Raw genomic sequence first — 144,179 nt, 5'->3', positions numbered from 1 at the left:
AATTTAACTGTAGCAAAATAAAATTTGCTTAATATAATAGATATCATTTGTTGGGAAAATTAATAGAATAGAAATAATAACTTCAACCACAATAGGATAATATGCAAAGAAATAAAAGAGTAATGGAAAGAGAACACCGGATATAATGTGGTTCGGCAAGGTGCCTACGTCCACGGGGCAGCAACAACAAGAACTTCCACTATGATCAGGTGGGTACAAGAGATACACAACTTCAAGAACACTACTTGAAGGAAACTCTCTCTCTCACTTGTTTTGCTACCTAACAACTACAACACTCTCAACTTGAAGTGGACACTCTTTACTCTCTACTTGGATGAAGATGAGATTGGATTGATGATTAGAATGAGCAAATGACCTCTCCTTGACCTCTCCTTATATAGGCTAAGGAGGAACTATCTAAATGTCTTCATTAATGCTCCATTCAACTCTTCCAATGAATACTCCTTCATGAATCCTTCAAGAAACTTGCATAGGAATGTGCAGAGACAATAACTATCTCTATGGGAGAACCCAAAAGTCACATGGTCTAGAATATTCAACAATCTCCTCCTCTAGACCATGGGTACCATGACTTCTCAATGGAAGTCCATCCCAGCAGCCTTAATGCAAAACTCCAGCTTCTGCTTGGGAACAACTTTAGTCAACATATATGAAATATTCTTGTTGGTGTGAATTTTTCTCAACTGGAAAAACTTCTTTGACACTGCATCTCGAATCCAATGATAACGATGATCAATGTGCTTAGTGCGGGGGTGATACACTGAATTTTTGCTCAAGTGAATAGCACTCTGACTATCACAATGCACCACATAATTTTCTTGCTTCACACCCAACTCTTGAACGAACCTTTGCAGCCATAACATTTCCTTACCTGCTTCATTTGCTGCTATGTACTCAGATTCTATGGTGGATAAGGCAACACACTTCTGTAACTTGGACTGCCATGACACAGCTCCCCCAGAAAATGTAAATAAGTATCCAGAAGTGGACTTTCTATTATCAAGGTCTCCTGCCAAATCTGCATCTGTGAAACCTTCCAAGATCCGTCCTGATCCACCAAAACACAAACACAACTTTGAGGTGCCCGTCAAATATTTAAGTATCCACTTAACAGCTTCCCAATGCTCTCTTCCAGGGTTAGAAAGATATCTACTAACAACACTAACTGCATGTGCAATATCTGGGCGAGTGCATACCATGGCATACATAAGACTACCAACAGCTGATGAATAAGGGATACCTGTCATCTTGTCCTTCTCCACTTGTGTAGTTGGGCATAATAATCTGCTTAACTTGAAATGATTGCCTAGAGGTGAGCTTACTGGCTTAGCTTCTTTCATGTTGAACCTTTCAAGCACCCGTTCAACATACCTCTCCTGTGACAGCTGTAATTTCTTCGTTTGCCTGTCACGAGTAATCTCCATGCCCAAAATCTACTTAGCTGGCCCTAAGTCTTTCATATCAAATGACGTTGATAAATCTGCTTTCAACTTGCGAATCATAGAAACGTCTTGGCCCACTATCAACATATCATCAACATAGAGCAACAAAATTATGAAGTAACCTCCAGTAAACCGTTGAATATACACACATGGATCTGCATCAGTTCTCTTGTACCCATGACCCATCATGAATGAGTCAAATTTCTTGTACCATTGCCTTGGCGCTTGCTTAAGCCCGTATAAACTTTTCTTCAACTTGCAAACCATGTTCTCCTTTCCCTCAACTTCGAAACCTTTCGGTTGCTCCATGTATATTTCTTCTTCCAAATCACCATGAAGAAATGCCGTTTTCACATCTAACTGCTCCATCTCAAGATCCATGCTAGCTGCCATGCCCAAAATAACTCTGATAGAAGTCATCTTCACAATTGGTGAGAAGATCTCGTCAAAATCTACTCCTTCCTTCTGCCCAAAACCTTTCACAACCAAGCGAGCCTTGAACTTTGTCAACTGTTCATTCTCATCTCTCTTCAACTTAAACACCCATTTATTTTTGAGTGCTTTTCTGCCTTTAGGAAGCTCCACCAACTCATAGGTGCCATTCTTCAATAAGGACTCCATCTCAGACTTCATTGCCAACATCCACTTATCACTGTCTGCATGAGTCTTTGCCTCAAAGCATTCAGGCTCTCCATCATTTGTCAACAGAATGTATCTGGAATATGGATCATCTCCATCACTAGTGACCAAAATATATTGTGAAGAAGGATACTTGGTACTTGGCTTTGGCATTCTGTTGGATCTTCAAACTGGTACTTGGGCATTTTCTATCCGCTCCCCCTGATTAGGCTCCCCTTGATCATGATCCTCCTGATCATTATCTTCAGGTTCTGCTGCTCCTGCTTCTGCCATATCAGGAACATTTTCATTTACTATATCTTGAGCTTTGTCACTAGGTTCTTCTTGAAGCGGTGATGAATCGTAGGTGAGGTGGTCTGCATGTTCTACTTCATTTTTGTCAAAATCTGCAATGGTTTGACCTTCATGGAACACCACATCTCTGCTTCTAAATAACTTCTTGGTCTTTGGATTCCACAACCGGTAGCCCATCTCTTCATTGCCATACCCAAGAAAGATGCATGGCATGGCCTTGTCATCTAGCTTTGACCTTTGCTCCTTTGGCACATGTGCAAATGCTTTGCACCCAAACACCCTCAAGTGGGAATATGAAGCGCTTTTACCGGTCCACACGTCTTCGGGAGTCTCCAAGCCCAACGGTACACATGGTGTTTGGTTGATAAGGTAACATGCGGTTGTCACTGCTTCACCCCAAAAATCCTTTGCTAGGCTGGCCATCTTCAGCATGCTTCTCACTTTTTCTAGAATGGTGCGGTTCATCCTCTCTGCTACACCATTATGTTATGGGGTGCCAGGAATTGTCTTCTTGTGTTTGAGGCCATGCTTCGAACAGTAATCTCTGAACTCGTTTGAAGTGTACTCTCCGCCATTGTCACTACAGATACGTTTGAGGGTTCTTCCTGTCTCCCTCTCCACCATGGCATGGAACTCCTTAAAAGTTTGAAACACCTGGTCTTTTGATTTCAACAAATAAACCCAAACCTTTCGTGAAGCATCATCAATATAAGTGGCAAAATATTTATTATGACCTAGTGATTCAACTTCCATGGGGCCACATACATCTGAGTGTACTAGGTCTAATACATTTTCTTTCCTTGTAAATGTTCTTGTGAAACTAACTTTATGTTGCTTACCAAATAAACAATAATCACAAGGGTCAAGTGAGGTACCTTTGGCAAAGGGAATTAGAGACTTCTTTGTCAAAACTAGCAATCCCTTCTTGCTCATGTGGCCTAACCGCTTGTGCCATAGACTTAGAGAAGAATCATCTACAACATTCAACTCTCCTTTGCATATCTTGTCATATGTCTTGTCGAGGGTGCAACACATTTTCCCTCTAGCAACTACTAATGATCCCTTGGTAAGCCTCCACTTTTGATCACCTCCATGATGATGAAACCCTTGTCGGTCAAGCACACCGGTTGACATGAGATTGAGACGTAGACCCGAAACATGTCTAACAACTTTTAACATAAGCTTGTTGCCAAATCGGTCTCAAAACAAATATCTCCAATTCCTGAAATCTTGGAGTAGCCATCGTTGCCCATCTTCACAATCCCAAAGTCACCACCTTTGTATGTAGTGAAGTACTCCAAGTGTGGAGTGGCATGGAAAGAGGCTCCGGAATCAACAACCCATGCAACACCAGGACAATCATTAACATGTAGACATTCACCTTCAAGACAAAGGAACTCACATTCATCATGAGACACGGAAGCTGCAATGTTTTTTTGTGTCATCCTTCGGTTGATAAGTATTGCCATCTTGACCCTCCTTTGGATCTTTCTTCAACTTGTTGCAATTCTTCTTCATGTGGCCAAAAATACCACAATGATGACACTTTCCATTGAATCTTGTCCTCGATCTGCTCACACTCCTTCCATGGCCTTTGGGACCTCTACTTTTGCTCATTCCTCTATTCTCCGCCACAAAACTTGGGTATTGTCAGAGCTTGAAGATTTTCTTCTAGTTTCTTCATTCAACATGTTACTCTTAACATTATCCATAGACAATACACCATTTGAAGCGGAATTACTTACAGTCACAACGAAGGTTTCCCAATTGTCCGGCAACGATCCCAATAGCAATAAGGCTTGCAACTCATCATCAATCTTCATGTCCATCATGGCCAATTGATTGGTTGTACTTTGGAAGTTGTTGAGGTGCTCGGTTACTCTAACACCATCTTTGTACTTCATGTTTACAAGCTCCTTGATTAGAAATGCTTTCTTGGCAGCAGTCTTCTTCTCAAACAAGGACTCCAACTTCAACCACAATTCATGTGCGTTGGTTTCATTAGACACATGGTGGAATACACTATCATCCACCCATTCGCGGATATGACCAATGGCTTTGCGGTTCATCTTCGTCCAATTCGCATCCGAGGTCTCTTCCGGCTTGGCCTCCTCTCCTTCGATTAGCTCATGTAAATCTTTGCAATAGAGAATATCATCCATTCTCGGCTTCCATGTAATCTAATTAGAGTGGTTGAGTCAGATCATGGTACTCCTTGAACCTTCCATTCTAACGCCCCCCACGAACCAAGGGCTCTGATACCACTGTTGGAGTTATTATTTCTATTCTATTAATTTTCCCAACATCATTTACCTTCCTATCCCTTAATTATTAAATATAATTTTAAATTAATATATGATGTAAGGATCGATGCAATTTCACACTTATTTTGGCTAACAAACCATCTTCTTTTAAATATAGTTAGATTAACATGTATAACTAGTTTGGTTAACTGCCATTTAATTTTTTTTAGGGATAATGATAAAAAATGTCATTTTGAAGCGTCTTATTATAATTTAAACACCACAAATGTCCCGATGATAATTAAGGTCACCTGTTCACGATCTACCACTATACTTCAAATTAATTACAAAACTACCACCGTCAGTTTTCTTTGGCAGTTTGTGGGCGGTAAACTAAAGCGGTACTATTGTTCATCTTCTCCACATTATTTCAGAATTTCAAACGTCAAAAAATCGCTCAAACCTACTCCGAAATAGAGAATTCTTAATCCTCTTCATCTCCGGTGGCCACATTCTGAGACACATACATTCTCCGATGACTGTTTTGCTCAATGGTGAAGCAGCGCCGACTCTGCAAAAGTACTTCACAGAAAAAAGCCCCAAATTTTAGGGATTTGAAGAATTGCAGAACTCGAATCGTCTGCCTCAACCAGGTAATCTTTCAGCCTCGATTCTCAGAAACTTCTCTTACATAATTTCGAGTCATTGAGATAGTGTTTAGTTTTGGAATTATAAGTCGAATATGATATAATTATTTCTGCATTTGATTCTATTCAATTCCAAGTTTTGGTTTGAGTGAAGATTTAAAGCTCTTTTGAGTTGATATGATCAATGACTGTCTTTAAATTTTAGTTTGATGCTGTAACATAGCCAGTGACATAGGCTACTGAGTGGGTATCATTTGATTTTGGAGTGGTCTGTTTCCATTTTGGTGTAATTTGATACAGAGACATGGACAGTAACATAACCATTTATATGGAGATAATGACTGTGTGTGATGCTGTCTAGGCTTTAGGCTTTACTTGAATGGAAATTCTGCTAGTGCAAATACATATTTTATAGGCTCAGATAATGAAACTGGCCAGTGAGGTCACTGGCCAGATCGCTAGATAAGTCAAAGGCCAGATAAGTCACTGGAAAAGGCCAACTCATTGGCAACGTGTGTTAACCTCCTGTCACTGATCATGTAACTGGTCATGTAACTTACAATGTATGTAACTGATAATGTAACTTACAACATATGTAACTGGCCAAGTAACTGACTACGTAACTGATTATGTAACTGACGTTGACATTGACATGAGCTGTAACTGACCATGTAACTAACCATGTAACTGATTATGTAACTTATAATATATGTATCTGGCCAAGTAACTGACTACATAACTAATTATGTAATTGCAAACTCAATGCTGACCTTCTTATTTTTTCAACAGAATTTAAACATCAGAAATGGCAAGAACAAAAAGAAAAGCAAGGGAACCAAGTGATTAGCAAAAAACAGAATGTAAAGAAGGTAAAAGATTCTGAAGAGCAAGCAGAAGTAGAAGAAAAACCTAAAGCAGCACCAAAGAGGAAGAGAAATGTGAAACCAGGACATGTGCAGTACAGGTGCACATTAATAAGTTTCTTGAACACAATTAAAGATAACAAGAAGAATCTCAGTGCAAGAACATTAGATTTGCTCAGGCAGTCACCATTTGGAAATATTGTCGATGCATTCCATGGTGGCTACATAGAGGAGAAGTCAGCCAAGAAATCTGATGATTTCATTACACTCCTCCTGCAGGCCTACGACCATGAAAATGACCTCTTCTTCTTTGGAAAGAAGAAATTCAGGATCACGACAAGAGATATTTCAAAGATCCTAAGAATGCCAGAAAAAGGTGAGTTGGTCCCAAAGACTTTTGAGGGTGCATATCAGTCCGACTTTGTCTAGCAGTTTTTTTTAGACACAGCGAGAATTAAAAAGAGAGCTGTGGAGAAAGCTCTGCAAGATGCGCTCAAAGACAATCCAACAACAGAGGAAGGGATTGAGAAGAAGGGCAAAAATGTGGCAAGATTAATCTTGCTGGACTTGTCCATCAAGTTTTTGTTCCCAAACGCAAGAGGAACAATTTCATGGGACTACGTCAAAGCCTGCGAAAATTTGGATAAGATCATATCTTATGACTGGGCAAGGGAAGTTGGAAGCTTCTTAAAAAAGTTTATAAAGACTTTGAAAAAGAAAAAGGAGTCAAGCAGCCCATATGGTAATATGGGGGCTGCGTTCTGATAATACTTGTAAGTTACTGTCAGACAGAAATGTAACTGGTCAAGTCAAACTGCATGTCATTCGTCAAGTCACTATGACTAATTTTTTTTTTTGTGCAAGCAATATTGGTTATGTCAAAAGACTGGAAAAATCAAGCCAATATCTGGAAGGGAGAACGAAGATCATGGGATGAGAAAATGGGACATCCATAAGCTGATATAGAATTGGACAAGTTTTAACAGCTTGAAAAAACTAGAGGTATTTTCTTCTCTGTCAAAGTAGTTGTCACTGGACACGTCACTGGCCAAGTAACTATCTTGGTTAAAAGTCACTGATTAAGTCACTGTCACACTGCATGTCAATGGCCAAGTCACACTTCATGTCACTGGTCTTCAGAACTGTTGTAAACATGTCATTGCTCATGTCATATAGCATGTCACTGACATATTGAATAAGTTTCTTTCAGAAAATCTTTGAAAACCTGAAGGAGGATAGTGAGGAATCAGAATTCGAGGAAGAGGAGAATAGATTAGATGAAGCAAAGATAGTTTCGGAAGGAGAGGAAAAGGAGCTGATGATCAGAATTGTGAAAACGAAGAAGATAACCTAGAAGTTGAGGTGGCTGAACAGGAAACAACTTCAGAAAAAAACAAGTGGGAGAAAGAGCTTCAGAAAAAGGAGGAGAAGATAAGATATATGACTGTGGAGAAAGATAATTTGAAGAAAAAACTGAACGAAAAGGAACAGGAACTAAGGAAAATCACGGAGGACATGGTGAATCTGGAGGAATGAAATGCTACACTTGTGACCGAGAATTTCTGCCTTGCATCATCGGTGAAGGAGTTAGAGATAAAATTGAAGGAATTGGAGCAAATGTTGAGCCCAAAGACTCACACCTCAACAGCAGTTCAGCAGCACAGCTCCCCACCACCTAACTCAACAGAAGAAAAAAAATGAATCAAATGGAGCTGCATCTAAGGCTGCTGAAAACACAGAAAAGAAAGATCCATCGACTGTTGAGGAAGGTCAGTCCCATGGGATCTGCACAGTCGAAGAATCTGCAGCAGCATTAGCTCAATCTCCACTTCACTACACAATGGCAGAAGAAACTCAATCGACACCTCCATCACATAAGGACTCACAGTTCCAGAGCCCCACAGTCCACATGCTCATAGTGGCGGAAATGGAACAACAAGCTAACAAGTGTCAGATAGTGAAAAGTCCTTGTGGTGACCTGAGAGGGGGGTCCCACAGCGCCGCGACCCCGAGCCAATGAGAAACCGACATGTCACGAATGACATCCCGATGACTCATCAACCCGAAATCGCAAGGCCTTTTAGGTTTAGTTTGTTGGTTTACAAAACACTTTCTTGGACAGAAGTCACAAAACATTCTAGCAACCGAACAACATATTTTCAAAAGCGGAATTTGAGATGGGCTAAAAGATTTGGGCTTACAAGAGGAGCCCAATTTGGAAAATAACGAATCACCAAGTAAATACAAGTATGAGAGACACGCCCCAGGGTTGCGGGTCTCCCGAAATTTTGGTAAACGAGTAGGAAATAAATAAATTAGTGAGAAAGTAAATAAATAAGTTACTTTGAAATCCGATAATGGACCCAAAACCGTACTTTAGTAAAGACAAAGTGGAATACGCCAAGCCGGGCCATGTGCCTCTCCTATACGCTTCCCGACCACATGCTCAAAACCTGCACACTGTTGTAGGGGTGAGCTTTCGTCCTCGCATGCCCAGTAGGGGCCGACCCAACCATGCTAGGTTTGAAAATAATAATATACTTGAAAATATTTACTACATAATATTGTGCACGTTTATCGAAAATACTTTATAAAGAGGCAACCACAAACATTTATCGCTTTTATAAAACATATGCAATATGTTTCACACAACTTGGAGCTCCGAGATACTTACCTGCCGGCTAAAATAAAACAAATTGGTGACCGACCTGGTTCGTCCTGAATTCGAGAACCGACTAACTACTCTGTAGTACTTCTGACTACAAGTAGCGAAAGTGTCCATTTCCTGGCCCTGAGTCTCCTATGACTGGTTCACTGTCTGTACTTACCTTTCCTCGACAAACATAGGAGCACGGCCCCCTCCGGAGGTTCACGGTTATCGACACTGTGGGATCCCTAGGAATCTAAGCGTCTAGGTCCCATTCACTTTCAGGTCACAAGTATAAACATACAAGGGTACAGTCTCAACATACAAGTCTAGCCTCGGTTTTCGTAATCAACAAGTATCAGTGACGAAAACACAGGTATCACGAGGCATCGACTAATGAACAACCAAAAATGTATTTACAGGCAACATACTATTTTACTAGTGAATTCCACACATAGAAAAGTCTCTAACAAGGAAGGGACAGCTCACCCTACCTGGAATTGGAGTGCTCACCCACATTTGGATCCGTTTCCGACTTTCAATCCTTTGTCTAATTCCAAGTGCACACGCTCGAGTCCTTTATAATAAAATTGAGTCAATGAGTAACTTCACATTACTATAACGTATTAACCGAACAACTAAAGCGTTGATTTAATTTCTTTGAAGTCCAACTAGTTATCCTTTAATCGATACAACCTATTATCCATTCCCAAACAATCCAAATGATAGGGCATTTGAACCATTTAGGATATGGTGATTATACTTAGCACTTTGACTTTATTTCTTTAACCTTTTTACTTTAGGAAAAACAATTGACAATTGACAATTTCCATTCCCGAACAATTCACTTAACGTAATAAGCTCATTCGGGAGATGGTGATCATACTTATTTCTTGAATGTATTTTAGGTCAACCAGTTTGACCATTGTACTTATTCTTTAAGACTTAACAAATAAATAGTGATTATCATTCCCGAACAATTTCATTTCTTACTTTCATTTTGGAATATGACAACTTTAGAGTACGTTGTTTGACACTTTGACTCATTCTCAAATATCAACTTCTTTACAGAACTAAACCAAATCAATCATTCTTTGTCCACCACGTGATATGATACTTCCAGCATTGCTAACATATTCACCCCTTTTTATTAATAAAGCCAACCCAACCTTCTCAATACAAAAGCCAATTCATACTCAATTCATTATTATGTCAACTTTCTAACGAAACCGGCAACTCTCTAAAGCACTAACCATTTCAGTATTGCAAACCAAGGTCCATTTAACTTATTCAATCAAACCACACTTCAACTTATACAATCAGATCACAACAATACATGTTCAAGATACCCAGACCCTTACCCTTGTTCTTTTCCAAATTAGAAGCCGAATCGTAGAAGCTGCATTTCACCACCATTAATCCTTCAGATTCCCTAGTACGCAAAAATAGGATCAATAATCCATTCTCAATCAATCCATATCCAAAACAAAGTCTCGAGTTTCTTACCATTCCTCAACATCAACTTAACTGGCCCAACAGCTCCTTTCCTTCAAAACTCCAAAAATGCAGATTCCACAATCCTCAATTCCTCCACATCGAATAACACATAATTAGGGCTTCTAGTTCATAACAGAATAAAGGCATCAACCAAAGAGAGGTGTTGAAAATTACCTAGTTAAGTCAGTATAAGAGCTCGGAGGTAGTGGGCAGCGAAGTTACAAACTTTCACGCGCGGACGGCGGCACGTGCTGCACATGTGACATTTCGAGGCAGCGCCGGATTTTGGGGTTTTGAGGGTTGGAGGTTTTTGAGGTACTGATTCCATTTCTGAAGGTGGTTTAGCTTACTTTGAGATGGATATTGGAGAATGTTGAAACCCAGAGCTTTGAGCTCCGGTGATGGCACTTACGGGTTCCTCCGATGTCGGGTTAGTGGAGAGGCTTCTGAGCTTTGACAATCGGCTTGCCCCAAGCTCGTTGGTGGCAGCGGGAGCCAAGGAAACGGCCATAAATCAAAGAAGGATGATGAACAGTGATTTTGCAGGTTTGGAGATCGAGTGTAAAGGTTGGGGCTGATGCATGGCTGTGATTTCTCTTCGGTTTTGGTCGGATTTGGATTGTGGTTCGACTGGTGGTAGTAGTTACGAGAGGTGGTGGCCGGAAATCGACGAACGAGGATGGCAGTGGCGTCGCAGCTGTCCTGGCATGCATGTGGTGGTTAGGAGTTTTCGATCAGTAACTGAATGGCTGGGCTTTGATCAGATTTAGGTGCTGGATTGATTGGTGGTGACGGTGTGGTGAGATGGTGGCCGGACGCTATGTTTCCGACCGTGGCAGAGAGGGAGGACGAGAGAGTGAGAGGTCAGGGGAAAAGAGAAAGGACGCGGCTACAAGGGAGAGAGGAAGAGAAATGAGGCTAGGGTTTTCCAATTTCCTATTTATACTCACGTACGAGAAATGTCAAATTTGCCCCTTCGACGAATTACACAATGCTCCTAGCTGATTGCTTTCGGTTTTGGGCTCGCGACGTTTCTTTTACTCATTTTTCGTCGAAACTTCCTAAATTACTTCTCGACTTCGTCCTAGGCCCAAAACAAAAGGGCTCTGGCCCACACTTAAATTATAAGGCCCAACTCGTGATCTCGATACCAAAATAATCTCTGAAATCAATTTCTTCACTTATATCACCTTGCGGAAAAATCTTATTGGCGAAAATTACCTTTTAAAAATTAAACAAAATTTTCGGGGGCTCACAGTCCTATAGTTGAAGAAGCATTTCAACTTCGTACGTTGAGCATAGAGAAAGAGAAGAAGACACCAGAGCAGAGCAAAAAGGGCGAGTTAACAATGCACCTTACCGAGCAACATTCTGGTGAAACGGTATCATCAATGGATCTCTACTCTTACGTTGTGGGATTAAACAATAGGAGAAGATCACAGAAAAAGGACAACATTTACTGGTGGGGAGATGTGAAAGCAAAACGACAGAAGAAAGCAAAGGAGATTGAAGAGAGATTGAAAGATGCTGAAAAGAAAGAAAAAGAAAAAGAGATGAAGGCCTCACTGCTAGCTGCTGAACGTAAAAAGCTAGAACAGACGGTAGCACAATAGAAGTTGGACGATTTACCAGAGGATGTTCTGCAAGCAATAAGAGAGATCGACGCTGCAGAAAATGCACAAATCAATAAAGAGCCAGAAGAGAAACAGCTACCTCCTGAGGTCGTAGACTAGGAGGAGAGCAAAGTATACAATTTTATGGACCAGGACACCAAGAGGAGAGTCTAGAAATACTGGCAAAATGCACCATTAGGGTAATACTTTAATTAAGTTAAAATTCTATTTTAAACTTATTGTAACTGTTTATGTAACTATCAAAGTAACTGGCCAGGCCATCGTTCATGTATATGGCAAAGTCACTGGCCAAGTCACTGTCCATGTAACTGCGGAAGTCACTGGCCAATGAGTTGGGCAAGTGAAGTCACTGGCCATGTGATTGTTAAATAACCGACATCACAATCTATGTTACTTACACTATTCATTCTTTGCAGAGTATACTTCTAGGATGGAAGACGGTATGGAGCACAGGTTTCAAGACAGGATTTAAAAGACATGATCATGGATGAACCGATAGTAAGCAATTGCATCGAATGTTATGGAATTCTCTTGACTGATCAGCTGTTGGAGAAAGAATCACAAGGCTTGGATGTCCCAACTTTTATGAATCCCTTATGCTGGGTAAGTAGTTGAACGATTATCAATCTACAATCAAAGCAAATAATTCTTAATTGATAATAACTTGTCTTTTTTTTTCTTACAAACAGCATTCTGCAGAAAATTTGACGGTGTATTATGTACATCTGTACCTCTGCGAACCACTGTTCTAGAATCTGGCAAGATCCAACTATATATTCTTCCCAATCTCACATGAATCAGGATTTCATCATACACTGCTCATTTTTGACAAGGAATTAAAGAAATAGTTCCACTCTGATTCAAAAAGATCAAAAAAATCATCAATTGGAAAATGCTTTCAAAATGTCCAAAAAAATGGTATGGAACACTTTCGTCATACTAATTTCATATATTTAATTTAAGCATAAAGCATATTATTGATTATGTTGCGATGTTGGAAATGCAGGTTGAAATGGTAGAGCTTTGGATGACAGCAATCAAAGAACAAGCAGATGACATGCTAGAACAAGGATGTAGAATGAAATTTGTTGAAAAGAGTAGTTCAAAAGAACAACTGAAAATGATGGAAGTTCCATTGACTGAAACAAAGAGAGAAAGCATAAAGTGGATCAAGGATAACTATAAACGAAAAATGGTAGTGACAGAACTCAAAGACAAGCCTCAGCAAGGAGAAGATTCATAAGTACACAGCTCGTTTAAAATGTCATTATAATCATTATAAAGTTCAAATTCATTTACTTCAATTTTTATATGATGAACAGATTGGATTACGGATTTTTTATAATGTACACAATGGAGAAAATTTCAAAAAAAGGGACATTTCCAAAGAAGCTCACAAAGGATGATATTTTGAATTTTAGAGCTCATGTGGTGAAGTCATTTGCAGAAAGTAGGCACAGCTGGAACTCAAAACATAATGAAGTGTAGAAATTTCTTTAGGGAATAGGATAGGTTATATAGTTTTTTTCGAATTGATTCATCATATATATCCATTCATTTGTTCAATCAGAATTTCCATTTTTTAATATTTTCTTGCAGATATTGCTTCAGTATATAAAAGTTTGTTTGATATGATCTTCTGAAACGAATTCATGTACTTAGGTACCTTTTAAAGTAAGTAACTGGCTAAGTTACAGAAAAACTGAATGTCATTGGAAATGGCGACCTGAATGTCATAGACAAAGTCATTGTACGTCTCAAGTAACTGGCAAAGTCACTGACAACGTAACTGCCTAAGTAACTAGCCAAGACACTAAACTAGTCAATCAATAAGTCTACAGATCTTATAGCAAGACACTGAACAAGTCACCAGCCATGATTTGGCAAAATAATTGTAAAAGGTAATGTCATGAGCCAATACATAAAGCAAGCTAGTAACTGTAAAAAATTTCATGTCCTTATGTACCCTATAAAGTAACTGGCCAAGTCACTAGCAAAGTAACTGACAAAGTCACTCACTGGCAAAGGACAAGACATTAGCAAACTGATCTTTTTATTTTTAAATGCAGCGTGCCGCTGCACCGCGACTGCAGCGTTCCGCTGCACGACAACAAACAAAGTTTAACTTTCAATTAAAAATATGTAAAAGGTAATGTCATAAGCCAATACATAAAGCAAGTAACAGTAAAAAAATTCATGTCTTTATGTACCTTATAAAGTAAGTGGCCAAGTCACTGGCAAAGTAATTTATGAAGTCACTCACTAGCAAAACACAAGACATTACCAAACTTATCTTTTTATTTTTAATTGTAGCGTGCCACTGCACAGTGACTGTAGCGTTCCGCTGCACGATAACAAACAAAGTTTAAGTTTCAAATAAAAATTTGTAAAAGGTAATGTCATGAGCCAATACGTAAAACAAGTAACTGTTAAAAAATTCATATCCTTACATGCATTATAAAGTAACTGGCCGAGTAACTTTAAAAACTAATGTCATGAACCAATAAATAGAACAAGTAACTGTAAAAATTGAATTCACTACTTATGTCACTGTCTATGTTTGAAATTACCTATCTAACCCTTCAACTACAAGTAAACTGCCAGTGGCAGTTATCTAACCCGAGGGCGACTATTTCTCTTGGTTCATTTTACAATATCTTTTCACAATTTCAAAACTCAGAGAAACTGCTCAAAGATTTTCTCTCCGGCTAAAACAGCGGACAACGACTGATATCCTCCACCGTGAACGGTGGGAAAGCAAGTGTGATTCACCGACTAAGCCCCAAATTCTACGGTTCTACAAATTTACCTAAAATATTTGAAAATCTATGCTAGTCAGACAGTAGCCGGTAACTTCCTCCTCCTTCTTTCATATAATTTTGATTTGAATGGCTTGCGTTTTGTTTGAATTAGAAAAGATATTTCAATTACATGTGGAGTCTCATCAGAAAATGAATTTGCATGCGAGATTTGTTTGACTTACATGTGGAATCTGATGAGAAAATGGTGAGACTTGTTTAAATTACATACAGAATCTAATGAGAAAATGATGATTTCTGTTTGAATTACATGTGGAATTTGATGAGAAAATGAGTTTCCATGTTAGTTTTGTTTGAATTACATGTGGGATGATGCGAGAAAATTTCAGCCTTTCGTCATTGTTCAATGTCTTTGTCACTGCCCATGTCGTTGCACTGATCACTGGCTATGATCATGTAACTGTTCATGTCACTATCATAAACATGTGCATAAATATGTCACTGGTTATGTAACTATCAAAATAACTATTGAATTCTAATTTTCTTAACTATTTACAGGATTTTTTAAAAAAGTTCGAGGAATCGGCCAACTAAAAAGAAAACAAAGTGAGGAATCCAGAGAAGAACAATCTGAAGAACAAAGTCCAGAAGAAACAATTGGGGAAAAGTTAAAATTGATAAAATGGAAGTGTTAATGTTGTTGACCGAGAGGTCTAATTAACGTAAGAGAAAGAGAGAGAGAGAGAGAGAGAGAGAGAGAGAGAGAGAGAGAGAGAGAGAGAGAGAGAGAGAGAGAGAGAGACACACACACACACACACACACACACACAAGAAGTATAGTGGTTCGTCTCTCGCCTTAGCGGGAAACTACGTCCACTTGAAATCTTAACTATGTGTGTTGGGCCTTGCGGCCCAAGAGGATTACATGAGATGTAATGGGATGATATGGAATGAATTGAGTTATAGGAGGAGACATTTCTTTTATAGGTGAAGAAAGCCATCTCCTTTACATGATTTCCGATGTGGGACTCAAATACCACTATTCTAGTATAGAAAAACTATGTTTTGAGGGCAACTTGGCAAGGCCAGGAAGGTGGCTTCCCGGTGACGTATTTGCCACTTCCGGATACAGTAGCGTAGCTTGAACATAGAGCTACGGGATGCAAGTAGCAGTTGGATCCCATGAGGTGTTGTTTATGCTTGGTGAGGTGGCAAACTATCCATGCATAGTGAGAGGTATCTACAAGTCCCCGAAGTCCCCGAATAAGAGGAGCTTCTTGGTTGGGGAGTTATAATCATGAAGTCATCAAGCATAAACAATGTCCGAGAGGCGCCTAGCCCCTACAAGTCCCTGAACTCCCAAAGCAAGAAGAGACTCGTCTAAACTGCACAGTGGTTACCGCTCGTATTAATGGAATGCGAAAAGAATTCGATTTGTTGCAAGCAACAAATGGTAGAAGAATTCAATATTCCATTAATGTGTATGAACATGTAAAATATTGGTATTTGTATATGTGGATCTTATGGCCATATAACACGCACAATAGATAGTGGCAAGTGTAATGGGTGTCCAAAGAAAATTGTGGGAGTAGTCCCGGTGACATAGTATGAAGCATTTGTGAACTTGAGGCTTAAGTAAAGCATGTTGGACATGATCGAGCAAGTTGGGTGTAGTTGAGTGTGTAGACGCTGTGCGAGCATGCGGGGCGTGGCCTGAGTGCAAGTCGTGGCCATACTCGATACCCAAGCTAGTCGCAACCCGAGCAAGTTGTTTATCCGAGCATATTTAAGTAAGTCGTAAGTGTCACAAGCTTCTACATGAATGTCACATGAAGGTGAATCTAAGCATGTACTTGTAGTAAAGTTGCTAATAACATTTTGTAGGCATGCTTAAGGGTCATGGAGACATGTATAGTCATGGCAAAGGCTTTGACTGTAAGAGCGTAAGGGATAAGATATAGTAACTTATCTTATGCCAATTTGGAGGCTAGCGGAGTTGGCCGAGCATGACGGTCCATTGCTTGTGGTGGATAAAGTATTCCGATGATGTACGTTAGGGCTGAGCTCGGGTCGGTTCGGGCCCGAAAATCAGTGAGATCGAGACCGAACCCGAAACTGTCGGTTCGGGCTTTTTGTAAACTGAAAACCGACAGAAACCGAACCCATTCGGGCCGGTTCGGTTTTCGGGCTTTTTCGGGCCCAAAATGCCAGTTCTGCCTGTTTTGCCAGTTTTGGTACCTGGAAGACTGGAAAGCATATCAAATTATAGTGCTGTGAAATAAACTCATTAACATAACTGTAATCAATTTGCAATAATCAAGTTTACAGTTTACAAACAAACTCAAGAGTCCAAAATACAAAACGTGGACTGAAGTTGCCGCTTGGACTAGGCATGTACACGATCTTGAGCTACAAAAACGACACAAATCTCCCACCGTGAATTTGCTGGAGAATCTAACCGCTCCTCTGGCAAGCGCTTCCAGAGAAGCACCTCCCTGCAATCGTTTCAAGTTCACAAGCACAAAAGCAAATTTGAACACTAAATCAAAATCCACTAATATTCAAAAACACAAACGCAAATTGCATCCAAATGATAACCAACTCAATCGGAAAATTGCAGAAGATGAATACCTCGATGGCGTTCTTAAGGAGGAGGTCGTCTTCCGGGCTCCACGGCGGCGCCGAAGCCGTCGCTGCCATGCGGATCTGGCGTCTCCGATAAGATAATGTCTGAAATTACAGCGATGAGGGAAATGGTGTACCTGGGTAAAGTTGAGAGCTTGAAGCTGGGAAACCGGTCTCGGGGCTCGCCGCTGCCTCACCGTCCCGGAGAATCCAACTCCACCACCTTCAAGCTCCGACGTAGAGCCCCGTCTTCTCCAGTGCACGGATCGTGTTTTGTTTCGATTTAATCAGAAATTGAAGGGTGAGGGAGGAGAGACTGAGAGAGTGAAAGGGAGATTTCAGATTTCAGTGAAGGCCTATCAGATCTGGGTTTATCAATTTCTGAAATTTGGGGCTTAGACTGAGAGAGGGAGGCTGAGGTCGACAAGCAAACAGATGGTATCAAACAATTTAGGGTTTTTTTTTTTTAATATTTAATTTATTATTATAACACCCAATCATGGACTGACATGTGGCAACTGCTACAGTCGGGTCGGTTTGGGCTTTCGGGCCCTGAAAATATGAAACCCGAGACCGAACCGATTACATGAATTCGGGTCGGGCTTTAGACTGAACCGAAAATTTCAATTCTAAAACCGAACTGAATCGGGCTTTTTTCCTCGGTTTGGGTCGGTTCCTCGGTCTTTCGGGTCCGGACGCCCACCCCTAATGTACGTCAACTCGTAGTTGCGGTTGAATGCTCCATAGAAATAATTGAATTTCCTTAGAACAAAATAGGTGATTAATATGTGAATTTGTAAAATCGACACTAATAGCTGATACATATACTTTGATAAGATATTAAGCCAAGTATATAAGCGAAGTAGTAGTTGATGGCACCATGACATATTTGATTATGTGCCGCTAATGTGAAATTTAATATGGCCATGAAATCTAGAGAATAAATTTCGATGTATTTACCATATATGATTCGTTTGCTAATTGACATAACAAATGTGCATGCATGTCATGGACATGAACCAAACATTTTGGGTGGATATATATGTACCACGAATGTCAAATATTGGCAGGTGGGCTAGACAAACCATTTAAGCATGGGACCTAAGTATTTATGAGAGATTTGACTTATTCTTACTGGAAGAATAAGAAACATGCTTGGTTTTCACTATACTTTGTATAAATAAGAGACATGTGTACCAAGCATGGCACGTGCACCCTCTACTAATTGTCAAATGGTATGTGCCTTGAGTCTAGGAGCAATAAGTTGTTCACAAATAATATCTTAATTATGTGATGTTCACAGCCTCATATATATCTCGGTAGCAGAGGCAAATTAAGAGTCGAGAGGGGCTTAGCTTGTTTTGCAGATTTGACAGGCACAGAGACTCAAGGCATATTTGGATTGCTGTTGACGCTGGCGGTGCGCAGTGCTGGCGCTAGCGGAGCTGATTACCGCTAATGGAGCTAGTGGCGTTGTTTACCGCTGGTTGCTGCTGGAGCTGTTAAGGCTAGCGGTGGTGATGGTCAGCAGTAGTGGAGAGCAGTGGTGCTTGGCGGAGCGGAGCTTTGAAGCTTCGGCGGTGCACAAGTTTGACCGAATCGATGACAGCTCGTTTTGGATAAGTTGATGATTGTCGTTGAGTGCGAGTATTGGCGCTGTGAGCGCAAGCTTTGATCGATGAACATTGAAGACGCATGGGTTCTTGGCGGTGAAAGTGTCGCTGGCTGGCTACCGCTGCTGGTTCAGGTGACCATTGATGCTGACGTAGCCTAGCAGAAGAAAGAGCCGCTGATGGTGCTTAGTGGTGGAAGTTTGGCGATTACGGAGCTTCGCTAGCGGTCGTGGCTGGCGGAACTGTTTGTAGAGAAGGAGGTAGCTAGCTAGCGGAGGCTGTGCAGCCATGGCTAGCGGAGGTGGTTGGCGGAGAAAGCTTTGTCGGCGGAGTTTTGCCGCAGGGATTTGCTAGTGGGAGATGGCCGGTGGGTTAACCTCGCTAGTGGAGGATGATGATTGGAGATGGATTGGCTGCGCTGCACATGGTGGTGCACCCAAGATTGGCGGTGATGAGCTGTGGCTGGCGGAGGTCTTCGACGGACGGAGTCTGGCGGAAGCCTTGATAGCAGTAGGCGCTGGATGGAGGGTGTGATGGGTTTGTGTCATGGGTGCCCAGAATAGTTTCTGGGTATGGAGAGAGAGTTGTCCAGCGGTGGTGTAGCTGGCGGAGATACTCGGTGGTGGAGTTTATCAGTGCTTGTCCAGCGGTGTATAGTTCAACGGAGGCGTTGATGATGACTGAAAAATGCCAAAATGGACCTCTGGGTGTCCAGAGCAACTTGGCAAAAAGGTTTTTTTTTTTTTTTTGTAGCGTTGACCGGCTGTAACTAGCGTTGATCAACCTTGACTGACCCTATGGGCGTTGACCTGTGTTGAGTGACCAAGTGGTGATCGGCCCTGCTGGGAGCTGACCACTCCTAATTTGATGTTTACCCAAGTTCATGGTATGTGACGAAGTCTTTTTGTTGGCTTCCCACAGACAGCGCCAATGTTAATGTTGTTGACCGAGGGGTCTAATTAACATAAGAGAGAGAGAGAGAGAGAGAGAGAGAGAGAGAGAGACACACACACACACACACACACAAAAGAAGTATAGTGGTTCGTCTCCCACCTTAGCGGAAAACTACATCCACTTGAAATCTTAACTATGTGTGTTGGGCCTTGCGGTCCAAGTGATCAAAGGTTTCTTGTGGAACTCTTAATCAAGAAATATAAAAGAACACAATGAATTATGGAGGAAAGAATTGAAATCGTATTCAACTGCCTGATTAATTCATACAATGATTACTGTTTATATACAATTAATGGTTTCCTAAAATAGAAAACTAAATATAAGAATTGAATTTAAACCGTAAATGATAAATGGTTTAAATTTCTTAATCAATATAAACCTTTAACTTTAAACGGTTTCAAACTGTTATTTGTAAACCGCAAAGTTCTAATGGTTTATAATATTTAATAATAGAATATATTGAATAATTTCAATATATTATTATGTTGATCCTCCTGGATCACCAAGAGGATTACATGAGATGTAATGGGATGATATGGAATGAATTGAGTTGTGGGAGGAGGTATTCCTTTTATAGGTGAAGGAAGCCATCTCTTTTACATGATTTCTGATGTGGGACTCAAATACCACTATTCTAGTATAGAAAAGCTATGTTGTGAGGGCAACTTGGCGAGGCCGGGAAGGTGGCTTCCCGGTGACGTATTTGCCATTTCCAGATATCGTAGCGTAGCTTGAACATAAGGCTGCGGGATGCAAGTAGCGGTTGGATCCCATGAGGGTGCTGTTTATGCTTAGTGATGTGGCAAATTATCCATGCACAGTGAGAGGTATCTACAGGAAGAAAGTAAAAGAGAGAAAAAACCGAAAGCAAAAAACTGAAGATGAAGAAGAATCAAGTGAAGATGAGGAAGGAACAACTGAAGATGAAGAAGAATCTGTGAAGAACAAGTCCAGGGTAAGAAGACGAAGAAGGATAAAAAGAAGAAAACTGGAAACCAGAAAAGAAGAAAACTGGAAGGAACTGAAGTTGAAGAAGAATCTAATGAAGAACAAGTCCGCAGTAAGAAGAAGAATAAGGATAAAAAAGAGAAAACTAAAAATGGGAAAAGAAGAAACAGGGAAGAAACTGAAGATGAAGAAGAAGTTCATGCCAAGAAGAAGAAGAAAATAGATAAAAGGAAGACAAAAAAAGAGAGTACAAAGAAGAAGGGAGAAACTGACAAGGAAGAAGATACAAAGGATGATGAAGAGGAAAAAGTCTCAGGGAAAAGGAAAAGATATGTAAAAGAGGGTTATGTGCAGTATTGCTGCACAATGCTTGCTTTTCTGAAAACAATTGCAGAAAACAAAAATAACCTGATTAAAGGGACTTTAGAGCTACTGCAGAAAACACCCTTTGCAACGCTGATAGATGCATTCCATGGAGGTTCAATTAAAGAAAAGAATGTAAAGAAATCAGATGATTTAATCACACTTCTGCTAAAAGCATATGAGAGCGACACAGACCTTTTTGTGTTTGGGAAAAAGAAATTCAGAATGTCAACAAGTGATATATCTATGATTTTAGGAGTGCCAAGATCCGGGTTATCAGTACCAAAGACCAAAGAAGGGGCATACAGATCTGAGTTAGTGACTAAATACTTTGACAAAAAGCAGAGGATCAACAAGGCGGCTGCAAAGGAAGCTTTGAAGAAGGCATTGGCAAAAACTCCAGAAACAGGGGAAGAAAAAACAAAACGGGACAGAAATGTTGCTGTTTTAGTACTCTTGAACCTTTTCATCAAACTCCTATTCCCAAACTCTGGAGGAAAAATATCTTGGGACTATATAAGAGTCTGTGAAGAGGTGGAAAGTCTAGGAAAATATAGCTGGGCAAAGGAAGTTGGCGACTTTCTTAAAAAATAAATCAAATGAAAGGCAAAAGAATCCCAAAACATGGCAGGTTGCATGATATTAGTGATGGTAAATTCCCGTACCTTGTTAAAAATTTGTTTATGCATCATTTTGTTGTCCCATAATTAACTAAGTATGCTGTTGTAAGTATAAAAACAAGATCAATCAGTGTCATGTCATTGGTTAGATCACTGGACAGGTAACTGGCCAAGTCACTTTAATGTTACTATCAAGTTTATGTCATTGACAATGTCACTGTTTATATATTTTCATATGTCATTGGTTATGTTTGTGATATTCATATTGCTAAGCAGCTGTTTGAAAAATAACTAACTAGTTTTCTATTTTTATTTTTTATTTTCCAAACAGTACTGGTTTTGCCACAAGACGGGAGTAGTGCCACCAATCTCTGGAAGAGAAACCGAAAAACATGGAATAAGGAAGTGGCAATTAAAGACCCTGATAGAAAAAAAAAAGGGATTTCAACACCATAGGGAAGTTAAAGGTATGTTAATTTGATGTAGATAAACTAGGTCACTGATCTTGTCATTGGTCTTGTTAATGTTGTAGGGTTCCAACTGGTCAGGTTACTAAGCAAGTCATTGACTATGTCACTGCTCATGTTATTGTTATATTTTCATGTCACAGTGCATGTAACTTTCCATGTCTATGATTGTGTTGTTGTTTTATTTCTGTCACTGCTTATGTCACTAACAACTTTTGTAATTTCGTTTCAGAAAATCTTTGATAAAGTTAAAGAAGATGCAGAGGAAGAAGATTATAAGTCTAATACAGACACAGAAAGTAAAGAAAAAAAGAATGATGGGCAAGAAGAAAATGTTGAAAATAGAACCAGTGGAAACATGGTGAAGGAGACTGCATGGAATGATAAACAGAAGAAAGAATTAGAGACAAATCTTCAGAAAAAGGAAGAAGAGCTAAGAGATGTGGAAATAGAGAAAAAGGGCTTGGAAGAAAAAATTAGGAAATTGGAGAAAGAACTGGAACCAAGAGAAAAGAAAGCTGACCACATTAACAATGAGAAAATGGAGACAGAGATAGGGAAGACCAATGAAGAAAAGAACGAATTACAGAGAAAGCTCGAGGGAAAGGAAGAAGAGCTAAGTGCTTTGAAAAAAGAAGTTGAGGAGAAAGAAAAGGAAATTGGCAGAATAAACGAAGAGAAGGAGGATATGTTATTGGAAAATGAGGTGCTAAAAATTGAGAAAGCCTCACTGATTAAAAGAGTGAAGCAATTGGAGGGCATAGTGATGGCACTAATTGAGAAGTATGAGTTGCCAATAGCACATCCAGGTGATGACAACGAGTCAACTCCTCCTCCCCCACCACCTAGTCTCCCTCCATCAAAATCAAAGGCCCCTCAGGACAAGCCAACTGACAACAAGCACTCCAAAAACACAAAATCTCAAGGTGGAATTCAGGGAACTCAATCACAACCTGCCTACTCCACATCAAGCGCATCTGAGATGACATCTGCGGAACCTCACTCTACCGACCGAGGACATCAGTCACCACTTGAATGCCTTGCCTAAGTAGCTACACAAGTTCATTCACCAACCTCTCCTGAGGTTAAATTGAGAATGACGAAAGATGCTTGCACACCGAATACTGCTTGGGTTAATGCATTGTTTGTGTTTCCACCTCCAGGCGCGTTACAAACTCCACCTCCAAGAAAAGTCCGTTTGGAAGATATGCAAGCAGAGCCACACAAGTATCAGATCATTATATCACCAGAGGTTCAGCCTGTTTTTGACATTGAACCAATCAATTGCTTTCCTCATACGAAACAGATGACAAGAGCTGAATTCACCATGCCAATTTTAGAGGACATATCAGGGCAAGACTCAGAATCTATTGGCCTATATTGTTATGTGGTTAGGACGAAGAGAAAGGAGAGAGTACAAAAAAACATCATATTTTTTGGTGGGACGAGGTGAAAGAGCAAAGCAGAGGGCGAAAATGACTAGAATCACAGCACTGAAAAAGAAAAAAGGACAGATAGCTAAACAGCAGCCAGAGGAGGAAGTGATACATGATTTGACGATTCATGTGGATGATGAGGAACAAACAGAAAAAAAATGAAATTGAAGTGATAGATTGGCAAAAGCTACAACTGTACAACCTACTTGACATCCCAAATAAAAGCAAATTAGAGAAGTACTGGAACAAGGTAGAACCAAGGTAATATTTCATGTTACATCCCACCAGCTAGTGACTTCAATTGCCATGTAGCTGGCCTAGTCACTGGACAAGTCACTGTCCAGATCATTGGCAAGTGAACAGTAACTAGCTAAGTCACTGGACTAACACCGTTCTATGTTATGCAGCGTATTATTCTGGGAGGGAAAAGAGGCTGGAAGCGAAATCACAAGGGCAGATGTCAAAATGTTCATAAGCGATCAATCAATAGCAAACAACTGGATTGATTGCTTTGGGGAAATGTTGAAGGATGAACTACAAAATGAAAGTTCACAAAGTTTGGGAAGATCTGCTTTTATGCATAGCATGTATTGGGTAAGTATGATGAGCACTTTCTATAAACATTGAATCCTTATCTCTCATTCTTTGTTTATTTATAACTCGTTCTATGTATTTCTTTCTTTCTTTTTTTAAATAGTATTCGACAATACATTTAACTGTGAGAAACCTCCATCAATCCTTGTGTGAGCCGCTGTTCCAAAACATGGGAAAATGCAGCATGCTTTTCTTCCCAATTACCCATAATGAAGAATTTCACCACACGCTCTTGGTCTTTGACAAGGACATACCGCAATGGCTGCATTTTGATTCAATGAAACCAAGAAGAGCAAGAACAGGGGAGTGCTAAGGAACTTCTTACTGACCATGTATCTGACCATGTAACTATCACTCACTAATCTGTTAAAAAATACAGGTTGAAATGGTCGAGCTATGGATGAGAGCAGTCAAAGATCAAGCAGATGATATGCTGCAGCAAGGCTGCCGAATGAAATTTGACAAGAGTCAAAGCACTCACACAAAATTAAAGATGGTTGAAAGTATTTTGAGCGATGACGAGATAAGAACAATAAGGTGGATAAAGGAAAATTATGATGGTGGAAGGATCACTTTGAACCATGCCAGAATTTGCCCCCAACAAGACGAAGGATCGTAAGTCTATATTCAAAAATTTAAAATGATAACTTTACTGTTACTAAGTTGGTCAAAATCATTAACTTGAAATTTTAATTGACAACAGATTAGATTGCGGACCTTTTGTAATGTATTACATGGACATAATGGCAAAAGAGGAGAAGATGCCAAACAAAGTCACCAAAGCTCAGATGATGAAATTCAAAGCTCAAATATTCAAAAAATTTGCTGAACATAAAGCAGAGCTGGAACTCAGCAAATTAAGAATTTTAGAAATTTGTTTGTGTAGTTCAAAATTTCAGAAATTTGTTGTTTAGTTCAGACTATGACTTGTATGGATCTTTTTATTCAAGATTAATGCATCTTCTGAATTCATAGAACAAGTCACTGACTATGTAAATATGAAGGCCGCATATAATTGAAAGTGTATTGTTAAATTCACTATTGCCCATTATGTAACTGCTTAAGTCACTGGCCAAGTAAAAAGAAAACTGAATGTCATTGGCCAAGTCACTAGGCAAGTTACGGTAAAACTCAAGTAACTAACCAGGTCACTGATAATATAGCTGACCATGTAGCTTACAATGTATGTAACTGACCATGTAACTAAGCATGTAGCTGAATATGTAACTGGACAAAAAACATTAAAACTCTAAGTCACGAGAGAAGTCACAGCCAAAATGATATTTCTATTTCAGTTTGCAGTGTGCCGCTGCACCGCAACAACCAAACAAAGTTTTTACAGCTAATTTTTTTATTTTTCATTAACATTTGCAGCGTGTCGCTGCACCGCAACGGCAGCGTTCCGCTGCTAATGACCAAATCTATATGCAGTGATCAACTACAAGTCATTGAACAAGTTACTGCCAAGATAACTAAAAACTAATGTCAATGGACAAGTCAATGTAAATCTAAAGAAAATGGTTATGTCACTGTACATGTAACTATTAAAAACCTGTAGCCACAAAGAATACTAAAGGATTTATATAAGAAGAAAGCAGATACACTGTCTCATAGTCAAAAAAAATTCCAATGAGTAAGCACCTTTCAAGCACTTCTTATCATTTATTGAAAAAAATAAAAAATAAAAACAAAATTTCTTGTATTGGAGTCACTTGCTATGTCACTTGCCATGTCACTGTTAAAGCCATGTAGGCATAATTGAACCTATATCGGAGCTGTACAACTCTTTATGTTGTGACCATCACATTTTCCGCACCTACCACACTTGATCACCCTCGTTTTCTCGCTCCTTTTTCTGAACCTCTTCTTTCTAGGCCTTCCGGGTGGTCTTCTAGTCAAAGGCGGCTACAATATCACCGCATCTCTACCAAAATCATGCACTTGCTTCGAAATAGAGGGAAGAGGATTAATTGGGAAAGAATAAGTTTCTCGATATTTCTCCACTTTGTACAGCTCATTGACATACAAATACGGGGAAGAACCATGTTGTTGGATCACTACAAGGGCATGGGAACATGGGAAGCCATACAGCTGCCATTCTCCACACGAACAAAAGCGAGTTTCCAAATTCACCATGCTATCGTACTTCTGGCAGTGAACTTCATACACATAGGTATCAGACCTACTCATTCTCCAATGCCTTCTGACTTCCAAATTCTCCTTCAGCTTCTTTTCAATTGCCGGGCACAACTCAGACAACCATTCCTGAGCATCCTGCTTCCGAGCAGCAATTGAAGCCATGGACTTCACTCTAATCCCATCATTAATATCAAGAACAGGAAGACTCTTCAAAGGCAACTCCCAATTATTGAAAGACTCAGCCAAGTTATTTGTCATTTCACCAAATCTTTCGCCGTTAAAGTAAGCCATACACCAATTCTCCTTGGGGAGATCCTCCAGAAATTGAGCAACTATGTCGCTGCCTTCACTCCTCAAGATTTCTATGTTGAACTCATACATCTCCAGTGTGCGGGAATAAGCACAACACATAAACAAGTAAGGAATCTAATCCTTAAGGTAAGAACCAGCTGGAAATTTGTCAGAAAGGTTAGCCATCAGATGTCTAAAACAAAACCCATGTGGATTATTGGGAAACACCCTAGGGAAAGCACTAACAAGCCCAACATGACAATCATAAATGAACATCACCCTCCTCATAGGGTGTTTTGGAAACTCTTTAGCCAAAACCTCAAGAAAAAATCTCCAATTACTCTCATTTTTAGAATCCACAATAGCATAAGCAACTGGATACAAGCCTGAATAGAAAAACAAAATGATGTCACTGTCATGTAACTGTTAATGTCACTGACCATGTCGTTGACATAACTGCATATTACTTGACAATGACATGGCCAGTGACATGTCATTCAAATCACAGAGCATTTAAGTCATTGGACATGTAACTGTCAATGAACATGTAACTGACCATGTCACTTACATTACAAAAAAACAGAACATGGCAGGAAATAGAAAACAAGAAAAATAAAAAACTAGAAATAATGAAGGAGATTCAACCTTGATTAGCATCCTTTGCCAATGCAACAACAATCTGCCCCTTGTACTTGTTGGTAATGAATGTAGCATCAATGAAAAGAATAGGTCTACAAGATTGAAAACCCGTCATCCATGCACCATAGGTCACAAACATACGCTGAAACCTGTGTGTTTCTCAATGAAACTCAACCACTATCCTAGAGTCAGGGTTTGACTTCATAACAGACTCACTGAACCAAAGTAGCTGAGCATAAGACTCAGCTTCATCACCATGTAGGGCTGTTTTTGCCAACTCCGTACCATACCAAACTGTACGATAAGGAACATCCAAACCATAATCACTCTTGATCTAATCAGCTATATCAATTAGCTTTTTGTTTGGATTGTCATGAATCTTATCATGCACAACTTTGGATCCCATCATCTTACTCTTCTGCAAACGAATCACACCATGACAAGTGTGAACATTAACCAACCTTTTAATCATAAAGAAACCATTAGCCATGCATAAATGAGCCTTCACAAGCCAATTGCAGCCCTGAGAATGTTTCTCATAACACTGAGCAATAACACAAACCTTGTCATTTCTAACAAACTCATATGAAAAGCCAATTTCTATGGCATACTTACGCAGCTCATTGAATGCTCGCTCACATTCCTCAGTCCACACAAACTGGACATCCTTCCTGGTCAACTTGGTCAAAGCCGAAGCAATGCTAGAAAATCCCTCAATGAATCTCCGGTAATAACCTGCCAAACCCAGGAAACTACATACCTCAATAACAGTAGTGGGTTGGCCCCAGTTCATCACTGCCTCAACCTTAGAAGAATCCACGGAGACTCCATCCTTCGAAACTACATGACCAAGGAACTTGACCTCTCTTTGCCAAAATTCGCACTTCTCGAATTTCCCAAAATAACATCATACGTATGATCTGCTAACACAATCAAAGTTGCAGAAAGCTCCCTACCACCGATCACAATCGGACATGCATCACAAAACATATCAAGCTCAAGGGAAACACCAAGTGGGGAAATAACACACAAGGGTCTAGCAAGAGGTCTACGAGTCAATCCTAACATATCAACCACAGAGCTAGATATGAAGGAGTGGGATGCTCCCGTATCAAACAACACTCTAGCAAAGAAATCAAATAAGGATAAGGTACCTTCCACTCCGGTATTCTGCTGACCAATAACAAACACCCTAGCCTGCTCCTGAGGCTGTTGCCTCTGCTGGTTCCCTTGTCCCCTACCCTACTGGGTACAATCCCTTGAGAAGTGCCCCGTCTGGCCACAAGTGAATCATGCCAAGTTCTTCGGTTTCGTGCAAGCTCGAGCAACATGGCCCATCTCATTGCAATTGAAACACTTCGGGTTCGCCATCGGCCTATTAGGTGCAACCCTAGCAGGTGCAGGTGCAGCCCTAGCTGGCGCCTGCTAATTAGTCCTCTGTCTCTTCCAGAATCCACCTCGATTCCCAAATGTTTTACTGCTCCCCGCAGTTGCCTTTCCCTTCCTTTGGAAATCCCTCTCAACCGATTCATGTTCCTAGAAAGTCAAGTTCTCCTGCTCAATGGCCATAGCCTTAACGAAAATGAGCTTTATCGTCTTCAGTTCCAGAACAGCGACATCGCGCCGGATCGAAGCATTCAGTCCCCACTGAAACTTCATAGCTAAGCTCTCAACATCCATCTGCCTCACAAAGAGATCCAACCTTGAGAACTCAGCCTCATACTCTCTCACACTTTTAGTCCCTTGGACTAACGAGATAAAATCCCTTTCCAATTGCTCCCGCACTGAAGGCGGAAAGTACTTCTTCCTGAACAGTTCCACAAAACCGTCCCAGGTCATGGTGGACACATCCATCACTCTCTGTGTGCCATTCCACCAGACCCGTGCATCGCCTTGGAGCATAAATGTGGCAATCTTCCTCTTCTCAATGTCGTCGCAAACGACCATCTCGAAGTAGGTCTTCATGTTCTCGATCCACTGATCTGCCAACATGTGATCCGTACCTCCCTAAAATGGGACTCCCCCCAGTCTCGAAATCTCCTTTGCCAACTTTGACAAACGAGTGAGATCTACAACATTTGCAGCCTCCACAACAGGTGGAATAGACAGCTCAACATTTGATGCCTCCACATCATTCTCGAACATCTCCTCAACAGGAGGAGGAATCCTGCCCCTACCTCGGGCTCTACCCCTGCCTCTGGGTCTACCTCGATCCCTAGCTCTGCCTCCTTGAGAATCCATCACCTAAGGAGCATAACAACATGTGGTTAATACATGTATAACTCTCAAACACAAGTATAAGTCAACGCTATGACTCGATCAACCACAGCACTACGTCAGAGGATACAATTCCATCCCATACGTCAATCTTGAGTTAAAACTAAAGGTCATCATTCCTTATAAGTCTTTAACTCATAGAAGCTACATCTAGCTCCTACACTTCAACCCCTGAGCCGACACTACCCTGACGACTCACATCCTACCGCTCACTACATACCCAATGACCATATCAATACCGAAGAGCATCTGATGGGGATCCGCTGTAGATGGGCCATCACTCGAGGAGTATTGATTGTCACCAAATATGTACCTTACGCTCTGATACCAATCTGTCACGCCCTTGATTTTACACACATGAAAATCGATATATATAATCCCATAATTATACATGCGTGAATGTTCAGTCATCAATACAAATACCTGGAACGTCTTTCCTTTAAAACAAGTACATACTAATGCCCTGAATCCATCCAAGTTAATATACACCCGCTCCACAGAGTTATATATTACACAAATTTATGAATTAAATTGCCATCACAAAATAAAGCGTAAATGCTCCTCAGAGCTTACTACATAGCGGAAGTCATAACAATGGCAAAGCCTACAAAATTTGCTTCCTACCCGATCAGTTGCCAACAAGCTACCTCAGCTTCAGCCACGATTACCCTAACCTGCAGGATTAACCCCTACACCAAAAGAATGGTGCACCGGGTTTCCACACAACAAAACCCGGTAATCTTATGAAAGCTCGTATGAGTAACTCATGAACATCAATCAACAACTCACACACATCAGCTAAAGGAAACCATGCAACCATGATTCCTTCTAATACTCCATAACCTTTCCATCTAAAGGAAAACATAAATCACCGCTGTGACAATGTTCTATTTGCTAACTTAACCATCAAGAAGCAAATCAAGTCTCATCTAGACAATGAAAGAAGAATACTGAAGGAATTCTCCTTTCGCTACATACTTATGAGTCTCCAGCAACCTCGACCGTTACCCCCATAATCTATAATGGCAGACAGACTATAGCTCTATTGAAATAGTAACCACTCGTCCGACTACGGATGTGATTACCTATTTCCTGCCTTGGTCACCATCTGCTACCTGTCACCATCTGTGACATATGTTTTCAGACCCCGTCTGGTCTCAAAATCAACATTAAGGTCACCATCTGTGCTCTATCACCATCTGTGACACATGATCTTCAGACCCCGTCTGGTCATGAAATCAAACATCAAGGTCACCGTCTGTAACCTGTCACCATCTGTGATATGTATTCTTCTTAGACCCTATCTTGACAAGACCCACCCCGAATTCCACCCTGGAATCCGAAGTGGCCCTGCGAAGGAGATTTACCAAAAATTTCGGCATAACCTCCCTTAAAAATGGATAACCCAAAATCCTGCGGAAAACCAAAATTCACTTCTAATCATCCAACCATAACTCCTGGAGCCACCCTGCTCCCAAATTCAACCAAACCCATCTCAGAGTTAATAACATCATACATAATCTCCAAAAGGTAAAAGTTACTACAATCACCAAAGTTAGGTCATCAACCTCAAATATAATTCATACAAGTTTGGGTCACATATCCCTTAGTAATCAGAGCATTCTAGGAATATAAATAGACAAGGAGTGCAGTAGGTTAAACAGGTAACCTACAGAAGGTGATGGCGGAAGCAGGTGCGGTCACTATGGCTCACACTCGTACACCGAGCAACAATACTGCAATCTGGGCATTTGAAACCGAAGGGCCCAGGGAAAAGTATACAAAAACGTTAGCGTGAGTAGACAAAAATAAATAATTGAAAGAAAAAGGGTTTTATACTTTTCCACATTTATATCCATAAAACTCCCGATGCATGCAATAAATAAGAAAACCCGACTAGCCCCGCTAGTCAAGAACAACAACAAAGAATATGGGGAAAAAATGGGTTCACCATACGGGAATGGAGCCCCTCAGGCTCAACCTACCCTCAACTGCCACTCACACATAGATTGTGCGAGGAGGAGAACTAATAACCTCAACTACCACTCACACATAGATTGTGCGAGGAGGAGAATATCACCTCGACTACCACCCACGTGAGGAGGAGAAAGCTACCTCAACTGCCACTCACAAACACAAAGTAAGTGAGGAGGAGACCTGAGCACATGACCCGCGTATGGTGAGGAAGAAGATCGTCGAAAGCCAATAAATCTGTATAGTTTCCCCACATATCTCACGAAATAAGAATCCAAGTGTATAAAGACGTGACCCCGCACGCCAAGATCATCTCAAGTTCCAATAAGTAGGGTAAAAAGAAGTATAAAGTTTTGCTTCCTCGAATTCTTATTTCGTAAATCTCATAAAAAGCTCAAAGAGCTGATTATAAATATAAAATCAATAGTATAAATTTCCAAATCCGCATAAATCAAAATCCTCAAATCGAGCATAACGAATCTTAATTCAAAAGTTCAAACCAATAAAACATTCAATAATCCAAACCAAAATAAAATGCTCGATAATTAAGTTGATAAATCAATAACTTAAAACTTGCGGAATTTAATTTGCATGCATCAATTAAAATCAAAGGTCCACTCACAATATGCGGTCAATCCTGACGTCGCTCGTGATTCTCCTCGTATGGAGACTCCTCTCGTCCTGTACGAATAACAATCATAAATATATATAATTCACAGGACGGAACTTAAACTTTACGATACATATAATTGAAAATTCAAAACATCCCCCTTCCTAACATCCGACTCCTCAACCCTCTACAACAACCATCCTTAATACTCCATCCATATTCATTCATCGATAAATAAATTCTAGAGTGAATTCGAAAGAATTCCAGCGATCGAATTCACATAAATCGTTAATTAATCAATTAAACTCAATTCGTAATTCCTCCAATTTCCACCAAACTTCATACATTACATTCTACAAACGTTATAGGGTATATGGGATTAAAACTACAATTAAAACACAGCTCTACGCACCACCATGCGCTACTTACAGTGGCGGCGCGTGGTGCAACCACTTCCTCCGATGACCACCAAATTCCAGCACTAGCATCTACACAACAGGCCCAACAATTTTCCCAACTACAACATCATCCAATTTTACCTCGAAGTGGTCGAATCAAGCCGGTGAAGGAAAGCCCCGAAACTTCAAGAACCCTAGAAATGAAAAAATTGTCAATTCGACCTCTACAATGCAAATTGGAATGAACTACCTTAGGGGAAATAATCTCCATCAAAAACCAAACCTTCGATGTGAATCTGGTGGCCGGAGGTGGCCGGAATGGCCGGAAATCGGCAAAATCCCAAAACTGCAATTGGAGCAAACCTTGCTTCGATCCGGACTTTCACGGCCAAAACTCCAAAATCCTAGGTCACTAGTGTCAAGAGCGGGTTGAGGCGCCCCTGTGGTGACCGGTTGCACGCCGGATGGTGGCCGAAAAGTGAAGAATCGAAGGGGAAGAGGTGAACCCGAAGGGGAAAGGGAGAAAACCCGAAGGGGAGAGGAGAGAGAAAGAGGGGTGGGTTTCCGGTTTTGGAAACCTACCAGGAAACCCACCCGGGTAACTTTCCATATATATTCAAATTTTACCATGAACAGTAATTTTCGTAATTCACTCATAACTTTTGCATACGAACTCCGATTTTTAAGTACCACATATGCACGCGCTCGGTTTAACGCCCTCTACAACTTTCATGAAGGAAATTTTCTCAAATTATTAACTCACAAAAAGTCAATTTTTAACCACCCCCTAAACGTTAAAATTATAACCGCGAACGGTAACCATAAGGAATTTCATGCAACTCAGTAAAAAGGGTATCTCAGATATGGGGTGTAACATATCTGGTCTTAAAGTCAAACGTTAAGTAAGTCGCACCCGACCTAAAAACGTTACAAACATCTAGCTTCGGCTTTCCTAATCCCTGCTCACCATATGTGACTTTTGGTATAAGGACCAATACATTTAACATGAATCACGCTTGACTCAAAAATGTAACATCAAGCTCAATACTTTTCAAACAATAGAAAACATCTTTTTCCACAATATTGTTTCCTGAAAAGTCACATTCAACAATAATATGAACACCATCATGCATATTATTATTCATCACAATCATCCACAATGATATATATATATATATATATCCATCATAATATATATATACATAGTCATTCACTCAGGAATGCTTACTAATACCAACTATAGTTTGCAGTTAATGATTAACGCCAAAAGAATAATGGTAATTTTGTTCATAAAGAACCTTGTGAGATTACTCATCTCGAACTCCTGCTGCGTCTTCAACAAAGCACAAAGCCACCAATTCACAAAGAATCGTCCACTGTACTTCGTCAAGTACCTAATCACATATGGTTCCAACTTAGTGACGATTCACATTTGATTTAAGTTCGAAACCCCTGTTTTGAACTAAAACCCCCAAAGTGGCGCCAATCGAGGCAAAACCACATCCGAGAACTCCCAAAGTATCCGAAATACGTCCATGATCGATGTGACCAACCCACAAGTCGATCGGATGCTCGAATCCTCACGGATCGAATAAATCGATCGATATGAAACTGTAAAAATCATAACAATTTCATACGAACTCCAAAATTTGCATATTATATATCGAAACGCTCGTATCAACGACTAGAACATATATAATACCACAAACAGTCCCTTATATGGCCGGAACACTGCCGGAACGTTGCCACAGGCGGTGGCGCACCGCCGCCGGCCAAAACTCAATATTTCACAAAACTCCCAACATCAAAAAGCTTCATCTAAGCATGCTTGTGAATTCTCATAACTAGCTCGAAGTCAGAAAACAAGCATAAAGGATCGAAAACTACCTCACAAGCTTTGAATTTTTGCTCAATCCGAGTTCAACCGATTTCCACGTAAATCGATCGAAACAAACACCATAGATCGATCAAGGAGCCTCCCATGAACCCAAAGATGGAAGCCTGAAGCCTTGACGTCGCTAGAACTGTGTTTTCCGGTCGGGTCCGAAAACACCAAGCTGCACCTCCTTTCTGCGCCGTACACGGTGGTTATCGCCACAAGAGGATGCCACAGAGACGACCAGAAGGAGGAGACGAGTCGTTCTGTGCAGGTTTCACGGCTAGAGGTCACCGAAGATCACCGGAAAAGCCGGGTCGAGTCGGCCGGGTCCGGGTCGGGTCAGTCTGAAATCTTCCAAAAAAGGAAAGAGAAAAATGAAAATAATTTCTGATTTTTCTCTTTATACTAAAACAGAAACTTCTTCCAATAGCCACAACTTCCTCATACGAACTCCGATTGACGCGTTTCGCATGTCCACGAACTCGTATCGACGCGCTCTACAACTTTCGTGAAGGAAGTTTTCCGAGAATCCCAACATATAAAAAGTCAAACTTCACACGACCCCCTAAACTGTGAAATTCGAATAATTATACGTACAAAAACTATTCCACTTCACATACAACCTACGAATAAAGCACAATAATAAATATTCGTATAACTGGTCCATTATTAATTACCAAAATTAAATAATAGAAATCCAGGTCATCACATAAACGGTCCGCAATCAACCCTGTATTGAAGTAAATAAATTCAGTATTTATTGGGTTGCAATAAACAGGTAGTTCATATTTGCAGATTTTAGATGTAGTCAAACCGTGTTGTTCATGATTTATTGGGTTGCAATAAAAAGGTACTTACGATGTTGTGTTCTACTGCGGGCACTCGAAGTCTTCATAGAGTTCATAGTCTGTCTCCACAATGTTGTTCTGCAAGATCCAATTCCTGGTTTCTTTTTCCTCCTCAGTCATTTCCTCTTCAACGATAATTAGGTTTCCCTCATCTTCTCCTTTGCATTTTTCTTGCCTGACCTCTGGGTCTTGGCTGTCACCTGGGAACCTGATCTTTGTCAAGTTCACAACATGTATGAACTTCTTGATGTGCCTCACCTATTTTTTGCAGATATAAAGGATTAGTTATTGAAATTCATCCTCAACAGTATGGAAACAAACATGTCAATAGAATTTGTCACATACCACTCTTGATGCATTCAGGTGGTACTTCTCCTCATTTGTGAATTCATTGATTGGTGGCCTCAATGAATTCATGTGAGTGAAGCACCTTCTTTCATTGTCGATTACTAGCAAAGTGTAGTGCATGCTTGTGCTGTGGTGAATGGGTACTAGCACAGTTGGGAAACGGAAGATCGACCAAAGTGGTTCCATCAACATTGTTTTGACACCACACTCAAACGGTCCGGTGTCTTCACCTGCTTCCTTCTTCAGCTCATGATTTATCGCAGTACTGTGTACACAACATAACCAAGTTAATACAAGTTTACTTTCGTAAAATGTACGGTTGATAAACTTTTTTGGGGGAAATAATACGTCTACTACCCCCCAATAGACCATCACCAAACACTCTATTTACAATCAAAAAGCTGCATTCATCATAGACCTTTTGCAGATACATGAAATAAACGATTACTAAACCACTATAAAAACATTATTTGGGAGCAATAATATGTCTATTGGCCCCCAGTAAACAACCAAACAAAGACTACATTTCAGTAATTCATAGTCTACTAACATTAAATAAACAAAAAATTCTTACTGCTAGGTTTCGATTGCTTACCGCTGCGTCTACACGGAGAAATCCCACTTTAGCTTTTAGCTTTCCGGCGTCAGACTTCAACAAGTCAATATAAACCCTGACCACCTGCAATTGTGACATATTACTCACCATCAGAATTGCCATTTTAATTGGGGGCAATAATCACATTATTGGCCCCCAGTAGACGTGTTGAGTCGACCAAACTTACATTAGTTTCGACATCACCCTCTTGGATTATCACTCTGAGGTCATGCTTGGTTATACGGCTTAAAAGGTCGTTGCTAACCCTGTAGTCGGTACTAGACAAACAGAAACAATCAATTCTTATTGGTTTGTAAACCATATGAAATACATAAACTAAATGAAAACGGGTTATGTACTTACGTGTCTTTTGCAGTAGCATTGAAGAATTTTTGAAAGTGCTTTCCGATTGCCGGGTCCAGTGTCCTCCAAGTAGGTTTATCGCAGTTGACACCTTTGATTTTGATCTTGTTCTCCATTTTTCTGGTCAGCGGCACGATCCTAGCTCTCTTAGGTGGGGCTCTCTTCCTCATCTTTGATTCTTCTTGTGTGTCGTACTCCCAATCAGCTTCTTTGGCTTTCTTCTCACCCTGCTTGTAAGTCTTGACATTTTTCTCTATAGACATGATCTCCATGTTTTTCTTCTCTTTTTGCTTGCCTGGGGCACCTTTTTCCTCCTTTTTCTTTCCAATGTCCGCATTCTCTTCATTTTCAGCAATCATGTTCACGATCATATAAAGATGGGCTTCCTCCTCTTGTTCCCCACCTTCTCGTTGTTCATGTAGTTCCATAGCCATAGGAAATGCTGCTATCACCCTCTCCGTCTCATGTCCCACAGTGGCTGCATAACTTGTTTCCTCTCCCAGACTTGCTCCAAAGTTTGGAGCTTCTTCCTCAACTTCTTCTTGTGCCACTCTGGGTGTAAATGGAACTACCTGAAGCTGTGTTTGTTGTGGAGGCAACTCTCCCTTCTCCTTTCTGAGCCTAATGCATAGAGCCCTAATGAGGTTGTTCTTCGCTCTCTTTTCTACTTCGAGACCTTTAATCTTCTCGTCGGCCATCTTTAGCTTTGCCCATAAATCCCTGTTCTGGGCATTGAGGTCTTCGTTTGCTTTCGCAAGCCTTTCTAGCTTTTCTTCCATCACTTTGGGTGGTTTCGTCTCACCAATTGCTGTCTCCATCTCACTGATGAGTTCTTTGATATTCCCCGTAAGCCTTTTGTTTTGTTCCTCTTCAGCTTGGCTTGCCTGGGGAACCTGCAAAAAGTGGCACAAAACCATTTAGGTTACTGTGGTCTAATAATAAATGTCATTAGTGGGGGTAGTAAACAAATTATTGCCCCTAGTAGAGCACCATAAAAGCAGCAGTTTGAATGTTTTCCAGGCTAATGTTCTCTAACAAGCACAAAAACAGGCACTAATTTATGTAATCACGTCACCAGGTGAAGACATTACTGGGGGGCAATAATCAAATTTTTGGCCCCCAATAGACGCAGTAGACAAGACCAGTTTGTTATACTCACCCAGGAGTCGAAGCTTGGGGTACCCTTCATCTCATCATCCAACTCAATGTCGCCCAGTCCTATGTCATCAGTCCACGGTCTAGCTTTGATTAGATCCTGTTACATTTATAAGTCAATTCTACGTAAAAAGCTGCGTAAAGTGCATGAAAATACAGTTTGCTCATTTTGCTTGCCACAGCCAGGTTCTCATTTTTGAAAACCTGCTCCAAATTGAAAATTTCTTTTATTGACCATCGAAGAAACCTTGGAGTTTCAGTCTGCTTGCCCGGGATCCAGTTCTTCGCCTTTGTCTTCTCAAGGAACCAGTAATAAATCAGAAGCAGGCATCCATTCATTGTTGCAGGACTGTTTCTCCTATATTTTTGCAGCCCTTCCATCAAGAAGTTCAGAATCAACCTTGGCCAATTGTACTTGTTGATGGTCCCAATTTGTTCGCAACAACGACCATATCCCATGTAATCTGAGCCCCGGTTCTGGTGAAGAAGAACGTGTTGAACAGGTACGTGATCATTAACACTACCAGCTTCCGTGCGTCCTTCAGTTTTGCCGGCTTCTTCAACTCAGCTATGAGCTTTGTTTCCACATCAGATCTAAGTACAGCCTGCTTCTTTAAAGGGCTGCCAAAAATTAGGGAGTCTTCCATTTCTTCCCTAACCACCCTCTTGTTCACATTGAACACTTCTCCATCGGCAGAAAGGTGAAGCAAAGCCGTGATGTCTGCTTTCGTAATTTCCATAACAACATCACCAAACTTCCAATTGCTGTCCTTGTGGTCGAAGTGCCTCATTATTACCTCTAAGTCTGCTTCATGCTTAATGAGCTGGTTCTCGGTTATCTTGTCTTCCCAGAATGGTTCGATCATCTCACCAAAATCTGTACCCCTCAAAATTTCCTTTGTTTCTTCTAGTATTCTCTCCTTGTGTGCATCTACCACTCTCCAGAAGGAACTAAGAGTGCACTTCTGCTGCCTCCATTCAATCTTAGCTTTTTGGACCTCCTTCTTCGGTTCTTCCTTATTCATTGTCCCTTTTACTGCCTTCTTCCCTTTACTCTTCGGTGGTTGAACATTTCTCCTCCTCCTTATTTTTGCTTTGCCTGAATTGGCTTCTTTTTCAACTGTTTTACTTTTTGTCTATTGTCTTGTTTTTATGATAAACCTTTTCGTTGTCTATTCACCTTGTGATTCTGATTCGTTTGAGAGTGATTACTCGGAACCTTGATTGACCCCTTCTTCTGCAGATGCTTCATCGGTAATCTCTTCTGCCTCTTGTCTCTTCCTCTTTCTAATTTGGTTTAGTTTCTGCTGAAGTGGCTGGTTAAATGTACTCTCAGTTCCCGCATCGGAACTCTCCGAACTGCGGACATATTCTTCAGAATCACTGAACAAGGTGAATTTAGGTCTAGACATTCTGCGCACCAAAAAAAAAACCAACATTAAAAGATTTCTTGCCCTAAATAAATACAATATTAAGGCTCAATATTGTGTGTACGGCCCCCCAATAGACAAAAAAAAAAAAAACAGCAATTTCAATGGTTCACAGAGTGTTGCACATTTTTACAAGCAAAACAACAGATAACTTCTCAAATCCACAAATTTTTGGGAGTCAATATTGTGTCTATTGCCCCCCAATAGACCAGCAATAGACACACAATTTCAATCACACACAGACTACTACTATTTAATAAACGAAAAAACAAAAGAACACATTCCAAATACCAAATTACATGGGATAAATGAACCACAGTTCAGTCATTAGTGGTTGGCAATAATCTACCTATAGCCCCCCACTAGACCAGCAGATATATCTCCTTTTATATTCAAATAGCAAATTATAGTACTGTAATGAATAGAACAGTGAACATTGACCCCCAATACAAAGTCTACTGGGTGGCAATAGAGTTATGTTTTTATGGTTAGGACTTCAAAATAAGCTTTCAATCAGTCTGCATTACCACTCAATGGAGTGTTTAAAATCAATGAACAACTTCCCAAATAGTATTCCAGACATACAAATCAGAAACCCTAGTTCTCACAGATTTTCACACATGCCAAGTCAATATCACTGATTTCATAGATATGAACCAAAATGAAGCCATCAACAAGTTGAAATGCAACAAGTATGTAATAGATTCGGCAAAAAACAAGAAAAACTGGAAAAACTAGTCGGAAATCGAATTTTTACCTCTTTCGATATTTCCAAAGCCGGAGGAACGTGAAGCGTTGCCGGACCGAGAAACTTGCTAGACGGTCTTCGGTGAGAATTGAGGTCGTTTTTCCGGGATTAGAGAGAGTGAGAGAGAGCGAGCGATCGAGAGGGGGGGAGAGAGAGAGAGAGAGAGAGAGAGAGAGAGAGAGAGAGAGAGAGAGAGAGAGAGAGAGAGTCGTATATGGAGGGACTTTGGAGTTTCAAACCGATTTGACTTGGGAGTGAGAGAGAGAGAGAGAGAGAGAACAGGCACGGTTTGAGACGTGTATTTAGTGGTTAGTGGCAGGTTTGTAAATCGTGATTTTTTCGGAGCCTATATGTATTGTGTCACTGGTGGTTTGGGTAAGTGGGCACAAACAAAAGTAGGTGGAGTGTTTGGGGAAATATTGGGCCAAATTTGAGTAAGTGGTCACAGCCCCTATATATATATGCTTTGTCCGTAATGCCTTGATAAGAAGTATAGTTGCTGAAACCCAATGACTTGGTGCAAATGTTTGTTATTAGGTACCTCTATGATCAATTGAAAGCTTATAAAATGATGGACATGGTTGAGTTTGTTGACCCTTCACTTATTGGTGCTGTGGGGTGTGGGAATGGAACTGTCAAGGCCCAACACATGAAAGATAGGCTTGTAACTGCTAAACCAGGGTAGATGTTCATGCCACCATATAACTCAGGGTAAGTTCATGAACGTTTGCAAACTTTCATATCTACTATGTCTGAACATAAAAATTTAGTGTTCAAGATATATGACATTTTGTATGCATGTAGTGATCATTGGATGTTGACACGTGTCAATCCGGAGAAAGGAACCGCCTATTTTATGGACCCGCTGAAAAGACGCTTACCTACAGGAGATTGGATGTCTATCGTGGATACGTAAGTCCCTCGTTTACATATTGATTGAAATGCCTCAATTTTATGAAATCTATTTAATACACTTGTTTGCCTCCTTTCCTATATGGTACATCATCGATCATATGTTGTTTTGGTGTAGTGCTATGAGTATGTATAGTTCTGAAAAGAATAAGCAAAACCGGAGTTCAGTCCATTGGAAAAATTTGGCTGTAAGTTTCACCACTTGTGGTTTTCAAAAACAGTATTTCATTTTGACTTTTCACTTGTTCATTCATTTGCTTGTGTTTAGGGCATTCCTTCCCAACCTAACAACTAGGATTGCGGGTACTTTATCATGCGATACATGAGATATATCATTGAGGATAAAGACATGTCATTGTTTCCTTCCAAGGTATCAACATATATAGCTATAAATATAGTCACTTGACTCAATTTCTCATAAGTGTGTTATTATATCCATGCCTCATTCACCAAAATGATTAACTAATCCTTTTGATATGATAAACTGATTTCAGTGGGAGAGGAGAGGCAGCAGCCATTACACCTAAGTAGACATTGATCAAGTGTGAAACGAGTGGGGGAAGTTTGTTATCAACACATATGTGCACGAGTCATGAAGTAGCTCACTTGTTGCTGGTACATTTTAGGTAAGGAAAACATCTTTTTGTGCTTCTCTGCTGGTACATTGTCATGCACCATATGTGGCATGTTCTGGAACAATATATGTGTATCAGCTTTTTGATGTCCCAAGTAGCTGGGCATGCACTAGAATGCTTTTCTTGTGTAAAATGTTGGTTTCAATGATTGGGAAATGCACCCCTTTTGCTTTTGAAGTTTAAAGTATTGGTTATATGAATCATTTGATGGTTTGCAATGTTTGTATTTGATAAAGTACTGTTCATTTGGTAAATGAACCAAATGAATGCACAATCTACTTCAGGAATGTGATGTTCAAATGATCACACAACAGATTAGATATAATGATCATTGCCTGTTGTCTGAATGGCCAAAAATGGGACAAAAACACATTGTAATCAATCATATCACACATCGGTTTTTAACAAATCAGTGTTTTCTAATCTATACTCAGACAACAGAATTAATTGAACTCTTTTGTCCTAAAAGTTAACCACACAACAGAATTAATTGAACTCTGTTGTCGTAAAAGTTAATCACACAACAAAACCAATTGAACTCTATTGTCCTAAAATTAATCACACAACAGATATAGACCAAGAACTGAAGTTTGAAGATCAATCAGACAATAGACAAAATATAAATATGTTATCTGACACGCTTAACATACAACAGCTTAAAACTGACATTGTTGTCTGAAGACAGCACCTCAACTGCTGCGCTTTGCATCTGCCGAGCTATCACACAACAATTATAACACATAATTGTTGTCTGTGTGTTTCTCACACAACTGTGTTCCACCATTGTCTGAATTTTCAACAGACAATGGCTTGGTCTACAACGGTGGCCCTCCAAATCCCACAACGGTTTTTTGCTGTTGTCTGATAAGGTTTTTTGTGTAGTGTATATTGGATAAAATATAATCTTGGATTGGTAGCTGTTTCAGCCCATTGCACATCGGGATTCCCTGTTCCAGTACCTATCAGTTTAAAGTTAACAAAAAAATTTAATATTGTGTTTTCCTGTTTGTGTTCCTGTTAAGCAGATCATTCATTAAGTTTGTTGTCCTGTTTCATTTTCTGTTTGTGTGTAGTATAGATGGATAGAACATGGATGGTTGCTGATAGGAGATCTTGTCAATACAAGTTAGGGGTAATGGAGTTCTGTAAATTTGCCTTGGATAATGCTCGAGACCCTAACCACATTAGCTGTCCTTGGACTAATTGTGGAAATGTTGAATATTTTTCTGCTGGTGTAATTAAGGATCATTTGTTTGTGAATAGAATGGATGAGAGTTATGAGAAATGGACTGAGCATGGGGAGGCTATGGTGGAATTAGGACCAGATGAAGATAGTAATGGCATAGAAACAGATTCAGATCAATCCGAATTTGTGCATGGTAATGAAAGGGCAGAATATGAAGTAGAAGTAGGTAGTGAAGTAGAGCTGGAAAGTGAAGAGGATCAAGAGCTCTCAAATGAGTGTAACAACTTTAGAAAGTTTGTTGATGATGGTAATAAACCTTTATATCATGGTTGTGATGGTCATACAAAGTTGAATGTCCTCGTAAGGCTTTACAACTTGAAAGCGAAACACAGTATGAGTGATGTTGCTTACTCTGATTGGCTGATTGCCTTTGCAGAGTTTCTTCCGGTAGGCAATGAGATACCTACCTCTATGTATTAGGCGAAGAAGACCTTGAGTGCTCTAGGAATGAATTACACTAAAATCCATGCATGCCCTAACGATTGTATTTTGTATAGAAAAGAGTATGCTGATGAAATTAAGCGTCCTACATGTGGTCTTTCAAGGTGGAAATTAGGTAAAAACTCCAAAGAGAGGGAAGGTGTACCTGCAAAGGTACTATGGTACTTTCCCCTTATTTTAGGTTTCCAAAAATGTTTCAGTCAAGTGAAACATGTAAGAGTCTGATGATGTGGCGAATGTCATCACAGATGATCGTGAAGAGTGATGTACTTTGGTTCTGACCCTAGAAACCTAAGACTTGCTTTGTCATCAGATGGGTTTAATCCCCATAGTTCATTAAGTAGCAAGTATAGTTGTTGGCCGGTAATTCTTGTGATCTACAATTTGCCTACATGATTAATAATGAAGAGAAAACAAATGATGCTATCATTATTGATATCCGGACCAAAACAACCAAGAAATGACATCGATGTGTACTTGGCACCTTTGATAGACGACTTAAAGTTGTTGTGGGAAAGAGTTAGAGGTGACAGGACCCGACCCAAGAATCACCCCGAAACCTGGATACGAGCCTGCGGGGCCCACGTTAGGTGAAATCCAACCGAAAATTCGGCAGAACCTCCCCTAATATGGGCTACCCAAGTAGTTCACAAACCTGGATATGATTAATATTTACCTCCTAATCCAAAAACACAAAAACCATATTTACATTCCAAGCATATGTGTTACCTTCGAAAAGTTCAAATCCCATCACAACCTCCGTAATAAACATCAATTCTAACAAAAACATCCACCAAACTTAGAAGAAACGGTTTATCAGAGCAACACTAAACTAAGCCGATATCATACAAGGTAGGTTAAGTAATAACCTACAGACAAAAACGGAAGCGCTGATTTCCAAAGTCCTTGAGCCTGGACGCAATCTCGGCTAATCTGAAATCTGGGCATTTGAAAACGAAGGGCCCAGGGGAAAACATATAAAATCCATTAGAGTGAGTGGACAAAACCGAAACTAGAACCAAAACAATTTATGGTATGCTTCCCCATTTCTCTTTTTAACAAAACCATCATGCAGCGAGACTTCATAAAATTCCCAACTCAATCTTTTTCCAAGAAACTCATTTGATGACTAGGAAGGACTGCTTCCTAGGCTTCTCATGCCATCGGGGAGGGACTGCCACCCGATGACGCATCGGAAGGGACTGCCAACCGGATAGGAGGCGGTGATTAGTTGGGACTGCCAACTAGCCACAGGTAGTAGACGGGACTGCTGACTAACTACCTCAAGTCATCTGGAAAGGACTGCCAACCAGATGACACTTCGGATGGGACTGCCAACCGAGCTGTAGTCTAGACGGGACTGCCGACCAGACTATTACCTAGAAGGGACTGCCAACTAGGTAAGATACGCATGCGCCAAAACTGGCCTCCTTGTGATCAACTGCTTTCTTTTTAAATCCTTTACTTTCCATAGAGTCACATTTTCTCAAATAATAAATCAACTGAAAACTTATTTCCATGCTGCATGCATTATTTTAACAAAATAAAAGTCCACTCACAAGTGAGTCCCGCAGCTAAACCTGCTGCCTGCCCGTGTCACCCTCGCTCGAGGGCTCAATACGTCCTGTAACAATTGGCAAGATATAATTAACCATAATGAGGAAACAATCTAAGAAACAAAGCTTAATCCTTCGGAAATTAATCTCATTACACATAATTCTTCTAACGACCAAATTCTCCAATTTAGGATTAAATTCTCGAATTTCAGAATTTCTTAAAATTCCAACGCCCTCAAAACTCTTTAACAACTCAACCGATTTTTATTTCGTTTCCTCAACCATAATTAACCACAAAAAATTATAATACAATTCCCTTTCCGAAATTCCAATTCCTTCTTAATTTTCCCTTTTCAATCCACAATTTCATCTCCAAAAATCTCAATTTCTTTCTAAATTTTTCTTTTTCAAATCACAATCTCCTCTCCAATTTCCCAACAAAAATCATTCAACAATAGCTTTTACCAAGAGATTTAACCCAAAATATTTATAAACCATAATCATCAAACAACCATAATCAACATCAATTTCCAAAGAAATCTCAATACCCAACAATCTCAAGTTTAACACAAAACTCAAAGATTAAATCCAATTTCAATCAACCTATTTAATCCAAAATCAACTTCATAACCCACACAGCCATTTTTATATACCTGCAGCAGCCACCAAATACAAGCAGAAATAGCCGAATTTAAACCCAAAAAATAACAAGAATTCGGCAGCACAGTTCACGCTACTGTTCACGTCTCCAAACACCCTCAAATCTTCCTCCACCGGCCAACACAAGCTGCAATAGTTAGATATGATCATCAACAACAACCCAGCAACCCAAAACTTCAAAGAAATCCGGCGAAAATCTCCAAAACAAGCAGAAAAAGCCGGAATTCCAAACCCAAACTCAAGGACTCGGATGGAACTGTTCACGCTACTGTTCACAGTCTCAAACACCTTCAAATCTTCCTCCACCGATCAAAACGAGCTGCAACAAGGTTAGGAACAAGTTCAGCACTTCCCCAACAACCAAAAGCCCCAAAGAATCCGGCCAGAAATCGCCGGAAACCGGACACCAAAGCAAAAATCCAATTTTTCCCATTTCTACAATTCTCTTCGAAATCTCCAAACCAAAGCTACCCAAGTTAAAAATCTTACCTTAGATACAAGAGGAGCAAGAGAAGATCCTCTAATGGCCGGTGGTGCGGCCGGTGGCGGTGGTTTCACCGGAAAAAGTGGCTCCGGTTTGCAGAAAGAGAAAGAAAAGAAAGAAGAGAAAAGAAAGAAGGAAGAAAGGAAGAGGAGGGGGGCTGGAATCGGGAAACTGATTTCTCTCTCTTCCTTTTCTGTTTTTATTTCCTCTTTTCCACAATTATAAACTCATCTAAAAAAAATAACCATGCTATGAATAGTACTTTCTATTTTTGATCATAACTTTTCCGTAGAAACTCCGATTTAAACAAACTTCGTGTCCACGAACTCGATTTTTCGTATTCTACGACATTCTCAAACAATTTTCTTAACTCAACGGACGAGGAAAAAGTCAACTCCTTGGTCAATAATGGTAAAAAGTAAATAGTAAAAACTTTAAAGTACGGGGTATTACAATCTCCCCTCCTTATAAAATTTCGTCCTCGAAATTGTATCTTACTTCGGAGTGCCCGCTCACGACAAATAAGGATCTGTACTGGTTCTTCTTCATATGTTAAATCTTCTGTAAGTGTAATGGGTTGAGCTGGTAACACATGTGAAGGATCAGTGATGTACTTGCGAAGCATGGAGACGTGGAAAACATCATGTACTTGAGATAGTTGTGGAGGTAAAGCCAAGCGATAAGCGACAAGACCAATTCGTTCCACAATCTCATAGGGACCAATATACCTTGGACTTAGTTTCCCTCGTTTACCAAACCTTACCACACCCTTCCACGGAGATAACTTCAAAAATACCCAATCACCAACTTGAAATTCAAGATGCTTCCTGTGTTTATCTGTGTACCTCTTCTGTCTGCTTTGAGCCATCTTGAGTCTCTCTCTGATCACCTTAACTTTATCTGTTGTGATCTCAATAATCTCAGGACCAATAAGTTGTCTTTCTCCCACTTCATCCCAACATAATGGGGTCCTACACTGTTTCCCATATAAAGCTTCGTAGGGAGCCATACCAATACTCGAATGGTAACTGTTGTTATATGCAAACTCCATCAAAGCCAAGTGCTTATCCCAACTTCCTTTTAATTGTAGAGAACAAGCCCTCAACATGTCTTCCAAAGTCTGTCTAGTCCATTCAGTGAGGATGGAAAACAGTGCTAAATTGTAATTTTGTTCCTAAACATTTGTGAACCTTCCTCCAAAACTTTGATGTGTAGCGGGCATCGCGTTCGGAAACAATGGACTAGGGCACACCATGAAGCCTCACAATCTCATCCACACAGTGTTGTCAGTTATCTACACTAAAAGTTTCTCAAACCTCCAGAAAATGAGCTGATTTGGTGGGTCGATCCACAATCACCCAATACCATCATTACCCACCAGGGTGCGAGGTAACTTATACATAAAGTCCATGGTGAAATATTCCCATTTCCATTCCGGGATTGGCAAAGGTTGTAACAAACCTGATGGCTTCTGTCTTTCTGCTTTCACTTGCTGGCATACAAGGCATCTACTCACAAAGGCTGCAATTTCTCTTTTCATGTTTGGCCACCAATAATATTCCTTAAGAGTACGATACATTTTTATACCACCAGTTTGTAGAGCATACGCGGAACTATGAGCTTCATTAAGTATTTCCTGTTTAAGTAGGAACACAAAGTCTCTTTCCAAACATGAAAGTTCCATCTCTTCGAATAGAGAATTCAGGTTGCCAACCGCCACGAACACCTTCTTTAATCCCCTCAATTCTTGGGTCAAGAGATTGTGCCTCACACACTTATCAATGAACACTGGTCTCACATGGAAACTAGCCACCATGGCAACATCCTCATCAACAGATAACTCAACCCCAGTAGACCTCAATTCAGACAATAGCGGTACCCAAATGACCCCTAAATATGACAAAGTCACAGAGAGGTTCCTACTGAGTGTATCCACCACCACATTCGCCTTACCAGGGTGGTACTCTATGGTACAATTATAGTCTTCAAACAATTCCATCCATCTTCGTTGTCTTCGTTGTCACAAGGTCAAACCAAAACTCACACTTACTAAATTCAGCATACAATTGATTTATCCTCAAAGTCTCCAATACTATACTCAAATGCTCAGCATGTAACTCTTCTCTCTTAGAATAAACCAATATGTCATCAATGAACACAATCACAAAGCGGTCAAGATACGGGCGAAACACCTTGTTCATGAGATCCATGAAAGCAGCGGGTGCATTTGTCAACCCAAAAGGCATAACAAGGAACTCATAATGACCATAACGTGATCGAAAAGCAGTTTTGGCTACATCCTCCTCTTTAATCCGTATCTGATGATAACCATACCTCAAATCAATTTTTGAGAAAACTTTAGCACCCCTCAACTGGTCAAACAAATCATCAATGCGGGGCAAGGGATATTTATTCCTTATAGTCACCCTGTTTAGTTTCCGATACTCAATACAAAGCCTTAAAGTACCATCTTTCTTCTTCACAAACAACACAGGTGCACCCCAGGGGGATACACTCGGTCGTATAAACCCTTTATCCGTTAACTCCTGCAACTGAATATATAACTCCTTCAGTTCTGCCGGTGCCATTCTATAAGGTGCTTGAGAGATGGGTGTTGTACCTGTAAGTAAATCAATGGTAAAGTCTATCTCTCGCACCGAGGGCAAACCAGGCAATTCTTCTGGAAATACATCTGGATAGTCACCAACAATCGAAATTTGGCTACGATCCATAACTTCGGCATCTGAATTCACCACATGTGCCAAATAAGATTGGCAACCCTACTCATCATCTTCTTAACAGTTAAAGCTGAGATTATGTAAGATGGGAGAACCTCCCGTTCACCATAAAAGGTGACAATTTGCTTACCCGAACTCCGAAATAATACAGTACTACAAAAGCAATCCACTAAGGCATGTTGCATCCCAAGGAAATCCATCCCCAGGATTACATCAAACTCCACTAACTCAAATGGAATCAAGTCCTCCTCTAAGAAAACTCCTTCTACAAACACTCCACAAGAACGATATACCCATTCAATTCTATGTCTTTCCCCTGATGGTAGAACAACATGCCATTCTCCAAGTAGGAGAGATGGGGGCACATTAGCAATGAAAGAAAACCTCTTAGACATAAAGGAGTGGGAGGCTCCCGGATCAATCAAAATAAAAGCTGGTTGACCAAAAACAACTAACATACCCATAATGACGTTCGGTGCAGTGCGACCCTCCTGCTGGGTCATAGCATGAAGACGGGCCTGGGTCACTGGTCGCCCTCTCTGTCCACGACCCGGCTGAGTGCTGCTCCTGCCTGATAAACTGCCATGAGAGCCCGAACTAGTAGCACCCACAGAGGTCTGACCCATACTCTGACTAGTAGTAGTGAAGACTCCCTGGGTCAACTGAGGGCATTCTCTCCTGTAGTGACCCCACTGGCCACACTGGTAACAAGTCCCCACACCTGCCTGACACGGGCCCACGTGGTGCTTACCACAAGTAGCACACTGGGGATAGTCTCTCGGAATCGCCTGTCTACCAAAGCCTCCACTGGAACTAGCAGTGCCACCCCTGAACTGTCTCCTACCTGTCTGCCCAGGCCTCCTGAAGTGTCCCCTAAAGCGCTGACGAGAGCTAGAATCTGAACTGCTCAGTCTACTGCCTGATGACGATGCAGAACCCGAACTGGAGGCAATTCTCTTAGATGGCCCCTGACTGGGACCGCCAATCTCCAAAGGTCGGGAACCGTCCAGATATCTAGCCTCACACCTCCTAGCAGCCTCCACAGCTAACTTAAAAGTCGGATAATCATGAGGCGCCAACCAATCTCGATATATAGGTAGGAGGCCATTGATAAACTGATCAACCTTCAACTTTTCTGTCGCCACCAACTCAAGGGCAAACCGAGACAAAGCAATGAAACGCTCCTTATACTGCAACACAGTCATCTCTTCAGTCTGCTTCAACTGCATGAAATCAAATCGGAGACGGTGCTGGGATGCCTGATTATAATACCGATTTGAGAACTCTGCCTTGAACTCTTCCCAAGTCATGGTAGTTGGGTCAAAACCCATATTCCTAGTACCCTGCCACCAAAGCCATGCATCCCCGTCTAGGAGGTCAATAGCCAAAGGAACCCTCCTAGCAGCTGGACAACCCAAGGATTCAAATACTTTATCCATACGAGTAATCCAGTCTCCTGCAACGGACTCCATAGGAGCCCTGGAAAAAATATACGCCCCATGGCGTCTGGCACGCTCCACAGTATAGTCGGTACTAGGATTTGGGAGTGCCGCTGTAAAACGCTCAAACAACTGCTCCATGGCCCGTAGCAACCCACGAGGGACCTGCTCATCATCACCCTCACCAGCAGGTAAAGGGTCACTACTAGCACGAGATCTGCGTCCGCGTCTCATTCCACCTGAAATTCCCATAACTGAGTTACACCAAGATATTTACACCAACAACAACTATCTTACATACTTAATTGGTACGTCAGCACCGAAGAGTATACGATGGGGAACCGCTGCAGTCGGGCCATCACTCGGGAGGTACTGAATACTATCAAGCATGTACGACAACTATAAGAAGATATCGGCCACAGAATCTAATAACCTAGTGCTCTGATACCAACTGACAGGACCCGACCCAAGAATCACCCCGAAACCTGGATACGAGCCTGCGGGGCCCACGTTAGGTGAAATCCAACCGAAAATTCGGCAGAACCTCCCCTAATATGGGCTACCCAAGTAGTTCACAAACCTGGATATGATTAATATTTACCTCCTAATCCAAAAACACAAAAACCATATTTACATTCCAAGCATATGTGTTACCTTCGAAAAGTTCAAATCCCATCACAACCTCCGTAATAAACATCAATTCTAACAAAAACATCCACCAAACTTAGAAGAAACGGTTTATCAGAGCAACACTAAACTAAGCCGATATCATACAAGGTAGGTTAAGTAATAACCTACAGACAAAAACGGAAGCGCTGATTTCCAAAGTCCTTGAGCCTGGACGCAATCTCGGCTAATCTGAAATCTGGGCATTTGAAAACGAAGGGCCCAGGGGAAAACATATAAAATCCATTAGAGTGAGTGGACAAAACCGAAACTAGAACCAAAACAATTTATGGTATGCTTCCCCATTTCTCTTTTTAACAAAACCATCATGCAGCGAGACTTCATAAAATTCCCAACTCAATCTTTTTCCAAGAAACTCATTTGATGACTAGGAAGGACTGCTTCCTAGGCTTCTCATGCCATCGGGGAGGGACTGCCACCCGATGACGCATCGGAAGGGACTGCCAACCGGATAGGAGGCGGTGATTAGTTGGGACTGCCAACTAGCCACAGGTAGTAGACGGGACTGCTGACTAACTACCTCAAGTCATCTGGAAAGGACTGCCAACCAGATGACACTTCGGATGGGACTGCCAACCGAGCTGTAGTCTAGACGGGACTGCCGACCAGACTATTACCTAGAAGGGACTGCCAACTAGGTAAGATACGCATGCGCCAAAACTGGCCTCCTTGTGATCAACTGCTTTCTTTTTAAATCCTTTACTTTCCATAGAGTCACATTTTCTCAAATAATAAATCAACTGAAAACTTATTTCCATGCTGCATGCATTATTTTAACAAAATAAAAGTCCACTCACAAGTGAGTCCCGCAGCTAAACCTGCTGCCTGCCCGTGTCACCCTCGCTCGAGGGCTCAATACGTCCTGTAACAATTGGCAAGATATAATTAACCATAATGAGGAAACAATCTAAGAAACAAAGCTTAATCCTTCGGAAATTAATCTCATTACACATAATTCTTCTAACGACCAAATTCTCCAATTTAGGATTAAATTCTCGAATTTCAGAATTTCTTAAAATTCCAACGCCCTCAAAACTCTTTAACAACTCAACCGATTTTTATTTCGTTTCCTCAACCATAATTAACCACAAAAAATTATAATACAATTCCCTTTCCGAAATTCCAATTCCTTCTTAATTTTCCCTTTTCAATCCACAATTTCATCTCCAAAAATCTCAATTTCTTTCTAAATTTTTCTTTTTCAAATCACAATCTCCTCTCCAATTTCCCAACAAAAATCATTCAACAATAGCTTTTACCAAGAGATTTAACCCAAAATATTTATAAACCATAATCATCAAACAACCATAATCAACATCAATTTCCAAAGAAATCTCAATACCCAACAATCTCAAGTTTAACACAAAACTCAAAGATTAAATCCAATTTCAATCAACCTATTTAATCCAAAATCAACTTCATAACCCACACAGCCATTTTTATATACCTGCAGCAGCCACCAAATACAAGCAGAAATAGCCGAATTTAAACCCAAAAAATAACAAGAATTCGGCAGCACAGTTCACGCTACTGTTCACGTCTCCAAACACCCTCAAATCTTCCTCCACCGGCCAACACAAGCTGCAATAGTTAGATATGATCATCAACAACAACCCAGCAACCCAAAACTTCAAAGAAATCCGGCGAAAATCTCCAAAACAAGCAGAAAAAGCCGGAATTCCAAACCCAAACTCAAGGACTCGGATGGAACTGTTCACGCTACTGTTCACAGTCTCAAACACCTTCAAATCTTCCTCCACCGATCAAAACGAGCTGCAACAAGGTTAGGAACAAGTTCAGCACTTCCCCAACAACCAAAAGCCCCAAAGAATCCGGCCAGAAATCGCCGGAAACCGGACACCAAAGCAAAAATCCAATTTTTCCCATTTCTACAATTCTCTTCGAAATCTCCAAACCAAAGCTACCCAAGTTAAAAATCTTACCTTAGATACAAGAGGAGCAAGAGAAGATCCTCTAATGGCCGGTGGTGCGGCCGGTGGCGGTGGTTTCACCGGAAAAAGTGGCTCCGGTTTGCAGAAAGAGAAAGAAAAGAAAGAAGAGAAAAGAAAGAAGGAAGAAAGGAAGAGGAGGGGGGCTGGAATCGGGAAACTGATTTCTCTCTCTTCCTTTTCTGTTTTTATTTCCTCTTTTCCACAATTATAAACTCATCTAAAAAAAAATAACCATGCTATGAATAGTACTTTCTATTTTTGATCATAACTTTTCCGTAGAAACTCCGATTTAAACAAACTTCGTGTCCACGAACTCGATTTTTCGTATTCTACGACATTCTCAAACAATTTTCTTAACTCAACGGACGAGGAAAAAGTCAACTCCTTGGTCAATAATGGTAAAAAGTAAATAGTAAAAACTTTAAAGTACGGGGTATTACAAGAGGAGTTTATGATGCAAGACTAAATGAATACTTTACTCTCAAGGGTATACTATTCTGGACGATCAACAATTTTCCAGCTTACGGTGACCTTTCTGGGAGTATTGTAAAAGGGTATAATGCATGCCCTATTTGCCTTGAAAAAACAGAACCTACAATGCTAGTTAATGGAGGGAAAATTGCCTACATTGGCCATCAGAGGTTTTTAGGAAGAAACCATCCCTATCGAAAGCAAAAGGCTGCTTTCAATAACTTCCTTGAGCATTCACCTCCTCCTGTGCCTTTGACTGGTGAAGACGTATTGGGTAGGGTAGAGCAAGAAGTTCGGAACTGGTCTTTTGGAAAGAAATATCCTCATCCTCCTTATAAAGGTGCGGATGATGAAACCAGTCCTTGTTGGAAGAAAAAGTCTATATTTTTTGAACTTGAGTACTGGAAATTTCTACTTGTTCGACACTGCCTCGATGTGATGCATATTGAGAAAAATGTATGTGATAGTCTAATAGGGACCTTGTTGAATATTTCGGGAAAAACAAAGGATAGGGTGAAAACTCGGTTGGATTTGGTGGAAATGGGTATTAGATTAGGATTGAGGCCTTTATGATGTCTTGAATCGATATAAAATGCTGGATATGGTTGCTTTTGTTGATCCTTCATTGATCGGTGGAATTGGTTGTGGGGATGGCCATGCGAGGTCACATCACATCAAGGATAGGCTCATAACAGCAAAACCAGGCCGGATTTTCATGCTGCCTTATAACTCAGAGTAAGTGATTCATGAAAGTTTTCTGTTATGCATGTGATACTTTGCATTTCTATTTAAGTAAGGATTTGCAAAGTGGAGAAGTAAACGTACACTTGTTAATTCATTGTATATAGTTAACATTGGATGCTCACTATTATGGATCCGGACAAAGAAATTGTTTATTTCATGGATCCCATGAAGAGGCGGTTACCCACTGGAGAATGGAGATCAGTTGTTGATATGTAAGTCATAGTCTACATATATTGCAATTTTTAAGTTATCGAATACTAAAACTGATGAAAAGAAGAAATTGACTGTAACATTCAACTTTAAGTGTCAATTTCTTTACAAACAAAAACTGATATTGTGGTAGTTCTATTTTAGTGCCATTGCTATGTATAATGCACACAAGGGAAGGAAAGGCCAGAGTTCAGTTTTGTGGAAAAATTTATCGATACGCATGCATGTCTACATTAGTTTGGAACTTGAAATTATGCTTCTGTTTACCTGGTGCATATTTTGACTAGGTTCTATTTGTTGTTGAATTTATCATTGTTCAATTCTTAGGGTATTCCTCCCCAACCTAATGCTAAGGACTGTTGGTATTTTGTGAGAGATATAATTGAGGATAAGGATTTAACATTTGTCAACAAGGTATACACTCATAATTAAGATCTGTTTGGTCTTCTATCTATATGTTTTTGAATGATGATCTGTTTGGTACTGTTGACCGACACTTTATATAACTTCGCTTTGTTACTTGAAATAATTTCAGTGGGAAAAGAGAAGCAACCTTGTGTATAGCCAAGAGGACATTGATGTGATGCGGTGCGAGTGGGTAAAGTTTGTCGTCAAGTCATATATGTAAGAGCTATTTAGTGGTAGGCTGAAGGAAACTACAGATCATTTTGTTTAGTGCTTATGCTGATGGATGCATATATATATATGAATGTTGCTAGCAGTAGGTGCATGCACATAAATGATATATATGGTTTTGGAACAAGTATATTGTCTTCTGCTGTTTTTAGTGGTGCAGCTAGAATGTGGTTTCTTTACTCGCAGCATGCAGCTGGATATATATATATATATATATATATATATATGTTTTTGGGACAAGTTTTAGCTTTTGCTAGAATATAATGCTTTCGTTGTTGGTTTTATGACTTAGATAATGAAGAAACAACAGTTCATAAATTGCGTTGTATGAGTAGGTGTATATTTGTGAATCACACAACAAATTTGGTATAAATCACATAACGGTTGCAAAAGCACTTTGTCCTTAGATTTGAATTCACACAACATAAGAAACAAAAACCAGTTGTCCAATTGCTAAATCACACAACGATATTGAAAAGATGTGTTGTACAAATGCAAATAATCTCTCCAACATACAACAGTCATAGCTTGCATACAAATACGATTACAACTATCACGCCACAGATATTTACAAATATCTGTAGTGGTAAAGATAGTCCAACAATAGTCTACAGTATTTCTGTTGTCTGATTAGGTAACCAACATCATCTTGTATATTAAGTCTGTTGTGTGAGCAGCCATTGAAACAACAAATGCATGCGGCACATGTGCCTGACATCCAACTTCTGGCATTAGCATGCCCAAAATTGGTACAACGGTTCTAAGATAGCCGTCAACCCTATGATCGACACACAACGGTGTTTCACAGCTGTCTGAGTGTTGTGATCACACAACACCGAGATAGACGACATAATGAAAGCAACGGTTAACCACCGTTGTGTGTTGCATTTTTTGTACTAGGTATCTTTTGACTATAGCTACAAATACACACAATAAATTTATCACTTATTTTTATTAAAACTACACAATCAAACATGAAACAAACCATACCCAAAACTTAATTTGACCAAAAAACAACACAACACAATCAAAAACACACAACCTCGAAACCCTTAACTTCTATCCACAGATCAGAAGTTTAAACAAAACCCAGACAATATTCAGATACAGCCGCAATTGGACCTGAGAAACATGCGAGAAAATGATACATACATCTAAAGCCGAAATACTGTTCCTCGCACGGTTCATTTAAGTGTTTAACTGTTCATTAACAGTGAAATGACGCTTTTGCCCTTCTATTGGAAGATGTTCTTTTCTCGATTGCTGCTTCAGAGACCGTCCATTTGTTTTGATTTGCTTGGGGGGATTTGACTCACCCACATCGGTTGATAGTCGGTAATTTAGAAAGAAGGAGAAGAGGGATTCGAAGCTGGTTTTGCCCTTCGTCGTCGGTGAATTAGTGCCTGTCGCTGTTAATTTGGAAGAGAAAGAGGGAGAAAGGTTGTCGTTCAGACCCAAAAAAAAAAATGAAAGAAAGGTTTGTGGTGTTTGAAGAGAGAGAGAGAAGAGGATTTGGTTTCGACAGTACCGAATTTGTGGCTTTAGCGAGTTTGACAAGAGTTTGTGTGTAAGTTTTCTGCTTCTGCTGCTATTGCTTTTGTCAGTTTTTGTGTGATTCGGTTTTTGAGTGGGTCTTTTGTTGTTCGTGGTTTTGAATTGGTATGGGTTTCTGCGTTTTGGGGGGTTTTGTTTGTCTGCGGGTCTGGGTTGTTGATTATTGATTGGAGAGGTTTCATGTTATGATTTTACTGTATGTTATATCGATGGGGAAGTTACTAGATTGTTGGTTGTTCTGGAATTGATGGCTTAATAACAGAATCTAACATGTAAATGCATATGCATGTAATTCTTTAAATTCCAAGTTCTAATATCCATATTGAGTTGATAAAACCGTTTCTATTATCTATCTTAACCCAAAGCAGTCTCTTGTATCATAACAAACATATAAAAACCCAATCCAATTTAAGATAAGAGGTTATTGAGTCGGCCTCTTGCTTCGTTTTGGTTTGTTTCTTATTTTCAGTCAGTTATTTTTCTTCTTCTTTTTCCTATGTCATTGTACATTGTGTTTTAACCAGCAAACTGATATATGTTTGTTGTCGTAGAAGTTCGTCTCTTTCTGTTCTGAAATTGTGATTGTCCCAATATTTTGATGGCTTAGTTTGCTGATCTGCTTTCTTGGTAATCATAAGCTATAGATATGGATGTAGTAAATGTCGTTTGTGAGGATCTTCAGAAAATTTGTTCATGTTCTCATTGATATGTTGTTCATAATGTCAGCCATATTAATATGTCAAATTATGTGTGTTTGTAGGTGATTGTTTAGAGCAACAGACTAATTTCACTGTTGTGACTGAAAGTACTATCTAAGAGAAGTGGTCTGCTCATTATTTTCTTTCTTTCATTCTTTCTATGGTATTGTTTGGATCTGCTCATTCAATACATCCCCTAATTCTGAGAGCACCCTAATAAGACTAATTTTGTTGTGATTTCATGCCTTATACCAAACACGATTAGTCTGTGTTTGGTTCGAATATTATTCAGAGATCGAAGGTTTGGAAGTTTTTCTTGCTAGATTAAAGCATGTGGAAATTTTCTTTTGGTTTCTGGTTAGATTAACCTTTGTGTTTTATGCAGTGAAAGGGACTGTGGTATTTTGATTTCTGGTTTTGGTGAGTTTGGTGGGTCTTCTTCTTTTGTTTTTTGTTAGCTGGGTTTTTAGTCGTTGTTGGTCTTCTTCGATTTCTGTTTTGCCTTATAATTTTCTGTTTTAACCCTTGAATTGGAACTCTACATGTTTTTGTGTTAGAAATAGATACTGGATTTGAGGATTTGGTAGGGTAGGCGAGTGTGGCCACTATAATAATGTATTCAATTACAGAATCCTGAGCTTTAGAGAGTCCATTTAGAATTGCCCATCCATAAATGATAGGGATGTAAGATAAAAGCATCATCTAGGATGATTTGAAGTTTATGCATAAGTATTGACTGTATTGTGACTTCAGGCAACTAGGTGAGGGTTTTTTTTTTGATTGACCTTCTGCTCCTCTTCACGGAATCAATCAAGGTTCAATTTTTGTATCCTTATGCTTGTTGGTTATGTGTCAAAATGGTGCTAATTACTTAGTTTCCAGTGCTGGGTTTCCTAAATTGACCTTAGATTCATCATCACTTTCTTTAGAATCCTTTACCTTATCAATGGCTGCTTTGCTTGCACCCTTTGATTCAAAAGATTCAGGATTGACTGCTGCTGTTGGTGCTTTTGAATTAGATGTATTGGCGATAGTTGGGGGGCTATTCTTAGGAACTTCCTACAGACCAACAATGAAAATAGAACTATGTGTTAGCAATAGAATATCTAAATCAGTATATAGCAGATTAATTCATCTTGCAGTTGGCACTTGCCAGAAAAACAGAGTAGTAATTGCAATAAAGGTGTAATGAAGTATGAAGAAGAGCGAGTACTACTATTTTTGCTTTGAAATTATTAAAGGTTGGTAAACGGTATGAAGGAGTATGGCATTACGGTTGGGTATTGTTGTGTTTTTGGCTCATTGATACAATCTGAAAATTAGGATGCAGAATTCAAATCCAAGTCTAGAAAGGAAAGAGGTTTGCGCGCAGCTTTTCTTTAAGTTCTAGGAAAGTTAGTCTTTCAAGTTCTATTAGGATTTGTGTTAAAAGCTTAGTCTATTAGGGTTAGGAATCCTAATCCCATGTTGTATCAGCAGCCTCTATGCCCTATAAATAGGGGTTGCAGTCAGTTTTCTGGAATTAAGACAGAAAGTGCAGAAAACTGAGAGTCAAGGTGATAGAGAGATAAGAACTAGTCAGAGGGGTTTGAGGGATCTGCAATAAGTACTTGTAAACACCTAAGTTCTTCATAGTGCTAGTGAATCTCTCAAGAGAGATCACGAAGTGGACGTAGGCTAAAGTTTTGGCTGAACCACTCTAAAATCTGCTGTGTTGTTTCTGTTTTCAGTTAATCTATTATTCTGATTTTGCTTAAGTAGTAAAACACAACGATCCTAAAGGGGGGCTCACACAATAAGTGGTATCAGAGCTTAGGCTCAAGGTGTTTTGCGATGGTGAACGGCAAAGTCATTGTCGAAGCAGGAGATGTGAAACCGTCCATTAAGCCCTTTAATGGCAAGGACAACTTCACGCTTTGGCAAAGGAAGATGAAGAATGTTCTGGTTCAGCAAGAGGTTGATGAGGCAATTGGAGATAAGCCTGCAACAATGACTGAAGCAAATTATACGAAGAAGAATAAGAAAGCAAACAGCTCCATTGAGCTGCATCTTGCTGATAATGTCTTGCTTCATATTGGTGAGAATATGACTGCAAAGGAAGCATGGGAGAAGCTTGAAAGTGTCTACAGGGGTAAAACTATTAGCAGCAAGTTGTTCTTGAAGGAATAGCTCTTTGGCCTCAAGATGGAGGAAGGGGATGATCTTAACGATCACATATGTAATTTTCAGAATTGCATATCAAACTTGGAGAAGGTTGGAGCAAAGATGGATGACGAAGACACGGCTGTCATGTTACTTCACTCGCTTCCAGCTTCATTCAAGCACTTCAAAACCACCATGATATTCAAAGATACTATCACACTTTCTAAAGTGTGTGAGAACTTGGAATCATATGTCAAAATGGACAAAGATGAAGAAAGTTCTCAAGCACGGGGACTTCATGTCAGAGGCAAGGAGAGAGGAAGGTCCAGGAATAGAGGTGGTGGATTTGAAGAAAGAGGCAGGTCGAAATCCAAGGGAAAAGGCAAAGAAAAGAAGAATGGTTGCTTCGAATGTGGTTCACTCGACCACTGGAAGAGGAATTGCAAACAATGGAAGGAGAAAAAGGCGCAGATGTTAGGAGAAAGCTCCAAGTCAGCCAATGTCGTTGCTGGAAATTATAGTGACGATGGAGAACTTCTCGTAGTAACAACCAGCTCCAGCGCGCTTAAATATTGGACCTTGGATACAGCCTACACATTTCATATGTGTGCACACAGAGATTGGTACGACACATATGAAGAGAGGAACACCGGGGAAGTGTTGATGGGAGATGATTCACCTTGTAGGATTATGGGAATCGGAACAGTAAAGATCAAGATGCATGATGGAATTGTCCGAACGCTGGGAAACGTCCGACATGTCCCAAAAATGAGCAGAAATCTGATTTCATTGAGCACTTTGGATAGGGCTGGATTTTGGTATAAATCTGAAAAAGGACAGCTCAAGGTAGGAAAGGGACAAATGGTCTACATGAGGAGTGTGATGCAACCAGATAACATGTATAAACTTACGGGTTCTACGGTGGTTGGTGGAGCTGCAGTTTGTACAGAGGAAGACAAGACTGAGCTTTGGCATAAACGGCTAGGACACATGAGTCAGAGAGGGTTGCAGGAATTACACAAAAGGGATCAGCTGGAAGGTGTAATGAGCTGCAAACTTGAATTTTGCAAGTATTGCACACTCTGAAAGCAGACCAAGGTGACATTCAATGTGGGCAGCAGTGAGAACAAATCCAAAGGAGTATTGGACTATATTCACACAGATGTTTGGGGGCCTACACCAACAAAATCAAAGGGTGGAGCCAGATACTTTGTCTCTTTCATAGATGATTTTTCAAGGAAGGTTTGGGTATACTTTATGAAAACTAAAGACCAGGTTTTCACTAAGTTCAAGGAGTGGAAAGCTGAGGTTGAAAACCAAACAGGCAGAAAAATCAAGTGTTTGAGAAGCGACAATGGAGGTGAATATAGAGATAATCAGTTCTTACAGCTGTGCAAAGAATCAAGTGTTTCATGCAAGGACGAAACACATTGATGTTCGCTATCACAGGATCAGAGATTGGGTAGAATCTGGAAATATCTTTGTGGAGAAGGTTCACACAAATGACAATGCTGCAGATTGTCTTACCAAGCCCGTTGCTGTAGAGAAGTTCAAGGATTGCTTGAACTTGCTCAGTGTCACAACATGCTGAGTTGTGGTGGAGCACCTCCTCACTTGAGGTGCGTTGAGGCAAGAAGAGTCTTGCCAAGGTGAAGGTTCTTGAAGGTTTGTTCGGGATTACTTCAAGAAGTTCAAGACATCCTGAAGGTTGCAGCAATTGTTTTGGTATCAACTCACCAAGGTGGAGATTGTTGTGTTTTTGGCTCATTGATACAATCTGAAAATTAGGATGCAGAATTCAAATCCAAGTCTAGAAAGGAAAGAGGTTTGCGTGCAGCTTTTCTATAAGTTCTAGGAAAGTTAGTCTTTCAAGTTCTATTAGGATTTGTATTAAAAGCTTAGTCTATTAGGGTTAGGAATCCTAATCCCATGTTGTAACAGCAGCCTCTATGCCCTATAAATAGCGGCTGCAGTCAGTTTTCTGGAATTAAGACAGAAAGTGCAGAAAACTGAGAGTCAAGGTGATAGAGAGATAAGAACTAGTCAGAGGGGTTTGAGGGATCTGCAATAAGTACTTGTAAACACCTAAGTTCTTCATAGTGCTAGTGAATCTCTCAAGAGAGATCACGAAGTGGACGTAGGCTAAAGTTTTGGCTGAACCACTCTAAAATCTGCTGTGTTGTTTCTGTTTTCAGTTCATCTATTATTCTGATTTTGCTTAAGTAGTAAAACACAACGATCCTAAAGGGGGGCTTACACAATAGGTATAAATAGAAAGATTGAGTGGGAACCTATCCAAAATAAAAGATAAAACCTATCCATTTATCATTAGTCATTGGTGCAATGAACTATTTCTTTCTTCTTCTTCTGTGTGTCTTTTTTTTTTTTTTGCTAAGAGCACAAACTATATTTGTAATACAGGCGTGCGGTTCTTCCTCCAGGAGTGTCAAAGCTACTTCCAGAGAATTGGCTATTTCCTGACGTAGGTTTATAGGGCTGGGTTTTTTTATTTTTTTAGAGTGATTGGGTCTGTTTATGTTCTTAATTGGAACAATATTTGTGTTTGATTGCTGTGGAAGGATTTAATTACTGAAATTTTGTCTAGGCTAATCCACATTAATTTTACGTTGTTTATAATTGTCATTCATTCAGTTTCGTCTGTTTTCTTTCCCATGACAAATAAAGTTTTATTTTTTATTTTTTTGGCTCATAGAAACTTTGTGTTAAAGTTATTGTTGGTAGCTTTGCAATAAATTTTAGTGTTTCATAGTTGTTTTATTTGATTTCTACAGAGTTTATGCAAAAGAATTTTGGCACCATCTTTCTGCAGCTGTTCCTTTGCCTATTGCTCAGTGTCGTCTTGCTTGCTTATTCTTATTCAGTTATAAATGGTAAAATTTTATTACATTGCTTCTGTATTGAGTTTGTATATGGTATGTATAGCCATGATAATATCAAGTTTTCTAACTGTTGTCACTTGATTTTGTAGATTTTAGGAGCAGTTTGCAGCTAGATTATTCAACTGTCTTGAATTCAGGTATATATATTTTCAAAGAATGTGAATTTTCTATATTCTTAGTACAGTAAAACCCATGAGCAAATTTCATATATGTATATTTAGCAAATTATTGATATGGAACTATTTGTGCGTTGTTTGTTGAGTTTTGTTTCTCAGTTTAATTGCTTTTACACTGTTTTGTTTTCTTTTTCTCTTTTGGTAAACTACAGTTCCTACATTTTGATTGTTAGTACCTGAACAATTTGCTGAAGTCAAATTTGATGCCATGTTCAAGTCGGCTGGGGTTGTGGGATTCATTTTATTGAGTAGAGGAAAAAAATGACCTTAGAGCATGATTGCATGTTCATCGATTTTTTGGATATGTGAAATTTGGACTTGGTTTTTTTTTTTTTTTTTTTTTTTTCTAACAAGAAAACATATTAAAGCTAGATATTGCTCTTAAAATCAAAAGAATTTGAGAACTACAAATAGGATCAGGTAAAGAGTTTCTAAAACTCAATGAATTGTCAAATTATTAAACCTTGCTCTTGGATTGAGGATTCTGGTCGACTTCCGGAGGAAGCTTTGGGTTTGTTTTATGAATTTGAATTTGGTTTCTTCTTCTCTGATTGTAGCTTTTTTTGTAAACAATTTTTTGATGGTTGGTTATAGGTTGAAAAAGAGTGGGAGCGTTTCTCAGTTCGTGTATAGATGAGGAAATCTAAATTCAAATCACAGCCATTAACAAGGGTGAAAATTTGGGTTGTGATTTTGCTTCTTAAGGTTGAAATGTTTTGATTGAATTGTTCACAGATTGAATTTGGTTTTTTATTTATTTATGTAGTGTGTGCTTAATCTAGAAGTTGTACATATTAAGGGAGTGGGGACTTGCTTAAGAATCATAAGCAGCTATGTCTTTGTTCATTTCTAGGTTCAGAGATTTAAAGGTAGGTTTGGGTCGATTTTTTTATACCAATATGTTGTTTATTTGTTTGCAGTTCTTCTCCTCTTTTGGATTTCTCTGTCTCTTCTGTCCTGCCTGTCTCCCCCTTTTTCTTCTGTTTCTTCCTTTCTCCCCTCTGAAAACTCAAAAGCCACAACTATGCAAACTATAATAAGAAATCAATCACACACAATCAAATATGGCTAATTGAATAATAGCACCAATATAATTCCTCAAAACTGAACTTATACAACAGAAAATCAAGAGCATAGCTAAAAAATTTACACTACTAAACATGACTCATCTTCGAAAATGTATTAAAAGCAATTGCTTGTAATGCTAACTCAAAATTTATACCTTGAATATGTGAAGTACCGCTTTTACCCCTCAAAATTTAACGGAGTTGACGGCTTTACTATTGCTAGGTGCGTAAATTGGGTCAGGCTTAAATCGTCAGGTACCATTTTGATGTTTTTCAAAGTATAGGTATGAAAATTAATAGTCTGAAAAAGTTCAGACGCTATTTGGACGATTTTCCTTATATTTTTTGTCGTGTTGACCTGATGCCTGGAACTTTGGTTTTCTTTGTTGTTGCTCATCGACAAAAATGATCCCAATAAATTATATAAAAATAAAGAGATAAAAAAAATTTATGGGCAAAATCCCTAATTGACCCCTCACCTTCTATCTCACCCTCGTAACCTCGTTTCCTCTCCACTCCAATAACCACTGTTCAACTGCAACGATACCACTCACTCACCTATAACTTCGCCAATCGCCAGAGGTACCAAGTTTCGTGCTTTTCTTTTTATTTACCACAAAGTTTCATTCTTTTTTATTTTTTATTCTCTTTCTGTTAGGGAAGAGCAAGGCTGAACCAATTTAGAGTCGATCCTAGTACAATTGGAGTACAATTGGATGTGGATATTATGCATCTTTGGATTATACTAAATCTGGATTCAGTGGCAATTGGAAATCTGTGTTACAAAGGATTTGAGTAGTGAATGAAAATCAAGATTTTAAATACCTCATATGTAGAATCAAAATCAAAATCCGAGTCATTTTTCCAAACGGGGTCTTACGTATTTTGCTTCTAGCTAGGATTTGGGTGAGATTCGGGCAAAGCTTGCATTTTGGTTTTTGGGTCTTTTCTTTTAGGTTGATAGAATCATTGATTAGCTTGTGGGAAAGGAAAATGGTTGCATTTCTTGGAGGAAATTAAGCAACAGGATATTGATATTATGATTAAACTCAGCTGCACATGTTCAAATGATAACTAGGAAAATAGAATTGCAGCTGTTGTTGTAGTGCAATTCTTTTTCTTATTCCATTTGGCTTCGACAATGGAAAATGAAAGCTTTAATTAAGGTTGTGCTCTTGGTAAGATTATCACTCTTTCTACAAGAAACTAGAAACCATCTCTAAAGCTACTTTGTTTAACCTCAGCACATGTGAAGAAATGAATAGTATGTTTATATGCTGGCAATTGGTTGTGGTGGATTGCAGAGCACACTGAGCTTGGAGCTGCTTATCAAAAGTGAGAAACCCCCATAGACCAAGAGAGTGGTTGATCAATGGCGTCACAATCAGATCACCAGGCTAAGATAATTGATGGCAAAGCCATAGCACAGGCCATCCGATCTGAAATTGCTGAGGAAGTTCGCCATCTCTCTCAGAAATATGGCAAGGTTTGCTCTACCTGAATATTTTAAGTTTACATAGTGGATGAATTATGACAATGCAGTTATTCAATTGTTTAGGTCCCTGGACTGGCAGTAGTGATTGTGGGGAGCAGGAAGGACTCCCAAAGCTATGTCAGCATGAAGCGAAAGGCATGCGCTGAAGTTGGCATTAAATCTGTCGACATAGATCTCCCTGAGAATGTGTTCCTAGATGATCTCATAGCCAAAGTTCACGAATTAAATGCGAATCCTGATGTACATGGTTGGTTACTTATGATGATTTTCTATTTAAACTGAGATAATAAATTGCAAACTTTTTACTTTTTTTCATATTGGAATCTGAAACTATTTTTATGTGCTAAATTTGCATTTGTTGGTAAGGTGGATTTTATTTTTCACACAGGCATACTTGTTCAGCTTCCATTGCCAAGGCATATTAATGAAGAGAAAGTGTTAAGTGAAATCAGCATCGAGAAGGATGTAGATGGGTTTCATCCTCTCAACATCGGCAAACTTGCAATGAAAGGCAGAGAACCTTTATTCCTCCCTTGCACTCCCAAGGCAAGACACTCGAGTAATGTATTCAAACACAGATATCTGTAGATGCACACAATCATGTTCTCATTGTTTTGAGTATTCTGTTAAACTAGCAATCCAGATTGTCCGAGAAGTTTTCATATGGAACTCTGAAAAGTTATTGATGTATTAAATAGCTGTCTTGTTGTTTTTCTCCACAGGGCTGTCTTGAACTTCTGTCGCGGAGTGGTATAAGCATAACGGGAAAAAGGGCAGTCGTGGTGGGAAGAAGTAACATAGTTGGATTGCCAGTTTCATTGCTGCTTTTGAAAGCCAATGCTACTGTTACCGTGGTTCATTCCAACACTCCTGATCCAGAGAGTATCATTCGTGAAGCGGACATTGTTATTGCTGCAGCAGGACAGGCAATGATGGTAGGCACAGTAGTCTTATTACATGTCGCTGTTATCTAGTTTAATACTTGTATGGCTTGGAAAATGTACTGCTCTTTCTAGATCTAGTTAAAAGTAATTAATAGTGGTTAAACTCATACTAGCACAGAACAGTATCCATGGTTAAATAAAACATCTTAAAATATTAAAGAAGAGAAACCAAATGAAAATAAGAATAGGATCAGTTGTTGTTTCATACCATTCCAACGTGAAAGAAAAAGGACATTTCTTGGCCCTGATACTTCCATAGTTGACTATCACATGTGAGTTGTAGAACAATCCATATGATGCTTATAAAATAGCTCTTTTAGTAAGCTGATTGGTTCAATGGAAAGAATGACATCATTTTTTAATTGATTATTTCTGTATACATCTCGTTTGTTAATCAAATCAATAACTGAATTGCTGCAGATCAAGGGTAGTTGGATAAAGCCAGGTGCTGCAGTTATAGATGTTGGCACAAATGCTGTAGATGACTCCAGTAGAAAGTCAGGTTATAGATTGGTCGGGGATGTAGATTTCCAGGAAGCATGTAAGGTAGCTGGATGGATAACTCCGGTTCCTGGTGGAGTTGGCCCGATGACTGTTGCAATGCTTCTCAAGAACACATTGGATGGTGCTAAGCGAGTGATTGTGCAGTAAGGGCAGCTGTTAATCTTTCTTAGTCCCCATAATAAGCTGTTGCTAATTTCAGGAGCTAATTTTGCAATGGAGTTCACAGGTTTTGATTGGAAAATCCTGTAGTTTTCACTGATATTGCATGTTGTCATGCATCTTGTAGTAAACTAAATCCTTTCTGTATTTGATTTATCTCCCCAAATTCATTTTATATCTCTATAATTATTGTATATTCTGTCAACTAAAGTAAACCTATATATTTACCAAAGAAAGAAATACGTAAATCGTTATAATTGCAGAGCAAGTTAATGCAGATATCTTTTTTCGCTATGCAAACTCACTCAACTATCTGTTAGCTTTTTCAGCCATCTCTGATGTGGGATTTTTAGTAGGTTTGTTGGCACCATTCGAGAGCTTCCCATCCCTACTTCTAGCTGGCAGAATAGATCAAAATAATTGGACACCCCTTTCAACCCATGAGGTCATGTTTAACTAAACTTGCTAAAGCTATACTTTGATTTAGTTATCAGAAGCCGTTTGGCCACCGAAATGTCGATTTTCTTCGAGAATTATCTGTACAAATTTGTTTTTGGTCAAAAAGATTATGAGGTGGTTAAGCAAAGTGGTGAAATACTCCAGACGTAGATTACGCCACAGAGGACACAGTAACACGCGTAAATAAAATTTCACCACATTTGCTCCTCTCACGTCACAGTTGTTGGGCTACTTCAATTCGTCGTTGGCCTCTCATCAACCACAAACCACATCCCTCAAAGAACAGCTTCGAGAGGCAGGAAAACTCGATGAATTCCAGAAAGGCTTTACAACGTTTTGAGTCTAGTACACACTAATATCATCATTTCTCTCTATGTTCCCTTGATTTCTGTTGCAAAATCAAACTCTTCCAAGTAGAACTGAAGAAATTAAAAGTTTAAAACTATAGTTGATCAACTACAAAGGAAGAATTAATCTTTCAGTGGGATTCTTAAAATTTATTGCTGCTATTGGCTTCCATTTAGACTTCCAATTTTATTCATCATCAGCTTATAAGCTTCATTTCCATATATTTGAAACATGGTGGTGGAAGGGGAGAGGAAGAACTGGCGATAAGAGACGAGAGAGAGAATCCCAGTTTTGATAGAAGAGAAAAAGGTACTTTGATAGTTTGATTCCTCGCCACAAAGGATGCTGATTATATCGAGATCAGAAATAATTACACTACAACAAAGTGAATAGTCTACAAACTCCTAGTATTTTTTACCACAACGACTATAACTTTTATCGAATAGCGTCCGTCATTGTGACATTACATATTGTCTCGACTTAAAAAAATTATGTGGATATCCATGTGCTACGTATGTTAGTATGACTGAGGCGTAACTTATACCTGAAGTATTCCAACGGCTTCCGTAATTGGTTGAAATATACATTCTTTTGTGTGATCTGAGACAAATGTCAAGTCAGTGCCCTAGCCCTAGCTCTAGCTAGTGATGTGACATTCAATAATTGGTATTACCTTGTGTTTCCTCTTATATCTTTTGCTCGTTTATTTCCGTAAATCAGACAGAAATAAATATAAAATTTTGCATTGTTAAAGTTAGAGAAGAAACATGCATGTGCTAGCCCATTCCTCTTACATACCTATTTGATTGACGGTTTAACCATTTGACCATGTCTTTGAACCAACCATTAGAGCAAGTTCACCCGTAGTCAAGAAATGTCAAGGTCGAGAAGTCAAGAATTCGACCAGTCAAGATACTGTTCACTGCCACTGGACATGGGTTTACACCCATTGTTTTTCTTGACCGGTTAAGACTATTCATATTTTCACTGTTCATCAATTTTAACTATTTATTTTCCACTGTTCATTTAGTGTTTTAACTGCTCATTTTTACTGTGTACTTATTTTTCACTGTTCATTAAATTTTATTTTTTTAAAAAAAATTTAAAATTAGAATATATTTGATGTAAATAGATGATAATAATGGAGATTTATGCAATTTACTATTTTGAATATAGGGTGTGTGCTTTAATAAGAGGAATTTTCAAACACAACTTTTATTTCATAAAATTTATGCTTACATAAATGAAAAACTAGGAATAAGTACAATATAATTAACAACATCCATAATCACCTAATTATTCAAATCATAATCATAATCCTCATCCTCTCTAGGAATCCAATTTGCATTTGAAGGGTCATCATTAGGGTTAGGGTTGGTGGAATCACCCGTAGAGAAAAGTGAAAATTGTGGTTGTGTAGGATATCCCCCAGGGTAAGGTGGTTGCGGATAGTATCCACCGGGGGTAAGAGGGTTGTGGGAATCCACCGGTGAAGGGAGGTGGTGGGAATCCACCGGTTAAAGGAGGTTGTGGGAATCCATCGGGGCAAGGTGATTGTGGGTATGCACCGGGGTAAGGAGGTTGTGGGTATGCACCACCAAAATTGGGTTGCGGATAGTATCCACCCATAGAAGGTGGCGGCTGCTCGTCAAGATCTTCTTTCTCCGCTATCTTCTTTTGTTTTCTTGACCAATAACGCTTTTTATTTGGCGTCATTTTACTTGTATCAATCTCCATAATATGCTCTTCCCTCTCTTTATTTCGCTCTTCCGTCTCTTTAATTCGATCTTGCCTTTCTTGAAATAGGAGTTGCTCTTTTCGCATTTCGATTTGCAAGAGGATACATGCTCTTTTCTCTTCCTCTTGGAGACTTCGAGCGAATTCGTCATCGAGTTTTTTCTTGCCCGCGGTTGCCTCTATTTGGTTGTTCGCTATACTCTCGAGAGTGCTTGACAAAGGACTTTGATCTTTCGCTGCCTTCTTTCCTTTCCGTATTGCTTCTTTTGGAGCCTTCCTTCCTTGAGGCCTCACATTAGGATCTGCAGTTTCACCTGCAATTACCTCATCTACATCCATGTCCAAGTTGATGGGAGAATTTCTAGGAATTGGTTGTGTGCGCGTATGTTGATTTCCTTCATTTGATGTTCCTCCGGATGTATGGCTAGGGATGTCTTTAAATTGTGCAAAGCCCTCCACAACAGCGTAACTATCAAAGCTCTGAAAATTGTGTTTTTTGGCCTTCCCAGTTTTTCTCTTCATCCCGGCATGCCACAATTTATGTGCTTCATCTTGCTACGTAATTAAAAAAAAAACAATAAAAAATGCAATTAGTACAAATATAAACGCTATTATGAAGGGTCATCTATTATAAAGGTCATAATTTTAATAAGAAATTATCTCACCGTTTTGAGTTAAAAATCAATAAGTACAAATATAAACATCATTGTAATTACATCATTATTTATCAACTAATTATTTTAATTGTAACGAAAAGTAATTACTACAATTAAAACGATATTATAATTACTACATTATTTATCATGCAATATTTTACTAGAATGTATCAACAAATTAAATGATTTATCAACAAATACATACCTAAACCCTAATACATACCTCATCAACCGCATTCGAACCGCTCTTGTACCAATTTTTCGCTTGCCTTAATGCACAATGCCACTCAAAGAGTTCAATCTTCAAAATTTTCCACCTTCCCTGCAAAGATTGGGTTGATCGGCTCTTGGACTAATTTGCGTCAGAGTGTCGCTTCACGCGCAACCATATGTCGTTTTTTTTCTGATTTGTGCCCATAGCCGGACATTGGCTTACAGCTTTCCAAGACTTGCACAATTGAACATCTTCCTCATCCGTCCATCTCCTTTTCTCTTCGGTATCTTCACTTTGATCTCCCTCTTGTCCAGCCACTGTACGTGTGTTTCTTGGTTGTTCGGCCATATTGGATATAAACAAATTTGGAAAATCAGAGCTATATGAAGAGGAGGAAGGTGTAACTATGAAATATAATTTTTTGGGTGTGAGATGTTACAAAAATTTGTAGGTATTTATAGAGAAATTTTTACATTTTTTTTCTTCTCGTTTCTTTCCGTTGAATCACCTTTTTTTTTTTCACTATTCCTTCATTACCGTTGGATCACTGTTTCAATTGAAACCAACAGCCCAGATTAAAGGACCGTTGGAATCAAAATCACTTAAGAAGCCAACGGTTCGATGCCAAGTGTCCTGCTGCCCACTCAATTCGCTACAAGACAAAATCCTGCTGTAGGTCAGCCACATGGCGCTTCTGGATTGGTCCGTGTCTTCCACCCTTGGATTAAGCCGCGTCTGTCTCTTTGTGTTTCTTCCTGATGTCACCCACGTTCTCCAGTGGGCAGTGCTAGCAGCTCCATGACTTTGGGCAAGAAAAAGTCATTGCCTTGCCCTTTTTTTTGACCTTGGTCATGCAAAGCCAACCCATGGCTGGGGAAGCTTGAGCCGGTGGAAGGTGAAATTTTCTTCAGCTGGGCAATACCTCATCAAATCTGAGCTGGTGCCCGGTCAAAGAGCAACCGTTGCACTTGCTCTTACAGGAATAGCTATTTAGGGAAGCTTTGCAAAGTGCAAGCTTCAATCGGTTTCGTATATCTAAAATGGTAAAGTGATTTATCAAAGTCTTAAAAGAGCAGAATCAGGATGGAAAATTTGGGGCGAGGGGGGAATTACGGTATATATATTGTTACTTGAGCTGCTCTCTTCAACACACCTATACAGTAGTAGATCATGTGATGCCCCGGAAATTCGTATTTATTTTCCGAGGATTTTCCGGAATCTAAATTATGGTTATTGGATGGTTTCGTGGCTCGTGGATGGAGCGGAAGTGTTTCGAGCGAATAATTAATTGAAGAATATGGTTTTAAGGGGGTTGCCTAAGGTTGACTTTTTATACGTTGGGATTCTCCGAAAACTTCCTTCACGAAAGTTGTAGAGCGCGTCGATACAAGTTCGTGGACATGTGGAACGCGAGAATCGGAGTTCGTATGAAGAAGTTATGGCCATTGGAAGAAGTTTCCATTTTGGTATAAATAGGGAATTTCCGAAAATAATTTCATAATTTTCATATTTCCTTTTTCGGAAACCCTTTTCTCTCCGTTCTCTCTCCTCAGCCTCCGTGCGACCCGACCCAAACCCGGTGACCCGACCGAAACCCGGTGACCCGACCCGACTTTTTCAGCCGTTCCCGACGTCCGCCGGCGACGAAACCAACGCAGACGTGATCGCCACCATCTCGCCGTCCTCCCTCTGGTGCTTGACGGCGACGGAGACCATCGGAAAGTGGAGATCGGAGGAGCTACAGTAGACGTAGTCGGATCCTGTCGGATTTTCTCAGTTTCCGGCGACTCCTCGGCAGATCGTTCTCAGTTTCGGAATCTCCTCCTCCTTCTGATCATCCTCATAACCACCTTGTAGGACGATTTTGCGTGTGTAGTGGAAGATCTAGGTTTGAAAATCTACGGTGCACAACGAATCTGGGGTTTGATCAGACGGCTGCGATTGGCCGATCTTGCAAGCTTGATCTAGGACGATCTAGGCCGAACCAGGCTTAGCTCCAGGTATGAAAGTTGCTCTACTCATCATGATGAACATTTCTGGTTGGCTTGATTGTTGTGGTGTTGAGTTTTGGCCGATGGTAGTTGTGGTGGTTGCACCGCCGATGACAGGACCCGCCCCGGATTTCACCCCGAAATCTGGGGTGGCCCTGCGGGGCCCACCTTAGTGATAACCTTACCGAGAACAGGTCGAGTCACCCCTAAAGTGGACTACCCAGAACAGTAACCCACAATAGATCAGAGCCAAACAAAGAAGTGCGGAAGCTATTCGTCAACTATGCCTCGAACCACGTACGCACGACCTCAACTAATAACGCCTGCAAACTGGGCATTAGAAACCGAAAGGCCCAGGGGAAAGTAGATGAAAAACGTTAGCGTGAGTGGACAAAAATAAACAAATTATCAAGAAAAAGATTTCATACTTTCCCACATTTATTTCTTAAAAAAAAATTCCCGATGCATGCAACATTTATAAAACGTATGTCTTTAAAAACTCGGAGTCTCGTGAAAAACCATACCAGTCCCCGCTGGCTAAAAGAATCGGACTAGCCCCGCTAGTCAAGTAACAAATAGTAGAATATGGGGAAGGGACGTCACCATACGGGTAAAGGAGCCCCTTAGGCTCAACCTACCCTCGACTACCACTCACACATAGATTGTGTGAGGAGGAGAACTAATAACCTCGACTGCCACCCACGTGAGGAGGAGAATAAATCACCTCGACTGCCACTCACAAACACAAAGTAAGTGAGGAGGAGAATAAGCTACCTCAACTGCCACTCACAAACGCAAAGTAAGTGAGGAGGAGACCTAATCGAATGACCCGAGTATGGTGAGAAAATCATTCAAAATCCATAAAATCCGAAAGGCTTTCCCAACATCTCACGAGAAAACAAATAAATATTCCAATGACGTGACCCCGCACGCCAAATACTCTCAAATTCAGAACCAAACCCGGAAATTAATACGAGCCCAAATTCCTTCGGAAAAATCTCATTTTCAATAATATTCCAGAATATCTCTAACTTGACTACTAAATATAATATGTAATCCAAAAATCATCTCTGTAAAATAAGTCGTCGAAAAATCTCGTAAATCATATTTCCAAATAATAATCATATATCCCAAAACCAATTCCGAAAGTCATACCGAAATAAATCATCATTAAATTCCAAAAATCAATTCATATGCTCGGAAAGTGATAGGTTAATTAAATAGAACGTACTTTAGTAAATAAATGCATGCATCACTTATTTAAAAGCAAAGGTCCACTCACAGTACTATTGGGCGACCACGCAAACGAGTTCCTTCATCGAGCAATAGCTCGGTACGTCGTCCTGTACACAATTATGTTTCCGTAAACGGCAATCCGATAAAATAAATACGAACCTAAACGAAACTCGAAAATCTCATTCTCCATTACTTCTCAAATTCCACCCAAATCTCTTCCACAACACTACTTCTTCAATTACATATTCCACAATGAAAACGAGGGAAATCCGACGGCCGGATTTCCCACAATTCCATCACAAAACTCCAAACTTCGGAAATTCACAAACAATTCCAAACTCCTCCAAAATTCACCAAACTTCACATACAAGCTCTACAACAATATACAATTTAATGGGCTAAAAAATGAAATTAAAACACTGCCATATAAGCCTCCACGCGCCACCAACAGTGGCAGCGCGTGGGCCCCACGCGCCGGCGGCCACCACCTCTGATGGCCACCAAACTCCGGCACTAGCATCTACACAACAAGCCCAACCAACTTCCCAACTACAACATCATCCAATATTACCTCGAAGTGGTCGAATCAAGCTGGTGAAGGAAAGCCCCGAAGCCTCAAGAACCCTAGAAATGAAAAATCATCAATTCGATATCTACACTGCAAATTGGATTGAACAACCTTAGGGGAAATGATCACCATCAAAAACCGAACCTTCGATGCTAACCTGGTGGCCGGAGGTGGCCGGAATGGCCGGAAATCGGCGAAACCCCAAAACTGCAACCGGAGCAAACCTAGCTTCGATCCGAGCTTTTCCGGCCAAATCGTCGAAAACTAAGGGCACCAGCGTGACCAGGGGGAGGAGGCGACCCTGTGGTGGCCGGCTTTCTGCCGGGTGATGGCCGGACGGCGGCCAATCGAAGGGAAGAAGAAGGATCCGAAAGGGAAAGAAGAGAGGTCGGGGGAGAGGAGAGAGAAGGTAGATTTCCGGAAATGGAAATCTACCACAGTAACTTTCTATATATATAGAAAGTTACCATGAACAGTAACATTCACATTTTCGCTTATAACTTTCGCATACGAGCTCCAATTTTTACGTACCACATATGCACGCGCTCGGTTTAACATTCTCTACAACTTTCATGAAGAACATTTTCTCAAATTTTGACCCGAACAAAAAGTCAACTTTTAGGGCCACTAAAAGTATCGAAACAAAGTAAAAAGTGAAAGTAATTGTCGTTTACTGTCCAAATGACTAGTAAACTAGTAAATTGAGGTACGGGACGTTACAGCCGACTGTGGCGGCGTTATGGTGGCCTTCCGGCCATGTAATGGTTAGTTTCTGGTATTGTATATCATCCACTCGTCGATACGAGCGTTTTGATATATAATACGCAATTTTTGGAGATCGTATGAATATATTGTGATTTTTACGGTTTCGGACCGTTTGATGCTTCGATCCGTGAGGATCCGAGCGTCCGATCGACTTGTGGTTTGGACATATCGATTGTAGAAGTGTTCCGGAGACATTGGGTGGTCTCGGATGTGGTTTTGCCTTGATTGGCGTTACTTTGGGGATTTAGTTCAAAATAGGGATTTCGGACTTAAATCGTTTGTGAATCGTTACTGATTTGAGGTCATTGGTGATTAGGTGCTTCTAAAGATGAATTGGACGAGTTGTTGGTGATAGTTTTGGTTCGGTTCTATATAGAAGACGCAGCGGGAGTTTCAAGGTGAGTAATCTCACGAAGTTCATTCACGAACGGGAATACCTTATTGTTTTGAGAGTTATTAGTTAACTGCAAACTATAGTTGGTATTAGTGGTATTTTTGAGTAGATGACTATGTGTGTATATATATATTATGGGATGTATATATATACATACGTATTCATGTATTAGTAGATATATATTTACGTGAAATATATATGTTTTGGGTGGTTTGTGGATTTATGAAAACAATATGCATGAAATGATGCTTTTTATTGTTTTGGGGTGTGGCTTTTGGAAAACAAATGATTTGTGGAAATGATTGATTTCGATTTGTTTTGAAAAGCGTTGAGATTTGGGTATGAAAGCAATAGGCATGAATTGATGCTTTTTATTGTTTTGTGTTATGGCTTTTTTGGAAAACAATGATTATGGAAATGTTGATTTCGATTGTTTTCAAAAGCGTTGCGATTTGTGTAACATTTTGGGTCCTGTGCGACTCCTTTAATGTTTTGCTCCAAGGGACAGTGCGGCCCGAGGATCGAAGGTCTAAGACCTTGGGCAGAATATCAGGTGACCACGTCTTTGGCCAGACGAGTGGTTACGTTTTCAGTTAGAGCTCTAATCTGTCTACCATATAGGTAATTCATGGGGTAACGGGAATTGGTTATTTACAACTCATGACATTACGTATTTTTAGGGAACAAGTTGTGAGTTGCTTCCTTATTAATGGTTTTTAAGGGGACAAGGTGTGAGTTGTTTTCCTTATTAACGTTTTGATAGAAATCAAGGTGTGAGTTGCTTTCTATGGTACGATTATGGTACATTTGATAGGAAACAAGGTGTGAGTTGCTTTCTATGGTACGCTTATGGTACAACTGATAGAATTCAAGGTGTGAGTTGTTTTCTATGTTTTATTGATAGAATTCAAGTGTGGGTTGTTTTCTATGTTTCGTTTTAAAAGGAAACAAGGTGTGAGTTGCTTTCTTTTATTTCGATTTGAAAGGAAATTAAAGTGTGAGTTGTTCTCCTTATTTCGTGTTTTAAGGAATCAAAGCGTGAGTTGTTTTCCTTGTTTGGCGTGAGTTGTGCATGTGTGTTTTGAGTTACTCATACGGGCTTGCAAAAGCTTACCGGGTTTGTTGTGTGACAACCCGGTACACTATTCAAAAGGTGTAGGGGTTAATTCTGCAGGTTAGGATAATCAAGGTTGAGGCAGCGAGCTAGCAGCTTTACGGTAGGAAACCATCTTTGTGACTTTACCGTTATTTGGACTTCCGTTGTAGTGAGCTCTGAGGAGAATTTACGTTTTATCTTGTTGTTGACAATTTAATTCGTAAGCTTGTGTAATATATAACTCTATGGAGCGAGTGTATATTAACTTTGAGGGTTCAGGGCATCAATATCTGTGTAAGTTAAAGGGAAAAAAGATTCCAGGTATTTTGTATTGATGACTGGACGTTCACACATATATAATTATGGGGTTATATATATCGATTTTCATGTGTGTAAAATCAGGGGCGTGACAGATCAACTGTAGAAGCAGCAAATCTGGAATACCGTAACGTACAGCAGCAGTCAAGATCTCTAATGTATTTAATGTAGCTGTAGTACTTGACATTTATATTTAGTTTTTACTAGAAATTTTGCCCGCGCTTTGCCGTGGGATTTAGTGTTATGAATTAGAAGCCTTGATTGAGCTAAAGTAGATCTTAGTATCAGGGGACATCATTAGTTTGATCTCCATTCAAATTGAAACTTAAGGTCAAATTATTTCATTCAGATGTTAATATACTAATACACAAAATTTAGAAAGAAAAACGTCACTCAAGAGCAGAATTTTAGATAACTGAATTTTAGCAGCTACTTCTTCTTAAACAAAGCTAAAGCTTCCTTCAAAAATTGACCAAAATCTTGGATCTTTCCTGAGGTTCAATGCATCATTGCCATTTTGAAGTTCTACCAATCTCTGTCCCTGCAAGATGCATATTTGACAAATTTTCTCAATCTAATATGGAATTATAGCAAGAGCTAGAGCACTGTCTTCTTCGATTTCTGGAAGTTGATATTAAACACCAGAACTACGTACTTTGAATTGATTTAATGCTACTACTGAATTATAAAGTGAGGGTATGAGATGAAGTAGTACATTACCATAAGTGGAATCCATGTATTACAGGCATGAACCTTTTTCTTCTTCTTACCCAAAATGATATAGAGCAAGTGTTAATACTTACCAAGAAATGTGGGAAGTAAGGAAATGCAGCAACATAGCTTGCCTGTCAACAAAATCTCGTGAATGATATGATTCAGTTGAAGACAGTCTGCAAAAAAATTGCATTGAGGTTAAATAATTGATATGATAAAACAAACATTTCTATCACCAAACTGAAACCATTATATGACGTCCGCAAGCCATAACCAACACATCTAACTAATTACACAGAAAATCATAATCTGAAATGGCTGCTTCTCTTTTTACAGAGATTACGAAAACATTTGTTTTTGTCTTTTCTAGTGATAAAGGACTGGCTCACTTTAAAAAGAATTTTTTGCAATGTTTTACTGTATGATTTTTGGACAACTCTTTGCCAAATAAAAGAAACATAACACTAACTCTCTTTTCTGTTTAGCATATTTTAACCAATTGTTCCAATCACCCGACAATCCTACACATTCAATAAAACGTTAAACAATTGTTATCAACGGTTAAATAAGTAACTGCCTATAGATTGCGGACAAATTTGATCAATGGTTATAATCACCTGAACAGTAACTTTCCACAGCAAAAATTTCATTTAATAATGATGAATTCAAAAACAGAGCCCCAAAATAACAAATAAAAAATTGAAAATAATAACAAAAGGTAAATCTATCAGCTTTTCCATAAAAACTATACTGCTTCTACTTAAATAAAACATTGCAGAGAAATGAGTACAATTTAAAAAATGACATTACCTTAACTAAACAGAAGGTGCTATAACAAACTCGTCCCTAACTTCTTTCAAATATCACTGATCTTGATGCCTGAAATGTAATCAAGTATATCGTAAAATCAAAAAAATTGGAAAGAACAAACCACTAACCAACAAAGTACGCCCCTTGACCTTTTCAATAATAATTATCAGCCTTCTTTACAGAGGAGGGAGGAAAAAATTAAGAGCAACTCCAACAGCGTCCCTATAATTTCTGTATTATAGGGAAGCAAAAGTAAAAGCTTTAGCCTCTTTTTATTCTCCAGCTCCAATAGATTCCCTATTTTACAATAATCTCTAAAATCTCCATATTCTTCCTTAAAATTTTAGAGTTTGCTGTAAATATAGGGAATTTGGTTTTCTCTTTCCTCACTTTCCCTAAAATAGGGATAGTTATATGGAATCTGTTGGGGCAAAAGAGGCTTATTTTTCCCTAAAGTAGAGAAAAATCGAAATATAGAGAATCTGTTGGAGTTGCTCTAACAACTGAACTATCAATAATTATGTGTATGAAAAACTGCGTTCTTATATTAAAAAGTATCAAGAAAGCAGTCACCTTTGAACCTATTTCTATGCAATTTCATTTTTGACATGTTCCTCTTGAAATCAATGAACTATTCAAGAACAATATATTACCTCCTACATACAACAACTTATACAAAGCATGACACTCAATATTATAAAGCAATATCTATACTTATGAACTTAGAAAAAAAAATGGATGCATTCATTCATTCTAAAGATAATTTGAAAATCAACATAAAAAAAAAAAAAAAAACAAAGCAGATACATGTAGCAATTAAAAAATGAACAAAAAATAAAACTCAAAGAACAAACAAAAAGATCAAAGTCAAAGCACAGTAACCAAAACAAAAATTAAGCATTACAGGAACAAACAAAAGATTTATTGAAGGAAAGAATCCCATGTAATCAGAAAGTTGATTCTGTCAATCACTACGTGATTACTATGTATGTAATTATGCTTGATCTTAGGATTAAAATGTGGATCTAATTGCAATACACATATGTATAAAGCGTGTAAATCAATACTGTGAATAATAAGAAAAACATTTTCTTCCATAGCGTTTCCGTTTATGGTATCAAAGCAACGATCTGAAACCTAAACATGAAACAAATAGACCACAACCAAAACTCCGTGGCAGGTGATGAAGATCAGAAGGTCATTCAAATTGGCACGTCTTCGAATTCACTGAAGAATACAGAACCATGGGAAAGCTCAAACCATCCGCTTTTCCTCCACCATTCAGATCAGCCTGGCGCGGTACTCGTATCACAGACTTTGGTGGAAGACAACTACACAACTTGGATTCAATCTATGAGCATGGCTCTCACAATCAAGAACAAGAAGGGATTCATTGATGGATCCATCAAGAGGCCAACTAAGAGGGTTGAAGAACAACAATAGTGGGATTGATGCAACACACTGGTGAAAACGTGGCTGCTGTGATCCATGTCAAAGGAAATTTCTGGCAGTGTTATTCATTGCAAGGATGCAAGAAGCATGTGGCTTGAATTGCAAGAACGGTTCTCGCATACAAACACTGTGCAACTATTTCATATAGAAAATGCCATTCATGATTGTGAACAAGGCAGTACCTCAGTAACATCTTTCTTTACCAAACTCAAGATTCTCTGGGATGAGAGAGACGCCCTCTGTGAAATTCCTCCATGTAGTTGTGAGACAGCCAAGGAGATAAAGGATTACATGGAAACTCAGAAGACAATATCGTGGGAATGTATCCTCTTCCAAGTGTGAATAAAGCATATTCCATGGCACTCCAACATGAGAAGCAAGCAGAGGTGTCAAGTGGAAAGGTGTTGACTCAGTCGGAAGCTGCTGCCTTTGTGGTGAAGAAAGCCAACCGTGAGTTTGAATTTGGAGAAGGTGAAACTAAATGTGAAAAGTGCAACAAAACCAATCATAGCACAAAGAATTGCAGGGCACACCTCAAGTGTACGTTCTGTAAATGGAAAGGGCATACTTATGAGTACTGTCGCAAAAGAAAGGTTGCTATGGAGGGAGGACAAGTACGTGCGAAAGGTAATCACATTGTCTCCATGAATGATAAAAGAGAGGCTGCTTCTAGTTTCCCATTTTCACAGGAAGAGTGCCAGCAGCTCATGGGTCTCCTAAACAAGAACAAAACTGCCACAGCAAATCAAGTTGGTAATGTTCCAGACTTTGATGAATTATCAGGTAAAGCATTCACTCTCTCTCAAGATGGCAAAGAAACAATATTGATATTGGATAGTGGGGCTAGTGATCACATAGTTTGTAAATCTTCTCTTATCACCTCATTGAAATCTGTTAGCAATCATTGGGTTAAGTTACCAGATGGTACCTCTGCTCAAGTCACTCGTATTGGCAAAGTAGTGTTCTCTCCTCATTTTGTCCTCCATAATGTTTTATGAGTCCCATTCTTTTATCTGAACTTGATCTCAATTAGTAAATTGGCCTTTGATTCCTTTTATATTACTATCTTTCTCAGACAAGTTTGTGTCATACAGGACCTACGATCGGGGAAGATGATTGGGATGGGAACTGAGAGGGAAGGACTCTACTGCCTCAACCCCATGCAGAAAAGTTCATGCAATTCTATTCACAGCAAAACACACATCCTCTGGCATCAACAACTTGGTCACCCTTCAAGCAAAGTATCTTTGTTATTTCCCTTTTTTGAAAATAAAGCTTGTGACACAAGCAAATGTACCATTTGCCCTTTGGCCAAACAAACCAGGATGCCATTTCCTTTAAGTACTTCTTCTAGTGAGTCTTCTTTTGATTTGATACATGTTGACATTTGGGGTGGATATCATGTTCCTTCAATTTCTGGTGCCAAATACTTTCTCACCATAGTTGATGATCACACTAGGAGCACTTGGTGTATTTGATGAAACATAAGTCTGAAACACAAAATTTTCTCATTAACTTCATTTACATGGTTGAAAATCAATTTGATAAGGGTAAAAGTTGTGCGTAGTGACAATGGTCCCAAGTTTAAGCTTGAACATTTTTATTTCTTCAAAGGGATAGTCCACCATACCAGTTGCATCAACACACTACAACAAAATGGTGTTGTTAAACGCAAACATAGACACTTACTCAATGTTGCTCGAGCTCTTCTTTTCCAAGCTCATTTACCTATACGTTTTTGGGGGGATGCCATACTCACCTCAACATACTTAATCAATAGGACTCCAACACCACTCCTCAAGGGAAAAACACCTTTCAAAAAATTGTTCAATAAGGCAACAAATTATTCTCATTTACAGGTATTTGGTTGTTTGTGCTTTGTGTCAACTCATCCTCTCAAACCAACCAAATTTGATCCTCGTTCAACCAAATGAATATTTCTAGGTTATCCTCATGGTAAAAAAGGGTATAGAGTTTATGGTATTGTCAAACACAAAGTTCTTGTTTCTAGAGACGTTTTATTCTTTGTGGATGTCTTTCCATTCCAATCCAACACCAATTCGAATTCTCCATCTCTCAAGCCTCTTTTCCCACAACCATCACAATCTTCATATCTTGATTATGAACTTCCAATTTCGTCTCCATCACGACATGAAGATTCAATCCCTGAAAATCCTCATCATGATCTTTCTTCTGCTGCAAGTCAACCACTTCCTCCTATCACCAATCCCTCTTCATCAACTGATTTAATTATTCTTCCATCTACAGATCACTCTTCTTCTCCTAATTCACATACTGAGCCTACCACCATGTCTCCTTCACCACCATCATCAATACGTTGGTCCTCCAGGCCTACCAAGACTCCATCATATTTGCAGGATTTCCATGTAGAGGCATCTCTCCCCTCTCGACTCCCACCTTCATCTTCAACGAACGTGGTTCTTCCCTCAGGTATTGCTCACCACCTTTCTCATGTCTTATCTTACGATAGACTTTCTTCTCACCATCGAGTCTTCACCACTAAACTCACAATCCACTGAGAATCTACTTCTTTTTCCCAGGCCGTCCAGAGTCCACAATGGAGAGAGGCAATGCACAAGGAGATTTAAGCACTCCAAGCAAACAATACTTGGAGTTTGGTTCCCTTACCATCTCATAAACGACCCATTGGTTGCAAATGGGTTTACAAGATCAAACTCAATCCAGATGGCACTATTAAGAGATACAAACCATGCCTAGTTGCTAAGGGATACACTATTGAAGGGGTTGACTATCGTGAAACTTTCGCCCCTGTAGCCAAACTGACAACAGTGAGAGTTCTTCTTGGTCTTGCAGCTATGCAAGGCTGGCATTTACACCAATTAGACGTGAACAATGTGTTTCTTCATAGTGATCTATATGAAGAAGTCTACATGCATATACCTCCTAGGTTCGGACGAAAGGGGGAGACTAGGGTTTGCAAGCTACACGAGTCAATTTATGGGTTAAAAACAAGCTTCACGTCAATGGTTCATCAAGCTTTCAACAGCTCTCAAGTCTGCAGGGTTCCATCAATCTTGGTCTGATTATTCACTATTCATCCGAAATCATCAGGGAAAATTCACAGCTTTATTGATTTATGTTGATGATGTAATCTTGGCAGGAAACAGTTTGAAAGATATCATGGACACCAAACAATTTCTTTCTAGTCATTTCAAGCTAAAGGATATGGGGCAGCTAAAGTACTTTTTGGGAATAGAAGTAGCCAGATCAAAGCAAGGCATTGCACTATGTCAAAGGAAGTATGCCCTAGAGATTCTTGAAGACACAGGTTTCCTTGGTGCCAAGTCCTCACGTTTTCCTGTTAATCAAAGTATATCACTCACACAAACAAATGGAGATTTACTAGATGATCCATCACAATATTGCAGATTGGTAGGGCGGCTCATATACCTTACCATTACAAGGCTTGATCTTGTCTATGTCATCCACTTACTAAGTCAGTTTATGGACAAGCCCAAGAAACCACATCTTGAGGCAGCGCATAAGGTCTTAAGGTACATTAAACAAGCACCAGAGCAAGGGATTCTTCTGCCTTCCACAGGGTCATTAGAGTTAAGGGCATATTGCGACGCTGACTGGGCTCGTTGCAAGGACACAAGGAGGTCAGTGCCAAGATATTGCATTCTTTTTGGTAATGCACCAATTTCATGGAAAACAAAGAAGCAGAGTACAGTAGCTCGCTCAAGTGCTGAAGCGGAATATCGTTCTATGGCCACTACGTGTTGTGAGGTGACTTGGTTGCGCAATATATTGAAGGATTTGAATGTAAATCATACACAACTAGTTAGGTTATTTTGTGACAATCAAGCTGCTATTCATATAGCATCAAACCCAGTATTTCATGAGTGCACAAAGCATATAGAAATCAATTGTCATGTTGTTCTTGAAAAGGTGCAAAGAGGAATAGTCAAAACAGCATATGTTCGCACCAAAGAGCAACCAGCAGACCTGTTTACCAAGCCCCTGAGTTCAATCCAGTTTGAGGCATTACTTCGCAAGTTGAGTGTAATCAACATACACTCCAACTTGAGGGGGAGTATCGAAGGAAAGAATCCCATGTAATCAGGAAGTTGATTATGTCAATCACTACGTGATAACTATGTATGTAATTATGCTTGATCTTAGGATTAGAATGTGGATCTAATTGTAATACACATATGTATAAAGCGTGCAAATCAATAATGTGAATAATCAGAAAGACATTTTCTTCCATATCATTTCTGTTTAAGATTATTAATTTTGGTTAACAAAACTGGATAACTCATTTGAAGCTATATGCAAAGCAATATCTGAGTTGACCTTTGGTCAATTGTAACAACAAATAACAACAAAACACCTTTAGTCAATTCTAAACATTATAATAATTAACTACAAACATATTGGTATAGAAAAATTGTTTCTGAACTTCTGAACTTGCAAATCAGCAAAGAAACAATTGCTTACAATTCTTAACAATGAAACCTCTTTTCTTTGTCTGCACTCCAAATCCTAATGAACTTGAAACAGATCATTAAAAATGAATGAAGTAACATGGAAAACTGGCAAATAGGAAACCTGCTCAGAAATTTACAAACATTCGTGGAGAACTCAAGTTTCGTGGCACAAGATCGTCAATCCTTATGTTTCAAGCAAGTTAATTCAGATGAGGATTCAATGATGAACTTATTCCTACTTCTACAAGAGATATTTCAAGGTTTTCCCATTCCAAATGAAGAAAGGAATCTAAACCCAAGTTTTACAAGGAAACATGAAGCCGAAGATGAGCAGAAATCTTCCCTATATAAGCGAGCACGAATTCACATGAGAAGAGAGTCTCGGTAGTACAATGTAGACACCTAAGGAGCGGAGACGACTCATGCATCTTCCCTTTCTTTTCCTTTCCATTCTTTTTATGTTTTTCCTATGTTTTACTTAGTTATCTTTTGTTAAACTTTTTCTAAGGCTAGGATGATGCCCTATCATGATTGTTTATGTACTTTGATGTTATATTGAATGATTTATAGTTTCTTTATGATGAATGAATAATCACTATTTGTATAACGTCCCGAACCTGAATTTACTGATTTACTACTCATTTGGATGGTAAACGACCTTTACTTTCACTTTTATTGTCGTTTCGGTACTTTTAGGGGGCCCTAAAAGATGACTTTTTGTTCGGATTAAAATTTGAGAAAATTTTCTTCATGAAAGTTGTAGAGGACGTTAAACCGATTTCGTAGACATGTGGCACGTTAAAATCGGAGTTTGTATGCGAAAGTTTTGGGTATTTTCGTTTTGATGGCATTTTAGTCATTTCACCTTGTCCCTAACTACATTAAATCAGCCATCTTCTTCTACTATTCATGTATTCACGTTCAGAACCAGAAAGGAAGGAAGAGAGAGAGAAAGAGAAAGAAAGAAGGAGAGAAAGAAAAGGAGATCCGTCCAAACCATCGACATTTTGGAGAAACCTCAAGGTATAAAGTTGTTCTTTACCTCATGATCTTTCTTTTGAGTATAATTTTGCATATATTGGAGGATTTTAGAGATTGAAAATCCGGCACTATTCACAAATTGGGGTTTACTGTTTTCTTAATTGTTGAGGTAGTTCTGGTTGTTTTCTGAACTTGGTGTAGTTGAGAAAAATGCTAGGAAGGTTGAGATGAAGCTGCTACCAAAATTTGGTGACAATTGGAGAAGTTGGCCGCCTCGTGAACAGTGGTGCCGCGTGAATAGTGCAGCGCGTGAATAGTGACTTAAATTCTGTGTTTAGCTAATTAAATCACATAATTGAGGTAGAGTTTGTATATGTGATTTTGGTGAAGATTGGAGGAGTTTTGAATCAATTATAAATTTCTGAAATTTAGAATTTCGATTATCAATTTACGAGAAACCGACCGTCGGATTTCTCTCGAATTTGCCCTAGAACTTGTAAATTAATGGAATGTTGTTAGTGGTGAAGTGTGGGTTGGATCGGAGAAGGAAATAGAGATGTTGGCTTGAGAGGATTGATTTTGGGATTCATATTTAATTACCGAATTGTTATTCACGGAATATAATTGTGTACAGGACGACGTACCGAGCTATTGCTCGATGACGGAACTCGAATGCGTGATCGTCGGAATAGTACCGTGAGTGGACTTTTGTTTTTAAATAATGATGCATGCATTTATTTCTTAAAGTAATGCTCTAGTTATTTATCATATTACATTTTGAGCATATAATTGTTTTCGGATTTCTGATTTTGATTTATCACGAGGAATTACTTTCATTGATGAGTTTCATGAAGTGATTATGAATTATTCCGGTTGTGATTTTTGGTTATTAATTTTGTTATGCCCGGATTCGAAACTTTGAATTATGTTGTTTTTCAACAAAGTATTTTCCATGGTATTTTCCAAAATGAAATATTAGTTCATTATTGAACTTCCTTGCTTATTCATCATTGACCCGAGAATATTTTTGGCGTATGGGACACGCCGTTGGTTTATTTATATTTTCTTATTTATTTATCGACTTTCGGATTTGGCATTGGGAATGCCTTGATGATGCTCTTGGAATTGGTTTTGTTTCGATTTATGGAGATTATGTTTATTATTATTCTCTCCTATTTATTTTTGAACTTGAGTTTATCTTGGCGTGTGGGACACGTCATTGGAAATTCTTGTACGAGAGTTGGGGAAGCCTTATGTATTTATGGATTTATATGGTTACGGATTACCCTTTTGCCATACTTTGGGTGACTATTATCATTGCTAGCATTGATTGTCCGCCTTTGTGGCGAGGTGATGGGATCACCGAAGCCCGTCCGCCTTTGTGGCGCTGGTTACTGTCTTTGTGACAGTAATGCTGAAGCCCAGTATCCTAATCGCTACACTTAGTGGCGTGTGGGTATATAACGGGAGTATATGGGAGTACTTTAGCCTGGGAGGCTATCACCCGAGCCTGGGAGGCTCATTCGTATGGCTATCATCTTCCCCTACTCATTGTATTATTGCTGGGCTAGCGGGGTCTAGTCCGATTTTCACTGTAGCCAGCGGGGCTAGTCTTATTTCTTTTCTTGAGAAACGAGATTTCCGTTTTTCATTATAATTTTCAAATGTTGTGACTAGCGAGGGTAGTCAGTGTATCGTTTTGAAATTCTTGGTTTTAAAGCTAAATGTGTTTTCTTATTGATGCATGCATCAGGTTTTTAAAGAAATAAACGTGGGAAAGTATGAAATATTTTTCTTTTTAATTTGTTTATTTTTATCCACTCACGCTAACGTTTTTACGTATTTTTCCCTGGGCCATTCGGTTTCAAATGCCCAGTTTGCAGGCTAGGTTAATTGAGGTCGGGCGTACATGGAGTCGAGGCATAGCCAACAGCATTGCTTCCGCGTACTCAATTCTATTTTTGTTTTCGTTATTATCTAGTGGGTTAGTATTGCTCTAATAATCTATGGGATCAATATTGTATTGGGGTTGAGACAATTATATGTGAATTGGAAGATGTTGTGTTTTGGGGAGCAGGATGGCTCCAGGAGAATAAGGATGGGTAATTAGAAGTGTAAATTTCCTTTTTCCAGGTTTTGGGTAGTCCATTTTAGGGGAAGTTCTGCCAAATGTTTGGAAGAATTTCTTCTAAGGTGGACCCCGCAGGGCCACTTCGGACTTCGGGTCCTGTCAATTTGAATTGATGCTTTATGTTTAAGTTCTTTGATTGCACCTTAGGGCGTTGCATATAGTAATTGGAAGACAAATTTCAAGTAGAGATGCAATATAATTTGATTAGCTTCTTGTCATTAAGTGTGGTAAATTACATTATTCCTTGAGAAAGACTAATGGTTTGCTTGATTCCCTTGTTTTCTAAAGCGTAATGAGTCTTGTATGTTAAATTTATACCTGAGAAGGATAAACTGCATAGTAAGGGTATAAGATCTTTACCCGAGAGGGAGAGAATCATACACTTAAGGAAAACTATGGTCTAGAGTACTTGAGAAGGACTTAGATACGGGAATTATCATCTAGAGAAACAAAAGAATCTGTTAATTACATTGAAACATAAATAGGATTGTTAGTGGTTGATTCTGTAACCCTAGGTTTTATCATTATTTGTTTGTTTCTTTCTTTTTTTAATTTTCACATTATTTGTTTAGTCAAAAACCTTAAAACCATATTTTCTTTAGTTTGATTGTTTATGTGTTTTTGTGTTTGGATTAATTAGGTTAGGATTTAAATTGATTATCAATCCTCAGTTGGAACGATCTCGTACTTGCACACTATACTAACAATGATTCGTGCGCTTGCGAATTTTAATTAAAATTTTACAACAGTTATTCCTGCCAAGGGAGAAGGATCCTCTGCTACCACCCCAAAGTCACGAAAGGACTGGACAGGTAAGAAGTACGTGATCTTCAATCTGACTTCAAAGCTAAGAATAGCATATTCACAGCTTTGTCTGAAAGAGAGAAACTAAGGATCAGTCATTGTGACACCGCCAAGTAGGCTTGGGACCTTCTACAAACTACATATGAAGGCAACAAAAAGGTACATGCACAAAAACTACAAAGCTTGATCAATGAGTTTGAAACTATGGCTATGGGGGATGATGAAATAGTAGATGATTTCCATGGTAGAATTTTGAAAATTGCGGTCAATGTCGAAGTTTAGGCACACCATTTGAGGAAGATAAACTTGTTACGAAAATACTAAGGGCCTTGCCAGAAAAATTTCACTCTAAGGTCACTAGTATTGAGGATTCCTTTGACATTGAAGACAATCCTCTAGACGAACTTATCGGGAATCTAAAGACCTATGAGATGAGGCTGAAACCTGAAAAGAAAGTGAAATGTGTTGTGTTTAAGGCTATGACAATAGCTGAAGAAGAAGAAGAACCTCTTGATCTTGCTCTCTTAATGAAAGAGTTCAGGAAATTTCTTAAGAACAAGAGTTCAAATAGAAATCTCAACGATTCTAGGAGAAATTCTTACCATACTAGTAATAATGATAACAATGCTAGGAATGGAAAAGGAAATGTCAAGATGAATAATCCTGGAAAAACCAAATGTTATGAATGTGGTGGCTATGGCCATATTTCTACTGGCTGTGGTAACAGGAAACATGGAAATAGCAGCAACAAATCACTTCTGTCAACATGGAATGATGATGAGTCTCAGGAAGTTGAAAATGTGGCATTTGTTTCATCTCTTCTAACTGAGGCTTAGTTTGGTATTGCTTTTGAAACCTGCTTTTGGTCCAAAAGTGCTTCCGGAGGAAGGTGAGGCTGTTTGGTAAACTCTAAAATAGTTGCTTTTGGGCAGAAGTGCTTCTGTGGGCAGCAGGAATCAAGAAGCTACTTTCAGTAGCTTTTAAAATTAGCTTTTGCGAAACGCGGATGAAAACACGGAACTGTTAATGAAATTAAATAAATTACCTATTTTGTCCTCGTTCTTTTCTAAAATTGACACTGAACCTAGTCTTTTTTTCATTCGTGTGAGGCAAAACCACCGCATTCTGCTCCTCCTCCTCTCTTTGCCGTCAAACACTTGAAATACTCATCGGAAGAAATAGAGAGAGGACCTCTGCTTCTCTTCCTTTTCTCTCTGCTGTCACTGAAAATCTGAGGAGCATCATTCTTTTCATCAGAAACTTGAGAGAGGACTTCTATTTCTGATTGTCTTCTCCTCGATCCTTCCTTCTCTACGGTCGTTGAACTGAGGAGCATCAATCATCCTCATCATAAACTCGACAGAACAGTGTTGTCTCCAGATTCTAAAGGGGGGTGAAATTTGCACCCCCAAAATTGCAAACCACACCCCATTTTATTTTTTTAATAATATTTCATCCCAAGTCTTTTTACACTTCCCAAAATGCCCTTCTTTTTGGGTCTGTTGACTCTGTTCTTCCCTTTCTCTATCCTCTCTCTCTCCGACGAAATTCTCTGAGATTAATCTCTCTCTCTCTCTCTCTCTCTCTCTCTCTCTCTCCGGCGAATACTCCCTCTTTCCACCATCACGTCGGCGAATGGAACTGGAATTGAATCTCCGACGCATGAGCTAGATCTCCGACGCACGACGCCGATTGGTAAGCCCTATTCAGTTCTACGACAACCTCACACCCAAATCGATCGACCTCTTCTCTGCCTCTTACCTCTCAATCCACTCTCTGACCAACGACCTCCTCACCTTCCTCGAGTCCACTCTCGAACCTGACTCCATCTTCACTATCGAAATCGCCAGCGACCACAATAATTGGAAATCCCGCTGCTTCGGTCGCATCCAGTTCACCACCCTAGCCCACAAAGCCAGAGCTCACAGCTAGTTGGCGCAGAAGACCAAATTACTCCCCTTAATTATTATTTTTTGGTTCTGCGTCTCTGTCGTTCCCAATTGGTTCAAGTAAATGAGATTTGAATCCGATTCTAGGGTTTTGGTTTTGATGCGTGGATGGATTGTGGATTTCAATCGATGACTTGGTTGGATTCTCAGTTGGAATGGAATTTTATTTTTAATTTTTTCTGAATTTTTTTTTGTTTTGGGTTTTTATTATTATTTTTTTTGGTTAGATCGATCCCTGTGGAGGCTATGTGCTGGTTTGTTTGGTTAAATTAGTCCCAGAGAAGAATTTGTACTGTCTGGGCAATAGTAATTGGTGCTAAAAAATGGATTTGGTTGGATTTTTGCAATTCGATTACTTTTTTTTTTTTTATGCTTAATTGCTTATTGTTCTAGTTGCTGCTCAAATTTGCTGCAAAAAATGTTCAGTTGGTGTTGAATTGTTGTACAATTTATGATTAGGTGGATGCTCATTTTGTAGAGGATGAGCTTGTGGTATATGAGCGTTCTGGACTCGTGGGAGGGCGTCCAGGCTTGGGTCATGCCCAAGAAGCCGCGGGTCGAGTTTTGGGTCCGGCAGGTAGAGTTAATGCTCTGCTTTTGAAGGTCGATTTTTTCTTCTTTGTTCTTACGGTTTGAGTTTCTTACTTAAAGTTACTGAAATTGGAAGAAAAGTTCTTGTATAGCAATGAGCAATCTGCTATTCGATTTGGGATTTTGGATTGTAATCTCCTCCCGAGTCCCGACTTTGTACTTGGATTTCGTTTCCGATTTTGCGGTTGGATAATTGGGTCTTGTTTTCAATTTTGCAGTTGGATAATTGGAACTTTGTACTCTCTGAAAGCCCGACATTTTGGAGAAGAGAACGAGAGAGAGAGAGAGAGAGAGAGAGAGAGAGAGAGGGAGAGAGGGAAACACAGACCCAATAAGAAAATCTGACTTTTGAGGGTATTTTGGGAAGTGTAAAAAGACTTGGGATGAAATATTATTAAAAAAAATAAAATGGGGTGTGGTTTGCAATTTTGGGGGTGCAAATTTCACCCCCCATTCTAAATTCTAAAAGGTAAAACCTCTTACCAACTATTTTATTGAAGTATTTGGTCTGATTTTAGATTTGATTTTTATCAAACATCAAATCTATTTGGTTTGGGATTATTATTCTGTTTTTTTTTTCCCTTTCTTTTCATTACCAAATAGCGATTTGGGAGAGTGGTTTGGGAAATCCAAAGAGCCTGAGGAGGCTGGCAGCGGAAGCGAGACCAAGGTCCTAGAGAGTTTTGATGAGCCTCTAGTGCCCACTTTTGAGTTCAAGTGATCCTTATTGCTGTGGTAAGGAAAGGACGGGTTTTTATTAGAAAAGCTTTGCTATCATTTCTATTCTGCATTTACTTCTCTGGCTCGCTCTAACTTGTTCTGTGTTTGAAAGATCAAAGCTTTGTAAACATGTTGACTGTTGAATGCTTAGACCTTTGGTTTGATGGGTTTATGTTAATTAAACTATCAAGTGGAAATAGATGTGAAGATTAAAGCTTTGTGAATTTTTAACACAGCTTCTCACTAATATCATGTAAGATGGATACTTTGGGGAGGTTCTGGATGTTTTCTTGAATTGTGATTATATGCTTTGTTTCTTGACCTGTGCAAAATGCTTTGAAATCTTGTCATTTGTGTTATGGCTGGCTGCTGTATACTCATGTTATTGCTCTGAATGGTCATTTGTAAGCAGGACATTTCCTGCCTAAACTAGGTGTGAATTAATGCACCAACTTGGTTGTTTTTCTCCCCTAATGACTCTATAAGGTAAGCCAGACTAGTCGTGGTTTAGGTTTGTGCATTAGATTTGGTGACAATGAGTGACTATTTGTTTTTCTCGAGTTTATTATGTTTGCATGCATCCTGTTGATAAAGGCACACAGTGTTTCAATCCTTTGAAAAAGGAGGTACTTCTGCAATGTTTGTAATGAATGGTTGGTTCTGGTATAGGCATCAAGCACTTACTGTATATCTTTTGTTGCGATTTAGAAGCAAGAGTTGCACTATTATGTGTAGTTTCTGTGTTTAGTACTTTATGCAGCTAGTAATTCAAGTGATACCATTGAGAGTTGGCAAAACCCCAGAATAGTTGGAAGTTATGGATTTTCACCTTGATTATGGATGTTTTGGACAGTGTAGATTTTTTTGGGTTAATATGTGGTTATATTACCTTCTCTCTTGGTTATTCAGTGTGTAAAGCTTAATGCAGTCAGTAAATACATCACAGTGGAGAATTTTATATCATCCTCCAGAATTTTTCATCAAAACCTTTTTCATAATTTTCAGTTAGATGGAGTTTCAAATCTCATCTCTGTCATAACCCCTTACGACTAGTGCAACTAGGAAATCATACTAGCATGATTTGTCCATGATTCACTTATAATTGAGCCAATAGCATAGCTGAGCAGTTGTCAAGTTTGGATAGAGTCCACCCTATCTTCATGCCGCCTTGTCATCTTGTGTATACTTTGTCCTATATAGAATTAGAGTAATGAATTAGGCATGACATGAATGGGGCATGGGATATCTTTATGCCTTCTAATATTTTGATTCTGATGTTCTTGTAAATCCTATTTGCAGATTATGACATATATCTTAAGTGAAGAGATGCCAATGCACATGAATGAGATGGTTCGGGAAGATGAGAAATGGAGGTGTTAAAAAATACAATTGCAGAACATCTAATGAATGCATCCACGTACTTAGCGTTTAGTTGCAAATTTGAATTGTCTTTAATATATTTTGTGTAGAGGATCTCCTTGAACTATGGTTGAGGAATTAGTCCAAATATTCTAGACTTATTTTGTGTAATAGTAAAAAGTTTTGCTGTATATTAAAGGTTATATAACATAGCTTTTATTCGGACCAAGCAATATGTAACAAAAAATGACAAGAAACCTAAAATTAATCATATAATTTGTGTAATTAATATTGAAGATGAGATGAAACTGATGCATCAATATTTTTAACAAGTGTACAAGAACAATACGTGAGGCAAATTATAATTTTGTACGGTTACATGATTAAAAAGCAAAATTATGAATTTTAGTAGCATTTTTAGTATTTATGACTATTTTGGTAATTATACTCAGCCACAGCACTTTTCACTCACAAGTTACCAAACACTCAGAAATTGCTTTTCGTTCTCACAGCACTTTTAAAAACAGTTTACCAAACACTTAGTTGCTTCTTCTCACAGCAAAATCAGAAGTGCTTCCTCTCACAGCAAGTTCGGAAATGCTTCTTCTCACAGCACAGCAATCCCAAACTAAGCCTGAGTCTGACAGTGATGACGCTTTTTCTGATGAGGAAACTGGTATCCGCTGCAAACAACTCTATAAGGCGTCAAAAGCCACATTGCTCAAAAACATGGAATTGGAACAGGAGATTGAGGCCTTAAGGGCGAAGAAGGAGAAGAGCGAGCTCATACTTAAAACTTCACATACCATATGGAAACAGGAGAGAAGCAAGTTCATTGATGAACTAACAGACTTACAAAGTAACCAAGGCTCCCTGACTTGGAAGACTGAGCAAACAAAGCTTCTCAACAAGATCAAAATGCTGGAACTTGAGGCAAAGGGACAACAAACTTTGAATCTAGATTTATTAACTAAAAATGAGTCCTTGCAGGGTGAGCTAAAGTCCACTTAAGAAAAATTTGCCAAGTTTGAGATCAGCTCAGGAGCAGTGTCCAAATTGTTTGGGTTAAGAAAAGCTCCTCATGATACCTTTGGCTTAGGCTACTCTGGGGAGAGTTCCAAGAGCACAAAATTTGTGAGAATCAAAACCAATTGCAAAGAAGGGTGAATCCGTCACAGCTATGTTCAAAGAAGTCGACACTGTACTGAAGGACAAGATGGATGAACAGCCCAAACGTGCTCAACAGGTAATGGTTGACCAAGGAACAGCAACTGGTCAAAACATGTATTTGAATTCTAAAATCTTTGTTCCTATTTGCCATTACTGTGGTAAGTTAGAACATATTAGACTTAATGTAATGAGAGAGTTTTAAAAGCACAACCTGCTCGAGAAAAGTGTACTGTGGAATCTCTATAGAGTGAACTTAAAGAACAGAAGGAACTCATCATTAAATTAACTGAACTGTTTTCAAAGAATAATCTGCCCACTGATAAAAGAAAATTAATCTGGACTAAAAAGGACACTAATAAGTGTATTTTAGCTTGTTCTGATATTATTGATGCTACCTGTCTCTTGTTGTGTGTATGTATAGATAAAGCTTCATCTTACATTGAAGCCACTTGCCTGGTAGCACTCACACTTATAGTACGTTGATAGTGGTTGTTCCAGACACTGGAGACAAAGCTTGGTTTTCTTCGTTCGAGGATGAATGCACAACTGGTTCGAGAACTTTTGGTGATGGAAGGAAAGCAAGTATCCTTGCACGAGGCACTGTGAATACTCCAGGTACACCCACTAGTACAAAAATTGAATCAGACGACGACTAAAAACCGTCGTTTGATATGGAGGCAAACCGTCGTATATCGAGGAGCCGTCTGATGAAGGTCGATTATAGAGAACCGTGGTATGAAGGGCTCGGCAGCATGTCGACAGCATGCTGGCAGCTTGTCGACAACATTAGTTATTGTGTGATTGTTATTCAGACAACGGGCATAAGATGTAGCTGTTGTGTGATTGCGATTTAGATGTCGCTTTATTTTATAACCGTTGTGTGAGTTTTATTCAGACGACATTTTTTTATTTTATAGCCATTGTGACTATTGTATACATTCGATAGTTCTCTTAACAAAAAGTGTGTGTGAAGGCATGTATTTGTGCTTTGAGACGACACATGGACCTTTTACCATTGTGCTATAACATGTTGGACAATACTTTTCATTTATTCTTGTTTTCTAATTGTTACAAAAGTTCTAAACAATCAAATTAACTCAAAATCCGACCATATATAAAATGTATTCAGTACATTGATATCAAAAACAGAATATTTCCGTAATATCCATACATAAAAACACTATACGCATTTGTTCCTTCCATGCATCAAAACCAGGTCTCGTTTATCTAACTCTCATCTTCCTTCCATTTTTGCTGCTTGAAATCAATGGTAATCTGCAAGGTAAGGCCTAGAATCCCATTTGTTGACTAGGAGGCATCTCTTTGCAACCCCTTGTTGACATCAGCAACTTATTTATAATACATATTCACCATACTTAAAACCGAAGCTTGCAGAGGAGTACATACATCAGCTACTTATCTTGCATGAGTCCAAGTAACTACCAAGTCTATTTAATTAAAGAAACCGAGTATTAATGTGTATTACACTATTTTATTATGCCACTATGATGTTACGGAAACACAGATTGTGTAATGAAGATATTGAGATAATTACCTATAATTAAGCTCATTTGTTATCATACCAAGAGACAACCTTCACAAAGTTGTCATTCAAAGTAATTCCAGCCATGGCATCGAAAATGCTCAACCTACAACATAACATAAGGTGCACTTACTGAGAAACAGCTCATGCATTTGCCATGAAAAAGGTCGAAAAGAAAGGCATACAAACTTACCATAGCAAGAAAAAAATCCCAATTCAATCGTAATCACACACACACAGAATTACCTAGTCTAGTACTCAGATAGCAAAAGTATCACAAGCCTCTCAAGATGCTAGACCAAATTACTACACCCCTACTATTATATATATATATATATATATATATAAATATATATATTTATATATATATGCGTTGAACCATGAAATAAACTGAATGGTCAATCACATCTACAAAAACTTGCGATTAGATTAATTAATTATGAATGTAACAGCTTTATGTGTATAAAATGCAGATAATGTGCAAGTTTCTTGCATTGGAGTAAAAACAAAATTTATCAATTCCTAAACTAGTTTGATTTGCATAGGTTCCTGATTAAAGACAGAATCTGAATTTCATAAAAACTATCACACCTGATTTTAAAAAACAACTCTCAGGAACTTAGACTTCACATTGAATGCAGGAAGCTTTTTCTTGGAACATCAGCATTGCTTTCAGACTATTAATATATCTTGCTTGCTTGCTTTCAAACTATTAATATTTCTCTGACCTGTACACAACAACCTTCCATAGGATTAGAGTCTGGCTCTAGTTTCCTCAACTTGTCTCATTTCCACTAGTTAAGAAATACCAAGTTAATTCAATATATATTATGAATCCAGGAAATCATTGGCTTGCATAATCACTTGAGGGATTTTAATAAAATTCAGAAGGAGCCCACGAATCGTAGGCATAACAAAAAAGGAAAAAAAAATGACTGTAAATTCCTAATCAGATGAGATGAAAGAATGCATACTTACGTCGATATCCCCACTATATCCTTTAAAGCACCTGCTCCAATTTGCAAACCTATATACTACATGGCCATACCAGAATTTCTTAAGCCTACTACCCATTGAATTTCTTGGCCATTCTTGGAAAGCAACTCCCACCAGAGTACTCCCCACGCCACATAAAAGTTCTGGCAGTGAAGGGGATGGTCTTGCAAGTTCCACTAGTGTAACCTGGAATAAGTGGAAAAACCAATCAAATAACTTTTTTACAGAAACATATTGACAAGTACATGTAAAAAACACAAGAAGATCATAACACACAAGAAATTATGAAGGTAACTTGCTGCATTAACTCATTATTATCTCTAGCATATGCTAAGCCACTGTAATAAGATTTTTGTCACCAACCTCTCTGTCTTGTGGTATATTTGCCTTGAGCTTTGCTATCGCAACAGCTCGAGAAAGTCCACCAATAGCATCGACTAAACCCCTTGAAGTTGTATATTTACCTGCCCAAACTCTCCCTTGTGCAACTTCCTCCATTTTATCTACCTGGCAACATAACAAAAGGGATATATTTAAATTCCAGGTAGAACAGAGTGAAAAGAAAGTGACTAAAACTAGAATGAAGATTCAATCGGAACATACAGTCATTGATCTGGCCGGAAAAAGCTGCCTTGTCCTGAAATTGCTTATACGAATTCTGTGCAGGCTTAGCAAAGAGTTCATCAGCTTCCTCTGGTTTGAATTAGGAAGGAAAAAGAGAATTAATAATTCTATCTCTTTGCAAGATTACAAAAGAGATCACACAAAGCAGAGTATACAGCAAGACAATGTACTTAAAGGGTTATTGTTTAGCTACAAGAACCTCTGCAAATTCCCCCTTGATATGATTTCCTTGTTGAAGCCAATCTTCTCATATAGTTTTCCCAGGTTAAATGCTTCCTGTATATCATCACATCAAGAGGAAAAAAAATCTTTCAAGAACAACCACTCCCCTGATGACTTTCACATCAACTTTCAACTGAACAACATAATCATATTAGATTAGCCAAATACCAAATCTCAAAGCACCTCTTGTAGAAGAAATTATGTCCAGCCAGTTCCCATATATGTTATCGAGCAATGCTGTCAACATCTCACAATTTTCTTCGGACATGGTCATATGCGCAAGTTGCTCACCAAAACTTTCATATTTTCCAATTCTTTTCACTTGTGGCTCAACTCCAGTTTTCTCAAGAACACCTGGAAAAAAAAATCTCATGCAAACCTCAGTTAGTAAGTGATTTCAGTCATCAGTATCCAAACAAAACCTTAACATTCATGTTTCAAAAGTTAATATATAAATGGGGAGAAGAATACCAGAGAAACTAATCTCTTACAAACGATGCTTGAACACTGGTGGAACTTGCAAGACCCTCCCCTTCACTGCCATAATTTCTTGGCCATACCTGGAAAGCAACTCAAGGCTTTCATCGGAGACCACCATTCTCTTGAGCCTACTACCCATTGAATTTCTTGACAGAATCACAACTAAAAACCCAAATTAACTTCAATGTTCCAAAAATAGACTGCAAACGTAAACCAAAAGGTAGAAAATACCAAACTAGCAGCAAGAAATCTAGTGCTAAGCAGAAGGAGCAGCTAAAATTTCTATCGAATACCATCGAAACCTTCGTAGTTACCTTCCTAGCCCCAATTTTGACATTTTTTTTCCTTCAATCCCAAATCCACATCTCCAATGTTTGAATCCAATACTGAAACCACAAAATTCAAATCCCAGTTACCACAGCTGAATTCATAATAAAATAACTTACCAAAAAGTCACCTAAACCTGAATAGCAATCAAAATCCTGAAGCCTCTCGAAAATCGACGCAAATCCTAACCCTAATTAATCCAACTCAGATTTTGAAACCCTGGAAGTCTGACATCTTCTCTCTCCGATTCAACTCTAGGTTTGCTTTCAAAATTGGTAAGCCTTGAACCCTCTGTTCTTGCTTTCAAAGTTATAACCACCGACGAAAGCAATAACCACCATCGCCGAAAGATCCTAGAGGCTACCCAGTAGGTTTTCTTCCCTTCGCTATTTCCCAGATCGAATAACCTAGCTGGGGGAAGAGATGGTTTCGGTCGGGGTTTGTCGAAGAGAAAGAGCTTTGGTTGGGGTTTGTCGAAGGAGAAAGAGGGTTTGGGAGAGTGAGGTTTTGGTTTTGGGGAGACGCTGTTGAGAGAGTGAGGAGCTTTGCGTTTTGGTTTTGAGTCTCCGTCAAGAGAGGGTGAGGCGCTGTCGAGAGAGTGGGGAGGGGCTTTGGGTTTTTTATTATGTTTTTGCTTAAGTGTAGGGTTTCAAGCCCGGCCTATGTCAATTTCGACAAGTCCTATCAATTTGGACAAGGACTCACACAACGGAATTTTATAAAAATGTGATCTGAATGCAGCCATTTTAATTTGGAGTTTGTCTCCTATCAATTTGACTTCTCTCTTAGGGGAGTTGGAAAAAAATGGTGATGGAAAATCTCCCTCCTTTCTGTCAAACATATTAGTCAGACCACAGTTTTATTATTTCTCATTGTATGATCAATACATGTTGGGGGAAAATTTGGAGTTTGAGATGGGGTTCAGCACCACTTACATGGTGGGAAACTTGGCGCTCAATTTTTTTTTGTGTCACACAACGGTTTTGTCCTTAAAGGCCTTCTGAACTAAGTTATAAGTCCAAATTAGAAGACAGATTTTGTAAAAACGACGTCTGAAAAAATAAAAATCAATCAGACGACGGAAAACTATAATGCGTCGTGTGAGAGGCGTCATCTGATTTAATTTTTGTAGTAGTGACCTAATCTCAAGAATGTGCTATATGTGGAAGGTTTAACCACAAATTTGATTAGTGTCAGCCATTTGGCTGATGACTATGAGGATGTGTGGTTTAATAAACAAAGGTGCTTGGTGCTGAATCACAAAGGAGAAGGTATAATGGGAGAAAAGAGATCTTTTGACAATTGTTATCATATTCAAGCTGATAAATCTCTTAGCATGTAGTCATGTCTATCAGTAAGCTCCACATAAGAGATTTTTGAACTATGGCACAAGAGACTAAGCCATGTGAACTATCAAGACTCATTAAAATTTTCCTCTAAGTAGTGTGTTAGATGCTTGCCTGTTCTAAATGGCAAGACTGACAAGATTTGTGGTGACTGCAAAATCGGAAAGCAAACCAAGGCACCTCATAAGGTGGTGAACTCTGCTACAACCACACGAGTCTTGGAACTGCTTCATATGAATCTCATGGGACCAGCTCAATCCGAGAGTATTGGAGGTAAGAGTGATATGCTAGTAGTAGTGGATAATTTATCTAGATTTACTTGGGTCAACTTCTTAAGAGGTAAGACTGAAGCTTTTGAATCTTTTAAGAACTTGAGTCAAAGGATGTTAGTTGAAAGTCTTCTAATACTAGCATAGTGAGGGTAAGATCAGATAATGGTACTGAATTTAAAAATACTGCCTTCGTTAACTATTTTAATGAGCTTGGTGTGTCACATGAGTTCTCTGCCCCAATCACTCCTCAACAAAATGGAATTGTGGAAAGGAAAAATAGGATACTATTGGATATGGCTAGAGTAATGCTTCATGCTGCTAAACTCAGCATAAACTTTTGGGCTGAAGCTATAAGTATTGCCTGCTATACCATCAACAGAGTCTTCTTAAGACCAGGAACTGATAAGACGGCTTATGAACTATGGAACGGTAAGAAACCTAACATTGAACACTTTCATGTCTTTGGAAGTCCTTGCTACATCTTGAGAGATAGAGAGCATCTTGGCAAGTTTGATACGAGAAGTGATGATGGTGTATTTCTCGGATACTCTATGAACAGCAGAGCCTACCGAGTCTACAACAAAAGAACTAGAGTTGTTATGGAATCCATAAATGTTTCTATCGATGAACAGTTTGCCAAACAGGAGAATCCTTTGCAGATATACCATCAACCTCCACCTCAACCACATCCCCCTTAAGTGAATCCATTGAGGTTGAGGAGGAGGAGGAGGAGATGACTGACAGTATTTTTGAACCAGCTCCAACAATGAGGAGAGGTTTCAAACAGGTACAAAAAGATCATTCTAGTTAAGATATCAATGGGAGTGTCACAGATGGTCTAAAGACTAGGAAGCAAGCTGTTGCATTGGTAAGTCAAGACACGGTAAGCCAAGAGAAGATACTGCTTTGTTTTGTCACTGAAAATCAAATGAATATGAATGTTATATCCCAGTTTGGTTTTGTGTCCTTAGTTGAACCAAAAAATGTTAAAGAGGCTTTATTAGATGATCACTGGTCACTGGATCAGTGCTATGCAGGAAGAATTGAATCAATTTACTAGGAATGATGTGTGGTATTTAGTACCTATACCTAGAGATTGTAATGTCATAGGAACCAAGTGGATTTTCAGGAATAAGAGTGATAAGAAAGGGAATGTAACTAGAAACAAAGCTAGGTTGCACTACTACAATAACATGATTTAAGGACATGGGAAATGAGTCCTCTATTACATTTAAGGACACCCAAAAAATGTGTTCTCTATTCGGGTGTCATTATAAGTCACATACAAGGACACTGAAAAAGTGTCCTCTTTTCCTTACAAGGACACTTAAACTGTGTCCTTAAAGAACAAAGTAATGTCCCCTTTCAAAAAAAAAAAGAACAAAGTAATGTGTCCTCGTATCTAATAGAGGACACATAAAATGTGTTCTCACATCAATAGAAATGTGTCCTCTTTTCCCTATTATGACACATAAACTGTGTCCTCAAAGGTGCAAAATAAGTGTCCTTGTATCCTATAGAGGACAATAAAACGTGTTCTCATATCAATAGAAATGTATCCTCTTTCCCCTACTAGTCAAAACAAAATGAAAGTGTCATCCTTTTCTTGTAACGACTCATAATCTGTGTCCTTAAAAGTTGAAAACTATCGGAAAAAAATTATCCAAAGCATCTGAAAACCACCAAAAGGACTATATTACTCACTACAATACATTAATATACATACAAAATAAGTCTAAAGTGACTACAAAATGAACTAGGAAAAATAACTTGATGAATACTCTACTAATCGTCTGATTGGATATCAACCATGAATAACTGCAGCACTGCATTAACTCCACTGATATCTCCTTGCCAAATAATATCCTAAATAAACAACCCAGAAAACATACAATTAGATAACTGCTAGAATGTGTTATGTAGCTAGCAGCAGTATACTATTATCAAAGGAATTCTTGGCCAAGCCAAAATTTGACAGCTTTGCATTGTAGTTCTGAATGATACAAAAGGAATTCTCGGAAGAGCCAACGTGGAAGTCAGACGATCCCCTGAATCCTTTGAGTAATTTAAAATAACAACATCAGTAGATTCATACCGAATCAAGCAGGATATTAGACAACTTGAAGTCTCGATATATCACCCTTGTTTCAGCACTATGCAAAAAGGCCAGCCCCTTTGCAGCACCAAGGGTAACTTTCATCCGGAGGGTCTAAGAAAGAGGTTGAAAATAAGAACCTCCTGGTACAACAGTTTAAAATTGTTAATAACATTACATAATGAAAGCCATTTTGCTTCAAAGGTATCCAGAGATATCTCTAAAAAAACTTATCCTGAACAAATGATTTTCCAGGCTGCCTCGAGGCAAGAATTCATATACCAAAAGGCGCTGCTCATCTTCCAAGCAATAGCCAATTAGTTTCACAAGATTAGGATGATAAAACTGTCCCAAATAATTCACTTCTGCCTATCAAACACAAACGAACACACATTATATGTCAATCATGAACTGAAGAGTAATTACAGTTTATATGAAAATGCTAAACTTAGAATTGCTAGAAGCAAATGCCAAAATGAAAGTACCATCCTAGAAAACTTGTTGAAAATGATGATACCTTGCTGCCTGTACTGCCATCAGTACTAACAAACTTTGAACCTGCACAAGTATATGCATAATTAAAGAAAAAGCCACAAACACATGTCTCAAAAATAGCCACAAGTTATCTTTAGGACATAAGCTTATATCTAGGAATGTTGAAGAAGAAATGAAGGCAATGTTCGTTACCTGGATCTTCATGAAGCATATTATACACTACTGGGTCAACCTGCAAGTCAAATTAAGCAAGAATGTTCAAAGGTAGACAGATACAATGTCAATTCATATCATTAATAATAGAATCATAATTACCTCTCTTAGAAGAGCCCTCATAATAGTTAGGGTAGTCATATGCAAAACATAATTACTTCCACACTTCTCAAACACAGCTCTAACAAAATTACATTCACCGAAAGTTTCTATGCATCACACAATTGCCTTATAAAAGAGAAGCAGGAGCCTTCACATGACTCCTCTTCATCCACAACATGGATAAGAAATCACATTATCACTTTTTCATCTATATTTGTGAGTTGAGAAAGGGGGTTTTGGAGAAATTTTGAAATCATTCAATATGATCTTTATTAATCAAAAGTTAAAGGGCATACATTTACACATTGTAAAAAAAGTGGAACTTTGTGAGCACAAACTCAATAGACACATTCAATAGTGTAAAAAAGAAGAAGTGTAAATTCAATGTTTCAGCAATCAAAAGGCTTCTGGCAACCACAACTGAAAATTTTTGTATCTGTAACACCTATTGCAATCACATGCCGCAGGACTAGTTTTATTTTATTTAAAAGTTAAGAGCATCCTGTAGTTGCTAGAAGTACTGTAAATCACCCTCCTCTAGAGTATAAACATTAGATATCTAAATCGAGAGAAAGAAACTAAAGATCAATAGAAGAAAATCAAAAGGAAATAAAACTATTGAGCTAAATAGGAATTGCATATAATGTGACTGGTTACCACCCCTACCGGGTATTATGGAAAGCATATGAATTACCAATCAGCCGGTAGTTTGGTATTTTTGTTGAATGTAACAACTAGCATTGCATACCTAACCTTTCAACAACTTATGCATGATAATAGATACAGACAATGGAACATGTATGCTCGTATGCTTACCTGGGCAGTCAAAAACTAAGTAGTCATCATCCAGGTAATCCTCCAATCCCTCTGCAAGCCAATCATCCAGATTATCTTCAAGGTGTCTAGTTATTGAGATTAAAGCCATTCACCTTAGAAATCAAAAGTTTTTTAAAGAGAAGAGAACACCAGGACAAGTGACATATTTACCAATTGATTTTTTTCACGTCTGCAATTCCTTTATAAATGGCAATTAGTATAAAACCATTAGAAAAAAAAGCAAAGAAAAAATGTAAAAAAGAAAAAAAGAAATTCCATGCAGTACATAAGTCTACCATTGGGACCCTGTCCAAGTTCCTCCATAACATCATCCAAGTTAGTTAGCTCCCTGATATCTACAAGAGGAAAAAGAAAACAAAAATAATCTTAAGTACTCTGATTCCTCAATGATACTAGATAAGAGTGAGAGCTGATAACCAAATCAACTACTTACCTAAAGCCACAGGGTAGTCAAAATGCTCTGCAGCAGGATCTAAGTTAACAATAATAGAGAAACAAGATGAGGCTATCTTTCCCTTGTAGGAATTTTTACATTAAAATATGATTTATGGAGCTAGGATACACACTTTCCAACAAAAGCTGGCTCCCTCTCCTGCTGCGATCTCTGTCATCTGCACAATGCACATAACAATTAGAAAGCATGAAGAAATAACATCACATCCTCATAGAATTGAACTGACACCAAACCTTGACTAAAGGGTTGAGATCAAAATCCATGACTTCAACAAAAATAAAAAAGGTAAGGGAAAGATATCATACAACTATATTTATCCTTTGATGAAAAATGCCTCCTCTCATGGTCTTCCAACTCCTCCTGGAGGTTCCTTTTCTGCAGTTCTTCCTAAGTGTCCTTTCCGTCCTTTCTGTTTGTACAAACCATCAAAAAGAAAGGTTCAAAACTCAGCATCCAAGGACAACTTACTTGCACAAAAGTTAACAAATGAACTGAAACAAAGATGACATTTCAGACAGAATATCACAATCTTCAAAAAAGAAAGAAGAATAAACATATGCAGCGTTGTATATAGTTAAGCAAACATGGCTTTCAAAATTGTATGCAGTGCCTCAAAATTTACAATGATATGCAACAATGCTGATAAAAACAACAGAAACTAACTTGGGTTTTAGAGTTGTATGGGATGGGCCAAAAATCCGAGTACCACCTTATTCATTACCACCTTTCGCAGGAGCCCACGTGGGTCGAGCTGCAGTCACCATGTCTTCTGACTATCTGTTTAGATACCTGTCAATCAATCCATAAACATACAATCAAAAATCCATACAATTCCCATAAATCCTCTTAAGAGGTTACTTATTCACAACAGTTAATATAAACTTGAGAATAAAAATATATAATCTTCATCGTCTTTTATGATTTTATGAGCAAACAATACACATTTTATCTACATTTACATAAAAATAAACCATACAGACAATACATGAATTCGAGAGTATTGAAAATGAAGTCTATTTACAACTCTGAGGTACTTAGTTCTGCGATATAAGAACCATAAATCAATTTGACTTCTTGTTCTTGGTAATTTCAATGGACCCGACAGCTCCTGGTCATGAAGTTGTGATTTCTAAGCCAAACATAACAAAAAACCCGCTCTGATCCAGTTTCTGATCCAACCCATTACATTACTTTAACCGATCTAAAGCTAGTACAGATTTCTACTGACATTCCCCAATTACGCACATAGTTAGCACAAGCTAAAATCACATATATATTATATATACACAGCTAATAAGCAAGCGAAATTTGACTACTTTACACACTAAGCGAATGAGCTGATAGTGTAGCTTACCCAAATACCCAATACAACTTTGAAAAATTCAACAAAAAAAAAAGAAACGAAATTTAGGAGGGAAGAGAAATATGATACCATATCAAATCGATGTTATACAAGCCCAACACACGTTTTCTCCTCAACACAATTCCCAGAAGTCACCGAGTCCCGGCTAGGACTAACAGAAATAACACACCGCTCTTGGAATCAACGACGGAGGCCGGAGTGTCGTTAAGGGACAGCGAGCCCTAAAGCGGCAGCGAACGATTGGTGAAGAAGAAGTTGAGTGCATTCTGGAGAAATAGGTGTCTTGGGATCATGGGGCTAGTGTGCGAGACGATAGCGGCTCTGCAGCCTTCGTCACCTCCTTCTCCAACAACTCCTTCCCAAATCCCTATATTGAATTTACAGCCACACACAAAAAAAAATTTTGAATCACTGGAATTGAAGGGAAGGACTGGAAAAACCTATAGATCAACAGGTGTTAAAATCAATGAGAGAGAGAGAGAGAGAGAGAGATGAGACTATCAGCTCCGATAAATTTCCCAAATCTTCTGTTTTGGAAAAAGCACAATGAAAAAGCCATAGACAGACCAAAAGGAGAGAAAATTACCCATTCGTGGTGAGTGGATTTTTTTTGCTTAGAGCGAAAGAATCTTAGCTCCACAATTTGGTTTGTTCAATGACGAAGAGAAGGCAGATGGAATAAAGAAAGAAGGACAGGGAGAGGGAAAGGAGGCCGGGAGTGTGAAAAGTTTAACTTTTGGCCCAAAAAAAGGGCGCCTTTGTGTGGGGAAGTTTACTTTTGGCCAAAAAAGGGCTTCTGTTGCCCTGTTTTTTTCCCGCTCGTCCTTAAAAGGTTTTGAGGACACTTCAATTAAAAGATGTCCTTGTAGGGTGTGCTTATAGGTAATATTTGTAGTAGTGTTTGACAGGGTCCGCCCCGGATTCCACCCTGGAATCCGAAGTGGCCCCGCGGGACCCACCTTTAAAGAAGGTTTACTAAAAATTTTGGCATAACCTCCCTTAAAAATGGGTAACCCAAAACCTGTAGAATTTCAACTTCACTTCTAACAACCCTCCCAAAAACTCCTGGAGCCACCCTGCTCCCAAAACCGCACAACTTCACAATTTAGAGTACCAAATTATCCAAATAACTCAAATTACAACCAAGTCATAGGTTACAATATTAGTACAAACTACTCAAGGTTATCAGAGCAATCTACAACCAAAAGAAATAACGATACACAAAGTAGGTTAGCAAGTAACCTACGAGGGATAGATGACAGCGGTGGTGCTAAGCCTCAACTCCTAAAGCCAAACAGCTACACTGCGAACTGGGCATTTGAAACCGAAGGGCCCAGGGGAAAGTACAAGAAAAACGTTAGCGTGAGTGGACAAAAATAAACAATTTCAAATAAAAGGGATTTTATACTTTCCCACATTTATTTCTCTAAAAACTTCCGATGCATGCAATGATTAATGACAAATAAACAAGAGGAGTTCCACTCATGAAAACCGACTAGCCCCGCTAGTCACATACGATTTAAAAGAAAAAGTTGGAACTCCGATACTTACGGAAAATAAGACCAGCCCCGCTGGTTAAACAAAAATCGAGCTAGCCCCGCTAGCTAAGTAGTAAAGTGAGTAGGGGAAGGCGATAGCCATACGAGTGAGCCTCCCAGGCTTGAGTGATAGCCTCCCAGGCTAAAAATACTCCCATGACTCCAGTAATATACCCTTACGCCACTAAGTGTAGCGATAGGATACCGGGCTACAGAATTACTGTCACTAAGACAGTAACCTGCGCCACAAAGGCGGAGGGCTACGGTCATCCCATCACCGCGCCACAAAGGCGGAAAAATCAATGCTAGCAATTGAATTCGAAAACCATATAAATCCATAAAACTTCCCCAATTCTCGTAATTGAATTTCCAACGACGTGTCCCACACGCCAACATAATCTCATCTTCAAAACAAATAGGATATAAATAAGTATAAAGATTAACTTCCTCGTATTTCATAGAAATCTCAAATTGCCGAATATAAGTATAATATAAATAGTATAAATCCGGAAATCACATCGGAGATAAATAAATAAAGGAAAAAAAATAGGCATAAACCAATGGCGTGACCCCGCACGCCATAAAACCTTCAAATAAATTAATTAACCAAAACCGTTTCCAAAAATAACCGTATGCACAAGAAGGTAAATGGATAAATAAAATAATCAACTCGGAAGCAAATAAATATATATGCATGCATCAATCTTTAAAAATAAAAGTCCACTCACGATATACGGCTAACGTGGTATCCAAGCGTAAGGATCCTCGTCGAGCGATAGGTCGGTATCACGTCCTGTACACAATTATAATCCGTAAACAACAATTTGATAACTATTTACGATAATCAATAATTAATCTCAAAACCCAATCTCAACTTCTCCAATCCTCTTCCACACCCAATCAAACTTCACCAATCCTTACCAAACTTCACCATTAATATCCATCCGTCGATTAATGTATTCCATATCGGAACAAGGGAAATCCGAAGGTCGGATTCCCACAATTCAACAACCGAAACTCCCAAACTTCGGAAATTCATAATCCATGTCAAACTTCTCCCAAACTTAACCAAAATCACATAATTAACCTCCACAACAATTATACAATTTAAAGGGCTAAAACTGAAATTAAAACACTGCCCACACACGCCTCCACGCGCCGCCACAGTGGCAGCGCGTGGGCCCCACGCGCTGGCGGCCACTACTTCCGATGGCCACCATATTTTGACAGTAGCACTTACTCAACACACTGATCGATTCTCTCAACTACAACACAACCCAATTTTATCTCGAAGTGGTTGAATCAAGCCGGTGAAAATTTTCCAGAAAAGCTCAAGAACCCTAGAAATGGAAAATTGTCAATTCGATATCTACACTGCAAATTGGATTAAACTACCTTAGGGGAAATGATCACCATCAAAAACCGAACCTTCGATGCTAACCTGGTGGCCGGAGGTGGCCGGAATGGCCAGAAATCGGCGAAACCCCAAAACTGCAACCGGAGCAAACCTTGCTTCGATCCGAGCTTTTCCGGCCAAATCGTCGAAAACTAAGGGCACCAGCGTGACCAGGGGGAGGAGGCGACCCTGTGGTGGCCGGTTTTCTGCCGGGTGATGGCCGGACGGCGGCCAATCGAAGGCAAGAAGGATTTCCCGAAGAAGAAAGAGGGGAAAATCGAGGGAGAGGAGAGAGAAAGGTGGGTTTCCAGTTTTGGAAACCTACCACAGTAATTTTTCTAATATATATAATTTTCTTACCATGAACAGTAACTTTCTTAAATCACTCATAACTTTCGCACACGAACTCCGATTTTTACGTACCACATATGCACGCTCTCGGTTTAACGTCCTCTACAACTTTCATGAAGGAAATTTTCTCAAATTTTGACCCGAACAAAAGTCGACTTTTAGGGCCACTAAACGTACTGAAACGATAGTAAAAGTGAAAATAAAGGTCGTTTACCGTCCAAATGACTAGTAAACGGGTAATTGAGATACGGGACGTTACAGTGTTGGTTGCTTGGGGCTACTCACAGGTTGAGGGACTAGACTTTGATGAAACATTTTCTCCTATTGCAAGATTAGAATCTGTGAGATTACTGTTGTCTGTAGCTTGCCATCTCAAGTTCCAAATTGTTTCAATTGGATGTCAAAAGTGCTTTTCTAAACGGAATATTGCAGGAGGAAGTTTATGTGGAACAGCTGCAGGGATTCAAAGATCCACATAACCTGAATCATGTGTATAGACTTAAGAAGGCATTGTATGGACTGAAACAGGCTCCTCGAGCCTAGTATGAAAGATTATCTGCTCATCTTGTGAACAAAGGTTACTCTAGAGGGTCTGTTGATAAAACTTTATTTGTGAAACAATTAAGAAATGACATTATCATTGCACAAGTATATGTTGATGACATTGTTTTTGGCTCTACATCGAAGTTTCTTGTCAAAGAATTTTAGTCTGTCATGGAACATGAATTTGAGATAAGTATGTGTGGTGAACTAACCTTCTTTCTTGGACTACAAGCAAAATAGCTTGACACAGGCATGTTTCTCTCTCAAACAAAGTATGCAGAGAATCTAATCAAGAAATTTGGACTTGAGTCAAAGAAAGTGGTAAACAACCCCATGAGTACCACTACAAAATTGAGTGAAGACAAAGATGGCAAGTTGGTTGATCCTACTCTCTATCGCAGCATGATTATTGGCAGTTTGTTGTACCTCACTGCCAGTTGACTAGATATCTCATTTAGTGTTGGAGTCTGTGCACGGTTTCAAGCTAATCCCAAGGAGTCACATTTGGAAGCTGTCTCAAGAATCTTCCGATATGTCTCAGGTACTGTTTCTTGTGGCATTTTCTATACCTTTGATACTAATGTGGAAATTGCAGGTTACTCAGATGAGGACTGGGGGGGTAATCTAAAGGATAGAAAGAGTACATCAGGAGGTTGTTTCTTTGTTGGGAACAACCTAGTCGCCTGGCACAGCAAGAAGCAAAATTGTATCTCTCTCTCAACTGTTGAAGCTGAATATGTGGCAGTTGGCAGTTGCTGTACACAAATGTTGTGGATGAAACAAATGCTCATGGACTATGGTATATCCCAAGGTAAGTTGTCTATCTTCTGTGACAATACTAGTGCCATAAATATCACCAAGAATCATGTTCAACAATCTAGGACAAAGTACATTGATCTTAGATATCATTTCATTAGAGATTTGGTTAAGCAGAATATTCTTGAATTAAGCTTTGTGCCCACTGACAGTCAGTTAGCTAATCTTTTCACTAAACCGTTAGACACTGCTAGGTTTGAATTGTTGAGGAATGCCATTGGAAAATTCTCTAAGTTTTAGGGTAGCATGGTATTTGTCTAACTTTCAATGAGAAAATTGTGAACTTAGTGTACTTTGAACATTGCCATTAGAGGTTGCACATATTTTTGGTGTTATATTTCATATTGCCATGTCCTATTCTGGACAATGATTGTGCACTCTTGTTTAGTTTCTTAATCAGTTAAACTCATTATGCACTCTCACTCATAACTATAAGTGGAGGCATGCTATTTGTTTAATTGTGCTGAGAACATAGGTGAAGGGTGTGAACTGACTCAATGCCAAAAGAACTTCAATCAGGCTGGATGAAAATTGACATCCCTCCTCTCAAAGTAATCAGGTCTTGGTTGTGGTGAACTTTCCAAGGTTTGTAAGAAACGAGAATGATGATCAGTATACCTTCTCTTAAAGTAATCAGGTCCTGGTTGTGGTGAACTTTCCAGGGTTTGTAAGAAACGAGATGGTCAAGTACTTAAAGGAGTTACACCTTGAAAATATGAGCAGCAACTCGAGGCACATTTCGTTGAGCATCCTTGTTACGTTTAGCACCCTAAGATCATTTGATCTAGGAGTTGTTGAAGTGTTTCTCGCTACATGAGAGTACTTGCTGTTACAGTTGATACAGTGAAAAAGTTAAAAATAAAAAAAAAATGGCTCTGATGCTTTTATAAGAGTAATGTGTCCTGCCTCTCTTAGGAGACATAAGAAGATGGCACAAGCCCTCAGTTCATTAACTTCGCTTCCCTTCTCTCTCTCTCTCTAAACGTGTCTCAAAGCTCCATTTATCGTTTATGCTCACATATTTCACAGGTTTACTGTTTGAGATCTAATTTTGAGTCTCAATCCTCTTTGTTGATAGAATATATCATGGTTGAGTTTATTATTTGAAATATGTGTCTTCCATTAATCGTTATGTGCTTCTCTGTGCTTAAACTATGCTATATTCTCCCTAAAGATGTGACATAATATTATGCTCTTAATTACTTGATTTGGAATATATTATGTGAATTTGTTCTATAATGGCTTTATGATTCATTCCTAAACCGGCTTACTTTTAGGGGGAGTGTCCTTGTGTGTACGCTAATCTAGGGGCTTTTATGTGTCTTAAATTCTCTCCTTCTAAGAGAAGCAACCTTTGTTGCCAACCGGCATGTCCCTTGATAGGCCTAACCCTAAATCTTCTGTTCTATATAAACGATGTGCCTCTTTAGGGTTTGTCTCACTATGCAGTTTCAAAACACACCATCTTTTCATCTTCCTGCTTGCTCCCAAGCATGGTACGCACCAAGATCACCACTCGCATTGGGGGCAACCAACGTCATCCTCCTCTATCTTTGGAAGGGGAAGGACGTCAGGCCGCTGCCAGAACTGGCCTCACTCATCCGAGGGACCAACGTCCATCTCGCGAGTGCACTCGGAGTCCCCCTCCTCTTCCTCGACGCTCTTCATGGCTGCTTACTGGGGAGTCCTCCTCCTCTCGACCTGTTGGTGCTCCTCGGCCTCTGGCCACTCTGGACAGCCTCATAGTGTCCATCGATGACATGTGCTCTGCTCACTGAGACGGTATCATGGTGACTGACTGGCGTGTCACCTACCTTGTCGACTATGTCACTGACATGAACTTCTTTCTGATCCCCCCCCCCCCCCGCCCCGGTGGTTTCCTAGGAGGGAGATTGTGACAAGCAAGGAGGCTACACCACTAGAAAAATGTCGATGAGAAAAAGAAGCCCGACTGATGTCTTAGTGGGTGATGAGAAAGGTCCGGAAAATCCAGATATCGGTTTTTAGCCGATGTCTGGTATCAGTATACACATCAGTTATCATTATAAATTGATGTAAATACATTTAAATGATAACAAATTGTATGTTTAAATATTGTTAAACTCTCATCTTATTGCATTTAATGCTTAAAGAAATATAGATCCTACAGCACAACTATGCATTTTAACATCGTTATTCATTTAAAAACGATGACTGATACTGTTTCACACATCGGTTTTCTAATCTTCATCGATGACAATACTTATATTAGACATCGATCTCTATCTAAAACATGATGTGCACTAGTTTGTGGCACATCGGTTCCAACATAATAATTCGATCTCTTATGGTTAATAGGACATCGATTTTCATTTTGAAACTGATGTATTTCTCTTAATGGACATATGTTTTTATGGCTATAACTGATTTAAACTTTATGTATAGACATCATGTTCTTTAGATGAGTATGATGTAAACAAAATATGTAGTTGCTCCTATAAAATGCAATCCATATCTGACAATAGTAATTTGAATATTGGAGTATTATATCCAAAATCATTATCCTTGATAGTTCACAAAATAGGCAAAATACAAACCCCAATTAACCTACTACAAGGCTAGCCTAGCAATTACTATTGTAGTTTTGTTCACAATTACTGCAGTCACTTCATCTACCACAAAAAGGTGGAAATTGGGTGTGCTGCAAGACTGAAGAAATCATATGGATGGTTCATTGTTTTCATATTGTCTAAAAAGTCTTGAGATCTTCCAACTTTGCACTATAGAAGCCTGCAAAAGAGAGTATATTGTAATACAAACATGGAAATGCAATGTTTCCTGTTAAATTCCACTTGCAAGACCACTGACTATCATGAACATTTTATAGCTATTACCATTAATGCTATCATTCATCACAGAGATAAGGTTGAACTAATATATGACTATGAGCTAATATAACTACATAACAGTAGTTAACAACTTGAAAATTCTACCTTGTCCCCTATGTCATTCATGTAAAGGTTCAACCATAGCAAGCTCTTCACAGATGATCGATCTATTTATTTTACAACAGAAACAAAGAATAAGGTCTCAAAAAATAGTTCAGAAATTTACCCCGATAAGAGGGCAGTGTCTTTGAACTCTCCCTTAGAAAGTGACTTCTCCTTGGGGGACCAATTAGCTTTCTTTCTGATTTTCATGGTCTGAAAATCCTACATACATGTGTAAATCAATGTCAGCTAATGCATGCACAAGGACCTTCCACAAATAAAACTGCAAAAGGATCATATTATTTAGTTATCCTAAAAAAAAAGGATCATATTATTTAATTTGAGGAAAGGTTTATTAAAGTAACAGTTTTAACAAAAGAACAGAAAGCCAACTGCAAGTCTCTCCTCCAAAATACATTAGAACTGATAATATGAAGGAAGTTTGTTTTCCAGATATGTTACGAACAGTAGTGTGAAGGCTCTCAAGGTTGCAAGAATTACAATGTACCAGACTTTTGATCATGAAGAAATATAAATACACAAGACAAAAGTTTGTAGTTTCACAAGAAAACCCCAACTTACCTGTCCTGAAATTTGAAGACTAACTAAAACACAATATTTCAAACCATCTATTATTCATATGGAACCCCCTCTCATTAAGATTACATAAATGAGGGCTCCAGTACAAGATTATTAGGGGCAACTTCTGAGGTCATAACTAAAAGGATTTTAGGGGACGTTGTTGAGGTTTCACATCCCTGGTGTAAATATTAGCCAATGAAAATGAATGAGGCTAAAAATATTACAGAAGGAAAAGCAAAAAGAAGATAAAGCTTACTGGTAAGTAGATCAAAAGCTGGTTTTTCTGAGCATATTCTACATATTGCATCATATCTTTTATGTGTAGAAATGGTGACACTTCTGGGACTCCAGTAGCACTACAACAACCAAATATTGAAACATTAAGTTCTGAAACGAATTTCTTTATTGAAAGGTCTAATAAGCCCTTTGAAAGGCAAATTAATGGCAGAAATCCATAAAGCTATACTCATTCATCCATTTTCAATCCAAGAAGGAAAGGATTACAAGAAAACAATTCAAGAATAGAATTCAAAAAGTCAAATCATCTAAGTCAATTCAACATCAAGGGTAAATAAAAAATAAAACCATAATCCAATTCCATATCTATAAAACTCATGCAATCAACTTTCCGATGCTAAGTTACTAACAAAGTTCACAACAAGATAGTAAAATTCCAGCTTCTATACAGGTATACCTCATTCGTAAACATGTCAAAAAGGTCATAAAGAAATTCCAGCACCTGTGAAACACAGCATAGGCAGTTAATTAGAATATAATACACGTACAGACCCCAAAAATTGGAAACCAAAGAAAAGATATGCACAAAAAATAGCATACCTTTAACAGAGGTGTTGTGTTCGATCTACAAAATTGTAAAACAAACCACCTAAGCAGTATATCCAGAACTACAATAATTTCCTTTCTAGGAAGTGCCAGGCGTAGAGACAGAAAATGAATTTCAAAGCTAGGCAAAGACATATTTGACATAAATCAAAGAGAATAAAAGTCATAGGAAAACACCTTCTGCAGCATCTCAAGCCCATCGACTTGCTTCTTAAAATATGTACTAAGAAGCTGCCTATGTAGATCCTCTCTGAAGTACTTCATCATATCGATCATTCTGCATGAAATCCAAATGAAAATACTCAACTCAAATCAATCACCAAGAATAAACAAGAAATTATTTGGTGAAATCTGTACAAATACAAACCTCAAGATCTTGAATCTGTTCTATTCGTGGCACTTCAAACTCAAATCTCTTAACCACCCTGGAGTTCCGAGATCAATCATCCATTGACTCACTGTACTCAACATTAGCGACTTCGGACTCTTTGCCACCGTGCATAGCCTTGAGGACGAGATTAAATAACGCCGTATTGGGCTCGACGCGTGGTTCTCCATACTGGCCAGCAGGGATCGGGTATCAAGAACAGAGGGGTTTATCTCGATCTCAAAAAGCCGGTCTGATCAGGTCGATTGGGCTCAGTGGGCTAAGTTGGAGACTCCCAGTGAAGAATCGGGCCTGGTGCAGCCACCAGATAAGAAGCTTCTCCATACCTATGGCGGAGCTGCTATGTGTGGTTATGGTGGTTTTAGATCCAGATGTGTGTGTGTGTGTGTGTGTGTGAAAGAGGGGAGAGAGAGAGAGAGGACAGAAGGGTTTGAGTTATTCTTTTGTTGTAAAGTGGGGATGTGAGGGAAAGCGAACGTGCGAAAGTTTGACTCAAAGTGAAAAAATTATGAAGTGTTGGAGGGAATGAAAGTTTAGTCACCCCGCGTTTCCAAAATTTTTAACTTAGTCCCTCCTCCGCATTTTTGAAAAATTTTTGAACTAAAGTTTAGACATCGGTTAATTTGACGACCGATGTTAATAATAACAATAGAAATCGAATATTTCATAAACCGATGTTAGCATGGCTTTTTACATCGCATGCAATTCTGACCGATTTAATAGTGGTGATGTCTGATGTCATAATTCTAGTAGTGCTATGACTAACAGGGCCCTTGCTGGAGGAGATCCCGGACCATCCACCAAGGCTGCTCGCAAGGAGGTAACACAGGATGACAGCGATGATTCCATCGACACTGAGGAGTTTCAAGACCGGGCATGGCCAAGCTGATGGAGGAGTTTGAGCCTTCCCCTTCAAAGGGGGAGAACTAAAAAATTTCAATTTTATGTTAATTTTTCTTTTTTCGCCTTTTTGTTTCTCTTTGGACATTATTTATATTTATTTTTGGTTTGTAAGTGCATAAGCACAAACTATTTGGATGCTTGTTTAGTTGTTGGATGTTGAAGTTTTAACCTTTGCTTCCGGGAAAAGGATGGAAATTGATTCCTTGATCCAAGTAAACCGTCTAGGTATAACTCGTGTTTAGTGAGCCTTTTTTATTATGAGTCTTTGTGTTTGATTATTTTGTGAAGACTGATATGTAGGATAAAGAAGAAAAATCTATGTGTTGAATGGGAATGCACAAAGGGAGAGATTGTAGGTACATTGGGATATTTCCATTCAACACATATTCTCCCGAGGCTACTAGGAGATCAGAGTTTGCAAAAGTCTCTCCTACTTTTACTGTGATCAAGGATCGACTTAGAAAGCGAAAATCAAGCTCACTGATCTTAGGTTAAAGGTAGTTTACATTTCATATCAATCTGCATGTGTAATGGATCTGATTTGCTTTGCATATTGTGAAATTGGTTTGGAAATATTATCTGCATTAAAACGGTTTTAATACTTATATTAGATAAAGATTGTGATTGCATATAGTTAGCAATAGATTGATTACAAATCGAAATCAGTTTGAAAAACCTTTCCTTGTTTATCCTTTTAGTGGTTAAAGAGTCTTGATTAAGGGGGAGTCTTGTGACGCTATAAAAGGTTCCGAAACTGGTGTTCATCAGCAGAGTTTTTCATCTTAGAGTTCTGACAAGACCCGCCCCGAATTCCACCCTGGAATCCGAAGTGGCCCTGCGGGACCCACCTTTAAAGGAGATTTACCAAAAATTTCGGCATAACCTCCCTTAAAAAATGGGTAACCCAAAATCCTGTTGAAAGCTAATAATTCACTTCTAATAATCCAACCATAACTCCTGGAGCCACCCTGCTCCCAAATTCATCCAAACCATCTCAAAGTTAAAAACATTAAACATAATCTCCAAAGGGTATAAGTTACTACAATCACCAAAGTTAGGTCATAGACCCCAAATATAATACATATAAGTTGGGTCACATATCCCTTAGTAATCAGAGCATTCTAGGAATATAAATAGACAAGGAATACAGTAGGTTAACCAGGTAACCTACAGAAGGTGATGGCGGAAGCAGGTGCGGTCACTATGGCTCACACTCGTACACCGAGCAACAGTACTGCAATCTGGGCATTTGAAACCGAAGGGCCCAGGGAAAAGTATATAAAAACGTTAGCGTGAGTGGACAAAAATAAATAATTGAAAGAAAAAGGGTTTTATACTTTTCCACAATTATCTCAATAAAACTCCCGATGCATGCAATAATTAAGAAAAGACCGACTAGCCCCGCTAGTCAAGAACAACAACAAAGAATATGGGGAAAATGGGTTCACCATACGGGAATGGAGCCCCTCAGGCTCAACCTACCCTCGACTGCCACTCACACATAGATTGTGCGAGGAGGAGAACTAATAACCTCAACTTCCATTCACACAGAGATTGTGTGAGGAGGAGAATATCACCTCGACTACCACCCACGTGAGGAGGAGAAAGCTACCTCACTGCCACTCACAAACACAAAGTAAGTGAGGAGGAGACCTATTCACATGACCCGCGTATGGTGAGGAAGGAGATCGTCCAAAGCCAGTAAATCTGTATAATTTCCCCACTTATCTCACGAAATAAGAATCCAAGTGTATAAAGATGTGACCCCGCACGCCAAGATCATCTCAAGTTCCAATATAAGTAGGGTATAAAGAAGTATAAAGTTTTGCTTCCTCGAATTCTTATTTCGTAAATCTCTTAAAAAGCTCCAAGAGCTTAATATAAATATAAAATCAATAGTATAAATTTCCGAATCCGCATAAAACAAAATCCTCAAATCGAGCATAACGAATCTTAATTCAAAAGTTCAAACCAATAAAACATTCAATAATCCAAACCAAAATAAAATGCTCGATAAATAGTTGTTAAATCAATAACTTAAAACTTGCGGAATTTAATTTGCATGCATCAATTAAAATCAAAGGTCCACTCACGATATACGGCTAACGTGGTATCCAAGCGTAAGGATCCTCGTCGAGCGATAGGTCGGTATCACGTCCTGTACACAATTATAATCCGTAAACAACAAATTGCTAAATATTTACGATAATCAATAATTAAATCTCAAAACCCAAAACCTCAACTTCTCCAATCCTCTTCCACACCCAATCAAACTTCACCATTAATATCCATCCGTCGATTGATGTATTCCATATCGGAACAAGGGAAATCCGAAGGTCGGATTCCCACAATTCAACAACCGAAACTCCCAAACTTCGGAAATTCACAAACAATTCCAAACTCCTCCAAAATTCACCAAACTTCACATACAAGCTCTATGATAATTATAGAATTTAACTAGCCAGAAATTGAAATTAAAAAGCTACCCTAGCCGCCGTTACAGCCGCCCACAGTGGCGGCGCCGCCGCCACTGCCACCAACTCCAATGGACACCAAAATATGACAGTAGCACCTCCTCAACACACTGATTCAACTTCTCAACTACAACATTCCCAAATAACAATTAAAAACGGCCGAAATCGATCAATGAACAAAAACCCAGAAATCCTCAAGAACCCTAGAATTTCAATTCGTCGATTCGGCATCTACACAACAAATCGTGATACAAGGCCATAGGGGAAATGATCAGTGATGAAAACCGAACCTTCGACGGCGAGATGGGGACCGGAGGTGGCCGGAATCGCCGGAAATCGGCAAAAACTTCAAACTGCAGCCGGAGGGAATTTGGCTTCGATCCGAGCTTTTCCGGTCAAATCGTCGAAAACTACCTCCACAGACGTGACAAGGGGAAGAAACCGAGCTTGGGGGTGGCCGGATTGTGCCCTGGGTCGGCCGGAGGAGGAAGCAACCGGAGGTGGACGAGATCGGGCCGAGAGGGGAGAAAGGGTCGGGGAGAGAGAAAAAGGAGACTTACCCGGTTGGGGTAGATTTCTGAAAATAGAAATCTACCAACAGTAAATTTCCATTTATATATACAACTTACCATGAACAGTAAATTCCACATTTCGCTCATAACTTTCGCATACGAACTCCGATTTTTACGCACTACATATGCACGCGCTCGGTTTAACGTCCCCAACAACTTTCATGAAGGAAATTTTCTCAAATTTTGGCCCGAACAAAAAGTCGACTTTTAGGGCCACTAAACGTACTGAAACGATAGTAAAAGTGAAAATAAAAGTCGTTTACCGTCCAAATGACTGGTAAACGGGTAATTGAGATACGGGTCGTTACAATCTCCCCTCCTTATAAAAATTTCGTCCTCGAAATTTACACGAACGACTAAAGGCTTAACTAAACCAACTCTATTGAATACCATCCCCCGGTGAAACAATATAAGAGAAATAAATAACTCAAGATTAGGAATATCGTACCGTCGGTAGTACCTAGAGGAACGTGATCCTCTCGCTGAACCATGGCATGAAGTCTTGTTTGTATCGCTGGACGTCCACGACGACCACTACTCCGTTGAGTGCCGCCCCTGGCAGAACTGGTGGAAGTGTCGCCCTTGGTTGAATTAGTGTGAGTGCCGCTAGATAACCCTCCTGATGCATGACTAGAACCTTGACCGACGTTTGGAGTAGCGTCCTGAGTCAATGTAGGGCAATCCCTTCTATAATGACCCTGCTGTCCGCACTGATAGCACGTCACATCTCTCGTTTGATGCTGGGAACGATCCCTCCAAGTATGGAATCCCTCTGAGGTACCACCGTACTGACCTGGGCTGTCACTGAACTGCCACTCAGACTGTCCACCTCCCACATTAAGTCCTCCAAAATCCGGTAAGGTGGTCGAGTCTGAACTGACAAATCTACTACCTCCAGAAGATCCTGAACCAGAAGTGGAAGCAGCCCTCTTAGATGGACCCTGGCTAGGGCCGCCAGAATCCCTAGGGTGAAATCCAGCAGGTGAGTCTGACTCAATGTCCATGGCATAAGATACTGCCTCAGCAAAGCTACGGTACGGTGTGCCTAACATCTTATTCTTAAACTTTCCTCCAAGTCCCAAGACAAATCTACGAATCTTACTTTGCTCAGTACGAACCAAATCCGGCACATGATGGGCCAAAGAGAGAAACTCCTGCTCAAACTCCAACACTGACTGCTCATCCCTCTTCACCAAGCTCAAGAACTGGTCTTGCATCCGATTAAGGTGGGCATCACTAAAGTACCGTCCACAGAAATGGGCCTTGAACATATCCCACGTCATCGGGCCAGCATTTGCAGGGTCATTGACAACACCAGTCCACCAATGCCAGGCGGTATCCTCCAGGAACTGCACCGCCAAATTAACCTTCCTGTCCTCTGGGAGCTCCATCTGGGAGAACACTCTCTCCATCCTATCAAGCCACCGCTGAGCCTCTACAGGTGATGTGGCGGAAGCAAAAGTCTGAGCCCCGTTTCTCTTAGCACGCTCCACAGTATAGTCAGTGCGTGAACCGGGGAGTACGGCAGCAAACTGCTGAAAGAACTGTCCAAACGCATCTGCAAGATTCTGCGGTGTATCTCCCCCATCATCAACAGGAGGGGTTTCCTCACGTCTTCGGCGTCTAGGAGGCATAGCACCTGATGAAGAGAAGGAAAACAAGGCTCAAGGATTAGGATATTAACCTATCTACTTTACATGCATAATGAACACACTAGCACCGAAGAGTATACGATGGGGATCCGCCGCGGTCGGGCCATCACTCGGGAGGTACTAGGCGCCACTAAGCATATAAGGTAGTAGGAAATAAGGAAGTCTACAGAACCTAACAACCTAATGCTCTGATACCAACTGACAAGACCCGCCCCGAATTCCACCCTGGAATCCGAAGTGGCCCTGCGGGACCCACCTTTAAAGGAGATTTACCAAAAATTTCGGCATAACCTCCCTTAAAAAATGGGTAACCCAAAATCCTGTTGAAAGCTAATAATTCACTTCTAATAATCCAACCATAACTCCTGGAGCCACCCTGCTCCCAAATTCATCCAAACCATCTCAAAGTTAAAAACATTAAACATAATCTCCAAAGGGTATAAGTTACTACAATCACCAAAGTTAGGTCATAGACCCCAAATATAATACATATAAGTTGGGTCACATATCCCTTAGTAATCAGAGCATTCTAGGAATATAAATAGACAAGGAATACAGTAGGTTAACCAGGTAACCTACAGAAGGTGATGGCGGAAGCAGGTGCGGTCACTATGGCTCACACTCGTACACCGAGCAACAGTACTGCAATCTGGGCATTTGAAACCGAAGGGCCCAGGGAAAAGTATATAAAAACGTTAGCGTGAGTGGACAAAAATAAATAATTGAAAGAAAAAGGGTTTTATACTTTTCCACAATTATCTCAATAAAACTCCCGATGCATGCAATAATTAAGAAAAGACCGACTAGCCCCGCTAGTCAAGAACAACAACAAAGAATATGGGGAAAATGGGTTCACCATACGGGAATGGAGCCCCTCAGGCTCAACCTACCCTCGACTGCCACTCACACATAGATTGTGCGAGGAGGAGAACTAATAACCTCAACTTCCATTCACACAGAGATTGTGTGAGGAGGAGAATATCACCTCGACTACCACCCACGTGAGGAGGAGAAAGCTACCTCACTGCCACTCACAAACACAAAGTAAGTGAGGAGGAGACCTATTCACATGACCCGCGTATGGTGAGGAAGGAGATCGTCCAAAGCCAGTAAATCTGTATAATTTCCCCACTTATCTCACGAAATAAGAATCCAAGTGTATAAAGACGTGACCCCGCACGCCAAGATCATCTCAAGTTCCAATATAAGTAGGGTATAAAGAAGTATAAAGTTTTGCTTCCTCGAATTCTTATTTCGTAAATCTCTTAAAAAGCTCCAAGAGCTGAATATAAATATAAAATCAATAGTATAAATTTCCGAATCCGCATAAAACAAAATCCTCAAATCGAGCATAACGAATCTTAATTCAAAAGTTCAAACCAATAAAACATTCAATAATCCAAACCAAAATAAAATGCTCGATAAATAGTTGTTAAATCAATAACTTAAAACTTGCGGAATTTAATTTGCATGCATCAATTAAAATCAAAGGTCCACTCACGATATACGGCTAACGTGGTATCCAAGCGTAAGGATCCTCGTCGAGCGATAGGTCGGTATCACGTCCTGTACACAATTATAATCCGTAAACAACAAATTGCTAAATATTTACGATAATCAATAATTAAATCTCAAAACCCAAAACCTCAACTTCTCCAATCCTCTTCCACACCCAATCAAACTTCACCATTAATATCCATCCGTCGATTGATGTATTCCATATCGGAACAAGGGAAATCCGAAGGTCGGATTCCCACAATTCAACAACCGAAACTCCCAAACTTCGGAAATTCACAAACAATTCCAAACTCCTCCAAAATTCACCAAACTTCACATACAAGCTCTATGATAATTATAGAATTTAACTAGCCAGAAATTGAAATTAAAAAGCTACCCTAGCCGCCGTTACAGCCGCCCACAGTGGCGGCGCCGCCGCCACTGCCACCAACTCCAATGGACACCAAAATATGACAGTAGCACCTCCTCAACACACTGATTCAACTTCTCAACTACAACATTCCCAAATAACAATTAAAAACGGCCGAAATCGATCAATGAACAAAAACCCAGAAATCCTCAAGAACCCTAGAATTTCAATTCGTCGATTCGGCATCTACACAACAAATCGTGATACAAGGCCATAGGGGAAATGATCAGTGATGAAAACCGAACCTTCGACGGCGAGATGGGGACCGGAGGTGGCCGGAATCGCCGGAAATCGGCAAAAACTTCAAACTGCAGCCGGAGGGAATTTGGCTTCGATCCGAGCTTTTCCGGTCAAATCGTCGAAAACTACCTCCACAGACGTGACAAGGGGAAGAAACCGAGCTTGGGGGTGGCCGGATTGTGCCCTGGGTCGGCCGGAGGAGGAAGCAACCGGAGGTGGACGAGATCGGGCCGAGAGGGGAGAAAGGGTCGGGGAGAGAGAAAAAGGAGACTTACCCGGTTGGGGTAGATTTCTGAAAATAGAAATCTACCAACAGTAAATTTCCATTTATATATACAACTTACCATGAACAGTAAATTCCACATTTCGCTCATAACTTTCGCATACGAACTCCGATTTTTACGCACTACATATGCACGCGCTCGGTTTAACGTCCCCAACAACTTTCATGAAGGAAATTTTCTCAAATTTTGGCCCGAACAAAAAGTCGACTTTTAGGGCCAACGTACTGAAACAATAGTAAAAGTGAAAATAAAAGTCGTTTACCGTCCAAATGACTAGTAAACGGGTAATTGATATACGGGTCGTTACAAGTTCACTGTGTTGCATATTCCTCACAAACAGTTTTCTGCAAAAGTCCCCTTTTGATTTCTTTTTACCTTACTTGCTCACTGCATCCATCTCATGCATCATAATTGAGATCAGTGAGTCCTTGATACAAGGTGTAGAGGGAGATCGATTCAGTAAAGCTTACCAGCTATTGAAGTCATTTGAGTGTGTAGTATAGGCTTTCCAAATTGTAGACAAGTTAGCTTGATGCTAGTAAAGTGATCGTGTTTGATATCACTACTTGTAAACTGTATTCTTTCTCTTTACTAGTGGATTTCATTTTTGTGTAGGCTACGTTACAAGCCTCGCAGTGAAGTTTCCCCAGTGGTGAGGTTTACATTGCGTTAGCAAATCTTTGTGTTGTGTTATCTTGAATCTATTATCTATAAATTGTTCCATCGAGTGTTTTCATTAACATAAACAATAACTGTCCGCAAGCAATCACTTAGAAAATTAACAAGTTACCTTATTATCTTTCTTCACGTTCTTTCCGCAAGCCATCAACTTGTCCGCTTGGATTTTTCTGACGAAAATGAGAAGGTAAACAAGGTTAGCTACAATTAATATTCAATGGATATGATATAGGTACATATACTTACAGGGTATTGGTTGAACGCAAATTGCCCAACGATTACTTTCTCTTCCTTCTTGTCTTCGTTTTATTCTTTAATCTATTGTTGCATTTTATTACTTTCGATTCTGCCATCAACTGCAAAACGGTTGAAATATATTTAAACAACAAGATATTGCTGCAAGACAACTCTGATGATACATTAATTTGCCACATGTCTGAGACATTTATCTTTCTTAAGGCTTAATTGTATGACCTTTCTATCACTAAAAGTGTGCATATTTGATGCACATTTAGAGCTGATATATGAAATTCAGCACAAGTGACTTCAGTATATTACTAAGACGGTGAAATAATTTGTTCTGTAAGTTGTCCCATGACTCTGCAATCAAAGCCGAGTATTGGGGATATGCCGGAGACCTTGGCGGCGGAGATTATGGGGTATATCAAAGATGTGTGTTCATCTTCAGTTTTGTTCGTTGTTTGATTAATTGCTTTTTGGGTACCCATAATCTTTAGAGAAGTTTGAGTCTTTGGATTAATTTGGTGTGAAATTTAACTGTTTGATCCTAATTTGTATTTTATAGGTTGCTGATGAAGCTTTGTAGCCCGTAATTATCTGTTCATAGAAATATCTGAATGAAACGTTTTAATTATTGTTTAGGAGTCTGTTTTTGATCTCCAAGGTGAAATTACAAAATCCAATGAACAGGAAAAATCTGGGTGTGGGATCGGGGATGGGTTCATCAAGGCCGCTCATTGCAAGAAGATTGCTGGAGGTTGCACCCGCGACAGAGGGGTACTATGCATTTTACATTTTCTCTTTTGTTTCGACTACTTTGAGTTGAAATTGGAATGATTTTGGTTGTTACAAATATGACAAACTTCACTTTGTAGTTTGGGAATCTAGGATGAGTATTAATGTTGTTTGGGAAGCTCTATAGCTCTTTTAATACTAGAGCTTTTCTACTTTTGTGTGTCTGCAAGAGTATTCTGTGGTGGTCAGAATAGAAAGAAATTTGGGTGATACGAGCATGTAATGAGATGATTTCATAGACTTAATTCCCAAGGCTAGTATTGAGAGTTTATTGTACTTGCATATGACTTCTTTGTTTTGCTTGGATTGACCTTCATGTTATTGCACCTTCGATATTAATGTTATTTTGTATTCATCATTAGTAGCCTTTGTTTTGGATGGTCAAATGATGCTGAAGCTAGTGAGATGTCATTCATATGGATGCGTAGAGTAGCTTATTACAACTCTTTTTTTTTTTTTTTAATTTCTTCGTAAGTGAGCTAGGGCATGGGGGGTCGCCCTTTTTGTTGGTTGAATTGGTGTTAATCAGTTCAAAGTTCAAACACATAAACCCAGTCCACTTGCAGCCACGTTGATCAAAATTACTAAGTTTCATGACTTGACCAGTAACTCGCCCTCATATGAGAATTTTTATTTATTTTTTATTTTTATTTTTTTGTGCCATCGCTGTATCAACATTGACGTTGGCAGAAAAGTAACCCAAATGAAAATCGCCAAAAGATAACAAAAGGATAAAATGATGGAACTGATAAAGAAGTTGTTTGCCAAGCCTAATACGCCTAATACACAATAAGATGTGCATAAGCAGAAGAAAGGATTTCGACAGACCTTTTGCATCGAAACTGTAGTAACGATAGTAATCATGAATAAATAATATGCTGCTCATTGTAAACAAAATGTACATTAACAAAACTGGATTGACCATAACTGTTAGCTAAAATTTGAAAAATTCTTTGCTCATAGAAACCAATTATTACTCTGTTTCAACCAAATGTTTCAAGCTCTTCTTCGTCGAAGTTTTTTTTTGCGGGCATGTCGTTTTTGTGTGTCCATAGTTGTTGCACCAACTACACTGTCTAGATCTTTTAATGCTTGTGCTCTTTTGGGTGCCTTTGGTTCTCACCTTGATTGGATCTTTTATAATATTACTTCAGTGCTTCGGAGTAACAATTTTTTCTTTTTCTTGCTTCCACAAGTCTAATAGTATGGTCTCTAGTCTGATGAATTCTTTGTTCAGGATGTTCGTGCCATTCTTTGTTTTCAATGCAAGAAAACACAGTTTACTTCCAAAACAATTTAAATCGCCGTAGCTGCATGATATATGATTTATTATTTGTTGATCACACTATAACAAGACATCAGTTAAGATTCACAAATGAGCCTTAAACTAATCATAATGTGTTGTTAACAAAGGAAAAGAGAAGTAAGTGACATTGTTAGTGTAAAATAAGAAGAATTGAATAATATTAATATGAAGTATGTACCTGGCAAATTTGATAGCTTCATTAGGGACGTTGTCTTCATGAACTGATATTTGTATATCAAATTTTGTAGACTTCGTCCACCTCTTCATTACTATGGATGAAGAAATCTCATTCATACGCTCATGTTTCATAACGTTAAATATATGACAACATAGAATGTCTTCACATTCAAACAGCTTACATGAATACTCCATACGAGGATTGTTTTCATCAGGATAGTAAATTGTCGTGTACTTAGTCTCTTGTTTGTTGTTATTGTAACTAGATGTAAAGTATACACGACTTAAACTAAACACCATAGTTCGAGATGTTATTAAATCACCGACCCCATCAATCTCGTTACATACATACTTAAACACGCTATTAGTAAACATAATACATGCATGATGTTCCATGTAAAAAAAAAAAGTAAGGACATAAATAGAGTTATGTGTCCTAAAATCTTTAAGTAGATGCTCAAACACGCTATCAGTGAAAATAGTACCTGCATGATGTTTCAATTTTCAAAGTGAAGAAGTAAGGACATGACTACAGTTATTGGACCTAAAATCCTCTTCCATAACCTTGTTCCTAAGCCGTAATAATGCCCTATCAAGTGCCAAGATATGCTCAAATAATTTCACACCGTTTTTCAAATAACCCTTTACATAGCTGTTCGATCGTACCCTCACATCTTTGAGTGATTCTCATACTAGCTACTAATAAGTGCCTCAGCCCATATTTGCCTCATTTCATACATCATCTTAACCCAATTCTTATTGTGGAGACCATGTGTGTTAACCATAGCATTTCAACGTTTTTTCAAAACCATCTAGAGTTACTTCATCCCACATACAATGTCTAAATTCAGAAAAGAAAAAAACACTGTTCTTACTCAGGTGCCTTCGGGCATTCTTTGTTGTGTGTCATGTACACAGACGATAAGGACAACCAGAGAGTACCACTTCAATAGCCCTTCGCATTGCTTCATCTCCATCAGTCAAGACAGCAACATGCCTTTTGTTATTTTCATAGACGATATAAAGGTCTCCAAAACCCATGTGTAAGTCTCAATCGTTTCATCCATGAGTAATGCAAAATAAAAAACTGTGGTCGATAAATGATTGTTTGAACCAACAAACAATACTAACAGCTTCTCATAAGGATTAGTTTTGTAGATACTATCAAACACCAAGACATCTCCAAAACAAGTATAATCCACTAGAGAATTAGAGTCTCTCCAAAACATATTCGCCAACCTGTTATCTTCATCTATGCTAAACTTGCTATAGAAATGCGAGTCTATGGCAAATTTACCTCTCATATATGCAAGTGCAACTTCTGCATCATCCTCGAGTAAAATTTCTCGAGCGTCTTGAATCTAACTTGTTGTACAAGTCCTTCATAATAAACCAGACATTCTTAAAGCCTCCTGATCTATCAACAATGTATTCATATGTATGACAATGCTTGATAGACACTCTCTGCATAGATGTGGCCAATGCTAAATAATGATCTTCAACTGATTTGTGTGATCGAAGAAGATGCGACTCATGTGTTTGTGCAAGCTGCTGTGTGTGGTTCGTTATGAAATTATGAAATCATCAATAATATAGGCATTAATATTTGAACGGCACCTTACTTTGAACAAGCATGGACAATTGAATCTTGTTTCTTTCTTTGGCCTACAAACTCTTTTCTTGTTACTCATGTACTCTTCTCTTCTTTTCCCTTGAGTAGAACAAACCAACCGCAATGAAGTGACTCTCCCTGTTGTGCGTATACTTAATCTCTTGTAGCCGTTTCTAACATCAAACCCCATGGCCTTTGCATAAGCTTTATAAAAGGACTTAGCTTCCTCCAAAGTCTTAAACTCCCACCCTTTAAGATCTTCTGTAGACAACTTATCATACCGAACCCCCTTATATTGCATTTCATTACAGTCACTTCCATTTATCGAACTTTGGGACACCAAACCAATATCAGATATTGAAGGTTTATTCAATCCATCCAAGCTTGAAACAAAGAAAATATTATCCAAGTATTAACAAACCATAATCTATTAACATTATGTTTGGTCTAATTTTCTAGCCCGAACCATTCTCCTAGATTAATCTACTATAACGACCTATCTAAACCAATATGCTCTTGGTGCCAACTGAGGTTCTCCACTTTCAATAACATATCAAAGATATCAAATACTACATGTAAACATAAGCACACCACACAAAAGTCTACGCTTTCATCTTAATGTAATTTATAATTTTGATTGGGAAAATTAAGTAAAAAGATGCAGTTTAGAGGAATTGATGCACTGTTAACATAGTAACTTATTTCTTCTAATTGGTATCATGATTGTCCGTCTTTCAATCCATCCATGAGAAAAAATTACATTTTAAGAACCACGAACAAGATATCATGAGATCAAAGCTAAAGGATTGTCCTTTCTTGAAGTTATGATATGTTAATTCTTGTTTAGAAATTCAGTTAAAGATAAAGCTTTTGCTGCATTAGTCATGCCTCATTTCAAAATGCAGTAAAGCTCATCCATTCAATGTATAAATATCTAAAACTGAATTACTCCATTCTAAATCTTCAAAATGTGGTAGAGGCTAGCATATACCTGGGGCCAAACTGGTAGAATAAAAAAAAAATGATGCTGAAACCTGCTTTACTTTCTAACGTTTTCATTAGGCTACTACCAATAACTTACTAAAAATGCAGTAAAGCTCATCCATCTATTACTCATCAGCTTTTCCCTTTCTGACTAATCCACTCAACAAATTCCTCACTTCTTTATGTAAATAGAAGCTGCACATCTTCTAACTCACTCAACTTGACAAATGCTGAAACCATCAAAAACCTTTTTTTTTTTTATACAAAGCAATCTATTGAACCAAGAACAATACAAAGAAAACCAGAAACACACTCCAAACCTTACATAGAAGGTGGAATACATCTGGCATCAAACAACAGAACAAAAACACAAAGCCAACAGACCAAAGAAACAAACAGCAAAATGTCCAAACAAACAAAAAGAACAAGACTAGAAGAACAACACGGAAACTCACTTGATAAATTGAAACCATCCCATTTTAAAACATAGAGAATAATATAAATCCAACTAGCAATTAATAGAGTAAAACAGAGGACCAATTAAGTCAAGATGTGCAGTTTATATTTTGTTCGTTAGTGTAAAAGGAAGGACCATGTGCATTTTATATTTACATAAAAGGAGAAGACGAACAAACAAAAAAACCCTAAACCCATCATCTAAATGATAATGGTGCAACCTACCACTATAAAGTCTTATAATCGTAGCTTATAATCACGTTTATATTAGGGCCATGTCTCTTAGTTTCATCTGTAAGGCACTGCAATCAAGAAAAGTAACTAATTCACAAGAAACCTCAACTTCCCTAAAACCAGCGATTAAAGGATTCTACGTACCTGAGTATTGATTGAAACTTCTAGTTGTAGTACTGGTCGTAATTATCTGCCTAAACAATGAAACCAGGATGATATTAACGGCCTTTGCATCTAAAACCAGATATTCAAGCTTCAAGTTTAGCTTCCACTTTTCTCTGTTCTTCGGCCTTGGCACATCGTCCTTCCTCTTTTCTTCGTCTTCTATATTTCAATTTAGGGTTTTCTGAGAGTCTCAAAATGTAATGGAGATATGTAATTTAAAAATTTGAAAAGAAAAAAAAAATTCATAGGTTAACGGGTAAGCAGGTTACCATCATCGAATATTCTAGACTGTTAGATATATTCACATTTTAATTATATCCAACGGCCAAAAATATTCAACAAACTTGATGGATGCCGTACATTAACGTATACTAGAATTTTCCATATTCAATATAGACTTTTAGCAGTCCATGAAAGTCTTGGGGTATTCATTTAGGATATTTAAAGACTTCATGAATTCCACGAAAATCTAGGGATATTTAGGGGGTGTATTGTATATGGAATTAGTGGAACTTTTTAAGAAATCTATGCAATTTAAAAGTCTGGGTGTATTCAATATAGACTTTCAGCAGTCCATGAAAGTCTTGGGGTATTCAATTAGGATTTTTAAAGATTTTATGAATTCCACCAAAATCTAGGGGTATTCATTTAAGACTTTTAAAAATGAATAAAAGTTCAGAGGTATTCAAAATTTCATTCATACTTATGGAATTAGAAAATCAAGGATAATCATGGACTTTGTAGTGTTAACTATACATATCAAATTCCAATAATTTTCTAGCCACCAGACCAAAAATTTGAAAAAGTCTATTAAAGTTTTCTCTCTACGCGCAAAGAGGTTGGTTATTTATATCTCTCTTTCTTGTTTCTTCTTATCTTTTCTCTAATCTTTCATGATATTAATATTTTTTGATACCCAACATATTCATTGTAGAATGTGATTTTTTTTTTTTCTTTTTTGTTCAATTGTGATACTTGGAACCCTAATAACAATAAAAAATGATTTATGAAACCCTAAGACCAAATATTGTGGTCTACCCCTAAAACCTTGAATAGTGCTGCTATGAAATACTGGGTTTTGTCTTATTAATTATTCTCATCGATTTGAATTTATATCATGGTTCAAAGAAAGCTTGAACAATTGAATTTCGATTGATTGATTATAGATCAAGATATTGATCAATATTTTTTATGATATATGTTAATAGGTGAAAAAAAATTGATGAGAATAATTAACCATAAACATCAAGTGATCTATATTGCATCTTTAAGTTGATTGGGAGATTACAAATGAGAACAAACTAGCTAGACAGAGTAATAATCATTCATTTGAGTCAAGTTCTACTAGAAGATACTTGACCATTGAAGAGGCAACGAGTTATTATCTTGCTTCGCATTTGGACTGCATTGATTGTGTTTTTTGTTTTTTATTTTTATATATTAGAACATCTATAGAAGTCATTCATAATAAAGTATATGGATTTTAAAGAATCAATAAAAAGTTTGTTGCTAAAATCAATGGTTTTAAGAAATCAATAGCAGTCTATCAATTTTTTAAAGAGTCTGTGGACTTTTCAAAAAGGGAAAATTTTGGTAAATGTACTTGAAGTTTGGCCCACTATTAATTTTTGTACATGAAGTTCTAAAATATAAACTTTGGTACTTCAAATTGCAAACCCGACCCAGTATATGTACACGACCTCAATGGTGTCGTTAGTTTGTGTGACGCGTGTCATATTTTGAGGGGTAAAACTAGGGCTGTCACTTGGTCAGTTTGAATCGGTTTTAGGTATTACCAACTTCAAAACCAAAGATTTCGGTTTCAAAATTGAGCTACCAATTACCAACCAAAATTTTGGGTTTTTAATCATATCTACCAAATTCGGTATTTCGATTTTCGGTATTACCAACTTTAGGACAACTAATTTTTTGAAATAAAAATTAGAATGAACAAAACTAGGTTTTTCAATTTTATAGTCGTAAACTTTGTATCCATGTACTAATTATAGTTTTCTTTTGTATAAATGACATCAAGTTTTAGCTATTTTCAATAAAACTAGGTTTATGTAACAATCTGTGACTAGGTTACTTAAAATACATGTACTATTAATGTAGTACATATAGTAAAATTCATACTATTATGAAAATTTATATGTTTATTTCTTAATATACACATATGTGTATTGAAAACCATAGTATATAAAGCTAATATAAGATAATCGGTAGATTCGGTATTTACCAAAACCAAACCAACTTTTTCGATAATTTTCGATTTCGGTTTTATCAGTCTCGATTACCAAAAAATTGGTTTACCAAACTTAAAACATCGCTTGGTATTCGGTCGGTTTGATAATTACCAAACCAAGTGACAACCTAGGTAAAACGGTCTCTCTCTCTCTCTCTCTCACTTCGCTTCTTTGGTTTGCCTCTTAAATCCCAAGCCCTTTTGCTCATAACCACCACCATTGCCGTCGATGCCTCCACCCCCAACCTCACCACCTGTCCCTACCACACCGACTTGACCCTCTTCTTCTTGATTTAGTCTTGCTCCTTCCTCGGCGGCTGCTCTTTCCACCTCTAGCTCTTCTACCATGCCTTCTACTCTCCCCCACCTTCTTCTTCGTCTCCTTCTTTCCACCTCAACATCAATTCTTCTGTACGGGCACGAGCGATTGAGCTGACCTCGATTGCCAGAGAAGTGGATGAAGAATGGAGGCTTTGAATTAGGGCGAGAGGGAGCCAGACGTTGCAGTACGGTCTCTATGAGTTTTGAATCAGATCACCGCCAAGGAAAAAACCCGATCAATTGGGCAGTAGTGGAGGACGTTGAGGTTGGCCCCAGTGTAATAAGGAACACTCGTCGCTGTCGAAGGACCCGAGGAGGGACGGCAAAACTGGTGGCAGATTTTGGGTCCTGGACCAAAGGTGATTGGTAGTGAGGATGGGGTTGAGTTTGGTAGGTGTGGATTTGGAAGGTGGAGGAGATGTGGTGGTTGTTGCTATGGAAGAGAGGGGATGGGTTTGGAAGGTGGATGAGATATGGTGGTCGTGGACATGGAGGAGAGAATAGGGACGGGTCTGTGTACATAGAGAGAGAGAGAGAGAGAGAGAGAGAGAGAGAGAGAGTCAGAGAGTCTGTGAGAGTGAGAGATTGAGGAAACTGAAAGTACTAAATTACCATTTGACAAATGAATAATGACATAAGGGTTAACACCGTTATTGACGTCGTGTACATATATTAGGTCGGGCTTGCAATTTGATGTATTAAAGTTTATGTTTTGGAACTTCATGTACAGAAATTAATAGTGGGCCAAGCTTCAAGTAATATTTCTAAAATTATCTCTTTAAAAAAAATTTGCACAAATCTAAATACAATACACCCTCCTTAATTAGGATTTTTTTAAATGAAGTACAGAGGTATTCAAAATATCATTCATACTTATGGAATTAGAAAATCATGGATAATTATAGACTTTGTAGCGTTAAATATACATACCAAACTCCAATAATTTTTCAGCCGCCAGACCAAAGATTTGAAAAATTCTATCAAAGTTTTTCTTTCTGCACGCGGAGAGGTTGGTTCTCCATCATCTTTTTTTTTTATTATTATCTTTTCTTTAGTCTTTTATGATATCAATATTTTTTGATACCCAATATGTTCATTCTAGTTACTTGAATGTGATTTTTGTTTTGTTTTTCAATAGTGATACTTGGAACCCTAATAGCAATAAAAATGATTTATGAAACCTTAAAACCCAAATATTGTGGTTTGCCCCTAAAACCTTGAATAGTGTTGCTATGAAATATTGAATTTTATTACATATTCTTATCGATTAGAACTTATACTATGGTTCAAAGAAAACTTGAACAATTGAATTTTAATTGATTGATTATAGTTCAAGACATTGATCAATATTGTTATGATATATGTTAATAAGCGAAAATAAAATTAATGAGAGTAAATAACCATAAACATCTATTGATCGATATTGTATCTTTATGTTGATTAGGAGATTAGGAATGAGAACAAACTAGCTAGACAGAGTAATAATCATTCATTTGAGTCAATTTTTACTAGAAGATATTTGACCATTGAAATGGCAACAAGTTTTATCTTGTTTTGCGTTTGGGCTACATTGGTTTTGTTTTTTGTTTTTATTTTTATATGTGCTATGAAATTTATAAAAGTCATTCATAATAAAGTATATAGATTTTCATGAATCAATAAAAAGTTTGTTGCTAAAATCAATGATTTTGAGAAATCAATAGTAGTCTATCAACTTTTTAAAGAGTCTGTGGACTTTTTAAGAAGTCTGTCATTTAAAAAAAGTCTGCCCAAATCTAAATACAATACCACCCCCTAAAGAATCAATGGTTAGAATCATTGAATTAGATCATATACTAGTGTAAAATAGTAAAAATCCTCAAATTCTTAAAGTAAGGACGTCCTCTCTAGAACGGGCCTCTAGAACGGCCTCTAATTAATAAGAACAGATTTTCTAATTCAAGTGGTGTTTTGCGATCTATTTGTTCTAATCTTCTACAATCACGTTTCAAGTCTCGTAAACAAAAGTAACGTCTCGCGTAGTACTATCAATAAATCTCGTAACACACACCTAAACAAAAATCTATAGGGGTGGCCCTAGATGTACATTCCAATATATGATCTGATACTTGTAACAGTTCAATCCACATACATTCTCCTTTTGTTAGTCATCTTGTTTACTCATGATCTTCATACCAAAAACCCGATAATATCATTTTATCAATACTTTTTGTTGAAAGGGCTTACTTTCCCTCAATGTGCACTTACAGGCCTACTATAATCATAGTTCCGAAACCTGTTTTGGGCTGACCATAGATCTTGAATGCCTCATGACCAAAGGTAGAGGTATCCCTTTATCAACTCTTAGGTACTACTACATTGAGAATAGAAGCTCTTTGACCAAAGGTAGTTCTTTGCATCCATTTTTCTTTTTCCTTAGGTTTTCCCACCTCTATAGGTTTGAAGGTCAGTGATGCTTCCTCCGCCCTCCATAGGTGGTTTTTTCTTGGGTTTGTCCAAATCTGAAGTTTGATACATCCTTTTCCCTTGCTTTTCTTATTTTCTTCTTCTTTCTCTTTATTCCCTTTTGGTCTTTTCTTTGATGTGTCCGCTTCAGTCCAATCTTTCAATTTTCAGGTCCAGTTTTTCTCTCAGATCTATTTCATTCTTTGATCTCATCATTTTCAATAACTTTTTTCACATGCCTTGCACTGCGGTTCAATGGTTTAAGCGGGGTTCCCCTCTAGGACATATGAGTCAACACCCGTCAGTGCAACATCAGATTATCTACCCTTTGGGTAACTGTCCTTTAGATTTCTGTGGATTATGTTATGTTTTCTTTTACTCTTATTTATTTGTGGATTATGTTATGTCCTACTCTTGGTTTTTTTTCCAGCTCCTTTTGGTGGCGAAAGATGTTCTTCATTGTGGACGCGATTTGTGATTGGTATTTAGTCTCTGGAACTAGACTCTTTGTTATTCTTTATTCAGAATTGTCATTGACAGGTGACCCCTTAAGCTCATCGAATCTGGTTTGAAGATAAGTTCATGTGAAATTTCATCGCAGTGGCACCATCTTCTTTTGTCTGGTTTGTGGCTTAGGTTGTGTTTATTTGAGCCTTGTGGTCCCTTTTTTTTTTTTGATAAAGAAAGAAAAATTATAAAGAACCAATAGAGTCAAAGAGAAAAACTTGATTTGCGGAGAGAGGAAGAGAATCAATCCAAACTTGGGGAGGAGAACCATGACCATTATGAGCAATTGCATTTGCGAGGAAGTTGGCTTCTCTTTTGACATGTTTAAAAGATGAGATTTGCAGCTGAGCAGCTACGATTTCAACGTCCTTAATCAGAGTTAAAAGCTTCCAAGGAATTTGGAATCACCTTCAACTTCTAGATTGAAAAAACCATGCAACACAGCAACATGCATGCTAGCTCTAAGAGCTAAAATTTTAGCTAAAACAATCTCTGTATTTCCTAGACTTTTAGAAGCAGCTAGAACTAGATTTTCTTCAAAATCACAAAAGACAAAACCTCATGCACTAGAAGAATTGTTAACAACAGAACCACCAAAATTTAGTTTTGAATGGTCCTTGTCTGGAGGATACCATTTAATAAGATAAGAAGGATGGACTTTAGTAGGGGGTTTAGGGTTCAAATTAGAGAAACTTGTGAAGATGTTAAAAGCAGCATAAAAAGTTTGTAAAGGAGTACTATGTAGTTTGGGTCCTTTGTAGTCCTTGTTGTTTGGGAAAAATCCTCCAAACAGTGTCTGAACTTTTCCGGACTATTAACTTTCATACCTATATTTTAAAAAATATCAAAATGGTACCTCATGATTTAAGCTCGACCCAATATTGGTAACTAGCAACAGTAAAAACGTTAACTCCATTAATTTTTCAAGGATATTTTTGTCCGTTCAGTATTCATCCCAATACTACACTCCAAATCCGCTATAGCACAATTTGGTTGGCTATCAACCCGGGTTCGACTCCCGGCAACGGAGCTGTTTTTTTTTTTTTTTTTTTGTTCTTTTCCTTCCCTTCTTTCCTGTCCTAGTTGAAATCAACATCATCACCAATCCTCCAAACCCATTAACGGCCATGGCGGTGATGGCGCCCAAAACCCTCTCCTGCTTCCTTTCTCCTTTCACTTTGACACTCCTCAACACCAACTTCCACAACAAACCAGGCAACAACAAACAAGGGCTGCAGCCCTTTTACAGATGGAGAAACAAAAACACTTCAAATCCACAGGAGAAGAAGTGAATAAGCCAGAAGAAGGAAGGCTTGAGGTGACTAGCCCAACACTGCACTAGTTTAGTCACTTAGACATGGATAGTTTATTACTCCAATCAACTGTGAGTTTATCACCTTGTAGGCTTCACCAACTGTGCATTCAAATGGTGATAATTAAAGTACTGTAGTTTCAGCCAATGAACATGACGTACACAAATTAGTATATCAATTTAAAACCCTATCAATATAGTAAGAATAAGTAGGGATCGTTCTCAACTGGGGACTAGGGCCTAATTAATTCCTGAAAAATGAAACGTTAGCAAAACAAATTAAAGAGAATATATACATAATATTTACGAAAAATACAAGAGGGGATTTAAGATTTTATTTAATTTAACAACTAAGTATTATACACATGTGACACATCAAAACAAAGAATCAAGTACAATTTATATGAATGGAACGAATTTAGATGTAATTAACTACTACTAACACATTGGCAAGGTTTCAAACATCAAATCATGAATCAAAATATATCCAAGCATAGAATCAATCAAGAACAAAGATGAACGCATACAAAGTTCTTTTTACTTCCCTTAATTAAATTAACTAGATGAACGCACCATACTTAACCCAATTAATCATGCAATGACTAGTGGTAGCTAATCACTAACAAAAACACTCTTAACGCAGTAAACACATTGAAAGTTTGATCAATTCAAGGTAAGAACACAAGTTAGAACGCTAATCAAGCATGCAAGACTCATTGCTAATTTACCTAAGTAATTTTAGGTTTTCCACCGAAATTATTAAAGCCTAGAATGCTAGCACCTTAATATGGATTCAATTATATGTTCGTCAACCTAAGTATGCATTCAAAGATCAATTAACACATAACAATTGGGATTGAAGCTCGAAATTAACAATTATGCAAGAACACATTGAAATCGCAACTTTTTAATTTGAAAAACCTAAAACATGCTTCCTAGTATTCGAAAACTACATATCTAAAATCAATTTTTCATCAACACAAGAAATCGCAAATCAAAGAACCAAAACAGAAAATAAAATCGCAATTTCCATAAAACCCGAAATAATATTCTTATACAAAACCGAAAACATAGAGATGTGTTCATGGTTACACTTTTTGATCTTCAAGAACGCAAGAAGCTTCAAAAGGTGGTGGAATGGATGAGAGCTACGGCAAGGATGCTTGAATGGATGAAGGGATACTTCACGATCTTGAACTTTAGATTCCTTTGAAGTTGTCGAAACCTTGGAAGAGAAAGGGGAGTGTTTGTGTATTTGATTCTGAATTTTGTGGTGTGTAGAATGTCTTCACAAACCTCCTTTATATAGTGAACGGAAAGGGCTAGGGTTCCCTTGAATTTCTCTTGAATTGCATCACTTCGGCCAATAGAAAAATAGAATAAGGAGTGGAGAGCAACTAACCTTCAATTGCCGAGTTCTTCCATGTATGTAGACTCAATTTCCGCCTCCTTTGTATGTAGAGTCATAAATTGTTAATGCTCAAGTCCGGCGGTAGCCGATTCCTTGCTTAACGCGGGTCCGGTGGGCGGACCGCTACTCCTAGGATTAGGTGATTCCTGTTAGCTGCAACACGATAGACAGGGCGTCAGAGGGAGACCGCGTTGGGCGGTCTTCACTTCTCCGATGCCTAAGTCAGTCACTGTATATGCGCAGCATAACAATAAATGAGTAGTAATTGCGTAATTAATGAGGAGAGAGGAGAGAACCTTTTATAGGTGAGGAAGAGGTTGATCTTCTTCTTGTTTCCGATGTGGGACTGATGTGCTTCGATTCCCAGCGTCAGGAGCTTCTGATGCTATCTTGACGCGGCGCGGTGATCTGGAGGCGATCTGGGGCTCGAGCGGTAGCCCGCCTGGCCGTGACTTCGCAGGTCATCCCCTTGGTGAGAGTCGGTACCTCTGGCGGTACAATGAGCGTGGCTCATTATAGCTAATTATGCTCGTTCTAGCACATGTAGGTACATAAATCAATACTCATTCCTCTATTTTCTCTCATAAAATCCCAAGAAAATCAAAAAATAATCCCATAATATTCTTTGCCGAAAATCCTTGAATATCTTCTTTATATGTCACGGCAAGAGCAAGTAGAATGGGCTAATGACTCCTCCAAAACGTCAAGAAGGATCTAGAAACTCATGTGACTCACATGCTTCAAACTTCGGGCCAAACTCTCCCAAAATGGGCCAATTCGAAATTATTCTTTAACATTGCCGAAATTCTTCTTTATTCTAGAACAATCTTAAACTATCTTGAGTCATCTTCAAGACACAACATCTCCTAGTCTTACCAGATCTCCTAGCAGCATCAGGTCTCCTAGTCCAACCGGGACTCTGTCATTTCTTCATTTCCGAACATCATTTTTCCAAGCTCACTCCTAGTTGCATTAGGATTCCTACTTCAACTGGGATTCCTTCTCCTGGTAGAACTGGGAAAACTTCATTTCTCCATTTCTTATCATTTCTGCGCAAATAACTCTGTCTTCCATTTCCAAACTCAAAACTACCTAAAAACACAAAACAAGTAAGAAATGATATTGTTAAGAGAATAACTAAGCAAAATGTAGTGAGAAAAGTACTAAAAATATAGTAGAATTTAGTCTCAACAGAACATGCACAAAGAAATCCTTCATTTTTGCTAAAGAAAGGCCATGATTGAGAGCCTGTCAAATATGGTTATACAACACAACCTTGGACAAGCCCTTGAAGCTTTCGACCGCCATCGTTTGCCCGCGGTTCCGACGACCCGCTTCGGCGATCGATTGGTTCAAGACGCTCGGAGGAAGTTTAACATCTTTCACATGCTTTGAAATCCTTCATGGTGATTAACCTAAAAACTCAACCAGGAAAGAAGAGGCCCGACTAAGAATTTGGGGATGGAAGACAGAGAACCTTGAAATTGTAGCTAACCCAGAAGAATAAGCCAACACCACCCCAATCAAACCCACTGAGAAAGATCATTCTGGTGGCCTCAATTGCTGCCGGAATCCAATTCGGATGGGCCACAGTGATCGCTGCACCTCCCGCTTCGGCCAACCCCGTCCCTTTATTGCCGCCGACACCTCTCTCGTCGCCGTCACTGTCTTTCTTGCTAGGTCACCTCTTCAGCGAGTCCCTTGAAAAACCCACCAAACCACACACCATCGCTGTCTTTGTCGTCGAGCTGGCGGACATCTCCGGCTCCGACACTAAGAAGGGACAAAATTAAGGTTCTTGAGATCAATTTGGGGTTAAAGGACTAGGGTTCAAGTGAAGGGATGAGAATACCCTTAAAAAGTTAATGGAGTTCAACGTTTTTACTGTTGCTAGGTACAAGTATTGGGTCTCGCTTAAATCGTCAGGTACAATTTTGATATTTTTTAAAATATAAGTATGAAAGTTAATAGTCTGAAAAAATTCAGACAATGTTTGGACGATTTTTACTAATGTTTAATATAAGTTTTCAGTTTCTATGCAAGCTGCAGAAATAAAAAAAATAAAAAGGAAAAGAAGGTAATAAAACAAAAAACTAAATCTATACAAAGATTCTGATCCTTATCACCCACCGGCAACTCCAAATACATGCAGCCAATATAAGCTCATTCAGATCTTTAACAATTATTAAATTACTGATTGTATTGCATCTAAGCTAGTTAGCACTGAACACTAGTTGGTCAGATGTGGCACTGAACAACCGGGGATCAAAATCCCAAATTCTCATTTCTTCTACAAAGCAATCAATTTTAACTGAAAATCTACTTTAGAATGGGAGTCTGGGCTAACTGTTGAAGTTGATGAACAACATGAGACATTCTGGGGCGCATTGATGGCACATGCTGTGTACAAGCATAAACAAGGTCGACCACTTTCTGAATCACACTGCCCTCTGGAATATCAGAAGAAAAAGCAGTTATGTGCGGATCCAGGAGATCTGGGTATCGATGAGCTTGCACAAGAGGTGTTGCCCACTCAAAAATACTCTGCCAACCGACCGAATCAACAGCCTGTGCAGGCCTACGTCCACTTACAATTTCAAGCAGTAGCACACCAAAACTATAAACGTCACTCTTTGTTGTAAGCTCATTTCTGTACACAAACTCTGGGGCCAGGTATCCATATGTGCCACCAGCCATCACTGTCCTCTCATGCATCACTTCATATGGCACAAACTTTGAAAGACCAACCCCCATCAGATGGGCTCCAAAATCTTCATCAAGAAGTACATTACTAGCACGGATATCACGATGCACAACATGGGGTTTAACCTTGTCATGCAGGAACCTGTTGTAAAATAAAAAAACACCAGTTAAACAGAAAACAGTTTGCACGATTCCATCGTAGCCAGACAGTAATCCAGACAGTCTCATAGGCTAAAGCATCATAAGAATTATCAAGGACAAGAAGTAATGATGGAATCTCTGTTACAATCTTAACAATGGTGTTGAACAAGAGGATCTTCCCTATCAGTTTACTCATGAATTTTCCAAATTGGGCAAGTTCCTCAAAATATCGATTGTTTTGCTTTCACAATGCCTTTATCGTAAAACTTTCAACAGCAAATCAAGTTTTTTTTTCTTTTTTTTTACCCACTTCAGGTTATATTGTTAAAAAAAAAAAGTTTTTGCTCTGTAAGAACACTAGGTTTAAGCTCGATGACTAAAAGGATTATGGTACCAAGCAATGCTCCTTTTCCCCAAAAGTTTTTTTTTTTTTTTTTATGAATACATAGAGAGAGAGGGAGAGAGAGAGAGAGAGAGAGAGAGAGAGAGAGAGCTGAGGGCATAATCGGATCCCAAGTATCGGATTTTACTGATTTGGTCCTTTTTTTGGACACCTTCTCAGCCTAACAGCATGTGTTTACATGCTCTGTTAATAGGAAAATATAAAAATGCGGGTGGGTGAGCCTGATACTAGAGCGGTAGGTAAAACCGCCAATAGGATATTAGGAGTCCCTCCCTCCCACTACAATTGTTTACACATTTTCAATGACCAAATAATCATGGATTTGGCTGCTTTTTTGTAAACATAATTCTTGCATAGGAATTTAAAGAATCAATGGTTGAAATTGTTGAATCAAGTTGCATGTGAAAAGATGCATTCTAATGAATAGCATCCTTGTACATTTCAACTGGTGTTCACTTTGGTCGAGAAATTGGATCATGGCCAACAGAAATGATGATCACATGATTATTGATATAAATTTCACAAAACAGAAACCCTTTAATATAAAAGGGGATATGTAAGTAAAACACTATATTCTGGAAAAAGAACAAAAAAAACTGCAAACACAATGAAGCAAGAAGATGCTAAATGTCAGAGTATGATGAATGGCAAACAGAGAAGCCAAATAAGATTTTCAGACAACTGTAGCAAAAATACGAATCACTCGCAAGAAAATGGTGCCATCTATAGAGACTACGGGATTCCAGTGTTCATGTGAACAATGACAATACCACCTTGGCAAAATTAACTAATCATGAGAATGCCTTTAAATTAGATATAAAACCAATAAAAGATGATACTGAATGCACTCAGATACTTAAATGTCCATATTCGAAAAGAGAAAAAGTAATATGTAACTTACGCAATTCCTTGAGCAAGAGTTGTCGCAATTTTCATTCTCATCACCCAATCTAAGCTTCGACCACCCCTTGGTATGTGGTGTAGCCATCTATCTAAGGGACCATTAACTATGAACTCATAAACAATGTAACGGTCACCATGATCATAACAGCAGCCTTTCACTGCCACCAAATTTGGATGATGAAGCTTTGCAACCCTTCCAACTTCAGAATAAAACTCCTTTTTCCTTTGAAAACTAGACTTCTTCAATCTTTTCACCGCTACCCTTGAACCATCAGGTAGAAGCCCACCATATGTACCTCCTGTCTTGGCATCTCCCAAGAGACGGTTTCCTTCACTAAAATTCTTTGTAATAGACCGAAGTTCCTCTTTCATGAACACTTTCCACGATGGAGGGACTAATGCAGTAGCTGCTGGATTAGATAATTTGCGGGAACGTCTGCGCTTCTTGCTCCGCTTGTTTGCAAGAAGCCAAATCACTACAGCTAATGTCGTGAAGAGGATCAACCCACTTACAACTCCAAGGATAATGAGATATTCTCTGTGGCAATGCATGTGGAAACATCTGTTCCCTGAAAAAAACAGGAGCAATGTACTAATAAGTTTATTAGGAATTGTAAGATTGAAGCTTACCATGATTTGGTTGTGACATTTACCTAAATCAGCCATGCATATAAAAGCATGAGACATGTGGCACCTCTCAATCAAGAGTGATCCATTAGTCACCAATACACAAACATCGACAGAACTTTTGGTGTGACAAGACAAATTACTGCAAACGGATTGAAGGGGTTTTCCAGGAAAGAGAGATACATTCCAGTATGAACTGTTATCAGACCAACTCCAACCAATACCAGCGGTAGAGTTGAGACCTCTTCCTCCAACCCAACAGCCACTGATGGTTTCAACACATAGGCTTTGAGCAAAGATCAGTTCTTGAGATGTAGCGAGTGCTGCTAACTGTCCATTATAACTTTTACAATGGGTCTCTGACTCGTTCCATGATTTGGGGCTTCTAATATAAGCAAAGCACTTCCGCTTATTAGGGCCAAGAATCCAACCCTTGGGGCATGGTTCTGTTCAGAGATTAACAATTAAAGTTAATAGCTTGATTATGAACTGATATACTTAATTGAAGAATTTCAGTCCCCCACAAAAAAAAAAAAAAGATACATTACCCAAAAAATAATAATTCTTTGGTGACAAAAACTATAGCATTTCGGCACAACTGAAGTTATCAGCGCCATATCAAAAACGATGTCAACTAATGCAGCTATTGAGGGAACATGTCTACATTACAATACTTTCACAGCTTTAAATAAAAGTATACTATCAGTTTTAAAAGCATCATGGGAATTCTAATATGGAGGCTATTTTTGTGCATCCTCTAATACCGACAATAGCTCGGTTGATTTCCTTTATCATAAGAATCCTATATATCAGAACAGCATGTTTTCTGCCATCACAGACCTCAGCTGTCACAGTTCCAAGTGTTCTATATAGGTTCGTCAAAAACCTCAACATCTCTTGATCTCAGTTCTTGCTGATGTTTGAGGAAACAACAAGACTGTATCAGAAGAGATGTTTTTCATCATTGAAAAAAAAATCAAACATTTTCAATTACTAGGATTATAAATGTCTGCAAAGCTTTTGTCTCTGTGATCCAATCACAATTCTTGAGCATGAGAAAACTCGAATCTTTTCCAAGACAAGGACAAAGGACAAAGGAATCGCTTTATATATAAGTCTTGCCTAGTTTCTACTGAAGTTAACAAGTGATTGCTAGCAGCAATTAGGATCCAAATAAAACAAACTTCAAAATTTAAAATTTGAATAGGGTTAGTCACACCTTTACTTTCTTCAGTTCGAGAATCCACCAAATCAGTATGACCCTAAAGAACAAGAGTGTAGTGTAGCTTCAGTAACTGGATCCCGAATCTGAAGTTAAAGGAAAATGAAACAAAATCAAAATGTATGCACTGCACCTTATCTGAAACACACGAACCGCAAACAATCAGAAGCAAAACCAATTGCAGCTTTCCTTCCATCAGAACCATCTGTAGGGTATACCCTACAAACAAGTAAGAAATTGAAGCCCCTGTAGATCTAAAACCCTAAATATCTCAGAGCAAGACAAGGCAGACCTTGTGTTTGAATGAAGAGAAAAGCAAGAAGTGAAATTGTGGCCACACGTTTGCTCAAAGCTCTCTAAGTAAGAAGTGGGTCAGGTTTGTCATTCATTTTGGGTCCCAAACTCCCAACAGTAACGACTATTTTGCTTACAGTTGCTCCTCCTCACTGACACCCATTCACCAACCAAACAGAGGCTAATTATTTCTCAGAGGCAAACAAGGCGACGCGAAACAGCGGTCAGCTGATATTCACAGCTCTTCAAGAAAGAGAGTGAAGGAGCGTCTTCAGCCTCGCTGCTTGTGCTCCTGGATAGTTAATACGACTTTGGATAATTGGGTTCCAACCCCCAAAGAGCAAGTTCACCCATAGTAAAAAAATGTCAAGGTCAAAAAGTCAAGGCGTCCACCAGTCAAGTAACTGTTTACTGTCACTGGACATGAGTTTCCACCTTTTTTTTTTTCTTGACCAGTCAAGACTGTTCATTTTTTACTGTTCATTGATTTTTTCTTACATACATAAAAAACTAAGAATAAGTACAATACAACGTTATTTAGTTGTTGTACGAGAAATTTGGTCTCTAATCGATTTTTATTTTCAAAACAAACGTTATTTAGGTAGGGGTCTTGAAAATTAACTTTTTATTCGTTTAGAATTTGGGAAAACTTCTTTCATGAAAGTTGTAGAGCTCGTCGATACGATCTCGTGCATATATGGAACGCAATATTCGGAGTTCATATGAATTTATTATGAATTTTTAAAATCTGAAAATTTTCTAT

General features: G+C 38.9%; 7 protein-coding genes and 5 long non-coding RNA genes across 19 annotated transcripts; 5 read left to right on the top strand and 7 right to left on the bottom strand.

Moving 5' to 3' along the window:
• Nucleotides 1-35,120: 35,120 nt before the first annotated feature.
• Nucleotides 35,121-50,535, bottom strand: LOC121052019. 4 transcript variants are annotated; one of them, XM_040515837.1, is made up of 8 exons: nt 40,010-41,687; nt 37,827-39,235; nt 36,668-37,560; nt 36,492-36,582; nt 36,305-36,388; nt 35,707-35,974; nt 35,372-35,619; nt 35,121-35,243 (listed from the first exon to the last, which is right to left on the bottom strand). In XM_040515837.1, the coding sequence occupies exons 2-6, from the start codon at nt 37,854-37,856 to the stop codon at nt 35,957-35,959; spliced, it is 1,116 nt and encodes a 371-aa protein (XP_040371771.1). In that variant the 5' UTR covers nt 37,857-39,235; nt 40,010-41,687; the 3' UTR covers nt 35,121-35,243; nt 35,372-35,619; nt 35,707-35,956. The 4 variants fall into 4 exon arrangements, with proteins under 4 accessions (XP_040371771.1, XP_040371770.1, XP_040371772.1 ...); XM_040515836.1 differs by having other exon boundaries at nt 35,164-35,619; XM_040515838.1 differs by having other exon boundaries at nt 35,164-35,619; nt 36,492-36,570.
• Nucleotides 50,536-51,599: 1,064 nt separating this feature from the next.
• On the bottom strand, nt 51,600-53,152 carry LOC112191403. Its single transcript, XR_002932943.2, has 3 exons — nt 52,742-53,152; nt 52,246-52,571; nt 51,600-51,660 (listed from the first exon to the last, which is right to left on the bottom strand). It is a non-coding gene; the product is annotated as an uncharacterized LOC112191403 (long non-coding RNA).
• A 3,526-nt stretch (nt 53,153-56,678) lies between these two features.
• LOC112193685 lies at nt 56,679-63,148 on the top strand. Its single transcript, XR_002933966.2, has 4 exons — nt 56,679-57,483; nt 61,998-62,096; nt 62,195-62,242; nt 62,876-63,148. It is a non-coding gene; the product is annotated as an uncharacterized LOC112193685 (long non-coding RNA).
• A 626-nt stretch (nt 63,149-63,774) lies between these two features.
• Nucleotides 63,775-66,693, top strand: LOC112195271 (bifunctional protein FolD 2). 3 transcript variants are annotated; one of them, XM_024335648.2, is made up of 7 exons: nt 63,813-63,930; nt 64,007-64,526; nt 64,653-64,834; nt 64,907-65,090; nt 65,232-65,389; nt 65,566-65,778; nt 66,208-66,693. In XM_024335648.2, exons 3-7 carry the CDS (start codon nt 64,721-64,723, stop codon nt 66,436-66,438), a joined length of 900 nt encoding a protein of 299 aa, XP_024191416.1. In that variant the 5' UTR covers nt 63,813-63,930; nt 64,007-64,526; nt 64,653-64,720; the 3' UTR covers nt 66,439-66,693. The 3 variants fall into 3 exon arrangements, with proteins under 3 accessions (XP_024191415.1, XP_024191416.1, XP_040372472.1); XM_024335647.2 differs by lacking the exon at nt 64,007-64,526 and having other exon boundaries at nt 63,775-63,930; XM_040516538.1 differs by lacking the exon at nt 64,007-64,526 and having other exon boundaries at nt 63,841-63,930; nt 64,593-64,834.
• A 14,824-nt stretch (nt 66,694-81,517) lies between these two features.
• Nucleotides 81,518-83,312, top strand: LOC112194638 (uncharacterized mitochondrial protein AtMg00810-like). Its single transcript, XM_024334853.1, has 2 exons — nt 81,518-81,659; nt 82,351-83,312. The coding sequence occupies exons 1-2, from the start codon at nt 81,518-81,520 to the stop codon at nt 83,310-83,312; spliced, it is 1,104 nt and encodes a 367-aa protein (XP_024190621.1).
• Nucleotides 83,313-84,596: 1,284 nt separating this feature from the next.
• On the top strand, nt 84,597-87,275 carry LOC112191979. Of its 2 annotated transcripts, XR_002933261.2 has the most exons (4): nt 84,601-84,706; nt 84,866-85,024; nt 85,299-85,360; nt 86,541-87,275. It is a non-coding gene; the product is annotated as an uncharacterized LOC112191979 (long non-coding RNA). The 2 variants fall into 2 exon arrangements; XR_002933260.2 differs by lacking the exon at nt 84,866-85,024 and having other exon boundaries at nt 84,597-84,706.
• A 270-nt stretch (nt 87,276-87,545) lies between these two features.
• LOC121052073 lies at nt 87,546-90,553 on the top strand. The gene is made up of 4 exons (XR_005807915.1): nt 87,546-87,607; nt 87,717-87,758; nt 90,027-90,125; nt 90,358-90,553. It is a non-coding gene; the product is annotated as an uncharacterized LOC121052073 (long non-coding RNA).
• A 4,402-nt stretch (nt 90,554-94,955) lies between these two features.
• LOC112194637 (serine protease SPPA, chloroplastic) lies at nt 94,956-97,392 on the bottom strand. The gene is made up of 6 exons (XM_024334852.1): nt 97,269-97,392; nt 96,957-97,127; nt 96,531-96,620; nt 96,291-96,430; nt 95,980-96,113; nt 94,956-95,037 (listed from the first exon to the last, which is right to left on the bottom strand). The coding sequence occupies exons 1-6, from the start codon at nt 97,390-97,392 to the stop codon at nt 94,956-94,958; spliced, it is 741 nt and encodes a 246-aa protein (XP_024190620.1).
• A 3,591-nt stretch (nt 97,393-100,983) lies between these two features.
• On the bottom strand, nt 100,984-103,028 carry LOC112194636 (receptor-like serine/threonine-protein kinase NCRK). Its single transcript, XM_024334850.1, has 7 exons — nt 102,920-103,028; nt 102,104-102,210; nt 101,981-102,020; nt 101,811-101,851; nt 101,576-101,662; nt 101,294-101,407; nt 100,984-101,064 (listed from the first exon to the last, which is right to left on the bottom strand). The coding sequence occupies exons 1-7, from the start codon at nt 103,026-103,028 to the stop codon at nt 100,984-100,986; spliced, it is 579 nt and encodes a 192-aa protein (XP_024190618.1).
• A 195-nt stretch (nt 103,029-103,223) lies between these two features.
• Nucleotides 103,224-105,411, bottom strand: LOC112192123. 2 transcript variants are annotated; one of them, XR_005808153.1, is made up of 7 exons: nt 105,344-105,411; nt 104,827-105,124; nt 104,058-104,183; nt 103,700-103,803; nt 103,507-103,551; nt 103,374-103,412; nt 103,224-103,275 (listed from the first exon to the last, which is right to left on the bottom strand). It is a non-coding gene; the product is annotated as an uncharacterized LOC112192123 (long non-coding RNA). The 2 variants fall into 2 exon arrangements; XR_005808152.1 differs by having other exon boundaries at nt 104,104-104,183.
• Nucleotides 105,412-118,500: 13,089 nt separating this feature from the next.
• On the bottom strand, nt 118,501-120,423 carry LOC121052327. Its single transcript, XM_040517065.1, has 2 exons — nt 120,364-120,423; nt 118,501-119,771 (listed from the first exon to the last, which is right to left on the bottom strand). Exon 2 carries the CDS (start codon nt 119,764-119,766, stop codon nt 118,501-118,503), a length of 1,266 nt encoding a protein of 421 aa, XP_040372999.1. The 5' UTR covers nt 119,767-119,771; nt 120,364-120,423.
• An 18,778-nt stretch (nt 120,424-139,201) lies between these two features.
• Nucleotides 139,202-143,696, bottom strand: LOC112193260 (C-type lectin receptor-like tyrosine-protein kinase At1g52310). Its single transcript, XM_024333332.2, has 5 exons — nt 143,256-143,696; nt 143,120-143,162; nt 141,927-142,346; nt 141,272-141,842; nt 139,202-139,968 (listed from the first exon to the last, which is right to left on the bottom strand). Exons 1-5 carry the CDS (start codon nt 143,325-143,327, stop codon nt 139,443-139,445), a joined length of 1,632 nt encoding a protein of 543 aa, XP_024189100.1. The 5' UTR covers nt 143,328-143,696; the 3' UTR covers nt 139,202-139,442.
• Between the last annotated feature and the right edge of the window lie 483 nt (nt 143,697-144,179).

The sequence above is a fragment of the Rosa chinensis genome, chromosome 3 (genome assembly GCF_002994745.2).
Source record: "Rosa chinensis cultivar Old Blush chromosome 3, RchiOBHm-V2, whole genome shotgun sequence".
NCBI classification, from domain to species: Eukaryota; Viridiplantae; Streptophyta; class Magnoliopsida; order Rosales; family Rosaceae; genus Rosa; species Rosa chinensis.
Note: the sequence above shows the minus strand (reverse complement) of the source record. Positions and strands in the feature narration are given on the sequence as shown.

Coding starts and splice junctions, on each gene's coding strand:
- LOC121052019 (XM_040515835.1), bottom strand. CDS start 50,363: ATGGGAATTTCAGGTGGAATGAGACGCGGACGCAGATCTCGTGCTAGT. Junction 44,175..49,132: donor TGCACCGAACGTCATTATGG/GTATGTTAGTTG, acceptor TCAAATGCCCAG/ATTTCAGATTAGCCGAGATT.
- LOC112195271 (XM_024335647.2), top strand. CDS start 64,721: ATGGCGTCACAATCAGATCACCAGGCTAAGATAATTGATGGCAAAGCC. Junction 65,091..65,231: donor TGCGAATCCTGATGTACATG/GTTGGTTACTTA, acceptor TTTTTCACACAG/GCATACTTGTTCAGCTTCCA. Junction 65,390..65,565: donor TCCTCCCTTGCACTCCCAAG/GCAAGACACTCG, acceptor TTTTCTCCACAG/GGCTGTCTTGAACTTCTGTC.
- LOC112194638 (XM_024334853.1), top strand. CDS start 81,518: ATGTCTCCTTCACCACCATCATCAATACGTTGGTCCTCCAGGCCTACC. Junction 81,660..82,350: donor GAACGTGGTTCTTCCCTCAG/GTATTGCTCACC, acceptor TAATCTTGGCAG/GAAACAGTTTGAAAGATATC.
- LOC112194637 (XM_024334852.1), bottom strand. CDS start 97,392: ATGGGTAGTAGGCTCAAGAGAATGGTGGTCTCCGATGAAAGCCTTGAG. Junction 96,621..96,956: donor CATAATTTCTTCTACAAGAG/GTGCTTTGAGAT, acceptor AATTCAAACCAG/AGGAAGCTGATGAACTCTTT. Junction 96,114..96,290: donor ATATACCACAAGACAGAGAG/GTTGGTGACAAA, acceptor CACTTATTCCAG/GTTACACTAGTGGAACTTGC.
- LOC112194636 (XM_024334850.1), bottom strand. CDS start 103,028: ATGGCTTTAATCTCAATAACTAGACACCTTGAAGATAATCTGGATGAT. Junction 101,663..101,810: donor ATGGCAGTACAGGCAGCAAG/GTATCATCATTT, acceptor TGTGTTTGATAG/GCAGAAGTGAATTATTTGGG. Junction 101,408..101,575: donor AAGATGAGCAGCGCCTTTTG/GTATATGAATTC, acceptor CCTCTTTCTTAG/ACCCTCCGGATGAAAGTTAC.
- LOC121052327 (XM_040517065.1), bottom strand. CDS start 119,766: ATGCCTCCTAGACGCCGAAGACGTGAGGAAACCCCTCCTGTTGATGAT.
- LOC112193260 (XM_024333332.2), bottom strand. CDS start 143,327: ATGGTTCTGATGGAAGGAAAGCTGCAATTGGTTTTGCTTCTGATTGTT. Junction 141,843..141,926: donor TATATGCATGGCTGATTTAG/GTAAATGTCACA, acceptor TGTTTTTTTCAG/GGAACAGATGTTTCCACATG. Junction 139,969..141,271: donor ACTCTTGCTCAAGGAATTGC/GTAAGTTACATA, acceptor ATTTTACAACAG/GTTCCTGCATGACAAGGTTA.